At 40.7% G+C, this 143,646-nt stretch overlaps 5 protein-coding genes across 9 annotated transcripts in view; 3 read left to right on the forward strand and 2 right to left on the reverse strand.

The window, feature by feature from the left end:
* Positions 1-13,044: 13,044 nt before the first annotated feature.
* FAM169A (family with sequence similarity 169 member A) lies at positions 13,045-57,160 on the forward strand. 2 transcript variants are annotated; one of them, XM_034073055.1, is made up of 13 exons: positions 13,045-13,199; positions 29,394-29,531; positions 31,008-31,107; positions 37,518-37,603; positions 40,385-40,556; positions 42,960-43,139; positions 44,945-45,073; positions 45,308-45,417; positions 48,397-48,451; positions 48,809-48,938; positions 50,943-51,108; positions 52,009-52,212; positions 52,714-57,160. In XM_034073055.1, the coding sequence occupies exons 1-13, from the start codon at positions 13,179-13,181 to the stop codon at positions 53,245-53,247; spliced, it is 2,025 nt and encodes a 674-aa protein (XP_033928946.1). In that variant the 5' UTR covers positions 13,045-13,178; the 3' UTR covers positions 53,248-57,160. The 2 variants fall into 2 exon arrangements, with proteins under 2 accessions (XP_033928946.1, XP_033928947.1); XM_034073056.1 differs by having other exon boundaries at positions 45,311-45,417.
* A 2,427-nt stretch (positions 57,161-59,587) lies between these two features.
* On the reverse strand, positions 59,588-64,132 carry NSA2 (NSA2 ribosome biogenesis factor). Its single transcript, XM_031054921.2, has 6 exons — positions 63,851-64,132; positions 63,442-63,629; positions 62,259-62,409; positions 61,780-61,959; positions 60,458-60,650; positions 59,588-59,875 (listed from the first exon to the last, which is right to left on the reverse strand). Exons 1-6 carry the CDS (start codon positions 63,851-63,853, stop codon positions 59,808-59,810), a joined length of 783 nt encoding a protein of 260 aa, XP_030910781.1. The 5' UTR covers positions 63,854-64,132; the 3' UTR covers positions 59,588-59,807.
* A 50-nt stretch (positions 64,133-64,182) lies between these two features.
* On the forward strand, positions 64,183-89,570 carry GFM2 (GTP dependent ribosome recycling factor mitochondrial 2). Of its 3 annotated transcripts, none has more exons than XM_034072689.1 (23): positions 64,183-64,437; positions 64,689-64,782; positions 65,094-65,183; positions 65,701-65,785; positions 69,100-69,145; positions 70,004-70,101; positions 71,257-71,382; positions 71,778-71,866; positions 73,086-73,174; positions 73,393-73,453; positions 73,549-73,734; positions 75,014-75,094; positions 75,823-75,971; positions 76,501-76,641; positions 76,724-76,823; positions 77,659-77,848; positions 78,509-78,585; positions 79,065-79,203; positions 79,365-79,550; positions 80,564-80,679; positions 80,935-81,117; positions 81,560-81,714; positions 89,007-89,570. In XM_034072689.1, exons 2-22 carry the CDS (start codon positions 64,777-64,779, stop codon positions 81,686-81,688), a joined length of 2,367 nt encoding a protein of 788 aa, XP_033928580.1. In that variant the 5' UTR covers positions 64,183-64,437; positions 64,689-64,776; the 3' UTR covers positions 81,689-81,714; positions 89,007-89,570. The 3 variants fall into 3 exon arrangements, with proteins under 3 accessions (XP_033928580.1, XP_033928581.1, XP_033928579.1); XM_034072690.1 differs by lacking the exon at positions 89,007-89,570 and adding an exon at positions 83,286-83,348; XM_034072688.1 differs by lacking the exon at positions 89,007-89,570 and having other exon boundaries at positions 81,560-82,532.
* HEXB (hexosaminidase subunit beta) lies at positions 82,546-100,397 on the reverse strand. The gene is made up of 14 exons (XM_005141138.3): positions 99,970-100,397; positions 99,705-99,862; positions 96,727-96,792; positions 95,938-95,984; positions 95,628-95,738; positions 93,206-93,307; positions 90,982-91,111; positions 89,051-89,231; positions 87,859-87,945; positions 87,192-87,264; positions 86,403-86,577; positions 85,484-85,574; positions 85,164-85,268; positions 82,546-82,874 (listed from the first exon to the last, which is right to left on the reverse strand). The coding sequence occupies exons 1-14, from the start codon at positions 100,260-100,262 to the stop codon at positions 82,814-82,816; spliced, it is 1,680 nt and encodes a 559-aa protein (XP_005141195.3). The 5' UTR covers positions 100,263-100,397; the 3' UTR covers positions 82,546-82,813.
* Positions 100,398-132,897: 32,500 nt separating this feature from the next.
* Positions 132,898-143,646, forward strand: part of ENC1 (ectodermal-neural cortex 1) — a 13,537-nt gene continuing 2,788 nt past the window's right edge. The window contains exons 1-3 of one of the 2 annotated variants that reach the window (XM_005141137.3): positions 132,898-133,181; positions 137,824-139,636; positions 143,308-143,646. The exon at positions 143,308-143,646 is cut by the window's right edge and continues 2,788 nt beyond it. In XM_005141137.3, coding sequence (XP_005141194.1) covers positions 137,836-139,605 — 1,770 coding nt within the window. In that variant the 5' untranslated portion in view covers positions 132,898-133,181; positions 137,824-137,835 and the 3' untranslated portion in view covers positions 139,606-139,636; positions 143,308-143,646. The remainder of the gene's footprint in view (positions 133,182-137,823; positions 139,637-143,307) is intronic. The other variant, XM_031054922.2, reaches the window with a different exon arrangement.

Here is a 143,646-nt window from a genome sequence, read left to right on the forward strand (position 1 = left end):
AACTTAAAAAGTTCTTGGAAAAAAATCTAAAGTCTACAAAGTGGAAGTTTTTTCCTGGCCAGTCTTTACAAAAGCTTTTTAGATGTCACTAGATTTTCCCTAGGGGGGAACAAAATCCCAAACTAACCAGTTTGGATGGATGAATTCTGCCTATCTAAATTCTGCCATACAATTCCAGCTGGATAGGACATAAGGCACTTCTTGTCCTCAACTGCTGCTTGTGTTCACAGTGGCCTAATCCTCCAGCAATAGCAAAAGGATATTGGACATCCCACTGTGTTTTGGTCTCCATTCAACAGAAATACAATATCAGAGCACTCTAGTCCTCATTTATTATAGCAGAGAAGGAGTGTTGTCAAAGGAGAAAGCTTCACTGGGATAATGAGCAGAGTCTTAATTGCAGTGGAACTAGGACAATGACATTTCATTTGCAGCATAACTGAGGTAAAATGAGGATATTCTTCTCAGGTCTTCCTGAGCCTTTTGAAATTATGAGATGTGTGGATGCCAATATTTCATAAGTGTACTGTGGGGTTATTTGTAAAGTTCAATCTAGGCAATTGTTTGTTACTTCAAATATAGTCTAACAAGCATGTACAAATGAAGAATTTCCTGTAATTTGTTTACCCTTTCTGGAATTGCCAGAGCCTCTCAGAGATACAAGAGATGAGGAACTATTATTCCCCATTAACAATTCTATATTTTGATTTTTGTTGTTCTGAATTTGAATAAGAAGCAGAACTCTCTCCTAATCAAAGCAGTTTGAGACAGAGGTAAAATTATTTTATTATTAGAAACCTCTTTGGTGGCATGAGATGAAAACAATGTTCATATAATGTCAAAACCCTGTAGTGGAGAGGACACATCTGGTAGTCCAAGAGAGCTGAAGCCATTGCAGCTCCATACTCCCAGGTGCAACCTTGGCTGCAGTAGTCCCAAAAGGCACACACAGAGACACACATGTACAATACACACATACATGTACTTGGCCCCACACTGATGAGCATGACAAAACAAAAAATGCACCATTCACGCAAACACAAGCTGTACCAGTGGCCTTGTACCCATGGCCCTCCCCTGTCTCATCAGGATTGTCAGTTGGTGGGAAATATACCTATACGTAACAATAAAATTGGACTGCTCCAATAACTGACTGAGACCCCCACTAACTGGTCCTGGATCCTCAGTTTCCACCAGCGCACACAACACACTAGTGCCTGCAGCCACACTCACAGGCATAAGCACGCTGTGGGAACCCTTGCAAGTGTCGCCTGGATATTCTTGTCTCCGGCTGCCTCACACAGGCACACACATAAAGATGTAAGCAGATTTCTCAGTCAACCCCAGCCCCCATAGTCTGCAGTGGACCTCTGATTCCTCCAGTAGCCAACTCGCTCTGTGGGTTCACTCACAGAAGCACACAGCCCCAGCTCCCACGCCACCCCTGCTTGCCACTTAGTCCAGCATGACCTTTGCTAGTGCTCACATACTTGCTCACACACCTGCACTCATGCCAGTCACTAGGACGAGGGGGTCCCTGTTCCTGTTGCTGGCACTGACATCCATGCCCACATGTGCATGCAGAGTCCCTCACCCAGGAAATTCCTTAGAAACTGATTTTAATGAGAAGACAGGACAGTTTGTGATGACCAGGTGTATAGTACAGCCAGGCAAGGCTTGCCTTGTCAGCAAGACAAGCTTACAGAGTAGTAACATGTTTACATGTCAGCACCCCTTTTATCCCCTTAACCCTGTATTTCCCACACTTGTTCCTCCCCAAGCCTCCTCGATCCCTTGCTTTCTGCAGCCTTGATTCTCTCCGAAACATCCTTCAGTAAGCATCAAACAATCCCCAAATGTTCTTCCCAGTATCTCTGTTGTGGATTAACCCTAGCAGGCAGCTAAGCCCCACATAGCTACTCGCTCCACTTCCCTGGGATGACTGAAAGTGAGAAAACTTATGGGTTGAGACAAAGACAGTGTAATGTGTAAAACAAAAGCTGTATGCACAAGCAAAGCAAAACAAGGTATTCATTCACTCCTTCCCACCAGCAGGCCAGTGTTCAGCCATCTCCAGGAAAGCACAGCTCCATCATGCAAAATTGTGACTTGGGAAGACAAATGCCTTCACTCCAAACATCCTCCCTTCTTTCTTCTTCCTCTAGCTTTTATTGCTGACAGTGACATCATATGGAATGGAATATCCCTGTGGTCAGTTGGGGTCAGATGTCCTGGCTGTGACCCTTCCCAGCTTCTCGTGCACCCCCAGCCTACTTGCTGCTGGGGTGTGAGAGGCGGAAAAGTCTTCCACTTAGTGTAAGCACCGCTCAGCAGCAACAAAAACATCCTTGTGTTATCAACATTGTTTTCATCATAAATCCAAAACCAATACCACATACTATGAAAAAATTCAATTGCCCTCTCCTTCTTGCTTTGGACCCTGTTTGGAATTTTTCTGGGTAATACCTTTCACTGAAGTATTTTTCCTATTTTGTAATTGATAATATGAATTAAAGGCAAACTGAGAAATGTCAGAAAAATAACATTTCTCAGTGAAATTAACACCTTGCTGAAGAAACGTTACCTTTCTAACTGGATAATATAACTGTTATTTATACAAAGAGTATAACGTAAAGAATTAAAACAAATACAGCTCCTGGTCCTGCAGAAATGTGCACAAGTGCTTAATTATTTAATATTCTTCACTCTAAACACAGGCAGTAAATCTCTACTTGCTCCTAGTAATCCAGAAAGAAGCTGATTTTGTTTGACTTTCCATGAATATTGATCACAGAACAAATATCCCTAAAGATCATCTTGTTTTAGGGAAAAAAAACTTGAATTCCTTTGTAGACAAGTTAGAGTCCAGGACTCTTGACCACAAATGATCCAAAGCAGAACAGTTTCTTGCAGATCACTGCCTTCAGCTGAAAAATCCTCCTTGGTAGGTAGTGAGATCTGCCTTTTACCCCTGTGAGGAGGTTCTATTCAAAGTTTCCTTAAGAGTTTGTCCTTAAAAAATGAAGACCTTAATTAAAGTTACAGGTGTTATGTAATTTTAAGGTAAGGCATATTGAGAGTCACATACCCATCAGTTTTATTTTATTTTATGTTTAAATTTGCTTATCCTCTTGAATGTTTGACTTCTGATTCGGAGAAAACTCCAGGAACAAACTTGCCAACAAGGTTTTCAAGCTGACAAGTAGGTATTCTTTATTGCGGCACTGGGAGACACAGGGGATAACTCCTCTTAACATGTGTCTCTCTATTGCTACACAAGCCATCCTTATATAGTCCCTGGGCATACATACATATTAATGAGGCTACGTATGGATTACATAATTTTCCAGAAAGCTCCCTGCATGCGTACAGAACTGTGGTGGTGGTCTCTGAGGGTCGTTTACTTCTTCCAACAATCTTCATCACTTCTGGCAGCCTTTGAAGCATGCGCAGTAGATGCTTATACCAGTTTAATTGGTTCGTTAGCACCAGAGACATAATAATCCTCCTATCCTCCTACTTATCAGTTAGTTTACCCATAGCCTATCCTGGACACCTGCTATTCCCAGATACTCCTTATCCCTGTGTCCTGTTTTTCTAGACTTTCTTAAGACCACATCAACTATAACGATTTATCTTGTGCCAGTATGCTCTCTAGCTGTACTCTATTTTTTCTATGTATTATGCACCTCAGTAATTTTCCACTGCTCCTGTTACAAAGCCATTGAACTTAACATTGCTTAAAACTAATTCTAAAGGTTTATAAATTCTATTTTGTGATTTTGTGTTCCCTTTGTTTCACTTCGTAGGAAAAAGATTTCAGACTGGTATTTGGAAGTGTCAAAAGATGTATGTAATTTGAAGAGACTGGAACATGAAGATCAATTTGACACTGGAATTTAAGTTGTCACCTTCAACACAGAGCCCTCAGCCCGTCCCTACCTGTAGAGACATCATTGCTTCTTAAGGAACTCCACAGGGCATTCCAGGCTGAAGTATTCCCGCATTATTGTGCTTCAGACCCTTCCAGACCCACTAAGCCTTAGCAAAAGGCTTGCAAGTAACATGGCTTGCACACCACAAGTAAGGAGGTGCAAGAAGCAGTTCTCTGCAGTGTTGGAAAAAGGTCTTAAAAACTGCTTACGGATTCTTGCAAGGTGAAGATGTAGCAACAGAATGACCAGTGGACTTCAGGAAAGGCAAGTACCAGCAAACTTAAGAAATGACAGAAAGGAGCTCTTTGGGAACAATAGTAAGAGGAACATGCACTTCATTTGGAAAGGAGAACTCAAACGTACATCTGTAAATAATAGGGCTGACAGCAGTCCTTAGAAAAGGACCTGAGTATTATAGTACATTGCAAACTGAATATAGGTCAGCAATAGTATGCTACTGACACAGAAGCAATTCTTTTCACAGGATCATAAAGTCATTCAGGTTGGAAATCAGGAGGTCTCTAGTCCCACTTCTTGCTCAAAGCAAGGTCATTTAGGAGGTCAGACCATCTTGCTTTGGGCCTTACACACTCTCGGTGTGAAGATCTCCATGTGCACACTGCACAGGCTCTCTGGTCAACCTGTTCCGAAGCCTGATTGTCTTTATAATTAAAATAATCATTCCTTATATACTGCCAGAATCTCATTTCAATTTTCTAGGATGCATTAACAGAAGTGATGATGACTATGGTAATTATTCTGGTCTACTTGTGCTGGTGGAGTCTCAGTTTTACAGTTTGTAGGTTTTATATTATTTTCTACAATATTATTTATGGTTTTGGTGTACTGAACTTAAAAATATCCTGATAAGCTGCAGTGTTGAGAGAGGAAACAATCCTTGAGGCAAGTATGAAGGGGTGGGGTGGCTAATGAAGAAGATTAAAAACCTCAATGTATAGCACTGCACATAAAAATGTCCTCTGTCATCAGCTGTGCTCACAGTGTCAAAGGACAAAAAATAATGGATTCATATTGGTACAATATTTAGTTTGACATCAAAGAAAGGCTATTTTTTTTATCTACAAGGCTGATACTGTGAATTCTTGTTCACTAGAAGTTAAAAGAATAAGTTTAAACAAGTTATCTACCACAGCTGAGACTAGGCTCAGTCCTCAGTACATGGGGACGAAGTGAGGATCCTTCTAGTACAATGTTTCTGAGACAGGGCTTACTGGTATCAGGAAAAGAAGGGAAAAAAAAAAAGGTCTAAAATATACAAAGTTATCAGACCGCCTCTGTCCCTCTCACACACCCACAAAGGTCTTAAATACTAATCTTTGCAACCTTGCCAGTCTATTATTAGAGCTGCATTGGGTTTCTTCATGCCCACTGCTGATTTTCTGGCCTTTATTAGGACTTTCCCTTCTGCAAAACAATCTTCCTTAGCTTTTGTCATCTAAATGCTTCCTCTTCAGAGTGATGAGGGCAATTACCCAAGTTTCCAGACACAACCTTGGTACCTAAGTTTCCAGACAAAACATTAGAAGTTCTCCCTTCCATTTCCCCAAGTCCCCCCTCTTCTTTCTCAAACAGAATGATACTCAATAGTGACTGAAAGAAATGAAGACTTGAAACTCATATTTCTTCTCTTCAGAAACACACTGCAGCAGCTGCTCTCCTCACATTGACACTTCCTCTGGAGCAGGAGAGCATAGGCATGGTCACAGCAGTGAGTGTCAGTGCTACCACTGTTCAGTCCATCATGATTTTCAGACACTCCCTTCCCAGCCCCAGGAGAATCAGCATCTAGAAACAAGTGGTACACAGGGAGAATTGCAAGTGAATTCTAAAAGCATTTTTTTGCTGTGAATTCAGGGAGTAAGAAAACCAGAAAATAATTTATTTCTGAAAATGTGACTATCCAGTAGGTGAGGCTGCTGCTTTTAAAGTGAAAAAAAAACACCTAAACAAGTAACTGGTAAGAACTAATCAGAACAATTACCAAATTCCTGTTTTGTAGTAATAAATACACAGATATCTGAGCATGAAAGACAGAATTTGCTGGTTTCTACTCTTTTGACATAAAAAATGTGTTCAAGTAAAGCAATTGTTTTCAGTCTTCCAATATGGCATACCTTTGCTTTGCAATGTTTACTTCTATGTAGTAAAATTAAGTATAAGGACAACAAAGTTGCTTTTTTTTTTAAGTTATCCATCAGAAATCCTTTTAAAGTTGTTACAAACCCACAGGCATACATATACATGTTAAAAATCACTATATTAGACAAGTGAAAAGATAAGGCTGTCAGACATTTTTACCTGCAAAGCATAATACAGGCAACATTCCTGTCACATGCACAGCAACCTATGGTCTTTTCGATGTGTTGAAGCTATGGGGTGGTAAAATCCTGGTTTAGGATTACCATTTATCTGTGTTAATGTGTTTGTGGTATTTTAGGACAAAAGCTGTCCTTCTGTTTTCTCTTCTGCCATAAAATGTTAATCCTGCAACAGATGGAGAATGGTTTTAGATACCTACGATTGAAAAGTTATTCCTGTTCAGAGAATTGAGAGTCCCACGATGAAAAAGAAAACATGAGGGAGTATGGGCTGACAGAAGAAGCATGAGTAACAGGGATATAATAGTGACCATCCTGACAGGAATTTCAAGTCCTTCAGTGGTCTGCATCTACCTGTCTGCTATCAGGTGTTTGCAGCTTTCATAGACAAAGAACATGCTAAGAAAGGATGTGAAGGAAGCACAGAGACCTGTTTTGGTACTTATTGAAGAAAATTTCTAGAATGGAAAGGAAGTGTGTGAATTTCTGACAGAAGTTAGGGTAAAAGCACAGTAGAAATTTGCTTCATTTAAAAAAAAATGAAAGGGGAAAGTCCCTTGTAATTACCTTATACTCACCATTGAGTAAAGCTATTCTTATGGGTAGTTACTGTAAATTAATTAAATTCACACCAAGAGTTGCTTCACACTAACTTGTTCTTGTCACCGCACATTAAAATAAATTGAGCTTGCCTATATTGACTGTTTCTCCTCTTCACCATTTAAATAATATCTTGTAAATTTGATTTACATTTTCAGTACCATTTCACTGCACATTGTTCCATTTGTGTCTTTTCCCTCTTTCTCTCCATGTGTACCCTGCACAGGGCCTCTCTAACTCCCAAAAACTGTGGCTAGTGAATGCCTGGTTGACTTTTTGCTGCACAGAGCAGATGGGATTGCTGTGGTATTTCATTTCACTCTTGGAAAGCTGTGAGGGGCCACAAGCCTTGGGGCCAGAAGGAGCAGGAAGTCAGGGTCCCATGTTGTGATTGAAGCCCAGCCAGTAACTCAGAACCACATAGTCACTCTCTCACTCCCCCCACTTCTTCCTTCCCCCACTCCTGGAGGGATGGGGAGGAGAATCGAAAGAATGTAACTCCCACAGGTTGACATAAGAACAGCCCAGTAACTCAGGTATAACACAAATCACTGCTGCTGCCACCAGTAATAATAATGATAAGGGAAATAACAAGGGGAGAGAATACAGCCACTCACCACCTGCAGACCGGTACCCAGTCCAACCCAAGCACTGACCTAGCTCTTCCGGGTAACTGCCCTCAGTTTATATAGTGGGGCATGACATGCTGTGGTACAGAACTCTTTGGTTAGTTTGGATCAGGAGTCCTGTCTGTGCTTCCTCCTGGCTTCCCCTCCTCCCTGGCAGAGCATGAGACTCAGAAAGTCCTTGGTCAGACTAAACATTACTGAGCAACAACTAAAAACACTGGTGTTATCAGTGCTGTTCCCAGGCTGAAAGTCAAAAAAACAGCACTGCACCAGCTACTAAGAAGGAGAAAAATGACTGCTTCTTCTGAACCCAGGACATGCCAGCAAGAGGACAGAGGCCACACTGACAGGTGTCAAATTAACTGCATAATAAGAGCATTGTACAGGCAGATGGGGGGGGGATAGCAGATATGCATCCTGCTGAGGCCAGACTACTGATTGCAGGCAGTCCTAATTGTAGAGGGCGAAACAATGAAGTATCTACATGTTTGAGCAAGCAAATTTGGGCAGTCTTAGAATGGTAAAGCTGGTTTTTTGCCTCTGTGAAGTGTCTTCTCTTGGTTTGCTCTGTGATGGTAGAGCCCTCCTAGAGAACTTTCTACATCTACAATTCCACATGGCATCTTCTTTGAACACGCTTACAGGTCTCTGCATTATTAATGCCCTTTTGCTATGAATAGCAGCACTGTTGTGGTTAAAGACCTGCACACTAATGCACATTAATATGTCTGCCTGTGTGGTAATCACACATCTGACTGCAAGTATCAACACAGCACAAGAGAAGGTCTGTGTTGGTGGTTTATAATGCAGTTCCATTTGCGTGAGGTCAGAAGATCTCCACATATATATCATAGTATTATGACCCTTCAAAACAACATAAGGAGAAATTATCCATATTTTATTCTCACCTTTCCACTGTTTTAGATTTGGATTGACAACATAAAGACAAATTGTTTATAGCTCAGTGGACCTATCACACTTCAGGCCATCAAGGAAGAGATGCAACGTATAGATTTATGATGAACATATAGGGTTCATGAGGAAGGAGTGGACACAATCACACAGGTTATCCATAAATGTGAAACATGAAGTGCAACTGAGCAGTTAAAGCCTCTCCTGTATGGAGGACGATGGCTAAAGTACAAATACGAGGAGGCCTGGTAAATTGACTTTATCACTCTCCCACTGACACCACAAGGCAAATGCCATGTGCTTACCATGGTGGAAGCAACCACTGGATGGCTAGAAACATATGCTGTGCCCCATGCCACTGCCTGGAACACTATCCTGGGCCTTGAGACACAAGTCTTACAGTGACATGGCACTCCAGAAAGAACAATCAGACAATTGGGCTAATTTTCGGAATAACCTCATGTATATTTGGGCCAAAGAGCATGGCAATGAGTGGGTATATCACATCCCCTACCATGCACCAGCCTCTGCAAAACTGATTGAGACAATTTTGTGAAGTAGTGTATACCCTGATCAAGGACTTTTCAGTCTCTCATGCTCTGCCAGTGAGGAGGGGAACAAGAAGCTGGGAAGGAGCAGAGGCAGGAAACCTGACCTGAACTAGCCAAAGGCATATTCCATACCACAGAACATCATGACAAGTATATAACTGGCGGGAGCTGGCAAAAAGCCACTGCATTGACTGCTGCCCAGGGGTGGACTGGTCGTTGATCAGCAGGTAGTGAGCAATTGTATTGTGCATCACCTGTGTTTCTCGGGATTTATTCCTCTCCATTATGATAATTTTATTATTACTATTATTATTAAACTATTCTTATCTCAGCCTGCGGGCTTTATCCTTTTCAGATTCTCCTCAAAACCTCACCAGGAGGGAGGCTGGGAGTGAGTGAGCATCTGCATGGTACTTAATTGCTGGCTGGGGTTAAACCATGACAAAGAGAAAGCTTTCTATTTGGTTTATTTACAACACCTTTGGTTTATTAAAAATGCCTACTCCGTACTTGGAGAGCAAGAAGATTGTCAAGAAATTGAAGCTGCAGGTGAAAGAAACTTATGAAATAACCCCGAGATGATCCAAAAATATTCACCTTCTAGTAAAACTTACTATAACTACACAAAAATGGTTTCATACCAGAAGACAGAACATGGAGTCTAAACATGGAGTCTTTGAGGGAGTAGAGGCTAGGCAAAAAAAAGTTCAGAGAGGGAAAGCAAAACTCATATAGTACTTAGAGGGAAAAGGGAGATTTCAGGCTATAAAACTGGAAATTGAAAAGGAGTGTTAACTTCGAAACTGTTGTTTCTGTTACATACTGTTATGTAATGAAATTTTTGATGACACAGAAATTCTTCTGCGTGTGGAATAAACTGACCAGAAAGGTTGATGTGTCTGTCTTTACTACAGCAATATAAGAAGACAGAAACAAACTTTGTCATGCAATGGTGGATGTACTGGGTTTTGTTGGCAAGATTTCGGAAGCAGGGAGACTGCAGAGACAGCTTTTGTGACAAGATGCCAGAAGCTTCTCCCATGTCAAGTGCAGCCACTTTTAGTTGGCTCCAAGACAGACCAAAGATGGCGAAAGCTGAGCTAAACAGTGATGGTGATAATGGCTCTGTGATAACGTATCTAACAATAAATAAACTATTGCTCAACAGCAGCAGAGAGAGAGAAATGAGAATATGTGAGAGCAACAGCTCTGCAGACACCAAGGTCAATGAAGAAGGGGAGTAAGTGCTCCAGGTGCTGGAGCAGAGATTGCCCTGCAGCCCTTGGTTAAGACCTGAAGGCTGTCACCCTGCAGCACACAGAGGTCCATGGTGAAGCACACAATCCACCCATAGCCTGTGGAGGACCCTATGCTGAAACAGTTCACGAAGAACTGCAGTCTGTGGAAAGTACTCACACTGGAAAAGATCATGGAGATCTGTCTCCTGCAGGTGGGACTCCAGAGTGGAACAGGGAAAGAGCGTGAAGAGAAAGGAGCAGCAGAAACAATGCATGAAGTTACTGCAACCCCCATTCCCTGTCCCCCTGCATCTTTTCTGTAGACAGCAGACCTTTGTCAAAGCTTGGTCATAAATGGATTTCTAAGGTAATCACTGAATTTAAAAAGTGCTGCTCAGGCTGTCTTCCCAAATGGCTTGTAATCTGATAGTTTTAGCGAAGTTACATTATTTCAGACATGCATGTTGTGCTGGTTTGAGCAGTAGCAGTCATTTTTCTCCTTCTTGGTAGCTGGTGCACTGCTGTGTTTTGACTTTTGAGCTGAGAACAGTTGCTGATAGCAAGTATGTTTTGAGTTACTGCTCAAATGTTTGGTTTGTCCAAGGCCTTTTCTGAGCCTCATGCTCTGCCAGGGAGGAGGGGAAGCTAGGAGGAAGGAGAGGCAGAACACCTGACCCAGGCTAGCCAAAGAGGTATTCCATACCATAGCACGTCATGCCCAGGATGTAACCAGGAGAGACTTGGAAGGGCTGGAGCTCTGGGGGGATGGAGGAGGTATCGGTCAGTGCTTGGTCGGGCAGGATGGGGTGAGTTATGGGTCGGTGGCTGGTGAGGTGTTGTATTCTCTTCACTTGTTATTGGCTTTATCATTATTATTTGTAGTAGTAGTAGCCGTAGTGATTTGTGTTATGCCTTAGTTATTAAACTGTTCTTATCCCAACCTGTGGGGGCTACATTCTTTGGATTCTCCTTCCTAACTCTCCGGGAGTTGGGGGAGCAAGGGGGGGAGTGAGTGAACGAGCTGTGTGGACTTGGTTTAAACCACAACACATGTCATCATTATTAAGATGCTGAATCCCTGCTCCCCTGGCTCTGGAGTGACAAACCTGCCTTTGGCAGAGAGCACTGGGAAGTCTGTGCAACAACTGCTGTTCCCCATGTGAGCAATGACACTAATTTGTTCCAGCCTCCTCATTCCCACCAATATCACTACAGCTATATACCTACTACTTCCCTGTCTCAGATCAAAGGATGATATAGAGGCATGTGGACAATAAGAGGGTGAATGATGACAGCCAACATGGCTTCACCAAGGGCAAATCATACTTGACAAATTTGGTGCCCTTCTATGATCAGGCTATATAGCATGTGTGGATAAGGGAAGAGTGACTGATGTCATGTACCTGGATGTGCAAGGCATTTGACACTATCCTGCACAATATCCTTGTCTCTAAATTAGAGAGGCATGGATCTGACAGATGGACCACTCAGTGGATAAGGAATTGGCTGGGTGGTCGCACTCGTAAGATTTGTGGTCAATGACCCAATGACCAAGTGGAGATTGGTGACAAGTGCTGTTCCTCAGGGATCAGTGTTGGGATCGGTGCTATTCACCATCTTTGTTAGTAACATGGACAGTGGGATCGAGCGCACCCTCAGCAAGTTTGCAAACAACACCAAGCTGTGTGGTGCAGTTGACACACTGGAGAGAAGGGACGGGATCCAGAGGGACCTTGGCATGCTTGAGAGGTGGGCCAGTCAAACCTCATAAAGTTCAACAAAGCCCAGTGAAAGGTCCTGCACCTGGTTTGGGGATATCCAAAGCACAAATACAGGCTGGGCACAGACTGGGTTTAGAGCAGCCCTGAGGAGAAGGACTTGGTTGACAAAAAGCTCAAAGCTTTTTGGTTGACAAAAAAACAGGCAGTGTGCGCTCACAGTCCAGAAAGCCAACGTATGCAGGGTGCAGCAAGAGGTGGGTAACCAGCAGCTCAAAGGAGTTGACCCTGCCCCTCTACTCTGCTCTCATGAGACCTCACTTGCAGTGCTGCATCCCGCTCTGAGGCCCAACACAAGGAGGGACATGTATGTGCTGGAGTCCAGATGAGGGCCATGAAGATGATCAGAGAGCTGGAGCACATCTGCTATGGAGACACGCTGAGTGAACTGGGTTTGTTACACTTGGAGAAGGCACTGGGGAGACCTTAGAGTAGCTTCCAATACCTAAAGGCAGCCTACAAGAAATGTGGAGACTTTTTACAAGGGCATGTAGGGATGGGATAACTGGTAATGACTTTAAACTGGATGAGGGGAGATAGCTATAAATTAGATTAAAGAAAGTTCTTGACTGTCAGGGTGGTGATACACTCACAGAGGTTGCCCAAAGAAGCAGTGGCTGCCCCATCCCTCGCAGTGTTCAAGGACAGGTTGGACAGGCCTTTGAGCAACTTGGTCTTCTGGAAAGTTTCCCTGGCCATGGCAGGGGGGATGGAACTGGATTATCTCTGAGGTCCTTTCCAATCCACACCATTCTACGACGCTATGATATCCTGAAACCGGCACCAGGGCTGCCACCGTGGTCAGCGGTGACAGCGCGGGCCCACTCTAGCTGCCACGGAGCGGAGCGATGATTCAGGTACCCCACGACAGCCATCCGCAGAGAGCGACCGTGCAGTTACCGCACCCCTTGCCATGTCGGAGAGCGATAGCACGAGGGTCCGATGGCTGCCATGACGAGCTATGCAGAGAGAGCAGCGGCGAATCGAGGCGTAGCGGCTGGCGTGCGTCACGGGGAGGGGCGGGGCGCCCGCCGCGGGATATGATATCAGGCTGAGGGCAGCCGAGCCGAGCTAAGCGAGTGATGAGCTGTTGAGCGGCGCGAAGGCTGCTCGGGAGCCCGGACACCACCTCGCCGTTGTCTTCCTTCTCCTCTCCCATTCATTCTCCCCAGCTGCTCGCTGCCGGCCGCCGCGGTATGGCTGCCCGGCTGGTTGAGGTGAGGCGGGGCACCGTGTGAGGGGTAACCTGCTGAGGCAGGCGGACGGGGTGACTGGGAGCCCAGCTGCAGGGGCCGGGGGCAGGGCGGCAGGCCCGGGCGGGCGCGGGGCGCACTGCCCAGCAGGAGGCAGGTGGGTGGGCCGGGGCGCCTGCGGCGGGTGCCGAGCCGCGGGAGGGGGGAGGCAGGCAGGCAGGGGCGGCTCTGTCAAGCGGTGGCTCCGGGCAGGCTTCCGCGGCAGGGGTCTCCCTTGCTCGGCCTTCCCTCGGGAGGGCCCGCTACCCTTCGTCTGTCCTGGCCTCTCCTCCCCAGGGTCCACCTGGGGTTAGAGTGGTATCAAGTTAGGTGTGAGTTTTTGGTCCAGGCCACTCTGTGTTGCCTAGGGCTAGCCGTCTTTTGTGGGGGCATCTACTGTTAGCTTTGTAGTTTACAGGTTACAGCCACCTACGTATGAAAAGATATATATACATGCATACATCTTTATGCATGTCTATGAAAGTGATTATTGCAGTGCTTACAGTACTCCCCTCCAAGATGGCTCTGTGCATGCAAGTATGTGCAAATAAATGAGGACATGCACAGTCACACAAGCATACTCTTCTGTTTTTCTGTATGTGGGGTGTGAGGTATTTTGAATTTTATTTTGAGGTGGGGTTGTTTCTTCCCTGTTAAAACAAGGGGAAACACCATGCCTAAGATATCTGTTGACGTAGCAGTACTATCCTGCTTATGGAGTGTTAATTCCAGCCTGAGAAAGTGGGTTACTCTGGGACCTAGGGCAGAAGATTTTACTAGCATCAATGGAAACCAAAATATACTATGTCGTTTGTTTTATATGCATATTAACGTACCATTCAGAGGAAACCATTAAAGAGTGATCTTTAAGCTCTTCTGAGCTGTGAAGTTTTCAGTATTAATAGTAAGAAATTTGGAAAACTAGCCTGTGGTGTGGAGACAGTCTCCAGCTGATAGTAGTTTTTCTGTGTGTGTGCAGGAGAAAGGAGGGCACTATTCTGCTTAAGTGCAGCTGTTTTTTTTTTTTTTTTTTTTTTTTTGTCTGTTGGGCTGCACCACTGGTCATAGTCTGGTATATAACCCACCAGATTTTAAGGGGAATAAATATTGTGGCATCATGATCAGTATAATAAAATCAGTGCTGCCTCACTGGAGGACCTATAAAAGATTGCTGTAGGTGATTCATCATGGTCTCACTTCTCCTTCAGACTCCTCCTATACTGCATATTCTTTCTGTTTTCTTAACCACACTGGCACATTTCTTGTTAAATTTACCTCTGATTGACTTAGATACTGAAGAACTTCTCATTCCTTGTCTTACTGGTGGCTACTAAGAAAACATTTCTATTTCATAGAGGGGAAGGAAGCATTGGGGCAGAGAATGGCTTATACTTTAAAAGTTAAGATTCAGGTGTTGTAAACCTCAATCGTTTTCTCAATTTCAGTACTATTTTATGAATGAAAAGCTGCTAAGAACTCTGTTATAGGAGGTGGGTGTTGCTGCCCCTTACCTTACATCTTGCTTCACATTTGCTCTGTGGCAAAACATGCTTTTCCTTACTCTTGTGGAAGATATGTAATTAAAATGGGATTCTTCTGTACTTTTCCAATATACTTTCTCCAGTACTGTGTGATCAAGCCACACAGTACAAAGTCTTTCTGGAGTGTTTTGTAACATGCTCCTTTACAAAGAGGCATTACTCTGAGAATTTACTTGGAAAATACTCATAATTTCTTCTGTATGCATATTTGGGTAGATAAAGTCTCTTCACTGTAATAATCAAAAACATGTCGTTTTGTGTGGGTTTGTTTTTTTAATTGTAAAGATAACTCAGAATGAACTTTAAATTCTCCTTACTTATTTAAACATCCTATCTGTGCAGGTTACCTTAAATAGCTACCTGTGTGTAATGGGTAACTGCATACGTATTGCAGTGCAGAACCTTTGCCAGTGGAAGATGGAAATTCACTTCAGTGTTAAGGCTGATACTTATTGATGCTTTTGTTTTCATGTTTAAATCTGAAAGGTGGATATGTTTGATGAGAAATCACGAAAAGAACATTGAAATTGGGGCTGTTAGAGAAACTCTTCAGAGTAAAAGAGCCTTGCTTACATTCTTAGCATTGTTATTAATCTCATCTCCTACCAATCAGTGAATACCTAGTAGTAGTAACCATTTAAAGGTGTTACCAGTTATGACTCTAAACTTCAAATAAAAACATGACATTAGAGCTGAAATAATGCATGCTTAGACTTATTTTCACATTGCTATTCCTGAAATATGTCTCTATTCAAGTTACTAGTTCCTCATTTCCTAAACAGATAAATACCTTCCTCAGGCCTTGCAAGACAGTAACCTTGTCATTAAATTGTACCAGCTATATATTCTAGACAGCCATAATCATCCTTTGATTTGTGAAGTGTAAATTTTGGGGCAACAGTGTTAGAGGTGTGTGATTTCTTTGGAACTACTTTCATTATTGAATGTCTCTTGGGTAATCATTTCATAGATTGTTTAGAAACAAAAAAACCTTTTTCATACAATAGAAACAGGTTTTGGAAAAAAAAAAATTGGTCAAACAAAATTCACCCCTTCTCTCAAACTTTTGCTTTCTGCTGCTGCAGTCCTGAGTGGAAAATCCTGTTTTAATGTGTTCCCTCTACTATGTTGTTTTAAATATGACTGAAATGGCATGTGCAATGTCTTGTTAGATCTGCTCTGGCATTTCTGCATTTTTTGATTTTTTTTTTGTCTGCTTCTGCTGACTTTTAATTTTTGAACAATAGAATGTGACAGTGTATATTTATATATACTTAATTGGTGTTCTCCAGTGAGCCTGTGATTTCAAGTAAGTTTTTAAATATCCCTAAAATATGTGAAAGAACCCTGTTCCAAAAGAATGATGAGCTTTCAAATCTTCCCTAAAATTTCACTAAAATTAGTGAGAATAGTCAGGATTAATGTCACTTTCTTTGTTTTCAAAGTTAACTGAAAAACTCACTAGTGTTTTAAATATATGTGTGTATGTACTAAATGATTCTTTGGATTGAAAATCTAGGAAGATGCATTTGTCTGAATTGTGTACTGAACTGTGTGTAAGCTATTCAAAGTAACATTTTAGGCTTTTTTATTAATTTTCAAATCTTAGGTGTTCCTCTCTTGGTCCTATACTTTGTTTTGTTTTAAGGTAACATGAGCTTATTATAAACTGTAGAACAGGGAACCTGCGTATTTACAGTGCATTTAACCTTCTGGTTGTGGTTATAGATTGTCTATGGGCCAGGATGAGTTGAATTCATTGTTACCCTTTCTTCTAGGCTTCATCAAAACAAGTAAGTTGATTAGATAGGTTTCTTTAATTCTATGGATCATTGAAGAGAACAAATAATTGGAAAAGATGTGGTCTCTCTCTAATCTTTAGCCGCTGAGGCAGTCCTGAAGGGTATAGCAGTGGTTGTGAGCCTGCTGCTGCACCAGCTTTTCCCAAGCACCGAGTACTAATAAGCTTTGAATTGTATGGAATGTTGCATTAACCCTAACTGACTTTATACACAGAATCACAGAATCCCGAGGGTTGGAAGGGACCTCAAAAGATCATCTAGTCCAACCCCCCTGCAAGAGCAGGATAACCTAGAGTACATCACACAGGAACTTGTCCAGGTGGGCCTTGAATATCTCCAACGTAGGAGACTCCACAACCCCCTTGAGCAACCTGTTCCAGTGCTCTGTCACTCTTACAGTAAAGAAGTTCTTCCTGATGTTGACATGGAACCTCCTATGCTCCAGTTTACACCCATTGCCCCTTGTTCTGTCACTGGATATCACTGAAAAAAGCCTAGCTCCATCATCCTGACACCCACCCTTCACATATTTGTAAACACTGATGAGGTCACCCCTCAGTCTCCTCCAAGTTAAAGAGACCCAGCTCCCTCAGCCTCTCCTCATAAGGGAGGTGTTCCACTCCCTTCATCATCTTTGTGGCTCTGTGCTGGACTCTTTCAAGCAATTCCCTGTCCTTCTTGAACTGAGGGGCCCAGAACTGGATGCAATATTCCAGATGTGGCCTTACCAAGGCAGAGTAGAGGGGGAGGAGAACCTCTCTTGCCCTACTAACCACACCCTTTCTAATGCACCCTAGGATGCCATTGGCCTTCTTGGCCACAAGGGCACATTGCTGGCTCATGGTCATCCTCCCATCCACCAGGACCCCCAGGTCCCTTTCCCCTTCACTCCTTTCCAGCAGGTCAACTCCCAACCTGTACTGGTACATGGGGTTGTTCTTCCCCAGATGCAAGACTCTACACTTGCTCTTGTTGAATTTCATCAAGTTTTTCCCTGCCCAACTCTCCAGCCTGTCCGGGTCTCGCTGAATGGCAACACAGGTTTCTGGTGTGTCAGCCACTCTTCCCAATTTAGTGTCATCAGTGAACTTGTATTGTACTTCCAATACACCAACTCTAGAAGTAAGAAACGTGTTCAGGTTAGCAAATGTATTGCTAAAAGACCAATGTTTTATTTAGCTCTTCTGCAGGTAGCAAATCCTGCAACTGTAAAGGCTTTCTAGCTTGGATAATGTTTGTCACAGCTGTTGTAGAATTAGCCAACAATAGACATAACTTTGGGGAATTTGAATGGTTTGTGAGTTGATAATGATAAAATAGTTGGGAATGTTAACAATAATGTAAATGTTATTACAATGCAGCACAGACAAAAGGGTGTTAAAATATTGGAGTATTTCTTTTGAAATCTTTGCAGCAGTGGGAGTTCGTTGTCAACCTTTACTCTGAAGCTGCAGAACAGAGTTATGAAGAAATAGGAGAAAACAACCTGATGTTTGCAACTGAGGCTTAAAGCTGAACACTGATTTAGGGCTAATAGAACTAACTGGCAATGTTAATACTGTTCCAGGTTTTTTTTTACAGTATGGTATGGTAATCTGTCCAGAGGTATGACTTGCTTATCTTTTTTCTAAACCCACTCCTAACATGCAAGTAATGTCTGTCTTTCTGGAAAAGATTAGTTATTGAAGCTTTTAATGCACTTCTAAAAAAAAATCAAGTACATCTGTAATAGGATAGCTTAGGTACTTGGAGGTGTAGCTTAGAAGTCTGCACTTTGCATATTATATACATATTACAGTGAGAAGCAAGGGAGATGTGGTGTATTTACAGAAATGTGTAAGGTGGTCTTCGAAGGTTGTCAAGGTGGTTGATGATGGCTACAAGGACAGGATGACACCAGGGAGGTGTTTGTGTGAATTCCTTTCCACTACTAGAGACATTCTTAATATTCTCAGACATAGAACTTCAGACCTGTAGTAACATGTTTATTGATAGCTAGTGAATGCATGCTACCAAATGTTTGGGGCTTTTTCGTAATGCACCTGGGAAAGGTTGAACTAAACCAGCAGTGGCTATATGCAGACAGCTGTGGGAAACAATGAACCATCTGCAAGTACAAAACTGCTGGAGGCAAAGGCAAATGCAGAACTGCTCAGGAATGGGCTGTCTATTAAGGATTTTGCTGAGTATTGGTTCTGACAGGAGTAAGTTTGAACAGTGAGTGGGGAAGGTGGTGTGCTCTGAGCTGCCTCTTATGCTGTGATCCTATTGGAAAGCTTAGAGAAGAGGGATGTAAGTCATCTGATGTCTGAACAAATTCTTGGGGGCTCTGAGCAATGAAATACTCTTTTGATGTTTTATTCTTCCTTTCTTTTGCGAACAGGATTTCTACATAAACAAGAAATACCAGACCTTGATACCTGCTTTCTTCTTCTAGCAGGAATAGCCTACAAGATGCCAAACATTTTCCTAGCTTCTTGGTGGTCTTGATGCTAAGTTTGAATTTGTGTTTCTTAAATGCTTTTTTGTCAGAGGATGGAGCTTACTTCCAGTTTTGCAGTTTTAGTTCACATGTGCCTTTTTTCTATCCTTTTGAAGATAGGATGAGGAAGACAAACATACTGCTGAGTCCAGTTGTGAGCTAGATTGGGGTAGTCTGTCTGTGTGGCCTTTGTAAAGGTAAGGAAGTAGTGGTGCTGTTTTGCATAGACATACAGAAATACTTACACCTACCTACTGTATTTTTGGGACTGGGATGGTAGCTTGAAATATCTCTTCACAAAGTGACTGGGCTCAGACTGACACTCAGTAATGACTTCTTCATCATGTCTGTGGCCCAAGGATGGTGTCTGAAAGCCCTAATTACTTTGAACAGTGTTTTTGATGTCTGTGGTGTTCTTGTCATCTTTCACCCTACCTTTCCCTTAAGAAATGTGAGGTAAAGGTATTTGTGGTTACCTGTATACCTTACTCCTCTGATGTTCTTTGATCCCAGCTTGTGTTCATAAGTCCACAAACTGCATTGCCTGGGAAGTTCATAATTTGGTTGTACATCGTCAAGCCTTCAGCTGTGTGTAGGTGAAAGAAGTTGCTACTGTAGAACTCCTGATTGCAAATAACAGGTAAAATTCAGAATTCATTTTTGTCATCTTCTGAAGATTATCTTAATATCTTCAAGATACTGGAACTAGATGAGGAAGCTGGAGAAAGCTGCTTAGTCCCTTTTTGGAAAAAAAAGCACTTCTTAATCTACAGTAAGATGAAGTTCTTACTGTAAAGAATTCTTTAAATTCTTACTGCTCCAAATACATTATACTTAATGTAGTGCTGATTTCAGGATTCTGATCTTCAAGCTATTGTAAATGGGCTGTAGGGCCATATAGTCAGATTCTGAAACTTCTCAGTTCTGTGTGCCTGATGGTCTGCAAGCATTAGGGTTGAGTGCCAGGCATCTGTTGTTGCAGTCTTCTTTATTTGTTTTCCCAGCTTCAGCTCTGTGACTTCCTCCTACTCCTGGGAAGATCCCGTGTTGGTTTACATCCCTCTTTCTGCATTTTTATTTGAATCCCCCACAAAGCCAAGGCAACTGCTACTTTCTTAGTTAGAGGTCTGCTGCTGCAAATGGTATTTTTAACAAGTAAAAACCAGCTTGAATGCTACTTAACTCTTGAACTTCCTGCAGCTCCTCTGCTGAAAGCCATGACATCCACAGATTTCATGCGGCATAGTTGTAACTCGGGCAACTGTGTTAAGAACTCCTTGGGTATGGAGGGTATGATTGCAAAATTTAATGATCTACTCACCATTTGTAACCATGGTCACCATCACATTTGAATGTGCATGTGGAAATTCCCGAAGCAGCCATAAAGAGAGTTGCTGTTGTTTGGCTGATGAGCACTAATTCATTAGTCTGTGCTAATGTGTCACAATGCCAGCCTCACTGTTTAGATAGTCCACCATCTGTCTAACCATAGAAAAGCTTGCTTTATTGTTCTTATGTCAGAAATTACTAGATCTTTTTGAGGTGGCCCTTCCAAACTGAAGGGATGACTTTAGAGGAAGGTATGGAGGTTTGAAAACTGACCCAGTTGCCAGGAAACATGGGTGCCAAGAGGGAGTAGGTGGTGATCTGCTGATACAAGTGGGAAGTGAAGCTGCAGAAAATCAGAGAGGGGGCATCTCTTGTCACCTTGTTGAAGAGGTGGCTGGAGAAGCAGGAGACAGACTTAGGGGTGCAGTTGTAGAAGATGAGCAGGGGCAAGACCAGCATGGCTGGTTATGTCCCAGGTGGCCAGCTTGCCAGACACCTGAGGAGGGAGGCTGAGTGTGGACTACAAGTGCTGTGCTGCAAGAAGGCCTTTAAGATCTTTAAGAGCAGATGCTGTGGGGTATGAAGTGTAGGAGCAAAACTGGAGGGAACTGAGGATAAAGCTGGAGAACTGCAAACCAGCTGCTCTCAATGCTGAGGCATGGAAAGGAGAAAGAACAGTGAACAGACAGGAAGGGTGGGTTGTTGGGGTATCTGTGTGGGGTTTATCTGTGTTATTTTTCAAGACTAAACAGTTTTATCTTGTGTAATGAAAGGGAGATAGAAGAAATTGGGTATTAGAAGAGTGAGTGCTGAGCGTAGGAGAGATCAGATATATGTCAAAGAGGCAGATCCAGGAAGAAGTAATCACAGTATTCTATTTGTCTTTTAGATGTTAATTACTCTCAAGCACAACTGGAATGGATTTAATTTCGTGATATTGAATCTGAGAAGCTGAAAGAGAAGGCATGAATTCTTTAAGAAAAACCTTTTTTTTTTTTCTCCAGATTTATTAACTGTGGCTATTTTGAGTGGTCTCAAATACAAAATTTTAATTTAGTAAAGCTATAGTATGCTTTCCTTATAAGAAATGCTTGTCATTAATTTCCCAAAACTCTCTACTGGAGAAAGTGCTCTTCAAGAAAACAGGTTATAATATCATTAAAATGTGAGACTGTAGGAAAAATCTAAATAACATGTTAGTAGTTTGTATACCTAAGAACTTGGCCTTTAAATAGGCTATCTAATCAAATACATAGTTTTAATCACTTGAGCAAAATGTTAGTGGTGATACACTGGTGTATGTAATATATATAATCACGTATATGCTTAACAACCTTACTTACCTAATGTGGGTTTGAGAGTGAGATTGCATAATGTGTCTTTCTAATACTACTCTATCACATGAGTTTTTGTAACTGGCTATTTTTTTGTTCTGTTTTCATTAAAGACATAGGTTTGTAGTTGTTAATAGAGATTGTTTTCTGCAAATCTAACCAGTTGATTAAAAGCACTCTTTAGTGGTTTGGCTTGTACTTGCATTTAATAATGTGCAAACACTTTTTTAATGTGGAGGACACTTTCCTGTTACATGTTTCATTCAACTGGAGATTGTTTGAAGTCAGTACACAGGCCTTTCTACCATAGAATCATAGAATAGTTAGGGTTGGAAAGGACCTTAAGATCATCTAGTTCCAACCCCCCTGCCATGGGCAGGGACACCTCACACTAAACCATATCACTTAAGACACTTCATTATGAAACTGTCTTCTGACAATCACAAACCAGAACAATACACGTATTAAAGGAGATAAGGTCTTCAGGCTATTTTCTGTGCTGGTATGATTATTCTTTTTCCTCCTAAAAACACTACACAACTGGAATAAAAGTAACACAAACATTATGTACTCTGAAGTCTAGTTAGACAGATTAGGTATTAATAAATTAATTCATTAAAGAAAAGGAATGCCAACATTCTTCCTCTGTACAGAACATACAGATGAGAATTAGTCAATTAAGCATTTGCACAGATACCACTACCATTATATTGGGTCTCAACAGCTCAAACTGAGTTCGTTTAACAAGTCAGTAAAACAACACCACTGATGTAGCAAATACAACTAAAGCATAAACAAAGCCATTCACTACTTACTGTTTAGTTCAACACCTACCATAATTCTTGCTGATCTCCACAGTAGTTATGTTTCATATTAGGACTGGGGAGTTTGATCCTTTATGTAAATTTCATAATTGTGTTGTACAGCTAAAGTTAAATTAGGGTGGATAATTAATGAATGGAAAGGATTGATTATTTTTTGTTTGTTTATTTGCATTCAAATTGACAGCTTTGATTTGTGTCTCTGACAGAAAATCGGAGCTGCATAAGCTGCTTCATGTAGATTATGGATAATGTGGTTGGCATATTAATGCAGAACCCTTGGTGGATGTTTACAACAATTTTTAGATCACTGTCCTGTGTTTCCATAAGAACTTTCTATTTAGGATTTTATTAGGGTAAGAGTAGATGTTATTTGGGATCCTATGCTCCTTTTCTTTTTAAGATGTGTATGTCTATATTCTTTAAAAGTGTGAGCAAAAGTCAGACTGAAGGGAAATCTTACTTATATGCCTTAGTGGGATGGTGTAGGTAATAGTTTGAAGACTAGTTAGGAGTTTACAAACCCAAGCTTTTAAACCAAAGAAAATCTCCCATGACAGGCTGAGAAAGTTGGGGCTGTTCAGCCTGGAGAAGAGAAGGCTGCGTGGAGACCTCATAGCAGCCTTCCAGTATCTGAAGGGGGCCTACAGGAATGCTGGTGAGGGACTCTTCATTAGAGACTGTAGTGACAGGACAAGGGGTAACGGGTTGAAACTTAAACAGCAGAGGTTTACACTTTTTTTCTTTACTGTTAGGGTGGTGAGGTACTGGAATGGGTTGCCCGGGGAGGTTGTGAATGCTCCATCCCTGGCAGTGTTCAAGACCAGGTTGGATGAAGCCTTGGGTGATAGAGAATCATAGAATAGTGTGAGGTGTCCCTGCCCATGGCAGGGGGGTTGGAACTAGATGATCTTGAGGTCCTTTCCAACCCTAACTATTCTATGATTCTATGAATTGTGAAAGAACAGTTAGAGTTGATCAAATAGTATATTACTGTTGCTTTCTCAAGCCTTCAAGAAACATTAATATATACTCTTATTATTTAGAAAAATAACTTCCCTTTCGTAAAATGCCTTTCTGTTCCTGCAGCAGACATACATTATATTGCAAATTAAAATGAATTTTAAGAATTGGGGATATTCATAAAACATAAAAGCTGTATTTTAGACCACAGTAGTGGTCTGTATATATAATTATGGGTCAGGTTTTCTTTATGTATTTCAACCTAAAAAGCTCATAGTAAGTCTGATGGTACTTTCTATATGTATATTAGCATAGGTTTAAAATTTGTTAATTTCTGTACTGGAGAGGGATGAGCAACCTTTTTACTTACTTAAATGTTTCAGATTATGTTTGGATACAAACAAGATAAAACAAAAACAACCCCTCCCAATTTAATGTATTTGTGAATAAAAAAAGAAACAAAAGCAATGAAAATGTGTTACGTATAGGACAGCTGGTAGTCCAAGCAAAGAAACATTTATGTAATCTGCTGTTAATAGAATTACTGCTTGTAGAATTTAACAATTTTAGAAGTAGCAGATGTGATGCTTTTCTTGTAGTTGAGGATAGAAGACTGAAAATACTACTTCCAACTTTTATGTAGTTTCACAGGTTTCAGTAAACCAGCAATTGGACATTGCAAGGTGCTAAACTAATCTAGAAAAAAGGAAGTTATGTTCCTGCAGCTCTGATTGAGGAGCTGGTATGGTGCATCATTAGATCTGATTCTGGAGTGTGGTTTGGCACTTCTGCAGTCCTGGCTTTATTTCCTCTGGAACATCAGCAGCTAGTGTGTACAAGGGATATATATTTAATTCATGTGATTGTCTCATGATGCTACCCCAGATGTAGCTTATAGCTAGTAAGGGAGATCATGGTAGGATTATACTTTTGAAATAGAACTTGGTCATGATGATTCATGAATACATGACAATCATTTAGGAGTTCTGTGAGCTGCCATCTTCCAGGCTGGGCCTGGATTGATTGTCCTGGTTTAGCAGAAGAGTTCTGAAGATCGTAGTTTGAACAACCCAGTGTCTGGTCTCTAAACTTCAAATTATAGTAAGAAAAAAATAAGAAAACCCAAACAAAACCACAAAACAAACCACACACAAAAAAACCCCACCCAAAATCACCCAACAAAAACCCAAACAAAACCCCTAGCCAAACAAAAACCAAAACAAACCAACCAAAAATAAAAAAAAACCCTCAAACCCTGAATACTTAAATTATTGCTATTTATTGTTAAATGCAATCTGAAGATTGCTCACCTGATTTAGTTTTGCATGTATTTGTTATGCCAGGCATGTTTATCTGTCACAGTTATTCTAGGTTGAAAAGTCCTTGGTGGGTTGTTTGTGATTCTTTTTTTTTTTAAAGGAAAATTACCATTGCAGTGAGGCTGTGCTGTGTAAGTCTTCATCTATTCCAGTACTGGTCAAGTTTTATTACAACTTGTGCTCAAGTATCAAAATCTCTATGAAGTATTTTTCATACTAGTGTCTCTGGAATAATTATTAGTGTTTTGTAGATGAGTTTGGGCACATTAGTCACGTGACATCTGTGCTAGAGCTGGAAATTCATCTTGATTGCTCTAAATCCTTGGTTGGCAGCTTAGACTTCAGTTTCCATAAGATAAAGGCACCTAGAAGGAGTTTTAAGATGTATTTAAGCCCTCTGAAATGGTGTAAGAAACAACATAGCCTTGGCTTCTTTTCTTTCTGCTATTTCATGGCACTCAGTATTGTGGGTCTGCAAGGGGATGAAGAGATATCTTGATTTCTGCTGAAATCCAAGTGTGGGCTGGAAGCTGAACGTATTGTGCATCTCTCCTTCATGCACTTCTAAGATGAAATAGGGGTTGCAGCTATAATTTGTAATTAAATCAATTTTCAACATTGCACGCTTACTCTAAATTTAATTGTTTAGGGGCTTTTTAACCTTAATGCTTGTGGTAATAAAGATTTCATGAATAAGGAGCTGCCTCAGTTGCACAGGAACGTGTTCACTCATCCTGTTAAATGTGGGGTTTGTTGGTGTTCCTTGAATTGTTGTCTGTTAACCTCTGGTACTGCAGCTGTTCCTAAAAAAGATGTGCCTTTTTTTGCATAGTAGTTTGCACAATGCTGACAAGAGGGAAAATCATATGATTCCTCATTAAAGCAAATGTTGCATATGTGAGTTTAATACATATGATCTTTAATACTACTATGTGAAATTATATGGTTATGAAGAGTGTAAGATTTATTTTCTTTCACTTGAAATATGAAAAGTATACTTTGCCTCATTTAAACTATAAAATAGATTTACTCCCCCTCTTCAAACACACGCCAGTGCCTTCTGTAGAAACAGTCATGGTGACTTTGGTTGCTTAAGGCTACATCACATGCACTCGGTCAACCTGACCGTGCTAACCAATTGGAGTGGTACCTCATGAGCAGAGCAAAATCCCAGGGTGTGTGACAAGGATTTGACCTGACAGTTTTACAGTTGTGCAATGCATGGAGGCTTAGAGCAACAAAAGGCATGAGTAACTGTGGCAGAGACTTGTGTTGTTCCTGCAGAGACAAATGCTCTTGTCAAGAAAAACTGAAAACCTGTATTCTCCTTTTTTCTTTTTCTCTCCTGTATTATATGGCACTGGCTGGATGTGGGAACATCTGTATTTTTTTACTTTAAAGATACTGATAAAACAGTTGTGATTTTGTGAGGAAAATGTATTAATTCATTGCTATTGAAAGCCATTTGGTTTGTCTTTGGTAGGTTACTTTGCCTTTCAAAATGATGATTGCATTTTGGGCTGTTGAATTACTTCCTTAATGCTTGGCTGTAGATTGGCATGTAACATTTTCTTGTCATCACCTGTTTAATGCTTTTAATGTAACTTGATAACTTCGTGTAATGTTCATAATTTCTTCGGGGATCTAGTGAGATTACATGTGAAATATTTCTGATCTTATCAACACTGAGTCAAATTGTGTCATGCAAGTGCTTGAGAGCTTGTAATTTTACATACTTTGTCACTAGTCTGCTGCATGGTACAAATTATGATATTAGGAGGGATGCTGAGTAGATTTTTTGGTTCAGTCTTGATCTGTATTGTGTTTTGGTTTTGCTTTTTTTTTTTTCTTATGTAAACCGCTCTGTAAATGCTATAAGATGAAAAGTCAAAAGTAGCTAATAGAAGTGAGTTGGGAGTGGATAAAATCGAAGTATGCTGTATGAAAGTGGTGAGTAACTCAAACAGCTAAACAGGAGAACTTTGATTTTTGAGGGTAATTCAAAGAATTTCTTAATTAGCAAAATAGACGTTGTGTTTGGGTGTTCTGTTTTGCTTATAAAGCAAAGATAAGGTTGATGCTTTTATTTTCGTAATGGTGCAGTGGATGGAACTCAGATAATCTACTGAACTTTTGCATCTTTTCTGCTCTGGTCCTACATTATTTTATTCCAAAAAAATGTCAGGAATTATTACCTAGGCTTCTAGTTATAGCCTGTGGCTTGTCATGTAATAACAAAAGCTCAGCTCAATTTGCCTGGTATTTTCAGTTATCCAAGTGCTTAGGAATTTCTTTAGTAGTGGATGGGTCTTTCCCCTTTCTGCCAGCAAACAGAAAAAAAAACTTAATGTTTTTCATGTGTCTGTATTCCGTTAAATCAGAATTTACGTGGTCTGTTGCAGCTAAATGGATGCTAAAGCCTCACCTTCTTGTAGAAGCAGTGACATGTAACATCATGCTTTACCTCTTACTGTGCCTCTTGCGACATGTTTTTATCAGGCTAGTCCATTTACATCTACTACAGTGTAGCTGTTTTGTTTCAGAACTATAAATGGGTGGATAAAACCTATCTGCTCGAGGTAAGTAGGCCAGCACTCGATGAATTTCTTCCTGGCAGCAGGTCCTCTGGCTGCTGTGCATTGTTGCTGGATTTGAAGACATCCGTGCTTCACTTTTGGCTCCTGATGTCCCTTTGCTTGCAAGCTGGACAAGCAAATGGAGCTGGCTGGTATCAGGTGTCTCTTGCCTGCTTCTGCCCTGTTAGCAAGGGCAGCATCCAGAAGGTGGGAAGAAACAAGTGGAACATTAAGAGATGTGGCTAAGCATATCTGAAAAAGATAAGCAATAACAGAAGGAATGTGAGAGACTGGAGGGGAAGGCAAGAGGAAATCAAAGTAATGTAAGGGAGAGGAATGAGCTGAATTCAAAAGAAAATGGCTGTGTGGAATGTGTGTCAGATAAGAGGAAGGAATGAGCTGAATTTGAGAAGAAATGGCTGCAGGGAATGTATGTCTAAACATACGTGGAAAGCAGTAGTGTCTTTATTAGCAAAAGCAATGAAACTAACAGTTGTAAATTTCAGGGAAGTCATGTCCAAGTTTTTATATTTTAACAAAAAGAAAACCCCACTTCTGTAGAAGGAGCTTCCTCAGCTGTTCAAGTACCTTAGCAGTAATATATTATTGCTGTCAAAATGATTTTTAGATGCAGACTTTTTAACTGTTACTGGGTTAGTCAAAATAAAATGTTCATTTGCATTTGATTTACCTGTGTGAGTAGAGCACTGGTGTATTAAAGGAGGAGGGACTGGACATAAAGAAATAACCCCCTAAACGTTGGAATTAATATTTAATATTAAAAAAAATAAAGACTCTGTAGGGGAAACTAGAAACTCTAGATACCCTATGGAAAGCTTTGCCATTTTAAGAGTTGGGTTATGAGTTCCTGGAAGCTTATGCAGATACAGAGATCCCTGTGTTCCTCCAGAACATGGTCTTGTGGTACTTTATGCTTGTAGTTTAAAAGAAGCTGAGGGGTCTAGTGTATAGTAGTTTTGTGTGTAGTTTTGTGTGTAGTTTTGTGTGTAGTTTTGTGTGTAGTTTTGTGTGTAGTTTTGTGTGTAGTTTTGTGTGTAGTTTTGTGTGTAGTTTTGTGTGTAGTTTTGTGTGTAGTTTTGTGTGTAGTTTTGTGTGTAGTTTTGTGTGTAGTTTTGTGTGTAGTTTTGTGTGTAGTTTTGTGTGTAGTTTTGTGTGTAGTTTTGTGTGTAGTTTTGTGTGTAGTTTTGTGTGTAGTTTTGTGTGTAGTTTTGTGTGTAGTTTTGTGTGTAGTTTTATCGACCTGGAAAAGCCTTAGCTGAAGAGCACGCAGTGGATTCCAGGAGCTCTTGTCCATCTTAATTTGTATACCTCTTTGACAATGAAAATTTGAATCCAAGAGCTTTCAAAGGAGCTGTTGCCACTATGGTTGATCTTCAGTGCTTTAGTTTGTCCTCTCTCTTCCTTGAAGTGTCTATTTAGTCTACTGTTGTCTCTTGCTTTAACAAGCTTGTATCATCTTTTCATGGTTTACATGCTTTTTGAAACAAACAGCTGGTAGGCACACTGACTGGCGAGTTGTTAAGAAAAGTTCTGAACTTTGCTGTGGCTTCTTCAGAGATGGATTTAAATGCAATCTCCAAAATAAATTAACTTCTTTTTTTGTGACATTTCATGCCGTTTATTTGACTGGACACTTATTGCCTAATATCAGCTGGGAGGGAAATAACTTGGCCTGCCACCTCAAGAGAGCATGTGATCTACTGTAGGTGTGCTGCAAATAGGATTTGTATGTTGGAAGGCTGCTGTATTTGGATCTGGGGGAATCTATGGACTAAACAATTTTCTGCTTAGAAATACTGGTTGGGTTCAGGGTTTGGTTTTCTTGTTTGCTTGTTTGTTTTACAGACAGGGTATTCTAATTAAATGCTTGGAGTGTTTCTCCTTTCTGGTTTGGATATAAAGGGCTCTAGAAATTAGTAGAGAGAAATGTGATAAAATGTGCATCATATTTCTCAAACTACCTACAGTAATAATCTTGTTTATTTCTCAAGAGGGTGTCATTCCCTGTGGATATATTGATCAACTCCAGTCATGAGGACTTGAAGATCTCAGGAGACAAGTACTTGTCTAACCTTCGGTCTGCAAGTCCAAACTGTCCTGAATACTTGTCGCTGCCAGCCCACGGCAAAGTAAGAACCAGCCAATACCTTACTCCCAGTTTTCTTGATATACTTGTAGATTTAAAAGATTTAAAATATCCAGTCCATAACTATTGAATGACATAATTATTTTAGCAAAGCTCTTATATTTTACGAATTTCTGTTTATGTTAAGCTATACCTTTTTTCATTCTGTAATTAAATCTTAAATTCTGTAATTAAATCTGGGCACTTAATCTGCCACATTGTATCAGTGACTATTCGCTGCTTCTAGGCAATGGATCTGTGTGCATTAAGAAAAAAAAACCAAACAAAAAAGCAACACCATCACCACCAGAAAAAGCCAAAACACTTTTCAACTAATGAGTCGTTCTTTCCTAAAAGTCACAAAAATCTGTTGTGAACTAAGGAGTTCATGATTTACTGAAGCTAACTGGCTGTTGTTGTATATCAGTGCTTCAGTGTTCTTCATGGTTAAATTCAGTTCTTGATCAGCAAGTTTCACTAATTTCAGAAATGATTCTCTTCTTTTTATCTGAAATATTCTGTGACACTTTTAAACACTTACCCCTTGTGTGATGAGTCGATCAATGCTGGTTTTGTCAAAATGAGCATTTCTGTTAGAACTCTTACACTAGAATGCTGTATAGCATTAATGAAAAGTGACCTGAGAGGAGTCTCTGTGGAAAAAAGTCGCTGCTGCAGATTCCATGGCAGAAGCAGAGTCTTGAGTCCTTTCCTGCATTTCTGCAGGTGCTGTATGCCTAAATACTTGTTACTGACATCCTAGTTTGTGGCATAGCATGTCATAACCTTCTTAAACTGAGTAAGCAAGTTTATTTACCACACCATCAATGTCTGTCTAGTCTTTATGCGTTAATTATACATAGAAAAACATGTGAATTTAAATATCAGAATGCATTTCCACAAAGAAACTCCTGAAAGATGGATTGATTTGGCCCTTCTCATGTTGTTCCTGAGGAGAAATCAAGCAGACAATTTTGGGATATCTAAAACGTGTGTGTTTTAAGGGAAGAAAACCCTTCTGAATCCAGCCTTCCCAAAACACCAAATTAGGGGTGGTATTAACAAACAGCAGTTTTGCTGTGGCAGTTTGTTTCTGTGTTTGACTGACTTTTTCATTCTCCTGTTGGCTTTGACAGCTTGCATAGCTGGGACAGTTGAAGTGGAGATACTGCTGGCTTTTTGCGCAACTTATTTTGGTTGTGCACATAAGTGCAAACTGCTGACAGCAACGAGCTGTAACAGTATAAATTACTGTAGCTAACTGCAAGAGCTTGGGAGCCAGAGCTCTTTATAATCTAGTCTGTCTTTAGGAAGAAATGTCTAAAGTGAGGGATGGGATCTGATGCATGTCCTTTACCGTTAACTTACTAAGCACTCTGGTTTTAACATTTGTCATGCTTACCTTGCTAAACAATCTTTGTGTGTTTTACTTTTGTTGTTTTAGCAAGAGTGTATGAAGTGTTGTATGCTTTTGTTTCAGGTTCCTATTAAGCTGTCAACTGTGGGGTTTGTTCCTCTTTATGGTGAAGAGCACACACATAGAGTTCTTGCTTTGTTTTCACCAAAGGACTCAATCACAGGTTTCATTTTAAGATTTTAATCTGTGTTGCTGTTTATTTTTCTGTGACAAAGACAGATAACCAGGTCCTTGCTCATTCCATGCTAGTTTAGTCTCTACCTTTGCCACTCTTGCATCTGTTGTACACCATGTTCTTGTTCCCATACTATAATTTTTGTTGTGGATTCATATACACAAGTGATAGAACTTTGTATGCTAATCAGAGTAGAGGTGGGCCCATTGAATTCAGAAAATATAGAATCATAGAATAGTTAGGATTGGAAAGGACCTCAAGATCATCTAGTTCCAACCCCACTGCCATGGGCAGGGACACCTCACACTAAACCATGTCACCCAAGGCTTCATCCAACCTGGTCTTGAACACTGACAGGAATGGAGCATTCACAACCTCACTGAGCAACACATTCCAGTACCTCACCACCCTAACAGTAAAGAATTTCTTCCTTATATCCAGTCTAAACCTCTGCTATTTAAGTTTCAACCCGTTACCCCTTGTCCTATCACTACAGTCCCTAATGAATAGTCCCTCCCCAGCATCCCTGTAGGTCCCCTTCAGATACTGGAAGACTGCTATGAGGTCTCCATGCAACCTTCTCCAGGCTGAACAGCCGCAACTTTCTCAGCCTGTCTTCACATGGGAGGTGCTCCAGTCCCCTGATCACCCTCGTGGCCTCCTCTGGACTTGTTCTAACAGTACCATGTCCTTTTTATGTTGAGGACACCAGAACTGAACACAATACTGCAAGTGAGGTCTCATGAGAGCAGAGTAGAGGGGCAGGATCACCTCCTTTGACCTACTGGTCACGCTACTCTTGATGCAGCCCAGGGTACAGTTGGCTTTCTGGGCTGTGAGTGCACACTGTTGGCTCATGTTCATTTTCTCATTGACTAACACCCCCAAGTCCTTCTCCTCAGGACTACCATGAATTTCCTTTCTGCCCAACCTGTAGCTGTGCCTGGGATTGCTCCAACCCAGGTGTAGGACCTTGCACTTGGCATGGTTAAACTTCATGAGGTTGGCATCAGCCCACCTCACAAGCGTGTCAAGGTCCCTCTGGATGGCATTCCTTCCCTCTAGTGTATCAACAGAACCACACAGCTTGGTGTCATCGGCAAACCTGCTGAGGGCACACTCAATTCCATTGTCCATGTCAGCAACAAAGATATTAAACAAGACTGGTCCCAACACCGATCCCTGAGGGACACCACTTGTTACTGGTCTCCAGCCAGACATTGAGCCATTGACCACAACTCTTCGCATGCGACCATCCAGCCAGTTCTTTATCCACTGAGTGGTCCACCTATCAAATTGATGTCTCTCTAATGTAGAGACAAGGATATCATGTGAGACAGTGTTGAACGCTTTGCACAAGTGCAGGTAGATGACATCAACTGCTCTACCTTTGTCCATCAGTTCCATAGCCCCGTCATAGAAGAGCACCAGATTGGTCAGGCAGGATTTCCCCTTAGTGAAGCCATGCCGGCTGTCACCAAGCACCGTGTTGTTTTTCATGTGCCTTAGCATGCCTTCCAAGAGAATCTGCTCCCAGATTTTGCCAGGCACAGAGATGAGACTGACTGGTCTGTAATTCCCTGGGTCATCCGTTTTCCCCTTCTTGAAAATGGGGGTTATATTTCCCTTTTTCCAGTTGTCGGGAACTTCACCTGTCTGCCATGATTTTTTGAATATGATGGCCAGTGGCTTTGCAACTTCATTCGCCAGCTCCTTCAGGACCCACGGATGGATTTCATCAGGTCCCATGGACTTGTGTACATTCAGGTTCTTAAGATGGTCTCAAACCAGATCCTCTCGTACAGTGGGCCCAAGGTCTAGGTTTTCACAGTCCCTGCGTCCACCTTCCAAGACTTGGGTGCTGCAGTCAGAGCCTTTGCCAGTGAAGACCGAGGCAAAGAAGCCATTCAGAACCTCAGCCTTCTCCAAGTCCTGTGTAGCCAGTTCTCCTGAAAGTTTCCGGAGGGGGCCTACATTGTCCTTAGTCTGTTTTTTAGCTCCTACATACCTATAAAATCCCTTCCTATTATCTTTAACGTCCCTTGCCAAGTTTAGCTCCAATTGGGCCTTAGCTTTCCTAACCTGGTCCCTAACTACCCGGACAACATCCCTGTATTCATCCCAGGCTGCCTGTCCTTGCTTCCACCTTTTTAAGCCTCTTTTTTCCTGTGAATTTTTCTCAGCAGCTTCTTATCCATCCAAGGAGGTCTCCTGGCCCTCCTGCTGCACTTCCTTCTAGTCGGGATGCAACACTCCTGAGCTTGTAGCAGGTGATCCTTGAATATTAACCAAGTGTCTTGGGCCCCCTTACCCTCTAGGGCTATATCCCATATAACCTTGCTAAGCAGGTTCCTGAAGAGGCCAAAGTCTGCTCTCTTGAAGTGCAGGACAGTGAGCTTACTGCACACTCTTCTCACTGTTTTGAGGACCTCGAATTCGACCATCTTGTGATCAGTATGTAGGAAAGCAGTACGGTGCTTGCCTGAATTCTAGTACAAAATGTATCTCTTTGTCTTTTTGTGTACATTTCATGTCTCCAAAAGGAATTTATTAAGCACTCATAAAATCTGTTAATTGTCTCATATATTTAGGGGCTCTTTATTAGCTGTTGATCAGCATGAAGTACAAAATTGTTTAGCATTAGGCCATAACATAGCTTTAGCTAAGGGGGTCTGCTCCAGGCCATCCAATCAGGAAGACTGAGTGGGTGAGGCCCTCTAGACAGGTAGCCTCATGTTCACAGGCCGTGGTCCTCCTGAGGGACTTCAACCACCCTGACATTCTGCTGGCTGGTCAACACAGCAGGGCATAAGCAGTCCAGGATGTTCCTGAAATGTGTTGACAATAATTTCTTTCTACAAATGTTAGAAGAACCAATGAGGAGAGAGACTATGCTGGGTCTTGCCCTCACCAACAGGGAGGGCCTGGTGGAGAATGTGAAGGTCAATGGCAGCTTTGGCTGCAGTGACCATGAAATGCTGGAGTTTGAGATCCTTAGGGTGGTGAGGAGTGTGCACAGCAAGCTCACTACCCTGAACTTCAGGAGAGCTGCCTTTGGCCTCTTCAGGGATCTGCTTGGTGGAGTGCCATGGGATAAAGCCCAGGAGGGAAGAGGAGTCCAAGCAAGGACCACCTCTTCCAAGCTCAGGAGCAATACATCCCAACAAAGAGGAAATCTGGCAGAAACATGAGGAGGCCTGTGTGGATGAATGAGGAGCTCCTGAACAAACTCCAGCGTAAAAAGGAGGCCTACAGATAGTAGAAGCAACGGCAGTTAGCCTGGGAGGAATATAGAGAAATAGCCAGGGATTAGGTTAGGAAAGCTAAATACCTGATAGAATTAAATCTGACCAGGGACATCAATCAAGGGGCAACAAGAAAAATTTATATAGGTACATTGTAGATAAAAGGAAGGAAAATTTTTAGGAAAAATTTCTTCACTTAGGAAAAATTTCTTCCTGGGAGAGTTATCAGGTACTGGAATAGGCTTCCCAGGGGAGTGGTGGAATGTTTGTCCCTGGAGGTGTTCAAAAACTGTATATGAGGCCCTCAATAATATGGTTTAGTGGTGGCCTAGACAGTCCTGTGGTAATGGTTGAACTTGATGATCTTAAAGGTATTTTTCCAATCTAGTTGGTTCTGTGAAAAAGGAAAATGTGGGCCCCCTCTGGAAGGAAATGAGAGACATGGTTAGCTGAAATGTGGAGAAGGTTGAAGTACTCAGTAGTTTTTGCCTTGGTGTGCCAGTCTTTGCTGGCACACTGACCATGTTGCAGAAGGCAAAGGCAGGGACTGGGCAAATGAAGAACTGCCTACTGTAGGAGTGTAGACACAGGAGTCACAGACAACGCAGAGATGACCAATATGATCAAACGATTGCCAAGTATATTCAGATACAGTGCTCCTTTTATACCCTTACACCCTTATGTAACAGCCTTGGATACTGAGCTCTAATTGGTTAGTCTAGAGGTTACTATCGTTTACAAAGCTAATGTTTATAACTTGTTATAATTGCAATTAAATACCTTACTCTAAAAATACAGTGGGAAACTACAACCTTGGCAGAGATCATTCTCTGCACGTTTTCAGTGGAAAATTACAGAGGCCTAACAAGACAACTGACCTTGCTTATGCCTGCCAAGAATCTTCTTACTTTACAGTAACAAGGCTCAGGGTATAGGGCTTGCTCACTACGTGGCCTTGGCTCTTTAAGAATTCCCACATAGGAGAAGATCAGGTTCAAGATCATTTCAAGAACCTGAAAGTGCACAAGTCCATGAAAGTCCATGGGACCTCTTGAGATGCATTTGCAGGTCCTGAGGGAGTTGGGAGCTGAAGTTGCCAGAATATTATCTGTCATATTTGAGAAACTGGCAGTCTGAAGTTCCTGCTGACTGTAAAAGGGGAAATATAACCCCTAATCTTTAAAAAGGGAAAAAAGGGAGACCCAGGGAGCTATAGACTGTTCAGTCTCTCCTCGATTGGCAAGATCATGGAGCACATCCTCCTGGAAACTATGCTAAGGCACATGAACAATAAGCAGATGATTGGTGATGGTCAGTGTGGCTTCACTAAGGGCAAATTATGCTGGCAAATCTGGTGGCCTCCTATGATGGGGCCACAGTATTGGTGAATAAGGGAAGAGAGGCTGAGGGTCATCTACCTGGATGTGCAACACTGTCCCAGCACAACATCCTTGTCTCTAAGTTGGAGAGGCATGGTTTTGACAGATGGACCACCCAGTGGATAAGGAATTGGCTGAATGTCACACTCAAGAGAATTGTGATGAATGATTCAATGTCCAAGTGGAGATGATCAGTGACAAGTGTTGTTACTCGGGTTGGTGTTGGGACTGGCACTGTTCAGCATCTTTGTTGGCAACATGGACAGTGGGATTGAGTGCCCTCAGCAAGTCTGTCGACAACACTAAGCTGTGTGGTGTGGTCAACATGCTGGAGGGAAGGGATGGGATCCAGAGGGTCCTTGATGTTCTTGAGAGGTGGGGCCAGTCAAACCTCATGAAGTTCAACAAAGGCCAGTGCAGGGTCCTGCATCTGGTTTGGGGCAATCCCAAGCACAAATACAGGCTGGGTTGAGAGCAGCCCTGAGCAGAAGGACTTGGGAGTGCTGGTTGACAAAAAGCTCAACATGACCCGGCAGTGTGTGCTTGCAGCCCAGAAAGCCAATGTGTGCTGGGCTGCAGCAAATGGAGCATGACCAGCAGGTCAAAAAAGGTGATTCTTCCCGTGTACTCTGCTGTTGTGAGACCCCACCTGCAGTGCTGCATCCAGCTCTGGGGACCCAACACAAAGAGGGACATGTACATGCTTGAGTGAGTCCAGAGGAGGGCCATGAAGATTACCAGAGAGCTGGAGCACATCTGCTATGGAGACAGGCTGAGAGAACTGGGTTTGTTACACTTGGAGAAGAGAAGACTCCAGGGAGACCTTAGAGAAGTTTCCAGTACCTAAAGGCAGCCTAGAAGAAATGTGGAGAGGGACTTTTTACAAGGGCATGTAGGGTTGGGACAAGGGGGAATGGCTTTAAACTGAAAGAAAGTAGATCTGAGACACTAGCACAGGTTGCCCAGAGGAGCTGTGACTGTCCTATCCCTTGAAGTGTTCAAGGCAAGGTTGGTTGGGGCCTTGAGCAACTTGGTCTAGTGGAGGTGTCCCTGCCTGTGGCAGGAAGGTTGGAACTAGATGATCTTTCAGGTTTCTTCCAACCCAAAGCATTCTATAATTCTATGACATCTCATGGTTTTTGGGTTTGTTTTTTTTTTTTTTTTTAATTTTGTTTTGGTTTTTTTTTTCCCCTTTCTCCCTTCCCTTCCAGTTCTTTATGTTTCTTTTCCATTTAATGCTTTGTGCAAATTCTTCATGATTGCTAATCACAAAGCCAGCAGCCTTTTTACATTCATCTGGCTCGCTAAAACTTACACAGTTTCAATAATAATATCTGTTAGCAACCCAAAACTAAAATACATGTGTGAATGATACTCCTCTTGGCAGTCTAAGTTCTATTCTAAGGATGTGCCAGAGCAGTCATGAAGGATAGTTCCCTTGTCTGAAAAACAGGATTTTGTATGTCATACTGCAAAAATCTGTGTTTGGTTTTATTGTTCTCAGTTTTCAAATGAGTTTTGGACTGGGAAGTATTGCATATGGGGGGTATGTATAACAACATTTGTTGTGTTAGGGTAGTAAGAGCTGCATTAATATAGTGTCAGCTAGAAGTTAGTTATTGTATACTTCATGGTTACTGAATGGTTACTGAACAATACTGTAGTAATGCCTGGTTACTACAGTGTTATTCCTAATTGTTTAGCAGCATTAATGAGTATTTCTCTTAGTATGGTAAGAGTCACTAACTTTTTATTTCCCATTGTTTCTTTCAAGCTGTAGCCCTGTATCTTGCTGACAAGTGGTGGTCAGTTGATGACATTGTGAGAACATCTGTCTCTGCTAGACAGGGACTTCATCAGGTAAAGTGCTCCAGCATGAACCTCATAATTATTCTTACCTTTCAAGGTAGTGAAAAGTAATGGCAAATAGCTAGTGTGTGGGAGATTACATATTTTCATTTCATTTAGAAATGAGTTGGCTGTCTGTATTCAAAAGCAAGGTCAGTGGGAATAGGAGAACGGTAGTAGGGGAAAGGAGCTTGGGTGTGAAGATAGTCTCTAAAGCAGAAGTGATTCTTATACAGTAAATTCATATGTAGGCTATTTAGATGTTAATGATAAAGAGGGTTTTGTTCCTTACATTTTAGAACACTGTATACGTGATTGTATTGAAATGTCTTAGGGTGGTATGCTGTACAATAGTAGTACCTGTTGGCCTAAACAGGAGACTAGTAAGCTAAAAATATTGTTGGGAATGTAGCTGATAGAGGCAAGCTGGAGCTAGTGTCTTGCAGTGGCAATATATGAGGTTTGTAAAAGTAAGTTCCCTGGTATCTGCTTTATTGCTCATCATTGACCTTTGTTACCATTACTGACACCTATGTAGCATGGAGTTTTGAGGGTTTTGTTTGTTATTTGTTTTTTTTTCTGAAACTGGAAATCTGCATTTTTCCAAGAGTGTAATTTGTATCTGCTCGTGGAATCTGGGCACTTGTCTGAATCTGGACACTTGTCTGATTTCTGTATTTTTTAATTTAGTCTAGAGGTTTTGACAGCCTTGTTTTCCATGTGCTTCTTAATGGTAGGATGGTGATTAAATCAGGAAAGCCGAATCTTTTACAGGTAGGGTAGCTAAGACTGTGGGCATTGGGAAGAAAGCATGGTTCCTCCATTCTTCCTTCACAGTGGTGAACTTAAATTTCATGTGTAAGAGGAACCCTGCAGGACAGAGAAAAGGATACTGAGTTCCTTATTTCATACCTCAAACTTGTAACTACCTTTTCCACTGTAGCATGTACTTTTGTCTGCCACTCTGTTGGCAGTGATTGAGTGTGCAAAGTCCTGCTATGCCATGGGGCTCATCCTGCTTTGTGGGACTCTAGTTAATTGCTAGCCTGGGAAGTCTAAGTCTAGTGTACTGCTTTTGTGTTTGGTGAATGTTTGTTAAATCAAAAAATGTTTTTGCATTGAAATCAGAACATTCCCCCCACCATCACACTCCCAGTACTTCTCTCAGCTTTACCCATTGATTTACATGAGGATCAGCACAGCCAAGTCAGATATGGTGATGTACTCTCTGAACCCTTCCCAATAACCAATGGTGTGAAACAAGGTTGCATTCTTGCACCAACTGTACTCACAATCTTCTTCAGCATGATGCTCCAAAGGGCTACGGTAGACTTTGACGAATAAAACGGCATTTATACTCAATATTGTACCAATGAGAGCCTGATCAATCTAAGGCAACTGAAGGCCCACACTAAGACCCTAAATCATCTTGCCCATGAACTGCTTTTTGCTGATGATGCTGCCCTTATTGCCCACCCAGAAGCAGCTCTGCAGCACTTAATATCTTGCTTTGTGGAGGCATCTGAGCTATTTTTGCTGGAAGTCAGCTTGAAGAAGACAGTAGTTCTCTACCACCCTGCACCACAAGGTTATCATCATCCCTACGTTATCATTGGCAAGTCAGAGCTTAAATCAGTTCAGCAGTTCAGCTGTCTGGGAAGCATTATTTCCTTGGATGCCACGATTGACAAAGAGATAGACAACAGAATAGCAAAGGCATATAGAGCCTTTGGAAAACTCCATAAAAGAGTCTGGTGTAATAAATACCTGAAGAAAAGTACAAAGATTAGTGTCTACAGAGACATTGTACTGTCTACTGTTTTATATGGGTCTGAATCATGGATTACCTACTGCCATCACCTCAGACTCCTCAAATGCTTTCATCAGCGCTGCCTCCGTACAATTTAAACATCCATTGGACTATGTGTCAAATGCTACTGTCCTTAAACAGGCAGAGGTAACCAGTATCAAGGCCATATTGCTGAAATCACAGCTCTGCTGGGCAGGGCACATCTCTAGGGTGAAGGATCTCTGCCTCCCTAAGACTGTGTTTTATGGTGAGCTCTCCACCGGTTGCCTCAAGAGAAGTGCCCCAAAGAAGAGATAAGGACTCCCTGAAACAATACCTTAGCCTTGGCCGTATTGACTACCACCAGTGGTCCACCTTGGCCTCCAATTGGGAGACTTGGAGACACACCATACATAACACTGTTGTCTCCTTTTAGAACACATGCAGAACTAGTCTTGAGGAGAAAAGACAATGTAGAAACAATTGTGCCTTGTCTGTACCACCCAAGGAGACCTTCTGCTGTGCTTTTTGCAACTGGATTTGCCTATCCCACATTGGCCTTTTTAGTCATCAGTGCGCTTGTAGTAAGTGTGGGTAAAACCCTTCCCAAATCTTCGTTCCAGAATTCAAGCCATCATGATGATGATGGTTGTGTTTGGTGAATGTTTCTTAAATCAAAATTTTTTTTTGCGTTGAAGTCAGAACATTCCCCCCACCATCACACTCCCAGCACTTCTCTCAGCTTTACCCATTGTCTTAGGACTGATGTTGAAGTTGTGAAATATCCTCTGTCTGTGGTAGTCCTTTTACTTGACCTGTTACTGTGGCTTCCAAGCATCTCTGTGCTTTTAAACAAACCACAGAGGTTCATCCTGCTTTAGCACTTACAGCTTTTCTTGACTCCATCTGCAACAGTACTAGGTGGAAGCTTTGAAAAATAGGGTCCTTGATATGTGAGTGTTAACTAATCTGACTACTCTTCTATACGTTCTCTGTTTGCTTAGGTTAAGTCTGTAGGAGAGAGGATTGTTCTCTATGTTTTGAATCGAATTATCTATCGGACGCAAGAAATGGGAAGAAATGAGACCCCGTTTCTCTGTCATCGTAGCAATGAATATGCTAAGATCATGTGGAAAGGAGGAGAGGCTATTGGGTTCTATTCTGTTAAACCTACAGGTAAAATGGTTGAGTATTGTGGGATTTGAAGGGGCTAAAGGGGAGGAGATAGCTTCTTTGGAGAATATTGTGTTTAGTGACTTCATAAGCTTTGCAGGCCTAATGGATTGGTGTTTTCCTGAAATCATAAGCAGTCAGACAAACATCAAAATTTTGATCTTAAAATTTCTAGTTTAAATGCTTGCATGCTTAAGCAATCTTCATATTATAAAAAATAAAGCTGTAGAAATTAGGGATTAGGTAGATCAGAAAGCTTTTTTTTTTTGTCTTTCTGTAGAACAGTTGCTTGCAGTTGGCTTGGGCTGTGCTTGGTGTTTTGTTTTTTGGATGGTTTTTTTTTTTTTGATCTAGCTCCAGATTGCAGAGATTTTTTTCGTAGTAGCTGGTGCAGTGCTGTGTTTTGGCTTTAGTCTGAGAATATGCTGAATGCTGGTAACACACAGATGTTTTAGTTGTTACACTGATTGATCATTCAGTCTCTTGTCCTCTGCCAGTGAGGAGGGTATTCCATACCATAGAGCATCCTGCTCAGTACATAAACTGGGGGGATGTGACAGGGAGGTCCCGACAGCTGTTGGGGTCAGGCTGGGTACCAGCCAGCGGGTGATGAGCAATTGTATTGTGCATCACTTGTCTGCCTTAGGTTTTATTTCTCCCTCTCTTTTGGTTCTCTCTCTTTTCATTACTAGTATATTATTATTTATTTTATTGCAATTATTAAATTGTTCTTATCTCAAACCAGCGTTTTTACTGTTTTTCCCATTCTTCTCCCCATCCCAACACGACATGGGGTGATGTTAGCAAGCAGCTGCATGATACTTAATTGCTGGCTGGGGTTAAACATGACACATTACCACTTAAACATTTTATAGCATGACAGCATAGAAAATTTGCTCACAGGCATAATTTTCAGCTACACCTGGTGATAATAAGAAGAGATTCTCTTTCCTTCCACCCATGCATTCATTCAGAGATTACAATTGAACTGGCATATTTCTATTATTAATGTTACAGACTTCCTATTGTTTTTCTTCTTTTCTAAAACGTTGTGGTTTCCCTTCAGTTGTTTTGGAATTTGTGTTTTTCATTTTGTGGTGGGTGAAATTTAGCATTTGGATAAGCTGTTTAGCACATTAACAGCAGTTTGAAGAATAATAGTATTTGGATCAAGAAGAAATAATCTGTTTGGGGTTTTTTTTTGTTTCACCACTAGAGGGCATTAACTAATTCAGGATTAATGATGGTACTAGAGGGTCGCTGGAGACTTCCCCTTCCTAACATAAGTACATGCCTTTGCAAACTTTAAAAATAAAATAGTAAATTGTCTCCATCACTGACCCATTCTGGTCTACCAGTCCAGATAGGAACACAACCAGCTAATACATTCTGATTGTCTTCTCATTTGTTACATGTCTCACAATGCCCTCTCATTTGCTTGTCCTGAGTTAGCAAATACTGAAGATTAATTTTCAAGGCATTGTCAGTTTTTCACCCTTGTTTGATAGTGTACTCTGTTCTGCAAATGAGTAGTCTACATGGAGAAAGACAGCTCTGAAAACAGATGGTTAAGAAAGAGTCGTGGAGCTTGACTGGTATCCCAAAGGGTGCCCAAGGAATGTAACCACTTTGCCCACATTATTCTTGCTTGAAAAATGCAGATAAGTGTGTCCATTGGTCCCAAAAGTACAAAGTTGCAAAGACTAACTATGTTGTATAGACAACTGTATGCTTCTCTTTGGCCTTGTTAGAGGAAAGGGCAAATGAGGTCCTGAAAATGGATTGAATAGTTTATGGGCTATCTTACTGGTGTTATGTGTCATTCCTTTGTCACCACTGAGTCCATAGCTACTCTTTGAATCCTCTGATACTGAAGTGCCTTGGTCTTACGACAGTCTGTTTCATCTTTTTTAATTATGGATAATGTGTTGTTTATGGGAGAATTTCAATGTAGTGTTCTAGGATTTTATTTAAAAAATTATAATTACTGTTTCAGTCTTTAATGATTTGTCTTGATCTACATAAATGTACAATTCAATAATTTTGTCTCATTTTCCCTCTTCTGCCTGTCAGCTTCATTTTTGTTAATTTCCCTATGAAATTATGTAGTTAGATTTACAAAGTGAGCCTTTCCCCTGCTATTCTTTTCTGGTACTACAGACTTTTTCTAGCATATTAATCTATTGATGTATCATGGCAAAACTATGAAGCTTGCCCAAAGAACCAGTAAATGGCTGATAGCAATTACTTATTTTTAAGGCAAGATATAGATTTTTATCATTTTATATGACTAACAATTATATAGTTTGGTATAATTTTTATAAATTATGGAAGTCTGTATTTGAATATGCAAAAATCTGTGCTGCAGCATGCCAATGGATATTTTTCACCCTCTTGTTATTTCAGGAAGTATTTGTAACTCTCATTGTGGTAAGTATTATAAGCTGCCAGTGCTAGACACAGCATTTGTAAGACTCAGACATCGTGAGAGAGATTCTGGGCTAATCATTTTGGAAGACTTTGTGGGTTCCTTCAATGAAAAATGTCTTGGCCTACGATACCCACTGTCATCCTTCATGTACACAGGCAAGCTCTTTAACTTACACTTCTGATCTCTGTGCTTTCTTTACATGTCCAAATGAGCACTGTCATTCAAGTTCCATGTTTGTGGCTTCATCCTTTTTCTGTATTAAATGTTCTGCTCACTTAATTCATGTTTTCTCAGAATTTTGTGGTTAAATGTACATACTAGGCTATGTTTTAACTTGGGTATAAGAAGGTACAGTTCTAATTTACAAGGGAAACACAGCTTTTCCATTAGCGACCCAAGAGGGCTGTGTCACCTAGGAAATGATACACAGTTCTGGAAACAGTGTCAGCTGGGACTGTGTTCAGGCAAGGAGCATGATTCTTTGTCCGGTTTCTCAAGGCTAGTCCTATCCTCAGGCCATCTGCCAGTCTTCCTTCTGTGAACATTTTCATCTGACTGCCTTAACCACTGGAAATTTTCTACTTTTTCAAGTACTGCTGTCTGTTGTCAGATCTGACTAGGCCTGTTAAACCAGCAAACAAACTGTACTTGTCCACTGAGATTATGCATCACTGCAGAGTTGAGTGAAAAATTGTCCAGTGTTCAGCAGTAGCAGTAATTTTTCTCTTTCTTAGTAGCTGCTGCAATGCTGTGGTTTTGATTTTCAACCTGGGAACAACACTGGTAACACCGATGTTTAGTTGTTCATAAGTAATGTGTACTCTGACCAAGGACTTTCTGAGCCTCATGTTCTGCCAGGGAGGACAGGGAGCTGGGAGGAAGCACAGACAGGACACCTGACTCAAACTAGCCAAAGGGATATTCCATACCACAGCACATCATGCCCGGTATAGAAATGGTGGGGAGTTACCTGGAAGGCCCAGATGGCTGCCTGGGTTGGGCTGGGTATCGGTCAGTGGGTGGTGAGCAATTGTGATTTGCATCACTTGTGTTTATTGCTTTCTTTTTCTTTACCCCTTTTAGTTTTATATTCTCTCCCCTTGTTATTTCCCTTATTATTGGTGGTAGCAGTAGTAGTTTTGTGTTATACCTTAGTCATTGGACTGTTTTTATTTCAACCCATGGGATTTACATTCATTTGATTCTCTTCCCCATCCCTCCAGGAGCCAGGAGTGGTAGGGAAGAAGTGGGGGGAATGAGTGAGCAGCAGCATGGTTCTGAGTTACTGGATGGCCTTAAACCACGACAAAAATGGTAGTTTTCATGGTAGCTGCTACAGAAAAATGTTAAAGCAAGCCTCTCCATGTGTATGTTTAGTATGTGTATTTGAGAGATAAAAGATGGAGGGACAGCACTAAAGAAAAAAATTCCATCAGTCAACAGTGAGTAGGTGATAAACCATACAGTTAAGAACATGCATACATTCCTAAAGAATGCTTTTCATGAGTGCCTATAATAATATGGGGTGACAAAAATCACTTGACTTACCTGCCAAAGAGCTCCATTCCATTCTTGGCTGGGTCTTGTGGTTGGCATGGGCAGTGACCAGTAAAGTTGTAAAACTCTGAAGTGGATGCTTGGAGAATAGGCATTTCTGTCTGGAGTTTAGGATAGTAATAGAAAGTGTTTAAACCTGAAGAAAGGATTTACTGAGAACGATGAGTAGGGTAAAACAATATTATGTTTATTTCATCAAATCACAATAGTTTGGGTTGGAAGGGACCTTCAAAGATCATCTAATCAAACCCCTGACTTTAGACCCCCCTGTTTTGCTGAACAGTTCTTCCTGTGTTGGCTTATGTATATGATGGAAGACTGCAAATTGTTTCAGATAAACTTTTAAAACTGAAGTACAGTCAAGTATATATATAATAGAGTGGGTTTTCTTATATTTGTTTAGCTTGTAAGCAGTATCTTGAGAAGTACCCTTCGGATGAAAGCCTTCTTTATGAAGTGAACGGACCAGGATATTGGTTCCAGAGAACATGTGTTGCAGCAGTAGTGCAAAGGGAAAGGCTCCAATTTGAAGGTATGGATGCTTTGATTTGTTTTCTGGCAAATGTTTCTGAGAAATGTTGCAAATGTTGAACAAACACTACAAGAACAACAGTGAATTCTGTGAAAGCTGCCCATGGAAACTAGCAGAAAGATTTTTTTTTTTTTTTATGTCCTGAGGTCTGTTACATTGTATCTGCAATGGTTAATTGATCTGTAAAGGTACTATAATTTTCTGTTTCCCATTTCCTCTTTCAAATCTCGACAGCAGAGGCTTCACAGACAGAAAAGAGTTGCCAAGCAAAGAGTCATTTTCTGGAGTCTGCAGCAGTGTCTGAAGCAGGTGGACAGAAGACTGAGCTACAAACGCAGTTAAGTGTAGGTACACAGACTATTACTTTGTTTTTTCTTTGATTACATTATCACTAAAAACCAGAGAAATGCTTTTGTTTGCTTCTAATTGGTTCAAGTACATGCTACATATAAAATAAAAAATGCTTTTGTTACCTTTTTTTTGGTGGGTGTTATGCTTCCCATTGATTTAACACTGATGGGGCTAAAAATACTGGGTTGGTGTTTTTTGGGGGGGTTTGGATTTGTGTTTTGTTTTTTTGTTTAGTTTTGTTTGGTTTTTCCCCCAGCATTTCCAATTACGTGGTGTCCCCATGAATGCAGAAGGTCTGTACCACAACTGTCAGGGTCTATAATTTGAACTGTTTGCTAGCAGATAAGAGAAGGGAAAGTACTTCAACTGGCTCTGAGATTTAACTGTCTAGAAAGGCTATTGGAACAGTAGTCATTCTCAAGAGTAGAGAGGATGAAGAAAAGTGTTCATAAAAGTGCATATTTGCATCACATTTCAATACAATAGAAAGTGTTTGGTTGGAATTCAGAGTGAAATATTGTCCATATAGGAGGAATACAGCTTTCTTTCTATGTATTATTATTTTTTTATTTCTACTTACTTGAAATATCAGTCAGATTTCAGTTACAGATGGATATGTGGTCATGAATATGTCTGTATCTTTTTAATATTATGAAGCTGTTCCTCTAACTCGTGTTCTGAGGCAACACGGAATTTGCTTGTGAATAATTTGTGTTTCTTTAAAACTGTCTGTAGTACTGACATGAGTATGCTCCGATGGAAGTCAGTCTTTAATTAAAAATAGGAAATAATGGCTGTATCAATATTCCCAGCTAATTGATATCTAAACTTCAGATTTTAAATGTAAATCCAATGTCACTTTTCCTAGTTGAGAAAATTAGTATTTCCCAAAGCAAAACTGACAGCAAAGTAATGGTGGTTTTAGTCTCTCTAAATGACCAGAAGAAACAACTCTGTTGTCCATCTTTTGTAACTGTGTCTTGATCATCATTACTGACTTCTTGATTTGGATTCCAATCATTGGATTGGCAAAATGATCTAAAGCATGTTGTGGTTTAAGCCCAGCTGGTAACTCGGCACCATGCAGCCACTCACTCACCCCCTCTTCCCCTCCACCCTGGGTGGGATGGTAAGGAGAATTGAAGGAATGTAAAACCCACGGGTTGAGGTAAGTACAGTTTTAATAACCAAAGTACGATATAATCCTAACAATGATAAGGGGAATAACAAAGTGAGAAAATACAAGCCTAAAAGAGGAAAGGAGGAAAAAAAGCCCAAATAAACACAAATGATGCATGATACAATTACTAACCAGCCACTGACCTGAGCAGCAATCTGCCCTTCTGTGTAGCTCCCCCATTTATATACTGGGCATGATGTGCTGTGGTATGGAATACCCCTTTGGCTAGTTTGGGTCAGGTGTCCTGTCTCTGCTTTCTCCCGGCTTCTTGTGCTGCCCCTCCTCACTGGCAGAACATGAGAGACTGAAAAGTCCTTGATCAGGGTAAGCACTGCTTAACAAGAGCTGAAACATTGGTGTGTTATCAGCATTCTTCGTGGACTAAAGCCAAAACACAGCACTGCACCAGCTGCTGAGAAATAAATTAATGCTATCCCCGCCAAAGCCAGGACAAACGTGCATGTTTTGGGTGTAGATAACATTGACATACTTGGAAAAGATAGAGGAACAGTAGTTCTTAGAAGTTTTGTTGCTGTGAGTTAGGAGCTCTAGCCCTGTCTCTGCCTTCTTCCAGAAGAGAAAGAAGGTAGATTCCAAAGTGCTTCAACTCCTTATAGTTTGGTAGAATTGCTAACAGCTCTCTTGATGGCATCTGCACTGTCTACCAGCAGTTCTGCAATGCTTTGAAAACTGTTGGACCACCAAACAAAAAATACCCCACCTTCTTATGCACCAGGAAAATATATTTTCCAACTTTCATTTTCACTCTTTACTTAGTGCTTCTTATTTTATGTGTTTTGATGCTAGAATAACTTGTCATTAGTCTACAAATTCTTATGTATTTAAAACCCACTTGAAACTATTTCGAGCAGCAGAATGTAGATATGGCTGCTTCCTGCTGGCCTGCTTGGGTGGTACTAGAAGTGAGGCTGGAAGTGCAGCAGCATTATGGGTGCTGATTGTTGCCAGTTCTAGACAACTTCCAGCAGCTGAGAGCCATGTGCGTATCTTTATGTAAATGTGTAAAGCTTGTATTCACTTCAGAGTATGAAGTGCTTGACCTCTGAGTCCTCAGCTACTTCAGGAAAAAAATAGAAGTATTGGGATGGTGGGGGAGAACAAGAGGCAAAAGAGCTCTAGGGAGAGGGAACTCTGAAATAGTGTCTTGTGCTGACTGTGCATATAACCTGCAGTACTGCTGATCCACTCAGTTCTGTGGGTTATTTTTCTGTTTGGTTAGTTGTGGTTTTGGTTTTGCTGTTTGTTCTTTATTTATATATGAGCTGCTGTATTCTTTTGCATGCCACAGTAAAAATAAGACTAAAAAATAGAATACAAATGTAAAAACTAAACTTTCCCACTATATTTTGTCAAATACTGTAGTGTATGCCCTTGCATTTATACTGAAAGGGGAAACAAAAAAGACTTCTAGCATTTAATTATGTGTTTAACCTGCTATAAATAGAATGATTAGGAAAAAATGTTTGCTATCATTGTTTATAATGGCATGTTACTTTGGATTCTTGCCTTCTGTGTTGAGGCCAGAAGTAAAATGCAGAAAAAATAATCATTCTTGTAATAAAAATAATTAAAAAAAATAAAAATCTCTTGAGATAAAATAAGTACATGTAATTACTTTAAATTACGAATGATTGTAGCTGCTCTTCCATAGGATCTTTACTACAAAATAGTGCTTTAGAAATATGCAACCACAGATATGGAGATGAAAATATTTCAATTGGTTCAGAAAGTTTTGGAGTAACATTAGTTGTTTTTTTTTGTGTCTTCACAGGCTGAATCTCAGAAAGGTAAAGAATCAACAGATGTCCATGCAGGCACATCTGAAGGTAAAAATAACCTTGATTATCAGTATTGTGATTACTGTGGTTTAATAGATTAGCAGGCTCTTTTACTGCTTTTAATCTCCACATAATCATCTGCAAAATGTATAAAAACATACCTTCCTCCAGGGTTCTAGGGTTCAACTCAAACCTTTCAGAGGACTTTAGATAAAATTGTCTTGAGTCTTGGTAAAGATACTACACATGTGTATTCAGAAAAGTACCACAATGAAATGCTGTTCTACTTTGTGCTCAGCTTTAATGAAGTACTAGGGGGAAGAATTATATGCAGATCTTAGATTTCATTTGTTCACTGGCATTTATTTTGGTGTTTTTATTGTTTTGTTTTGTTTTCTTCCTAAGACCCTAACATAGCTCCCGCTTCCATGCGGACACGAAGCAGTCATTTAAAATGTCCCAGGATAGGAAGGATGAGACAAGAATCTGGAACTTCCCAAGGAAACGAGGAAAATACTTTTGTGTCAGAAAGCAGGTAGAGAAGCCTGTATTTTACTGATTTCTTACTTTGTTGCTTGGGCCATCATAAACTACATCAGTGTCTCACAGTGGACTACTTAACATTTCTCCTTTCTTATTACCGTCCTTGCTTGATTTTAAAATAACTAAAAATAAAGCGTGATGTGGGAAAGACAATTGAGATACTACCTGAAGAGTGATTGTACCAAACTGTGTGTCTCTGAAAGCTCAGCAGATACTGGAAAAATAAGAAAACAGTGAAGGTTGAGGGTGCTCTGTTAGAACTTACTCTGCATGAAGATAAAAACATCTGTATGCGTGCAGCTTAGTTTCTTGTGATAATATAACTGAACAGGTATCCACAGTGCTATGTGTTTTATCTTTGGAAATATGTCCAACTGTTTAGTCTGGGAGCTGGTTACTGCTTGTCACTTAGTAACAAAAGTTATAGGAAGCCACCTGTCTTCAAAGTATACCTCTTTTACACAAATTCTGATTTTGAAACCATCCTATCCAAACTTACATGAGGGTAGTGGGGAAGTCATCTCCAGTTATCCTGTGCAATATGGTCAGCTGGGGATCTTAAGAATCGTACTGATTGCTTGCAACAATTCATACAAGGCAGGGCCAGAAGTACTAATTTGTGTGTCTTCCAGAAAGCAGAAGTGTGACTATTGTAAATAAATTACTGCTTCTTTCCTGTGTGAGTGTATACTCTTCATAGACATATACTGTTATCCTCACTGCGTGTGTGTCTCTCTGCCTTTGTGGTTCACTTCAAAAAAAAAAGACCTCAACCCTAAAAGCTTTTTTTAAAGAACTGAAGACAATCTGATTATTTTCTAGGGTATCTCTCAAACTTGTTCACTTAGGCTTCTTCAGCTAAAAGCAGTTGTGGGTTTGGATGGGTTTTTTTGTGTGATTGTCTTCAGCTAGATACAGCCTAATTTTTGTGTTTAAATTTCTCTGTGGAACTGCAAGGATCCTGCTGTCCTACACTTGTCAGTGTGCTGCCCAAAGCTGATTCAGACAGGCCAAATGGCATCATTTTGATACTGCCACAGGTTGAAAAATCCTTTGTCCTATTACTACTATATTGCTAGTTGATATTTGAGATTGTTTATTTGTTGTTAAATGTCAGTATTTCGGGACTTGCAGAATGAAGCCAATGAGGTGCCCCAGCTCCTTTGCCTAAGATGTGTAACATTGTGTTTATGAGCAGATCTAAGGGAAATCCTGATGGCAACAAGGCAGGATATCAGCTTGGTTCTCCTTTCATGCATGTTAGCAAATACAGCAGGGTTTTATGTCAGGGACTTTCTCCTGTGAAGTGCCTTCATCTCAAGATAGACGTCTGGGATAAAACCCTCCAATACTGCCTTTACCATGAAAAGGCAAAGTGGCCTCCTGCAAGTCTATTGCTTGTACGTAATACTAAGAATCTAAGTTTTATGTTGAGATAGTATTATTACCTATCACGTACATCAGAGCTTCATCTTCAGCTATTCGCTAATTCAGTTTCTGGCTTGTTAAATCTTCAGACATGATGTATTTATTGCTGTAAATCATTTTCTGGTCATGGTCTTTGTAATATTCAATGATTATACAAACATATTTGCTTTTACAACTCCATAATTTTTAAACTCTTTCTACAGTGGGGGTGGGAGAAGTTGCATTCTTTCTCACCCCTTTGTGGCTTCCAAATATGCAGTGGATTACTGCTAGAAAGCAGTATCTTAAAATAACAAACAAATTTCTGACTTTTGTCTTATTTGCAGACATGAGATAGATGTCTTCATTTTTTAATTGCCAAAGCAATATTTTCCTCATTGCTGGTTTTTTTTTTCCCCTAATGAGTTAGTCATTTTTAGATGCATTTAGTTTTCTGGACTCTTATTTCGAATGGCAAGCATGTGATACAGCATTTCATCATTCGTCATGAAAGAATTTCCCTGCTGAAATCACTAAAATTATGTATTAATCTAAAAGATTAAAGGCTGTATCTTAATACGTGCTGCAGGCTGGAACCTCCTGCCCACACATCTGAAAGCTCTGAAGGTTTAGTAGAAGTATCTGAGGAGAATACTGTTGAGAAGAATGAGGAAAAGACTGATGAAAATAAGGGCCAGTCTTTATCAGAAGCGGAACTGCATGTATCAAACCCTGAGAAGCAGAGTGAGGAGGAGGTGAGCTTGGATGTCATAGTGATAGCAAATAAGTTTGCAATACAGCTGCAGTTTCTGTTAAATATGGTCCTTGCTGCCTTGATCCATATGACTGTCAACTCCTTGATTTTCATATCCATGTTATGTTGAGAAAGATAGCTGAGAAACTGAGGCTAATGTGGAATTAGTTTTAAGGAATATTCCATTATATTTACTTTGAAAAATAGAGCTCATAGGGTCCTCATGAGGTGAATTTCTACCTTGTCTACCAATGTAATTTCTTAATTGATTTTCCTGCTTGCATATTCCAGAGTACTGGAGTAAGGTCAAGATCTGATCCAGTATTTCTGATTTATTTAAAAAAAAAAGTCTTTAAAAGAGCCAGTAGCTGGTACTGTTGGCTCTTCTTACTTATTCACATAGAGCTTGCCTCCTTTGCTGTTTAAATGCAACTTTTATCTGCACCTTGTTAACAGCTTGAATTTAAATCTAAGTACCCTTTGTGCCTAGTGATGCCTCTAGGGCATGTTCTTTCTGATTGATGAGAAAATGAATCTTGCACTATATTGGGTTCAAGGAATGACTGCAGTAGGTATGCTTGTGGGATGCTTAAAAACTCCTTGGCTTGGCTTCTAATGCTGTAAACTATGGTTAGAAATTTAGTGCAGGTAACAACACCAGGTTAATGAGCTGGTTACATTAGCTAGTCTGCTCTAAGCTCTGCCTTCTTTGTACACATGTCTAGGTATCTGAGCTATCTGCTTCTCACATTAAGCTACAAATTTAGGTCACAGATACACCCACTAGTGTTGAACAGTGGCTGACCATAATCTTGACATAGGAATGTGGGGGTGGGGTTGTGTTTTTTGTGGGTATTTTTTGTTGTTGTTTTTGTTTTGTTGTTTGGTTTTTTTTTTTTAGGAAACTGTATCAGAGCCTCTAAATGGTGAAATAACAGAAGACACTCATAAGACCTCTACTGTGTTTGAAGAGGAAACAGCAAATGAAGTTCAAAGTAGTGAATCAAAATTGCAGTCTGAAAGTCAAGAAGAACCCTTAGTGCTGTTTGTTCCATTAATCCTTGAGTCTTCAGCAAAACCTTCAGAAGACACTATATCAGAGAAGGTGAGAGAATTGAATCAAAATGTGAAGTCATTTTTCTTTCAGAGTAGTCCCCACCATCATATGAAATTCTTGGAAAAAAGTAATTATTAGACCAGATTATATGAATCTTTGAACAGAATAGACTAACATTTCAGTTTTGATATGCAGAAGTGGGTCAAATATGCATGTGATACCAAAAAGATACCAAATGCTCCAGTGTCCCTTGACAGTAATGAAACAGCTTTCTCACTAAAATATTAGTTAGATATGAGTGAAAAGCCACATACTTTGTCTAGTAATTCCACCCTGAAGCGTGCAAGCAATTAATGGTAAAATACCCTTCTAGAAACAGATTTTATTGGGTTTTGCTTATAGTGCAAAAGCAAATTATTATATACTACCAAAATGATAATTGTATATGTCCAAAATAAAAACTGTCTTTCCACCCATACCCTGGGATTAATTTCAGGATGTTTTTATTGTACCTGAATAATCTTTTGAATAATTTGAATCTGAAAATAGGGAACAACTGTGGGTGATTCAGAAATGCTGACTGAAGAAAGTACATTGAAAGAGGAGAACACTGAAGAACAGCAAGAACCTGAAAAGGCTGCCACTGAAAATGCAGCTGCTTCAGCATCAAAGGAAGAGCCCTCTGACAACGGCCTGCCCAACTCCATGGTAACTGAAGCAGTAGAAGAGTCTGTTTCTGAAAATGTCTCTCTCAAAACAGCTTCCTCATTGGAAGATCAAAGTGAGGAAGGAGAGCACAACTCACAGGAGCCCCCTGTTGCCCTGAATCAGAGTTCTTTGGTAATGGTTGAACTTGATGGGGCTTCTTTTCAGCAGCCTTCTGGACAGGAAGCAAAGAACCAGTTGGAAGAGCAGTCGGAAGAGACTGTTGAGCAGATGGAACAGTACACACAGACAGAGCGGGCTGCTGACAGCAGCTCTGAGGAAGCAGAAATTGAGGTACCTGTTGTAGATCGGAGAAGCTTGCGAAGAAAGGTGAAAAGCTACAAAGGTCCACCCAAGAAAAAAGGAAAGTCAGTTTAGAAACGGAGTACTGATTGTCATCTATTTATAAGAAGGTTGTTGTTTTGTGTAAGACATTAGGGCTTAACTAAACCATATGGGACATGTTTAAAATTCTGGGTCGGACTTCTTTGGGGATTCATCAACTTTCATGAAGTTTTCTTGAATTTTTAAATACAGACACTGAGCTTCAGATTATGGAAGTAAACAGCCTGTCTCCTCCTTTTGTAAAGGATACATGCTGAATACAGTTGTGCTAGCAAAAGGAACAATTGGCTTATTTGAGGTGGTAGTTGTGGAAGAAAAATGCAGCCTGAAATCCTGGCCCTGTTGAGGTTCCCTAAATTCCATGAGGCCAGAGATCACTCTAGCATTTATTATGTTTAAGTAACTGTTTTCTGCTCTGGGGGGGAAAGCAGAAAAAGAAAATCCTTCCTTGCTGCTTGTTCCCTCCCATAGACTTTCTCACATGAGATTGAAAGAAAGAAATATTCTATAAATCTAGGTCTCAAAATACACTAGAAGGTAAAACTCAGTAGATAAAAACAACATAAGCAGCATGCGTCTTTTGTGAGAATTGTTTGAAATAGCTGTGTCGGTAGAAAGTCGGTCAGCAGTGTCTGCCATGGTGCACTCTGATAATGAGTTTTTTTCACTTGGGGATTTAGAGATGCCTACACAGTAAATTACTGGTAGCTTCCAAAGCAAGTATCTGGGTAAGTCTAAGGCTTTTCTCAGAGTGTATGGAGTATAGGCTCCAGTACGTACATTACCTTACTATTTGCATGTGTTGAGTGGATACTTGAATACTGGTTACATTACAGGAAGAGTATGACAACTTTTGATCTCATTTTTGTCTGAATGGGAGCAGTGCTTTGTTTTCCAAATAGTTGGCTCGTCCTGTGGGGTAACTATTAAAATATTGTCTGCCAAGTGTGACTTCTGTGAACACTGGCATATCAGGTGGTTGTGACATTCATTGGTATGAATATTGGTGTTCTAGCAAATGCTGACTTGCCACACCTCTATGCCTTTAGGAGTTAGCAGAAGATTGATTCTGAATACTTCTGATTCTCACTTCCTTTTTCTAACTTGGGTGTAATTCCTGGAATGGTAGCTTTTCAGTTCACAGCTTTCCTTAAAAGCAACATCCAAACTTTGCTGTAAACAAACAGAAATGTAAACAGGCTTTTCCTGCATGTTCCCCTTGAGAGATTCTCCTTGCAAGCCATGTATTTAACTTAATTTGGCACACCTAGAGTAAGTTTAGTACTTAGATGGCAAAGTTTTTCTTTCAATAGAGGAAGCTCCTTTTGTTTCCTGTTCAGAGAACAGGAAATCACACCACTATTTGTCCTTCTATTAGGGTTTTCTAAGAGGGGTGAACTAGTCACCCCCAGTGTCTCAAAACCAGAGGTATCTAGAAATTGCTGTTCAGGACTTATGAGTACAGGGTTCACTTGAATAGTTGCAATGCTGTCTTAACTGTTATTCTTCTAAATCTAATCTAAGAATCTGGTTTTGGTTTTTATGCTTATACAGTTTAACTGTATTTATAAAATATTTTAACTGTATAAGATAGATTCATACTATTTCTTTCAGCTGATGAAGTACTGTGCCCCTTTTTAATCTGGTAAGAGCAGCTTGTAGGGATAAAAAGTGTTTAAAAAAACCCAACATGTAAACTGTATATTCAGGGGGTGCATGAGTTAAATCTGGGTTTCTTTAACTATTGCATGTAGCTCTAACTTCCTATCAATGTATGTACAGGTATTCCTTATGAAGCCAATGACTGATAAATGGTCAAGATCCTTCACGACTGTAAACATATTCAAGTGAACCTTAATTATTTCTAAAATTAATCCAGCATTTTCTATAAAACATGTAAGACAAAAGTTCTGTTGTATGGCTTTTCTTTTACTGCTAAGATGTATTACATTAAGAAAAAACCAACACAAAGAAACAACAAAAAACCCACAAACAAACATAAAACCAAAAACTAAACAGAAGGTGGCTAGAAAACAAATCCATTGCATTGTGAACAATTTGTCAGTTTTGAGGACTGGTGGCTTAAAGTGTAGTTTTATACTGTGCATTGTGACTTATCGTCAATTTTTAGAGCAAACTTCACTAAAGATTGATCTGCCAGATACTTCAGTTACAAATGTATCCACTTTCAGAAAGTTAAGGATTCTTTTGTTTATGAAAAGTGAGTCCTAGTTATTTCAATTACTCCTAGGTAACTTGATACATATATTTATTGCTTGTATTCTCTGAGGTTGGAAAACTGTTCATGAGAAGGCAATGTCACTCACCTGGCTCTTACTTTTCACAGCTAAGTTGGAGCCCATTTCAGTTACCTTTCTTTGCAGCTTGAATACACAAATATTATAACAGGATCATTAGGTTAGGTCAGTCTTGGTTTCTATTAGGAGCAATCAGCTTTCTGATCACATTTCAGTGAGCCAGTTTTAAATACTGAACTTAAATTCACATATCCAGGTATACTCTTTGGTTAGATATCTCTGTAGACCTGGGGTACATGAAACAGTAGCTGATGGCCAGACTGTCACATATGGAATGTAGGCAGTTGGGTGTAATTAGCAATTTCAGTAACTAGTATAGTCTTGAAAACTGGACATTGTTCTAACGTAGTTGCAATCATACTTTGAATTAAAGGGTACACTTTATAACAACTTCTTTGGCATCAATCATACAGTAAATACAGTAGCAAAATCAAAACACTGACTTTAAATAACAGTTTTTATTGCTGTATTGATTGTCTCATTGGAACAGTAGTTCAGTAGTCTATAATTTGTTCCATTTATACAAGGGAACATACCTGACCACCGTACTGACTGAGGCACGTTACCTAGGGGAAAAAGCGGTTTTTAGGCTTGGACGATTTCTTTCTTTGATCCGTTAACTCTCTTGCTACCATCAAACTCACAGAATTTAAGATCTTACTGCACCAGCAACCAGTGATTATAACATCAATTTTATACAAGTTTATACACACTGTGGAACTAGATGTGTACAGTGAAAGCAAGGAGGATTATTTTTGAGCTTTATTTAGCCTAGGAAGAGAGTTTAAAGAATATTAATTTGTGACTTCAGCCTTGAACTTAAGTGGTAAATGGTCTGGATTTGAATCCAAGAGTTTTTTCAAATGTCTGTCTTTTACTGCTTATTAACGGGATTTGCTTTTCTTCTCTTGTTACTATCTTTTGGTCTGTTTTCATTTCATGTAGGGTTCTTTGCTGTTCTCATGTTTCTTAGCCCTTTATGTGAAAGTGTATACATCTTATTTTAAAAGTACTTAAGTAATTTGAAATTATGTGTGATCTTTGTTTTGCTCTTTATACAACATCATTTGCAGAAGTCAGTAATCAAGTTGATCATGTAACATGTCATGAATGCTACTTAGTTAAACATAGCAACAGATAGGGTCCAAGTTGCAGCTTTTCTGCTTTAAGTGATCATTATGAAACTTTCCAAAAGGATACACTTCCAAGTGGTGGTAGAAGTTTTCTAAACTAGTGATATGATGTTTATGATTCTTAAGAAAGCTGTATTACTATTCTGGAGTATTGTACTGAAGTCTTGTTACTGTCAGATTTTCCTTTTCTTTAGTACTGTCTTGGCAGCTTTTGAAATGTTTTGAAGTAGTAATTAAACTTATATTTTGTGATTACTTTTTGCTTGGTTTATAGTATGAGTCTTTTCTGCTATACAGGAGGCATGTTTTGAAGTGGTTGTTTTCTTAGAATGGCCATGATTTTGCAATCTGCCTGCTACCAAGGAGCTTTAAAAGCTCAAGAGATTAATTGTAATGTATTCTATCAATTAAAACAATTCCCTGTACCTAGTTAGCTTATGGATCAGACTTTGTTTTTTGTTTGTTCTTTTTTTTAATAAAAGCTGTAGAATAGGCTTTTCTGAATTTTACAGTGTATGTTCTGCTGTTTATACCAGCCATAAGATGACATAAACAGCAGTTGTTAAGGTAGTTTGCTGTATACAAGTCAACTAGAAATACTGTTAATGCACTCACACAGGGTGGTAGCTTAAAATGTAAGTGCAACAATGTTTATTCAGCTAACATGTTGCATATTTATAGTACGAATGTAGTAACCTTCTTGAGACAGCTGTACAAAATGAAAGCATTCTGTTCATGTTACTTGTTAATGTGCAGTAAAGGCTAAAGTAACAAGAACTTCAGTGGAGGCTTATGTTTTGACAAATGCCCTCTCTCCAAGCAAATGACTTACTGGCTTGCAACCCTCTTTTAGTTTCAAATCTCTTGTCACTACAAAGAAATAAAAATCATAGCAAGTTATTAAGTGTAGACTAGGGTAATGTGTTAAACTAACAAAATCACCTGTTAAGAGGAGAAGGTGGTGAGGTATTGCTAAAGTACTGCCTCTATCATAATAGAAGAAAGCTAGTTCAAAAGCACCTAGTTTGACTTACTGGCCAGAGTTTGAAATTTGAAACATTATCTGAGATTTGAAACATCATCAAGATGATTAGGAGACTGGAGTATGTGTCATACAGGAGGCTGACGCTGCAATTGTTCAGGCTGGCGACAAGAAAGCTTGGGACGATTGATCTTCGTATGTGAATACCAGGTGTGGGAGAGGGGGTGGTGGGAAGTATAAAGAAGGTGGACCAAGAATCTTGTTGGTGCCCCGTTACAGATTTTATTTAAACATAAAATGTCTTAACCTGCAAGAGTGGTCATACACTGGATCAGGTTGAAAAGATCAGAGAAGTGGTAGAGTCCCCATTCTTGGAGATACTCAAAACCTGACTGGATATGGCCCCAACACCCTGCTGTAGCAAGACCCCTGCTTAAAGCAGAGTCTGCACTACACCATCTTAAAAGATCCCTTCCAGCCTTAACCACTCTGTGATTCTATAATCTGCCACTCAATTTACTTATTGCAAGTGTGACCACCTCCAACCTTGAACTCATGTTAATACAAAAATCCCCAATGCCAATGTATTCACATTCTGGCTTCTGGAGTATCTTGGAAGTTTTGCTTGAAAGTTTCCTTCTTACAATATTAAGAGGTTGGAGTGCCCTCATAAACTAGCGAAAGATTGTAAAGCTTTAATCTGATGTGGAATTTGTGTTAAAAAGCTCCCTGGCACAAAGCACTATTTAAGAGTCGGAGTATAGTAGGCAAGTATGTTTATTTGTAGTCATAGATTGTGCTGAATTTGTCTACTACCAAATTGTTGACAGGAAGATTACTGATGCAGTTACATATGTGACCAAAAGCTTCCAGTTTACAAGCAGCTTTTGTTTCTTCTATTTCAAAGACACAAGCTAAACATACACTGACCAGTTGATGCTTGTGATCTTTAGGTTTTCTTGAATGTTTCTTAAAGCCACCAAAATACCTACAGGCAGGATAAGGGCTGTCATGCCTTTCTCAAATTTCACATCTTAAAACCCCCTACAACTTCATATATTTAAACTTAGGAAACTGTTCTCCTCTTGCCTAGAACTACAGTGGTGAACTCTCCAGCCCTTATTCTTTCCATTAATGCAGCCATGGAGGCAGAGGGAGAAAGATGTGAGGTAATGATGGAGTAGGAAATAGCCCATGCTTCTGTAAAGGCAAGTATCAAACTGAGTGTTTCATTTCTAATGTCAGTCTGCAGGAAGATTCTAGCTGCATTCTTCCAGCTCTTCTGCTTTCCAGAAGCAGAGTACAAATTAATATATTCTTCTGTACCTTCAGCTATTACAGCAGGACATCATTGTGAGACAGTGGTTGTATTTCCATCAATAGAAATGTAAGCTGAATTAAGAATTTATACAATATATTTAAGCCAGGAAACCGCTCCTGTAAAAACACCACTGAAGTTCAGATCAAATCCATACCACATTAGCAAAACATGATGTCGTGGTTTAAACCAAGTCCCCCAACTCCCGGAGAGTTAGGAAGGAGAATCCAAAGAATGTAGCCCCCACGGATTGAGATAAGAACGGTTTAATTGCTAAGGCATAACACAAACCCCCTACTGCCATTTACTACTACAAATAATAATGATACAGCAAACAGCAAGTGAAAAGAATACAACACCCCACCAGCCACCGACCCATAACTCACTCCACCCTGCCTGGGCGAGCACCATGTGCTCCCTCCTCCATTTTCCTCCAGAGCTCTCCCCCTCCAGCTCTCTCTCTCCCAGTATGCATCCTGGGCATCACGTGCTATGGTATGGAATACCTCATTGCCTAGCCTGGGTCAGGTGTCCTGTCTCTCCTTCCTCCCGGACTCCCCTCCTCCACCTGGCTGGAAAAAAAACCTTGAACAAAAACACCCTCAAAACATGCTCAAACCATGACACATGAAAATTGAATCCCTTTATTTGGACAGCATTCAGCTGAACAAACATACTAAATACAAAAACTTGAGCAGTTGTTTCTGGGATCTTTAAGTTTTTTACCAGCCTGTGGGGGTCAATAGTCTTGAATGGTTGAAGGTTCCAGAGATCTTGCAAACTTGTTGAAACTCCATTGATTTCGAAGGAGCCCATGTCCAATGTTTAGTATCAAACACAACTTAAACAAGTAGAACTGCATTAATGCAGCCATCGTTTTCTGGATTGTTTGTTACCTGTGCATATTTCCCTGGAGAGAAAAGGAAGTTAAATGCCTATGTTTGCAAGTTCAGTCCACGCATCTCTTAAGGGAATTCCTGTTACAAACCTGAAATGTATTTTAAAAGCTAATCTTATCTTTGCTGAGCTGCAAACTTAGGTTCCCAAAATATTTTATTTAGGCTGTTTCTTATGAATGGATCATTTAGAGTTCTGGGTAAATGGTGCAGGGAGGGGGAACCAACACAGGTTCTGCTACTGTCCAAGTCAACCTCTCTCTTGACTTCACAGCCTGGTCGTATGAAGATGCTTCTACCTGGAACTTCCATTAAAAACGTTGTAATTGTTCACAGTTACAAGGTTACATCTTTATACACTTGCAGCATTGTGTGAGACACAGGCAAACAAGCTGAATATTTATTCTGAACTTCCCTTAATTTGAAAGTGTGAATGGAAAGCCTAGGATTAACACTTAAAGCTTGCATTTTTAGAGCTGCATAGTAGTTGTTTCAGCTACAGACCACACCCAACACCTAGCAAAGATCTGATGACTATAGGATGTGGGCTTGATACATCAGGCAACAAAGACCTAAAAATATACAATAGTACTTACCCCATATAACTTTGCCCCCTTGTGTCACGAGGCCCAGCTCACTCACGTTCACCTCAATGACGGTACCCTTGGTAATTACACCGAGTGTGGTATACAAAGGAGAAGAAGGATTCTTTTTTACACCAAGGATAGGTAGGCAAAAAGTAGCTTTAAGTTCAGGATGCGTCACGTGTGCCTTCTTGAAACGTAAGCCCTGTTGCATAAGGAATGTTAGAATGAGTATTTGTTTTAAGTCCTCAAGACTAATCTAGTTTAATTTCAGCATTACATTCACAGTTTCCTATGTTTTGATATACTGGCAAGAATGAAACAATTTAGTACACAGAATGCTGTCTGCTTACTATGTAAGACCAGATTTACTCAAAAATTGGATCGATAACAAGATAAAGTTATCCACATATATTTTCAGAATGACTATTTTTAGTCGTAGTACAAGAATAATGCTTGCTACCTCAGATGGCTTCTGTTCCATTAAGAAACGAGGTAGTTACGGTAATGCATTTAAGGGTGCTACGGGTTTTTAAGACTAAACATTTTTTCCTTTTTTCTTATAAAGCTGAAAAGTCTTTTTCACATGCTGTAAAATATTAAATACCCATCTCTTATAACACTATTTAGTGACCTGTGCTTTGTGATGGGTACTTCACCATTAAATATCACAAAGTCTTTCATAATATTAAAATCTAGGCTTCCATGTGAGACCATCAAAATAGTAATGAGATATGATCCAACAGGCAGCCTGCACAGTGATACTGTTGATTCCTGTGAAGAAACAGGAACAGGTATTTCTAGAAGACCTACAGTGTCTTGGTGAATCACTTTTTTGCTCCTGTACACCACCAGGCACTGTTCTGCAGATGTGTAAGAAAATGTCAGGCTGGAGGCATAGCATTGCCCTTGTGTACAGTCATAACTATGCTTCAAGCTTACTTAAGCCAAACAGGAGTTCTGGAAAACTAAAAGAAAGATGGCTTTTATATTTAGATGACAGAACCATAGCAGCTTGAAAAAGAAGCCTCCAACTTTAAAAGCTATTCACTGTGTCTTTGCTAAGGGCCTTCTGTGCTAATATGAGAGCTTGCACCTTTAACTTACTGGTATCACCTGAGTTAGGAGTGCATGAGTAGAGGTATTTCAACACAGGCTGTGTAGGCAGGGGCATCTCCCTACCCTCAGGTTATTAGAAGTTTAGATTTTTGCAAGGGAACTAATAGAAATGCTCTACATCAACAGTAATCAAATGCATTATCACAGAAGAAAGCTTCCTCCCACAGGAACTCAAAGCAGTAAGTCAAAGAATTAAACAAGCTTAAGGATATTACCATTGGTCGAATGAATCGCTCATATTTAGGAGGCTTCCTGGTAAAGCCATCTCCAACAAAGCAAACTTTTGTGACCATTCTCTTCCAGGCCTTCTTCTTTCTCTTTCCTGTACGAATCACTTTTAAAACTTCAGTTTCTCCTTGTGCACGGACCTTTGGGACAGGAACTTCCCATTTCCCCTAAAACAGTCAACAGTCTTATGTTGCTAAATGAATGGACAGCCAAAGAATAAAACAAAATTTCCCTAAAGCGCAGGGGTAGACCAGACTTTTTATACAACTTATAGCCAACTTATTTTAATCAGTATTTAAAGTTATTAATGTCATGATACTGCATACACTTACTTTTCAGTTACTCAATGTTTCAGGTTTTACTTAAGACATTTCTTATAGGTTGTAAGTCACCTGAGTATCAGCCACTCAAAGTGGTCACTGTCACAAGTAATTCTAAGTATCTGAATTTTAGTAAAGTTACTCACAGCTTTTTCTTTTCTTTTCTGTTTGATCATGTTAGATAGAACCTTAGCCCGGGATTGGCCCTCTCTGTCCAGCAGGTATGCTGGTACAGCTCCTTTAGGTGTTTTTTCATCGTTCTTTTTCTTTGCATTTCTCTTTTCATGCATTTTAATGCTGCAATGAAAGAAAAACAGTATTAAAAATAGGGAAAAAAACCCACTTATTTTTAGATATAAAATTAGCTTGTGCCAGCTGAAAATTTCAAGAGACATTTAGAAAGAACTGCATATGTATACTTAAGGAATAATCCTAAATTCTTTTCATGGTAAACTAGTAATTTCATGTAATGTAACAACTGACAGGCTGCACAGTGCATAAAAGCCTGTCAATTCCTGTTAAGACTGAAACACAAGATATGCATTTTATGAAGGAATTTCTGAATCACTTCAAGCAAGCAGCCAAGTACTTTGAGAGACTGCAACCTTCTTCTCCAGCAAAAAATAACAAATTGCTCCTCAGATTGGATAGCAGTACTTGCAAATCCGAGGCATATATGTGTGTAGAAAGAGTTGTGTTTTGTTCATTTTGAGGCCATTTGGGCAGGGGGGAGAAGATGCACAAACTGGTTAACAAATCCAACACCTTTACAAATAGCAGAGGAAAATTACTGTCTACATTTGGAAAACTAGGAAAGCAACATGGTGGATAGTTACTAAGTTCATTAGAAATAATTAATATTGCTAACACCTTAAATTTCAGTTTCTAGTAACAGAATTTTTTCAGGAAAATGCATATGTGTTTATCTATGCCTGATACTGTAGTTTATCCTGTAAGACAAACCTCATGTTCTGATCGAATACTGTCCATGTTACTGTATGTTTTGTATTAACACTGCTAAATGCCTGCTGCCTATTGCTATAGTAATATACAGCACTTCATACAAACCCCCCAAAGTAAACGCATTCATATTTTTGTTTTAATTACATTAGTCACTGCTATTGCTAATTAACACCTATCTTAAAGAATGCTTTTAGGAGCAGAACTGTTAACATCCACTGTCAAGAGGGGAAAACCTGTGGCAAAACCTGTGCACCATTTAAAAATATACCAAGTAACAGGTACCAGTTCTTAGTTACGATATTAATGTCGCGCCTCATCCTTCAAATGCCAGGATGCCCGGACGGCGCCAGAGAGGTTGGTACTCACGTTTTCTTCATCTGTATCTTCTCGGCATGCCGCTGCTTGTGGTAGAGCTTGGCCTTCAGCCCGATCATCTTCTTGGCCTTCCGGGACCGCTCGTGAGCCTCGCGGCCCTCTTTCTTCCTCCTTTTCTCGTGGTAGTCCAGGCGGTACCCATACCGCTTGCGGTGCAGCTCGATGTACTCGTTCTGCGGCTGTGGGCACACGGAAGCGCGGTGAGCGAAGACAGGGCGGCAGAGCTGACCCCGCACCCTCGCCGACACCCGGCTCCGCCGCCACACGCGGAGGAGCCTGAGGAGGCCGCGGCCCGGCGGCGGCACTCTCAGCGCTGGGCGGCGGAGCCAGTTCGGTCACCTCCACCCCTGTCCCGTCCCGCGGCCGCCGTCCCTCCCCATCGAGCCGCCCCAGCTTCCACCATGGCTCTGGTCCCGCGGCGTGGCTCCGCGCTCCGCCGAGCCTTCTGTCCTGCAGCTTCCTCCGCAGCGGAAAGGCCGGGCCGCACGGGAAGCGGCCCCGGCTGGAAATGCTGCTCAGCGGAGCTTTGGTCCCTCCTGGAGGAGAGGCTGTCTGCGGCCCCCAAGGGCTACGAGCCCGAGTTGTCAGGGCCAGAGGAGAAGGAAATGGAGCGGCGGAGACCGGAGCACTGCTATCTGCAGATTGGGCCTGTCGGGTAGGGGCAGGAGGACGGAACCTCGGGAGGGCGGTTGGGTGACGGGGAAAAGAAAGAGGAGCGCGCCTTCCGGAAGTATGGCGGCTGTTCCTGCCGGGCATGGGTCCTCGGCGCAAGTCCAGGCCTGGACGTGTTAAAGCGCTTCTTCCGGAGGCAGGGGCCTGCGGTTAACGCGGCCGAGAACGAGCTGTCGGTGTGCGGAGCGCCGCCGGGCAGCGGCCGCCCGGTTCGGCGGCGGGCGAGGGGCGGTGTCAGGGCACCGGCCCCGTCCGTCCCCCGAGGGTCAGCGCCCTGCGGCTGCGGCTCTGGAGGGCGAGTGTGTGGCTTGTAAGGTAAGGCGGGGGTGCATGTGCAAGTGAGCCTGTACTGCAGTCTCTTTGCTGTGGGACTGCCACGAATTGTAAAAGCACTGGAACTGAATATTGGTGTTTTCCTAAATAAGCAATAACCAGCTAGGAACGCTGCTGAAGCTGCTGGATTTGGGCTCTGTGTCACAGTGCTTTGGGCGATGTTTAAAAACTCACGGTCGTTAATATTTGGCCTCTTTTCTTTTTTTTTTTTTTTTTTTTTTTTTTACAAATAGGTACTTTTCCTTGCCCATCCCCTGCCCTTTCTAGATCAGAAGAGCTGTTTGCACTTCACAGATCTGTAACCCGTACTCTGGAGCTTATATGAGTGTGAGTGTGAACTCTTGATGTTAAGTTTTTCACCTTTACTGTTTGCTATTATGACATGTGTTTAGTGTTTGTGGGCATGCTTTATTGCTGCATTTTTAAGTCTTAATGGTGTAGATGACTTAAATAACTAAAAATCTGTTAAGAGTTTTACAGATGATAACATCAATTTAATCTGCAAAGCAGTAAACTGAAGAATAGTAACATGATACAACTTAAAAAACAGTGAAATTTCATATTTGATTAATATGGATGTAACACAGTTACCCATTTTTGTCGTAAGCATTTTGTATAATGTTTACTTATGTTGGCAGGGAACGGCGTTAGAAACAGAAGCCAGGATGTTGAGAATTGCAAGGAAATTTTCGGTGAACACATTGAAGTCATCACGTTTGTGCAGTGAGGTAAACTTTTTTCCCGAATTTTGATATTTAATCTGTGAGTAAACAAAATATTTGGGTTAGCCTGAGTAAACTGCAAACAGAATGCCTAATTTCATGTTGGAATTAGGTGTGACCGTAGTCAGAGGGTGGAAGTTGAATTTGTAACTTTTCTGTAAACTTTTCTAGTTATCTGTGATTTTGACTACCTGATATTTGTCATTGTTAAGTTTATATTATTTACATAAATAATTAGACCTTTTTAAAATATTGTGGCTACCAGCATGTTTTGATGCTATCATAGTTTTTTACTAGACTTACAAAATAATATTGGGGTTGGGCTTGGTTTGAATCTCAGTGCTACTATCTTCATCCTTCTGCTTCCAAATGTCTGGTATTTTATGCTTGTCTAAGTAGCCAGCAAGAGTATCCAATCATATAGATGTTTTGGGTTTTTTAGTTTATTTTTCTACAGGCAAATATGTAGCTACAAAGTAATATAATGATAAATATTCTATATGATTTTTTTCTCCCTTTTAAGCACATGTATTTCGGGAACACAAGAATGGGAGTCATAAGTGTGGTACAGCAAAACTGCTGCCTAAGGAGCTACAGTTCTCCACCAGGTATAAGTTTAAATTATTTCTTAATAGTAAGTGTTACTCCACAAATGAGCAAGAATACTTTCTGTATTGTCTTTTACTAATTCTTTTGGTCATTATCTATAGAATTTGGTGTATGAAGCACAATGAAAACAGTTAAAAGGTTCAAGGAATTAAGTGGTTCGTATTGCTGCTTATTTCTCAGTAGATGTATGATATAAAGCTTCGTGAGGTTGGCATCAGCCCACCTCACAAGCGTGTCAAGGTCCCTCTGGATGGCATTCCTTCTCTCTAGTGTATCAAAAGAACCGCACAGCTTGGTGTCATCAGCAAACTTGCTGAGGGCACACTCAATTCCATTGTCCATGTCAGCGACAAAGATACTAAACAAGACAGGTCCCAACACCGATCCCTGAGGGACACCACTCTTTACTGGTCTCCAGCCAGACACTGAACCGTTGACCACAACTCTTTGTGTGCGGCCATCCAGCCAGTTCTTTATCCACTGAGTGGTCCACCTATCAAATTGATGACACTCCAATTTAGAGACAAGGATGCTGTGTGGGGCAGTGTCAAATGCCAACCTCATGAAGTTTATCCATGCCAAGTGCAATGTCCTACACCTGGGTCAGAGCAATCCCAGGCACAGCTACAGGTTGGGCAGAAAGGAAATTTTCTCCTGCGGAGAAGTACTTGGGGGTGTTGGTCAATGAGAAAATGAATATGAGCCAGCAGTGTGTGCTTACAGCCCAGAAAGCCAACCGTATCCTGGGCTGCATCAAAAGGAGCGTGACCAGCAGGTTGAAGGAGGTGATCCTGCCCCTCTGCTCTGCTCTCGTGAGGCCTCACTTGGAGTATTGTGTGCAGTTCTGGTGTCCTCAACATAAAAATGACATGGTACTGTTAGAACAAGTCCAGAGGAGGGACATGCGGATGATCAGGGGACTGGAGCACCTCCCGTATGAAGACAGGCTGAGAAAGTTGGGGCTGTTCAGCCTGGAGAAGAGAAGGCTGCATGGAGACCTCATAGCAGCCTTCCAGTATCTGAAGGGGGCCTACAGGGATGCTGGGAAGGGAATATTCATTAGGGACTGTAGTGATAGGACAAAGAGTAACGGGGTGAAACTTAAATAGCAGAGGTTTAGACTTGATATAAGGAATAAATTCTTTACTGTTAGGGTGATGAGGCACTGGAATGGGTTGCCCAGTGAGGTTGTGAATGCTCCATCCCTGGCAGTGTTCAAGACCAGGTTGGATGAAGCCTTGGGTGATATGGTTTAGTGTGAGGTGTCCCTGCCCATGGCAGGGGGGTTGGAACTAGATGATCTTGAGGTCCTTTCCAACCCTAACTATTCTATGATTCTAGAAAATAATAATAAGGAAAGATATTGATATATAAGAAGTCAGGTCAATTTTGAAGTGTGCTGGAACTCCTGTCCAGTTGCCTGAAGTACTAATGATAACCAGCATGCTGGGCAAGGGGATGAAGACAGGAACCTGATTAAATGGAAGATTTACATTATCATTAGTGTATTTTCTTTTCAGGATAAAAGAGAGTAAACAGAATAAAATACTTGGAAAATAAAAGTTCAGTTAAAATGATTTTTTTTCTATTGTTTTAGTAGCTACACTCAGACTGAATGGAAATCAGTTGATAGAAATTAGTGTTAGAATACCGGCCTCTTTTTCCACACTTTCTTTACATCAGGGTGGAGATGGCAACAAAATATTGGTTACTGGTGGGTAACCAGCTTCTTTATAAACAAATTGTTCATGAATTCAGCATTGTGTGTCTTAGCAAAAGCTTTTAACCTACAGTCACATACCTAAGACTTAATAGCTAATGTCTGCACAGTCTCAGTTGCCATATATTACTGTTTCTCTGTAGTTGTTTCTGCAATGTCGTTGCTGGCTACTGTATTTATGTCCTGTTTTGCTGCGCTGAGTATCTCAGTGTGTCACATGGAGGCAGAGCTTCATTCCATGCACAAGAAGGTATCATGACTTAGGCAAGCAAGAAATCTGCTGTGTACTAATGTGTTATTTTATGGGCTATTTTAGAAACTGGAGGGAAAAAGGAAGTGTTACTTGCAGGTTTTATTTAGGGTGGTGGTAGGTGTCAGTGAGTTTCCAGCCATATACCATGCTTCTCCTAAGATCAGTCTTTCTCCTCGTCAAAGTGTTAACCTTTAAGATGCCTCCTTAATGTCTCTCTGGTAAGAAGGATGATCTGTTGTATACGGTGAAGGAATGTTAGTTTAAGTATTGTTGAGTTCAGTTTGGTCTACTAAAGATAAAATAAAGTAGCAGGACACCTTTCTGAAACACATCTTGATTGATTTAAGTAACTGAATTATGGATTAGTCTCACAGAAATATAGCCTGGCTGTGGGATATCAAAGGTGAACTCCAGTTCTGGCGAAATATGAAGGCCTTTACTTTGTATCTTTCATCCCTTTTATAGTCTACTAAGTGCTAAGGAGTAACTTTCCCCTCTTTTACTCCCTTATCCTCCTGATTTAGCAAAACTACTACTGGTTACAAATATTCACACTGTTTGGTCTGTGAGATGCACATCTGGCTTTATCTTGCAAACCCTCTGCTTTGTTTTGCTAACCAATCTTTACCCTTCATTGTTCTCTTTATGATTCCCAAGGCTTAGTCGGACCAGGGCACTAACACCTGCTGTTTTCTTCACTATTCCCAAGGCTTAAGCCAGACCAGGGCAACAGCACCTGGTATTTTCTTTACCATTCCTAGGGCTTAAGCTGGACCAGGGCGATAATGCCTGGATCCATTTTGTTAGCTGTTTCTGTCCTGTCACCCACACCTGGCAGCTTATTTTCCAGCTAAATAGGGTGTGAGAGAGGAAACACGTTTTAGAAAAACACTAATGTAAAACCTAACTCCCATGTTTTCTTAGCATAGGTCAGTTTCTGTTTTCTTCCGAAGGATTATGCTGTCTAGCTTCAGCGTTTAAAGGAAAAATGACTTTTGAAATTTGCTAGTAGTTGGTTCAGATAAATGTCAGCATTACAGTTGTTGAACTGTGACATGTTTTGTTACTGCTCCTGCAGAGTAAGATTTTGCTGTGCTGGTGATACTGCTATGTGTTGGCTTTTTCTTATTGTTTTTGAATTACAACTGGTTTGAAGAGTTTTATTTTTTTTTTTTGTAAGAGCAAGAGAATAATTTGTTGAAAATACGCATCTGTAGAAATTACAATCCAAATCTTTGGTTTAGTAAATTTTTAGGAACTTTCTTAAATATATTTAATTTTGTTAGAATAATTTCTACATTGAGATAAGTCTTAAAAATTGTTGTCCTGTTTGTGTCTAGGAGATGTTAAGTCTCTGCGTTCTGTTATTAATCCTCATATATCCAGGTATGTCAAGCTACCTTCTTTTTTGGATGTAACTGGCAGTCAGAGCAATTGATGTGATGGAAACTCATGGGTTGTTGCTATGCCCATCACCTGCATAATTCATGTGCATGTTCTACATTGAAGTTAGTATTTATTTACCTTACTCCTCTGACATTTCAACATGGAATGGTTGTTGGTGTCAAAGAGGTCTTGGACTGCTTCTTTTTTACATCATCAGAACCAGAACTGGGCTCTTAGGGAAGCTCCAAATCCATGAGGGGTGCGGGAAGTTGAACGAAGGGTAAAGGATGTTACGGGATTAGACGATGGCTGTGGGCAGGGAACTGTGTTCACTGGATCACTCAGCTATGTTAGATGAGGGCCTTAGTAAGAAGGGCAAGGTAATTAGGGGGTGAGCTGCCAAAGGAATGGCTCAGGGGTGAATTTCCCTTAGAAGACTATTACTGTCCTGAGGCTGAATTCAGCTGGCATTAACAGTGATTATGGGGGCTGATGGCAAGCTTGTGATGGACAGAACTAGTGAAGCCACTTGGAAGTTACTGGTGAATTACTTCAGAAAGAAAGACTTTGCTGAATTGAATCAAGAACAGCTTCATGGAAATTTGGGTGCTATATTTGGGGTGTAAAGAGTGTATATATGATGGATTGTCTCAGGCATCAAGGGTTAGTGGTTGGAATGGAGGAGATTGTGGAGGGGCTGCTTCTGTTTCAGAAAGTACACTGTCTCAAATATGCAGCAGAAGAAAAATGTTATTAATCTGGTGTGCTATTCTGAGTGAATATTAATTGCTTATGCAGGTAACAATATCACAGAATAAAAAAATGCCACACTAAAAGCAATGTTTTCGCTTTATGCAGAATCCGAAACATTGGCATTATGGCCCACATTGATGCAGGGAAGACTACCACAACAGAGAGAATGCTATATTATTCTGGATACATAAGAGCCTTTGGAGGTTAGAAATATTTTCTGAATGTCATTTAATAGTTTATAGTAACTTGCAGTACAGTTAGAGGTTACTGGTAGAGTATGTTACAAAGTTGTGCTGGAATATAATGAGATTCGAATGCACATTTCATTATGTTCAAAGGCAGTTGTACTTTGAGAGATCATAGGTTTATATTTTACTTTTGTTGGACTATGTTTTATTCAACATATAATTAGAACATCTCCTTGTTTCACTTGATGCTCTTCACCTGTTCTAGTAAGCTGTTTTTTCAGTTCTGGTTTGACCTGCAAAGAAACCAGACTAACAAAAACTAGCCATTTCTATTGGAAGCCACAGCACAGGAAGAATTCTTTGCATCAGCAGTTCTCACAGAATTCTTCAAGATTGGAAGAGTCACACAAGCCTCCATTTGTGCTACTTTTTGGCCTTTTAAATATAATTCCCCATTTTCTACTGTGTATGAGAATGGTAGATGTTAGGCTTATGGAGCTTGGTGGTCTGCTTCCTGCTTGTTTAAAAATGTGGAACTGCTTCTTTTTTATTAAAAAACCCCAAAACAACCCTTTCCTCTCTCCCAAGAAAAAAACCAAAAAAACCCCAAAAACCAAAACCAACACAACCGCAACCTGCTCTTTGTTCCGGGTGTTGGGGGAGGCCAGAATTCCACTTGAATTTAGTTTTAACTTAATCACCTTTTAATTAGTAAGTTTTAAAATGTAAGTCACATTCCATACAATGGGTGCAGCTGGTTCGAGTTGGGTGGTTTTGGTTTGGTTTGGTTTGTTTGTTTGTCTGGGGTTTTTTTGGTGGTTTTTTTTTTTGTTTTGTTTGGTTATTTTGTTCTGTGTGTTTTTTTGGTTTGGGTTTATTTTTTTAGCTGTAGTTTGTTCATGTTTTTGGATTTCACTTTAGTGTGAAGTTACTAGCATTAAGAACAACGAAAAGGTTGCTGGAATAGTTTGCCTTTAACTAACAGAGCATTTGCTCCGTGAGAAGCTTAAATTACCTGACGTGACCATTTTCTGGAAAAGGCTAGTTTTCATAATTTCTACATATATAAAAGAGACAGTATTTCCAAATCTCTCTTGGCATCTGATCAGCTGACAATTTCAGGCTTTGGATTATTTATCTACCAGCTATAATCCTGCTTTCTGTTCACAGATGTTGATGATGGGGATACAGTGACAGATTTTATGGTACAGGAACGAGAACGTGGTATTACCATTCAGTCTGCTGCTGTTACGTTTGACTGGAAGGACTACAGAATCAACTTGATTGACACCCCAGGTACTGCACTTTAGCAGTACACATATTATTAGGGAAGAATAGATTAGGTGGGTTGTTCTAAAGTGTCTTAGTTTTAAATACGGTGCAATATTTAATTGGTTTAATTTCATCAGTAAAAAGGCCTATACTGAGCTCCATTCAGCTTTGGCTAATTATTGCTTAAGGGTGCCTAATCGAGGTTGTTCAAGATGCGGTCAGACATTTACGTATTAAATTGCTCTCAGTTCTGAGATTGCAATGTAATATAATCTTGAGTCTCTCAAGGACTGATGGTGGATTTCTCTGCAGGTGAAGACAGGGTTGTTTTGATATGATTAAAAGAAATTTAAAATGTAATCACCTGTTGATGTTACCAGTTTGAATTATGATGGTATAAAAGGAAGTTTGTTTATTAGGTCATGTGGACTTTACAGTGGAAGTTGAGCGTTGTTTAAGAGTCCTGGATGGAGCAGTAGCGGTATTTGATGCTTCAGCTGGTGTTGAGGTAAAAATAACCCATTTTTGTGGTGTTTTGTTGGTTTTTGTTTGTTTTTTTTTTTTCTAATGGCTTTAACTGAAATAATAATAGTACAGAGATGGTGCTCTGCATTTTCTCTTTTGATGCTTTGATCAAAGTTCAGCTTCAGGAAGCTGTGCTTTTTATTTAAAGTCCTTCAGTGTATAGGTATCTCCATGTTAATAAGGGATAACTAAGTGGAATTTGCATTAATATCTGGTGGGATGGTTATTTTGTTGCTGTGCTGTGCAAACATTGAGGTGAATGCTTCTTGCTAACTCCACCAGTGGAAAGAAGTTAATATCTGTTCATTTCTTATTTTCAGTTGTCATGTAGAAAATAGTTTTCATAGAGAATTTTTCACTCCCAGTGGCTCATTTAACATGCCCTTTGAGGTGTAATACAGAAAAGGTGGAGACAAACTGGAATTTGACATTATAGCATGGGATATTTGAGTAGTTCAGTCCTATAGATAAGTTACATGTTGTAAAATTGCTGTGTTCCATGGGAGATGCCTTTTTTATTAATGAGGGAACTCTTCTTGATCAGTGTGAATCACATGATTTAACTTGCTATTGGAAAGCATTTAGGTGCCATCATATGTGAACCTGAACTGTGTAACAGCACCTGCACCCAACAACAAAACAATTAGACCTGCTTGTGTTTTTTCTGAAACTGTGTAGGAAGTTCTTGCACCATTTCCATGTATTTGTAAGAGACTGTTTCTGAATCTGAACTGATTTTCATATATGCCTGTTTCAACCTTAAAACAAAAGTGTATATCATAAATGGCTCAGCAGTACACCAATTACTAGCCAAAACCACAGCAGGTTTTATTGTTGTTTGTGTAGCCACAGAAATGCTTGTCTGTGTGTGCTTAAGTAGCTTATTGATAAATGCTTTATTGATAAATGTCTTCTACATTGCTGAGTTCTTTTCATAAGTATCTATTGTAAGGCTTAGTTTCTTTCCATGTTCCCTTCCCATATGCCTGTGTGCCCTTAGCAAGGGAGGGGGAATAATGATAGCTGAGAGATGAAATGAGACAAAGCTGTTTGTGGAGTTCATCTGTGCTGCTGGATATGGGGTTGTTGCAGCATTTTCAGCACAGTTTTCTCCTCTACTCTGAACTTGGTCCCTCAGCCATAGTGGGGAGTGTATAGTTCATCTGTCAGCTCTAATGTTTCCATTTTGCCTTTTGCTTTAGGCCCAAACTCTGACAGTGTGGAGACAAGCAGATAAACATCAGATACCACGAATATGCTTTTTGAACAAGATGGACAAAAGCAGGGCTAGGTATTTGGAAGTTTAATCATTGCTAAAAATCTTATAAGAGAATGTATCTAATCCAGTTATTCTGTTAAACATAGAGTATGGCAAATTATATTAATATTTATTATACGTATCTTTGGTTACACAGATGCATATTTGTATGTAATTTTTGCAGTAAATAAGGAATGATAAACTGATTTTTCTATCTTTTGTGTAACTTAGTGTCTTTATTTTTTACATAGTTTTACATACGCTGTTGAGAGTATCAAGCAAAAGTTGAAGACAAAACCTTTGCTTTTACAGGTAAGCTTAGATATTAAATGCTTATTTGCTTTCTTTTGAATAGGCCTCCTTTCTTAGTGCTTTGCAGCTGTCTAAAATCTCCGCTCTATTTGCAGCTGCCCATGGGGGAAGCCAAGACCTTCAGAGGACTGGTTGATGTGGTCACTAAGGAACAGATAATTTGGAAACCTACTTCTGATTTGGATGATGGAAAAAATTTTGAGCAAAAGCTGCTGCTGGAGGCTGATGATCCCAACCTGTTCCAAGAAGTCCAGGATGCCAGAAATACTTTAATAGAACAAGTAAAGTTCTAAAGTAAATACATAATATATTTAAACCTGTTATTTAGACCAGTAATGAAAATAGCATGAAGGGGACCTTTAGAGGTGTCTCCCAACCTGCTCAAAGCAGGCCTAACTTCAGTGCTAGATAGGGTTTCTCAGGTCTTCTTGAGTTTTCACATCCCTAAGAATGGTCATTGCGAGCTGTCTAAGCAGCCTTCCCAGTGCTTTATCATTCTTGTAGTAGAACATTATTTCTTTTTATCCAGTGGGAATTTACCATGTTGCAACCTGTGACAGTGACACTTGTCCTTTCCTTGTGTACCTGTGAGAAGACTCTGGCTCTCTTTTCCTGAAGCAGGCCCACCACCCCACCATTACAAGTAGTAAGAGGCAGCATTTGCATCCTGCCTTAGCCTCTCCAAGTTAGGCAGACCCATCTCTCTGGGCCTCTGAGTGCTTTTCCACTGGATTTGCTGCAGTTTGTCAGTCTCTTTTGTGCTGGGGAACCTAAAAGCTGACAGTGTTTCAGATGCAGCTTCACAAGCACATAGTAGAGGGTACTTTTGCCCTGATCCACTGACCACGCTCTTGGTGCTGCAGCCTGGTAGTCAGTTAGCCCTTGTCACTGGAAGGGGAAGCTGCTGCCTCATGCTCACTTGTCCATCAGGACTTTCTGGTTGACTTCCGCAGAGCTGTTTCCTAGCTAGTTGATCCCTGCTATGTATCAATGCAGTATTTGATCAGTTGCTGTCGTAGCCACTAGATGGGGCAAATGCCTTCCTGCATGTAGCTTGTCCTCGGCCTATGACACTGCAAACGAGGAGTTTTTTTTGTCAGGCTTGGCGGTACAGTTTGAAAACACAGGTGAGCTCTTGGACCTACAAGATTTTGACATAAAGGATGTTAAAATGCCCTGAAAGCTTGTCTCTTTTTGTCCAGCTCACAAAGGTTACTTGCTGCTTACTTCAGACTTTGCCCTGTTTGCAGATGCAAAATACATTCAGTTATATCCTGCATGGCTGTCACTGTATGGCTGCAGGTTTTTCTTGGTTTCAGGGAGAGCAAACATTCTCTCTCCCACTGATGTTTTGCCTGACAGCAGCTTTATAAGATGATCCCCCCCATCCCCATATTTTCTTGGAACCTTCATTCCCATATTTTTGTATGGTTTGAGTTTATGATCTGTGACATCTTTAAAGGCTTCGTTCCTGCTCTTTTTAGCTATATATACTGAACAACTAAGATTTGTGACTTGTCTGTGAGACTGCTGTATGCCAAATGAACTATTTTGTTGAAGGTTGCAGATCTGGATGATGAATTTGCTGAACTGGTTCTAGGAGAATACAGTGAAAATCTGGACTTAATACCAGCTGACAAGGTAATTTTTACATTATTTATAAAAAGGTTTTTGCTGGTTCTTATCCTGAAGGGCTGGTTTTTTAATTCCTCAGGTACATGCAGCTGATGATTTTGCAGGTGTGCATTTTTATCAACAAAAAAAGAAAACACATCAGCTTTTGTAGTGAATTTACAGCACTGAATTCAGGAAAATACAGTCAAGATTAGTACTTTAAGTTTTTACAGTAATGCAATAACTATGATTCTTAGACATGCTAGACACAATGTTAAAATAGGGTAGCTTTGTTCAGGAGTGGTGGCTGCTTGGTTGTGTGGTTGTTTTGTCTTTTAAGTTAAACTGCTGCAAAAGAGTTTAGGGAAAGGTGAATGGAATTTCCAGGTGGACTCAGTGCAGTACATGTCTAAGCTGCTGACTTTTACTAACGAAAGTAGCATCTTAGCTTCTATGAATCATTAGATATTCAGACAGTGCATGTTGAAAGTGGTGAGGTACAACATTCTGAAGAAAAAGGACTGTTAGAACAAGAACAGGTGCAGATCTGCAGGAAATGTTTAGAAACCTGAACAATTTGGTTTGCGGTTTGGAGCTCATTAAAAGCAGTGACAGGAGTTTGGATGAGTGCTGTTGTATTTGCAGAAACACTTTTTAACTTCTGGAGATTTGTTAGCAGTATCTGATAGCTGGAATGTAGTTTAAGGCTAAACTGTAGTTCACATATTAACAGAAACTAATTATTTTTTTTGCAGTTACAGTCTGCTATCCGCAGAGTTACGCTAGCTCAGAAAGCAGTACCTGTACTCTGTGGCAGTGCACTGAAGAACAAAGGAGTGCAGCCATTACTGGATGCTGTTACTATGTACCTGCCTGCGCCTAATGAGCGTTCATACGAGTTTCTGTAAGTAGAGGGAGGAAAAGAGGGTCAGAAAAAAGCATAAATATCATAGTAGGAAAGCATAAAAGGAGAAAATGAAAAACTATTAACAAAGCATCCATATCTTTAAAAATATATACTAGTTCTATTTTTTAAATAAGAATAGAGATGTGCAGATATAAAAAACACACCTGAGTACTGACCCTTCTTTGCTCAGTTTTACTGGAATTGTGTGCATTTATCTCCAGTTCTCAGACTTGCACTTTGGAGTTCTGAAGTCTATTTTTAATCTCAGGATACTGCCATTTTACAAAACTGGGGCCTAGGAATCATCTTTAGTGCTGGCTGATCCACATGATATTTTGTGTATCCTGCTGGAGCTGAAATTGCTTAGGTTAATGTTTTTTGGTAATAAATTATGATTTTTGTTAGTACTGCCTCTGTTACAGTAAGAAACCTGTGGCTTCTTAAATGAGTGGAAATTTAGGTAAATGTGAGTTTGAGTGGATTAATCCTACAAGTACCGTTTTTGTTGTTGCTTTTTATGTTGCAGGCAATGGTACAAGGATGATCTGTGTGCCCTAGCATTTAAAGTTCTCCATGATAAATGTCGTGGACCACTAGTTTTCATTCGTGTTTACTCAGGTTCACTGAAACCTCAGTCAGCTGTTTATAATATTAACAAGAGTTGCACGTGAGTAAGACAGCGGTGTGACTTAATGTAGCATTAGAACATCTGTTAGAAGTCCCGTGTAATACAAGAATTTCATTTTCAGGGAGAGAATGAGCCGGCTGCTCCTGCCTTTTGCTGATCAGCAAATTGAAATACCATCGCTAATGCCTGGCAACATTGCCCTTACCGTTGGGTTGAAAAAGGTAATGGAAAATACTCATTCTGTAAGGGACCTTGTTTCACTAGTGTCCTTTCTACTTCTTTGGTGGTTTATCTCAGAAGTGTTCTTGATTATTGTGACTTATGTAAACTTGCTTTATTTGAAGTACTTGTACATGTACTTCCTCCTAAAATGTAATATTACAATGTACAAATGTCAGTAATTGACCTCAGAGATGCACTACTGATTATGTGGAAAGGAATGAAAACTGAAGTTGTGTTTTAGTAGGGTTCTGATCTTGGATGTATGTTGTATCTCTTCAAATACATTGTAATGCTATGGAGAGATCTCCTCTGGGGAAGGAGGGTAATGTTAAAATAAGTTACTCAAAACCAACAGTTTAATTTAAGTTTAAGTAAGTTTGTTTCAAGCTTGCTTCTGTTAGTTTAGCAATTCACTGTTTTGTTGTCTGAACAGGCTGCATAGATCTCTTGCACAGATTTTTTTTAAATGTAATCAACTTTGTCATGCATAAGCAGATTTTAATTTAGCAGTACTGTTCTTTGTGGCTTTGTATCTTGACTGGTAAGTTAGATTTAAAGTGCAATGAACTGTACAAAGAAAGGTTAGTCTAAACTTGATCACAGATTTTCCTCTTCCATATTATCTTAGTTATTTGAAGAGTAATTGTTTACAATAATTGTTTACAAATAAGTGTATAAGTGGAGTTTCACACAAGTGGTTTTGGAGAAGAGAAATGGTCAGGGTTTGTGGTTTTAGTTTGTCGGGGAGGGATGTTGTCTGGGGGATTTTGTTTTGGTTTTGCATATGTTTTTCCCTGTCCTGTGTCTTTTTGGTGACTGAGTGTTGATCTGTAGAGTGCCACTGGAGATACCATAGTGTCATCAAAGGCTTCAGCAGTAGCTGCAGCACGCCGAGCTGGAAGGGATGCTGGGGGAGAGAAGAGATCTAGCAGTAACATAGAGAGCCTTCTGCTGGCAGGTGTGGAGATCCCTGACCCTGTCTTCTTCTGTACAATTGAACCTCCTTCAATGGCCAAACAACAAGGTAAAACATAGCTACCTAGGAATGTGATGATAAGATATTCTACAAATAAGGTACTCGAGCATAACCATATTCTCACCTGGCTGACATGAATGAGTTGCACAAGTTTATAAGTCTGTGATCCAATAAGGCCCTGTTTTGCACAGATGATATATTTTAGATCATGGTTGTCCATGTCCTGGACATACCCATATCCTATTGCCATGTCAAGCAGTACTAGTACTTTTCTAGATTTCATGTCTAGAAAATTAGTAGTTCCTCATTCTGACAGAAGAGATTGAAGCACTTTCATTTCCTGCTGTCATGCTTAGTTGACAATTTTTCTTATCTGTAAATAGGGAGCAGTACTTTTTTACTGACTTGATCAAGTGTAGGCTCCGTTCTTGCTTCATACAAGTAGAAAATACTGCTCCAAAAATAGCATTTTTAATAGTCAAATGAAAGTATTCCTTAGCATGCAATTGCTTTGTTGGGAGAGAATCAGAATTTGCAAGTTGCTTGTAATTTGAGCTGACTTTGCCAAAATCTATGCTTCTCTAGTGTCCTTTGGATTTTTTTCTGAGAATAAGAATTGACCTTATGAGAAAGTGATGTTTAGACATTCATTGTGATTCTCAAATTACTGAAGTCTCTATAGACATAATGTTTGATATTTATGTACAGACTTGGATAATGCATTGAGCTGCCTTCAGCGTGAAGATCCAAGCTTAAAAGTGAAGCTAGATCCTGATACAGGACAAGTAAGATGAATCTTCTATTGCCTGCCTTTAACCAAGCTTTATTTTGAAACTGTCAAAGACTGCTCTTCAGTTAGTTCATTTACATACTGAGGTTTTCTTGAATAGAAAGGACCTGCTGTTCATAACATGTATTTACAAAGTTCTGTCCATCAAACTAAAATGGAGCCTTGTGCACTCGTGCTTTATAGAGAAGAAGTTATCCTGTGCTCTGCATGTTTGTGACAGCTCTGTATTTTAAAAAAGCTTGAATTACTATTGAATAACCTTTTTCATAGTGATCACAGTAGTGGTAATTACCCTGTCATTATGTGGTGTTTATGTCAGATGATCTAAAGCAGTCCTGTCTTCTCTGTAGGCACCTTGGCATTTGAAATATTTCTAAGAGACTTACAAGCATGCAAGTCCTTGTGTACAGAGTTTATATTAAAACCTGAGTTTTGCATGGTTTTTTTCTTCTTTCTTAACTCTCTTCTTATTAGACTGTTCTTTGTGGCATGGGAGAACTACACATAGAGATCATTCATGACAGAATCAAACGTGAATATGGAATTGAGACTTATTTGGGACCTCTTCAAATAGCGTACAGAGAAACAATTCTAAATGCTGCCCAAGCTACAGGTAAAACAAGTGAATGGAAGCCACATCTTGTTTCTGTTTCTAGCACTTAGTTTACTTTACATGCTCTTATGAATAACTGTCAGATGAATTTTATGTATTAGTGTTGTTTCCAAATGGCTCTTTCACCTTTTTTTTCTTTCTTCTCCCCCCAACCCTCCCAGATGTATTGGACAAAACAGTAGGAGATAAACGACATTTTGTAACTGCAGAGTTAGAGGTGAGGCCTAGGTTAGGGGAGAGAGCAACCACAAAACCTGCCATCAAGTATGCTGTGGGTGTCATTGAAGAACTGCCCAAAGAAGTCCAGGGAGCTATAGAAAACGGAGTCACAAATTCATGCATTCAAGGTAAAGAAAGTCTTATGACAGCTATACTGGTCTGACATTTCTGTAAGAAGCAATTTATTACGTTTCTAGGAGGAAAGACTCCTTGGTAGCTTGAAAACTAACAGATAGTACGTGGTAGCGCTAGATGGAAGGGAAAACTCTGGTATTTCCTTTACTACAAAAATTGCCAAACATTTTTTCCCTGTGCCAGGAATGGAAGACAGCATGCCTTTGGTTTTATGGTTGATTTCTTCTCAGTCACCCAATACTGAGTTTGGGGTTCTTTTGGTTTGCTTTTTAATCTGGTGTAAGAGATAAGGTGTTTACTTTATGATATCATGTAAACCACAGTGATGTAACAGAAATTGTTTGAGAGCGATGTGTACATACCACACCTTATAAAGTTACTGATTTTTTTTTTCATTTTCAAATATGTTAAAGCTGGTACAATAAAAAGCCTTACCTAATTGCAAACTACAGGTTTTCTAGAGGACTAAAAGCATCCTTTATGTTTGATTGAGAATAGAAAGTATTTAAATTCTGGCCAAAGAACTCTCCCTTATAGCAAAATTACTATGCAGTGAATTGATAAACAAGAATGACTCTAGAAGAAGCAGCATGAGATGGTTTTCTTCAGTATTGCTGTGTTGAGTTGGAAAGCATGTCTCCTCTCTGGTTGTAGAATGATTCTTGACTGTGTGCTTTTTTCGTGCTCCCTGAGGACACTTGAGAATTGTGCCATCTCCAGCCTAAAATTCATGCCATTAAGTACTTTAAAAGCCCATAAATAAATAAAATATATCTGGCCATGTTCTCTATAGGAAAAAACTCTTGTGTTTTTTCTCAGATATGGTTCAGGCCTCCCAGCCAGTCTAATACAGGTTTTTGGTATGGTTGAGAGTCCTGGGCTGGAGGGAGATAACCTACTCTGTGATACATCCCTCATAATTGAGTTAACCCTGCAATTTTTTTTCTTTCTTGTGATTTCACACACACCCTCCCGACCCCCCCCCACCCCCTCCCTCTTCTCCTAGGGCCTTTGCTTGGATTCCCAGTTCAGGATATAGATGTGACAGTGCAATCACTGACAATGCATCCTGACACCTCCCATACAATGCTATCAGCCTGTGTCTCCCGTTGTGTGCAAAAGGTACAGTGAAACTGTAAACTGCTGCAGAAGATCACAGATGCCATCTGTATGATGCTGCACCATGATATACTACTGGGAAAATATGTATCTCATAATTGTTCTCTGACAGTGAAATGCCTTCATAGGCCACTGGGGCCTTCATAGCTTTTAGAAGTGGGAGGCAGTGTTAGCTCTAGTTATGCAAGTACTTATTTAAAAACAAAAATCAAACTACCACAAAAGGCTTGAATGTAACTCTCCTTCTGTCCCATGCAGGCTTTAAAAAAAGCAGGTATTCAAATACTGGAGCCCTTAATGAACCTAGAAATCACAGTAAGTGAAGATCACCTCAGTGCAGCACTTGCTGACCTTGCACAGCGGAGAGGCAGTGTTCAGGAAATCCAGAGTCGTCAAGATAACAGAGTTGTGATTGCTACTGTTCCACTAGCAGAAATGATGGTATGTGATTTTCTTACTAAAGGTAAAACAGAAATCTGACCTTTTTTTATATTCTTAAAAATAATTAGGATTCAGTTCACTTTTCCTGCTGTTATGGGTGAAGAAGTTTGGAATGATTTTTAAAGTAAAGTATTTTAGTTACTGAAGGTCTGAAGCAAGCGCCCACAAATCTAGTAGTGTTTTTGTGCCTGATTCAGATTGTTAAACCAGCATGTTTTCAACCGTAAGTCAGAGAATTAGTAAGTACTACTGAAACAGGTTTTACAGAGAACAGTTTTTTTTAAGTGTATGAGGTTGCACTTTTAATACACTAACATTAAAAAAAATAACTTACTAATATGTTGCAGTATCCTTCTGTCTTTCTCTCACCTAAGCATCTTTTGTGCTAATTTACCTTCCCATTATCCTAAGCTGAGTAATGTATATTCTCCATTTTGTCCAGGGCTACTCAACAGTTTTACGTTCTCTAACATCAGGCTCAGCAACCTTCACTTTGGAGCTTGCCAGCTACCAAGCCCTGAACAGTCAAGAACAAAGTGCACTGCTTCAGAGGAGGATGGGGTTGGTGTGATTGCTTTACTCGGTAGAATAATAAAGGTATTTTTTGTCCTCCCTCTTAAATATTTTCAGAAGCCTATTTATGTACTCCAGTATGTTCTTGTGAGACCAGCTGGTTGTGGTGAATGATGAATCAGCAGCCTTGTGAACAGACTGTGCTTTTAAATGTCCAAGGAAGGTTTCAAGAGACTATGTTCTTCTAGTACAGCCTTGTAATTGCAAAGCAGCTGAACCAGATATGCAACCACAATTTGCTGCTTTGCAGATTCTTATCTTGTAGGTACCTGTAATGAGAAGTGATGCAAATCCTCTTCACAGAAGTGAGCACTAAGTGCACCTTAATATGCCATTAGGACTGTTTACTTACTGAAGTAAGTAAAGTTCCTGAAGTTTACTTACTTCAGTGTAAGTCTCAAATCATGTCTGTAAGTGAAATAACTTTACAGGTTTGGCAGTCTGTATCTTGACTTGTCTGCAGTTGAAAAAAATACCATTAATAAGCATTTTAAACTGTACAACTGTACGTATTGCTTCCTATATTGTTAGAAACAAATTTGAACCAGAGTTCAGGACTGGGTGTAACCTCTACCCAAGTTTGCTTTAGCAGTAAGTGGAAAGGGTGTTTCTGCAAATTCAGCAACATCTGTGCAAAAAAAATACAAGAAAGGCAGAGTTCTCCTAGGACAGTGATCCCTACCTTCTGCCTTTGATTTTTTTTTTGTTGACCTTTAGAAATGAGTGATTTAAGCTGTTATGGCTCTGAGTTGCTATGTGTAACAATTTCTGTTTTACAGTTACCTGGTTATATAGAAAAGTGGCAAATTATAAGATAACTTTGAAATAAAAAAGACAATTTGCTTTTTATTTAAATAACGTAATGGTGTCATAGCTTTATTTTCCCTCAGGTTTAGAATGTTAAGTAAACTGGTAACTGTGGTGTCTGTATTTCACAGTGAAGAATCCCCATTTCTAATGAAAGCTAAAAACCATCATTTTAACTCTTAACAAGAATGTCAAGTAGCTTTATGCTAAAAGTGAAAATTTTAAGTCTTGGTTCAAATACAAAACTGCATGTACCTATATATATTCATACCCCAGAGGCACTTCAGGCTCTGACAAGAAGTCTTTGCAGCAGTTACTATCCCCTTGCTTCATGGGCACAGTATCCAACAAACACAGGTTCAGCTGATATCCCACGGCTGTTAAAATAAAGTGGAATGGGTATTATTATCATCAAACAACTGGCTGGTTGTGTAGGAAGGAAGAGAGATACTGGCACTCTATTTTAATCTTTGTATAAACAAAACTACTTCCAAGAAATAACAGATGGCCTATTTAGAGCGTGAAAAAGGGCCCTATTCTACTGTTTATTGTACTTCAGTTATGTACAGTTCTGTTTCAATTAGATGTACCAGGACATTAGAAAACAGGTTGAAAAGCTTAAATTCAGCAGCTAGTTGTGTCAGTGTTCTGCAAAATGTATTGATTTCACTGAGAAGTCTTAAGAATGTGAAAATACGAATTCAGTGACATTTGATCTTCCTGCAGACCCTACCCCTAATGTTTCCTTCATATGTGGTTCTAATTATGTAATTTTTATTCATTTTCAGAGGGAGCCAGTTTCGGTGAACATGATTTTTTCCAGCTACGCTATCATAAATTATTCTGTTCTCATGTAGCCTTAAAAAATAAACAAAAAAAACCCTGTAGTTTGTGATGGTGCAGTAAGATAGTATAGTAAAAGAACAGGTTTCACAGTTACAGTAATTGTAGTTGAAATTCTCATGAGCTAGACCCTAACTGCTACACTGTAGGATAATACATGCTGGTGTTTAAATTGTACTTACGAGCTGCAATGAAAGAAACTGAATAATGAAATAGCTCAGCCTAACAGTTGCTTGCCCAAGGCAAAACCTACTCTCAGTAAAAGACAAGGTTGTTGCCTAGGTCTCTGGCATATAAGTCTGCCTTTTTGTTTCCCTTCTCCCATCATCGTTTCTCTGCAATTTGGGTTGTTGTCTCCTACAGGAAGCCTAGTTTAGATCAGAGTACTGTGAAAACAGTAGCTGGTATTGTTTCAACAGCAGTGGCTTCAGACTTGCATAGGCAGAGGTACTGTTCTTCCTTTGACTATGATCTAGCTGTTACAAAAGTTCCACCTACCCATTCTCTCAGTGCCTGGTCTGCAGCTGCAGAACAAGACAGGGATGTTTCTTCCTCTTTTTCAAAGACCCTTTGGACTGCTACCATCACCACAGTCTTTACATGCTGTGTATGAAAATATCAGTAGAGACACAGTCCTTTGCTCATGCTCCAAGGCTACAACAGCATTATTAAATAAGCTCTTGAGTTCACACAGTGCTAAGGAAGCCCCATATATATGAAAGACAGCAGAATTGGGGCTCCAAGGAACACTCATTTCATTGGGGAAAGCAGATGGTTTCTCTAGTGTTTTTCTGGTACAAAGCCAATATATAAGGAATCATTTTCAAGAGGACATGTTCTTTTATTAACATAAGTCTATTTATAACAGGAATTGTTTGCTGCCAGCAAAGCAGTTTGAGCACCAGGAAGTAGTTTAAGGCAAAAGTGTGCAACAAGTACAAGGAGTAGTCCTTAGTCTGCCTCCCCATTCTGCATCTCTCATGCTAGCACTATCAGGGCAGCTACAGTCACCTGTATCAGCTTCCTATACAGCAATACCTTAGTGCCAGCACTAAGAAAGAAGAGGAGATGCAGCAGTTTTATTTATAAGAAATATGGTTTATTTCATTTTAAAATCCTAATCCTAGAGGTACAGCCACCATATACTTTACTGTTCAGTTGGATCAATGTTTTCTCTAAGTCCCATCAAGACACGCACCATTCTGTTAAGTGGAGTCAGATTTGGATTTAAGACTTAGAAATCACTTCCTTTTACAGCTGCAAATATACAAAGACAGCACTAGCAATTATTAACCAGTAACCTATCTAGGTACTTTGAGGAAAGAACTATAGAGAAGAGGATGTTGTGGACCGACTTTGTTTTGGTTTTTTTTTTAATGAATTAAATTTCATCAGGGGCTCCTTCTCCACCCTTTTCAGTCCCTTATATAAAGCAGTACCTGAAAGAATAGCTCTCCTGTCCTGTGTAATCCTCCCACATACCCTTTAATATTATTTTTGTCTGAAAAAAAACCCAAAACCCTAATCCCAATTATGGTGGTGTTTTTCCTTTAAAGGAAAGAGACAGAGATGGATTCTAGAATTTCCCTGAAGAAAAAGTTCTGAAAATGTTAGTTATGTTAAGGCAGGAGTTCTAAACTGTTTTGCATCTGTTCTTCCTCTTCCGTGGATACAAAACCCTCTGTGGGATGACATTTACCTAGTTAGATTACACTGCTAGCTCTCCTCCCTTCCTTTCCAAGCCAGCAGTTTAGGCCTGTACTTGAACTCCACTTTATCTATAACGTGTGAGAACCAAGCTTTACTATAGCTAGTAATCTTACCGGAGCATGCGGCATCGATGATTAGTCAGTCTTTTATAGGCGTCCTCTAAGTCAGTTACATTACGGCTGCTCCAGAGTCTTTCTCCTACAGCACTTGCTCGAGGCCTGTAAAGATATACTAAGGTTCAGAGGAGGTGTAGTCTGCAACCAAGAACAGGTTAAAGTTCTTAATACCAGGTCTTGTATATCCAGAAGCATCAATATTCATACCTGCTCAGGTTCAGCACAGAACACTATTATCACTAACATACAGTCCTGCTGGATTAATTAATGTTTCTTGTAGCTGTCTTTATAAAATCTAATGATAAAGCAGTTCATACCATAATCTTGGTGTGAGGTTAGTTGCATCCACGAATTCCCCCCATAGGCAGGCTTCTCCACCTATTAAAAGCTTTTTCTGTTTTTCAGATCCTGAATTCAAAAGCAGAAAGTTATTATTTCTGTTTGCCAAAAAAATAGGCATATATCAACAATTTAATTTTCCAATACTGAGAGAGGATTAATGTTCAGTTGTTTGTTTTATCATATAAAATATCTATCCTGAGCACTAACTTGATGTTCTGGTAGTCTTGTTACTGAATGTGAGAAGTACTGGACCATTTGTCCAGAGAATCAATTTACATTCTCTGTTGGAAAGGATTTTACCCTTTATCCTCTGAAGACATTCCTCAGCTTTCTGACATTCTTCAGAGATTTCAGTCTTGATTTAAACTGTTCATTCTATCACACACAGCACATTCCTTGAAAAAGCTAAGAAGTCAGGTGTTCTTCCTAATCCGCTTTGAAAGCCTACCTTGCACAAAATGAAACCCCCAGGAAAAACATTAAGGTGTTTGTCTCAGCTTTAGCCAGAGGGAGAGAACACATCTTTTTCTAGAACAGCCTGATACTCCAGAAGCTTGCTAATACAGGAATTCACCGTCTGTCTTCCAGCCATTTTGCACAACTCTGCCCCTAATGCACGATGCATCTGGCCAACTAGACCAGCTTCCTGCCTCATACAAGCACCAGTGCCAGATTCTTGAGGAAGGTAACACTCCTGTGTGGAGTGGAAATGGAGAGTCACAGTTTTCATTTTTTGAGAATTTTCCAGAGTTCTAGCTGACATTAATGTCCTCCAGTGACAGTGAATCAGATCATAGTGACTGCACAACCACTCTAATTAGCCTTACTCTTTCCATTTACACCTTACCAAAGACTTCCATTCATAGAATATGTATATAAAAAAAAGTAACAAACCAGGGAAGTTAAGTGGTTCGACGCTGTAGTATTTCTTCCAGTCTTGCCCATAACTAATGTAGTCTAAGTACCAGGGAGCTGCCAGGATAGCAGTGAACCCAGCTCCAGTGACACTGCCCAGTTCATGAGCATAGTTGTTTGCCATCCACACTTGAACTACAGTGTCTGGTTTCAGCTAAAAGGTGAAAAAAAACCAAAACAAATCAAACAACAAAACCCAAAAACATTTAAGACAATCCTAATTGCTATTATCAGGGAAAAGGATGATGGATTTCAAAACTGTGTATTTTGTTTTGGAGAGGAAAAGTTTGGAAGTTCCTTTTGTCATATTTGCCCCCTCCCCCAAGCTAAAGCTGGTTAGCTCTTTGCTGGTTTTAAATAGAGTTCGTACTGAGAGTGAGGCCTAGGTTATACTATAAACAGTTCATGCCCTAAGAGGGTACCTACATGGACCAGTTATATGATCAGTTCTGAAAAGCTGAGCACCTGATGTTAGTAGTGCAGATGCAGAGTTATGTGAGGAGGGAAAGAAAAAAAAAGGAGCAGCTCATAGAAGCTTCCCTAACTTTTAGTGTGATGCTCTAAAGCACATTGTGCTACCTGTGTCCACCTTTAATACTGGTGTTCCTGTTCCACCTACTTTACATCTTCAATAAATAATTCTAAGGTAGGCCTCACACTAGACTTGCTTTAACAGTCATAACCGTAACTACTTAATAGTCTGCTTCAGAAGCCTCTCACAATATTGTGCTGTTATGCAACAGTATCTTACTCATCTTCCCATCTTACCTGTGCTTTGTTATCAAACACTTCCTGCCAGACCATGTATCCTTTGTTATAGGAGGAAACAATGTCCAAAATCCTGGAATTTAGAAATAAGATCATGTTTGTGACCTTCAACGAAACCGGTACAGGCACATGAAGTAGCAATGTATTCTACCCTAAAGTAGATTAGGCATTCACTGTGCATCACTCTCCAGCACTGTATGGACGACCAAGAATATTTTCTGGTTTTGGCATTCAGTGCTCTGCCTCAAAAAGCATGTTCTCCCACGCATAAGGAGAGTCTGTGCAGTAACACAAACTGATGTTCAGAACTACCAGCAACTCATACACATGTCTAAATATATGTTATTTAAGACCAAGAGAATTAAATGGCTGCAAAAACCTTAGGATTCTTCTTCCCCACCTTCTGTACCAACATTACAGCAGATATAGTCTGAGACATCCAGAGTGTGCATAGAACTAGCTTACTTATCCTTGTTGTGTCCCACATTTTAAAGCTGTTAATTTTACACTCAGTGTATTAAAATACAAGAAAGTGGATACTCCCCAATACATAGCAATTTTTGAAAACAATATAGGCTAACCTATGTCAGCTTCAGTATCTGCACCTCAACACCACCCTCAAACAGTGACTGTAAAAAGTTGAGCAAGAATTAAAAAAACAACATACTTCTGAATATAGTAAGATTCCAGTTTAGCATAGTCAATGCCAAATCCTTGCTTCTTCATGAACTCTTTCACATCAGGGTTAGATTTCCTTAAATAACAACAAAACTAATTAATTAAAACTAGACAGAATAATTTTGTTTCATTTTAAACCAGATTTCCCAGCCATTTCCACGTACGTGATGCTACCATCAGCTAGTGCCACCACACTAGCTGATGCATTAGGTACACCATTGCCCGGATTGTACAACAGAGCAGCAGGCTGACATGATTTAGGTTTTTTTGAAACAGTTTCATCTTCATCTGAAATAAATCCAATAGTCCTCCTTCTGTGGTAGAACTACTGGAGTGCATGTGCTGAAGCAGCCTCTGGCAGGCTGTTTCAAACCCCTAAGAGCTCTGGGGTTCCTGGCTTTTCTGTGACTTTTTGTGAAGGTTGTGCCAGCAGGTCTAGGAGCTAAGCAGCTATAGATAGTACCAGGGGATCTGAAGGGGTTACATAAAGCATTTGGGAAAATGCCCCCAAAAGCAAACCAACATTTTTCTGATAAAGCATTTGTCAGAAATTTTCTTTTTCAAAATTAAAGCAATTCCTTAGTGTTCAGATTTGATGTTTCAAGAGAGCATACAAATACTAACAAGATCAATTTGAATACTCATCCAATTAGATCTGCTCCAAATTCTGTATTATTAATTACTCTAGCAGAGAGACTCTACAATATTCAAACTACAACCACGATAGTGAAAATCTACAACCAACTGAAGAACTCTTACCATATGCCATACTACTTATACAAGCACACAGGAGTCAGTACTGCAATACTTAATGTGAGCAGATTTTCTGGAAGGTGGAACTCAATGGAAATAACTGCTTTTCCTCTAAAACAAAGCATTTATATGTTAATTATCTTAATAGTACTTTTCTACGATGCTAGTTCTCTTTCCTGCCAAGTTAATTTTCATAAAGAAATCCTTTGGAGTACCTGACATTTGTGAAGCTACTAGCCAAAGCAGAATTCTGCACAACATCCTTGTTTGTTGAGGATCACAAGCACTCTGCCTGTAGTTACAGAACTAGGAGTGGGGATCTTTGGGTAAAGTGGTGAAAACTGTTTCACACAACTGAGTTCCACAATTTATCCATTTATGCAGGTTTAAGAGGCACTACATATTTACTCTTTGAACTGTCACCGTACCAACAACTGAAGTTCACTTCATCTCCTCCCAAATGAATGTATGCATCTGGAAATACACTGCTGATCTCTTTGAAGAATTTAGTCATGAAGTCATAAGTTGTATTCAAAATCGGATTTACAGGTCCAAAGGACCCAGTTGGCTGTTCTTCTTTGTAACAAGGAGTGAGAAGATCTTTTTGACCTAATAGAAACAATTAATAGAGGATATTCAGTTCCATTCAGTAGTTTGCATGCTAACTTTGCTACCAGGAAGAAGCAGCTACCTATATTAAAAAGGTTAATATTCATGACTTAAGTGCTCACCTATTCTAAGTGTAATCAAATAGAGGTGGGATGAAATAATCTGACAAAAGCTGAAGAACCCTTTAACTGGAAATCAGGACTCTGACTTTCAGATTTGTGATTTAACACACATTAACTTATGGAGCATGTCATTAAACACAGCTTCTGGATGACTACTTGAATTAAAAAAACACCCTTTGATGTATCTAGGAAGGAAGCCAAGTAGAAGAAAGCCAAATAAAATTAATGTGATCCAGAGGCCTCTCCTCTTTTTATTACTCTGCTTTGTTAACATCTAAGTAGGTGAGAGCTATATGGCTTGAGACAGATGTCCTACCCTGGTCTGCCAGGAATTTACACAAGGAAGGTTAGACAGAGACCAAAACAAAGCACTAATTCTCAAGTCAAGATACGTGAAGCAACATGAGACAGGATAACAAAACAGGGAAAAGTTTATTATATGTAGGTTGGAGATTCCCAAGTCCAATTTATTTCTTAAACTGTGGTTCCAGCAGCACTTTCCTGGCTGCTTGTTTCCTACTCTGAGCATGTTTTCCCCAAACAGGGCCCTAGTGGTCGATTGCTTCAATTACCATCCTCACATGCCTTAAGACTTCCCAGTAATAACTTGAATTCAAACATAAGCAAAGCATAGTTATGCAGGTTCACAGGCAAAACCAAGCCTGGCTCCTGTGCATCATGTTAAAAAAAGCTGTTCTACAAGAAGCTATCAGGAACAATTTATTTTAGGCAAGGGAGCTGAACCTTGCTCTTAATATGAATGCAGACTTCCTCATGTATCACCAGGCAAGCTGCTGACTTTTCTTACTGCTCTGTAATAGCAAAGACCACATGGGATGAAGTCTTAGAAAGAATGTTCAGCAAATTTAGTTTTTACCTTGTTCCTTTTCTTCTCATTTTAAATTCCTGAGAAAGAGCCTGAGGCATCTTCCAACACTGTAGCCACATCCCCACTGGATGAGCATAAGATTTACCCCCTGGTTAAAGCTAGAGCTATGAAATGCTAGAAAAATCTTCATCATTTCCAGTTTGGTCAAAATTATCTTACATTAACTGCAGTGAAATCACAGTCAGTGTGCTTTGAATTAAAGCAAAAAATTGCTTGGTCCTTGAGTACACGTAAACACCACCACTTTCAGGATTTGATTCTCTATCAAAAGTATTACTCTGAAACCCAGAAGAAAGAGTGAAGAGGCATCCAACTTTGCTGTTTTTTACACTAGCAGATTACCAGTTTACTAGGAGAGAGAAACATCAACCACTTTGAAAAGAGCCTTTCCAAAGCAGAAATCTCCATACTAGAGACAGCAACTCAGTATTTCAAGCCACTGCCTTGTTACACTAAACTCAAGAGTACTGGATGGGGGGAGAACAACAACAGGAAGTCTAAGGCAGACAGGATATTATCTGTGCATCACACACATGTCCAACACAAGAATTGTCAGCTTTCTCCACTCACCTTGGTTCCTCTAACACGTAAACCTCATGACCATCACCGAGTCAGGCCCTTGATTGCCACTTACACAGGGCCTTCCAAAGCACTTAAAAGGCTGGTTTTCAACATTTTGTTTGCTTGCTACACCCCACTTTTCACAATCTCTTAACCATTAATACTTTTTTGGACATACCTTTTCCCCAAGATTGCGTGTGTCCTGGTGTATCAAACTCTGGGATAACTCTAATGCCTCTTAACCGGGCATACTCAATCACAAGACGGACATCAGACGGAGTATAGATGTGGTTATAGGAGTATGCTCCCTGTAAAGCAAATTCACATTTAGAGGCAGTTTACAGAATGTTATACCAGCAGCTCACAAAATTAGGATTGAAGTGTTATAATTTAGACAACAGAGCAGTTTTACAAGTTGTCTTTTTCTGATTTATCACATGTGCAACTACACTTGACAGAACTTTCCAATTTACTACTGAGAAAAACAAAACACAAGCATTAAAGTTAATCCCTTTTCCCACACTAAACTGAATCTCCTGAGGAGACCATCCTTACCTCCTTAGCTCACAGTTACTGAAGAAACCAGAAAAGCTAGTTGCTATTCCATCAGACTTTTTGAAAGATACATTTTTCAGTTCTTCTGTACAGAGGCAAATCAGTTTTCCCTTCCACCTCTGCATCACCAATTCTGAAACGTGGGGCTCTTGCTACATGACATGCAAGACTAATGGAAAAATTCTGCCAAGTTGGAAAGAATAGTGTCTTCTTCCACGCCTCTGCTTGTCAGGTTTGATACAGTGATCAATTTAGCATCAGGACACATTTGTTTTGTGACGCTGAATTTGAGCATTATTCTGTTCCCATGCAGCCAACAAATGTGACAAATTAGCCACTGCTACAGTTTGGTGAAACACATGCTTGCCAAAGAGCCAAACTACATCATGACTCCATGATTAATAGCATCTTAAGCTTCCGTTTATCTGGAAACAGTTTCCACAGTTGAGTTACTCAAAAAAGATAATGGTAAACAAGAAGCCTTTCAAAAGGCTATTCAGAAAAAGGCTGTCTCCCTCTCCAGCTCTCAGTGGGGAACAGGAGAGAACTCCACAGCCGTGTACTAGGAAAAATAATCTGCCTGTACCATGCAACGTTTACAATTTCAAATTATAAAATTATTCATGGCATCTGCTCAAGCACTGCCTACATAATTTTCATGAGGGTCAGACTCCAGCAAGAGTTTTAAAACAGAATCACAAATCTTGTGCTTAGACTCAGTCTACTTAATTATTCATGCTTGATTTGGCTAGTACTGTACCATCACTGAACAAGAACCTCATGATAGCTTTCAGTAATTAACAAAATCTGCTGTGAATCTGGAAATACAGAGATACATCGCACTATAAACATTTTAGAAAACAATCTCTCACTTTTGGACCTTTTATCAACTTAAAAAGGACATGGTACTGTTAGAACAAGTCCAGAGGAGGGCCATGAGGATGATCAGGGGACTGGAGCACCTCCCATATGAAGACAGGCTGAGAAAGTTGGGGCTGTTCAGCCTGGAGAAGAGAAGGCTGCATGGAGACCTCATAGCAGCCTTCCAGTATCTGAAGGGGACCTACAGGGATGCTGGAGAGGGACTATTCATCAGGGACTGTAATGATAGGACAAGGGGTAACGAGTTGAAACTTAAACAGTGGAGGTTTAGACTGGATATAAGGAAGAAATTCTTTACTGTTAGGGTGGTGAGGCACTGGAATGGGTTGCCCGAGGAGGTGGTGAATGCTCCATCCCTGGCAGTGTTCAAGACCAGGTTGGATGAAGCCTTGGGTGACATGGTTTAGTGTGAGGTGTCCCTGCCCATGGCAGGGGGGTTGGAACTAGATGATCTTGAGGTCCTTTCCAATCCTAACTATTCTATGATTCTATGATTCTATGTTATGTTTTGTAAAGTTAGCTAGATCTCAGACAGAGTAAAAGCACTAACACTGCAGTGGTTCTAAACCTAGAGCTGACAGGAAAATCTCTTACATTTGTCTGAGTGGCAGGAAGTCTACCAGTTAAATAAAAGAACAGAAATCCAAGCAGTGTTCACCACAGCAACTTACTTGCACATCACTACAGCTTGAAGACCTGCAAACACTGAGGATCACTGTCACTAGCAAATTTGTACAAGAGTTAGGAAGGTCATTTACCATGCATCCACCAAGGAAGAGTTGAACACAGTCCAACAGACATTCAGGTAGGATCCTAAACTTGGACTTGCTGGTTACTGGTCCGCTGGTACTGTTTCATTATCTATCAGCCAAAGCACATGTATTCTGGTAGCCTCTGCATTTTATTTTAATGAAAGATGTGCCTGATATCTGCCCTCCCACCCCGCTTCAATAATGTTTACTCACCTTGTCACTTAACTCAGGGAAATAAATGCTCTGGTAAGGGAATGACTGATCATCTACTATATGCCAGTGGAGAACGTTGAACTTGTTAAAAGCCATGGCATCCTGTAACAAATAATACAACAGTCTAGTTAAGCACCTCACACAGAAAACCTGTAAGAAAATGGTGGTCTTGTCCCAGTATATCCTGCATGCCTAAAGCAACAACAAAAAACCACAACAAACAAAAAGAACAAAACAAAACCCAAAGAAAAAGCATACCATGTTTCACAAATCCTAGAAGTATACACCAAAAATACATGAGCCTGTTTATGCTACTATGGCTCTGTCATCTATTTGCACCACTCCTGTCAACAGTCATGCTACACTGGCTGGTAGAAGAGGATCTGCTACAAATGTTTATTAGTTTTTTCCACGTCAGAACGTATCTGGGTAATTCTCTTTGCACCATTTCAGCTTACAGAAAAACGTATACTTTTCCACCTAAATACTTTGAAACCTGAAAACTAAACAACATGAGAGAGCTTCCTATTATTTGGTACATCCCTACCTGTTACTGGCTTCTGCAGAATCCATTTCAAATGCATGCAAAATAAAACATGCATTTTCCCTGCAGAAGGTAGCATTCCCGTTGTATTTTCAATCAGTACAATATCAGTACTACCCTTTTTTGAGCTTGAAGATAAATGGTAACACACTTGTTTTAGAATTATGACTCCAGATGGACAGTTACACACATACCCCGAGTCATGCAGGTTTATTAGTTACTCCAAGTATTGTGTGCTGCATGCAAAGTAAGTTCTCTACATTGTTCATGACTAAGTAATTGCAACACAGTTGCTTCCAATCCCTTGCCACAGAACAATTACTTTCACCCCTACTCATTCCTTTTTTTCACCAAGCTGTGTTTAAAGAAGTGACAAATCTCAACAAGAACCCCTATCAAATCCATTCCCCCAAAACTGTCTGTTTTATTAGACAGCATAAGTTTTAATTACCAGATGTCTTCATGCATTTCTAAATACAATTTTCTATGTGAAAAGATGGTATCTCCTAACCTTCACCTCAGCCACATCTTCCTCAATGACAATGCCCTTCCTGGAAATACAGTACAACAGCTGAACACAACAAATATATTTGCTGCCTTAAGCATCTAATCACTACAAGTAGTGAAGGGATTACTGCTACTTTTTATTAGGATGGTCTGGATTCAAGCAGGCACAGAGGTGGGAAGAAACACACACTTGTTCTTAAATCAGCAAAATGACATGGAAGTGTAGCTCTGGAAAAGTATTAAGTGCCACAGACATAATTTAAGGAAACAAAACAGTAACAACAGTTACAGAAACACAGCAGTGGTTGGTAGTCTCCAAAGTCATGTTACTCTTTGGGCACTGTATTTTAGAAAAGACCACAAACACTGACACAAACTACTTGAGTCTTTGAAGCATCCTCTGCTGCAAATGGAACCCTAGACAAAACACTACCTGCTGAACAGGGGCTGATCTTAAAGGGAAATACAAGTGGTAAATACCCATTGAGGGGCAAGTTCTGAGCATAGTTCAAGGATCTCAGAAATGAAGACCAGTTTTACCTGCACTCTCTGCCCATCTTTAGCCTGCTCTGTAGAGTTCTGCAACATGAAAGGGAAATTTCTGACACTACTTCAACTTGGAAAAGACAAGAAATGGCATATTCCAACACTCAAAGGTTTCTTCATTTCAACCCACCAGATAAGCCCTGCAACAAGGATTTCAACAGCAGAAAAGGGGAGTAAAAAACAAAAAGCCCAAAGCTATGATTACACAAATTTATCACCTTCCCATCAAAGTGGGAGCATGCAGTTCTCAGTGTGCTTACTTAAGCTTTTTTTTTTTATTTGGGTTTTTGTTTGTCTCTCTGTTGTTTACTTGTGGTTTTGTATTTTTATTTTCTTTTTGAAGGGATGCAGTGAAAGAAAGCAGTAGTTTCTTTCCTCACGTTATGTACTACTGAACTACTGGCTTGATCTTAGCAGTCTAAGAAAGGACTACCAAAACCTGGTTATTGAAAAGACTGGAATTTTTCTGCAACCACTGGCACAGAAGCTAGGACTTGCAAGGTCTCCCATGTGTTGCTTGGTGATAAGTCAGATGTCTCAAAACATGCTTCCAGGAAATATCTGAACTGGTTTAGGCAACAGAAAATACAGAAAGTCCAAGGTACCACAGATCCCAGCCTCCTTTACAGATTTACTAATCCCAAGTCTGCACACCCAACTGCTTCCCAGTGTATGTTCTGACCTTCAGTTAACAAAGGTGAAGCTGTCTTTTTAGAAGTCAGCCAGAGGAGACAGGTTCTTTCATACCAGCTCCAGCTGCTTTCAATGGGCTGAACACAACAACAAAAAACATTTATTATTAATGATATAAAATCACCCACTTACCAGGTTTGTGAGAATAGATTTCACTGGTAAATAATGTCTTGAAGAGTCTAATAAGATTCCTCTATGAGCAAATCTTGGGAAATCGTCAATTTCAGATTCATTGACAAGAAACTAAAAAAACAAGATTTAAAAATTATAATTCCCATTTTATTTTCATCATATTTATTTTTCAGCCTGTTAACAGCTTTCCAAAGTTACTTTTCTAAAAAAAAAATATTGAATGAACCTAGTAGCTATGCTATTTCTAGAAAAGCACCCAATAAGGAATGTGGTTGTCTTATCAGGACTGTGGTTTAATAGCTATACTTACAGTTCCATAGTCATCTTCATGAACCAACTGGCTGAAGGTTTCCAAACCTGGGAAATAAAAAAAAAAAAAAAGAACATGAAAGGGATCTAGAGTGTACCCCAGTACTTGTCCTTCAAGTTTCAGTTAAAAACAGGGCAATAACTATTTACAGGCATTCACACAGCTAGAAAGAATGTAGCTGAGTTTGTTTCTCTTCAGCAGTTTCCTTAATTGCTCAAGCACCACAGTTAAATTCTAAAGGGAGAATCATTCAAACTCTATACACAAATACTAAATATTGGCATTATAGCTCAGCTGTACCAAATTAACACCTGAATAGTATGGAAGTTACTGAGTGTAAGGCAGGAATCTCTGGTGTTGTCAGCATATATTCCTGTCATCTCTGGAACTGGTGAAGTTTCTAATTGAGCATGAAAAATCTGTTAATTTGGACTAACATGAAACTTCAGCATTATGGTCTTCTTGGTGATATGTCCACCATGTTCAATCAGGTGATGTCAAGAATAATTTTTTTCACACTGTAAATCAGAGAGCTTTTTAGCACCCATGATTTAATTGGTCTGACTGATTTCAGGCACAGCAAGCGCCTGATAGTGTGCCACTGGATCTGAGATGCCAAGCACCCGGACTGAAGTTATGACCAACACATGTATGTGCACCCTTCCAGCCTCTCTGCCCAAGCATACTTCCCATGAAAGACTGAATGAGGGCAAAGCTCAGTGGTCAGCTGGTTCATGGAGTTTGTATAAACCCAAAACAAGCAGCTCTATAGGAAAAGTATCAGCTTACCTCTTAAAGCACCCCATACCTCATCTGCTTTCAGTGTAGCCACAGGCTCAGTTACAGTTAAATGATCTAAAGAAAAGAAAGAAGTTATTCCTTAAGAAAGCACAGACTGACAGGATGATGCTAACAGGCATTAGAGATCCTTCAAGTGCCACATCTCCATTTATTTTTTAAATTCTAATCAATGCTGGTTTTAACAGCAATACTGTGCAGCTATTTTCAATTTATGTGCTCCTGAAATAATGCAAGCTACTAGTCAAGAGAGTCAAGAGTTAATCAGTAAAATGATAAAACAAATATGGTGCTTAATAACGGCAATGTCAATGGCACACAGGCCAAAATTCCCACCAAGTTTAACCCAACTGTCAGTGGTGAGACTCCCACACTGGAGGGAAGGGATGCCAGAGAGACCTCAACAGATGGGCCAGTGCAAACCTCAAGAAGTTTGGGTGGAACGTTGAGCAACCTGGTTTAGTGGAAGGTGATCTTGCCTGTAGCAGGGGGGTTGGAACCAGATGATCTCTTAAAGTCTCTTCCAACCCAAAATATTCTGTGATTCAATGGAAATACAGCAGGTGATTGTTTTGCATTTAAGACACAGGTGATAAGGGTTGGGTAACTAAGCCAGACCTAACTGCGAAGTTTACTTCTTTTACCTTCCTTCTATATAGATTCTGCTTACATAATTTTTTAGAGATATAGCTTTTTAAGTAATATTGTTAAGTGCTTTGGTCTAATTACAAAGATGAAAAAACCCCAAACAAAGCCCAAAATAGACCCTACAATCTAACGAGCATATGTACAGAACAGCAAGACACAGTAAAGTAAGTTAAATGAAGAATGCTATCTGAAGGTGTCCATAACAGTCCTCCTTTAATTTCGAGTACTGAAGTACAGTACAAAGGAATGTATGAAAAAAAAAAAACCCAAACCCAAAACATTTTGGTTTTCCATTTAAAGTGATTAAGTAAATTTTAGAATTTTAGTGAAGAAAGAAATATCTTCTAAATCCATTTTTTAAAATTACATACATATATATAAAAAATGAATTCTATCTACAAATCTACAGGTTTAGATTATTATTTAAACACCAAAGCAATAATAAACCAACCAGAGTCGCACACTCAAAGCGGCAGAGAAAAAAAAAAGGGACGTAAATTGCTGTTCAATGATTTATCGGGTCTGCCTCAGAAGAAAAGAACAGCTAGATAAGTTAAATAGTTTAACATTTATCTCAATTACCAGACAAAAGCCATTCAGGGACATGAAGAAAGTACCTCAAGTTTCCATTTTAACCTAAGCACAGACTGCTTATACTGGAATTTCTGGGTGAGAAAGAGAACTTAGAAGCCTACTGGAATCTCCACAGGTCTTTCTGTTCTAATTTGTAGCTCCATCAGGATTTATTTCTGAGACAGCAGACTTTTTTGTGAACATATACCTTAAATGTGTGCAGAACAAGTTTTTTATGGCTATTTGAAACTTTTTACATAAACAGGCAAGAAGACAGCATGGAGAAGAGCAGATAACTTGTACTTTGGTTACATACCCAATACTCTTGCTGTAGGATATAGTCTATAGTCACTGACTCATCCATACCATCTCTATTAAGAAAAGGAGTCAAACTGCTCAATCCAGTAAATGACTAATAACTGCGTATTTCAGCATATGTCCTCTGAGCAAACAGAAAAGTAAAACCTTTTTGAAGCCTGGAGAGCTCAGCTTACTACATGAGGAAAACTCTTATTTATAACAGAAACTCCTTTTCTACAGCAGAGGAAAAAACTGACTGTTCTGAGGAGTGGAACCTAAAACTCACAGGATCTGACAGATTCTCTAACAGATGAGAAGAAGCAGTTTTGCTTAAAGTTCACAAACCTGTTTGAAGTTCAAGCAGTAGTAAATATAACCAGTATAATAACCAGTGGCAGAAAAATTCTGAAGTGTTAGCAGTTTTGCTGCTCTACCTCATTTACATTGAAATGTACAACAAACTTGCACACAAAAACCAATGACTTGGTTAAATGGACTAAAAAAGATTTAGTGAATTTAAAATCAATACATTCTATGACAAGTCTGGTGGAATTAATGCTGCTACAGATGTATGACCTTAAGATTACAGGGATTTTTTTCTAAGGATCTGTATCCTGGATACTAAATAACTGCCTTGTACAGTACAGAAGATTATCTCAGGACAGAACTAGATGAGTTGAATATATTGAATTCTGGGCTAACCTGCCCAGACAAAAAGAAATACTCAGTTTATTCTTATTTCTGTTAAACTTCTCTGGTGTCTAGGTCTCAATTTTAAAGTACTTCTCCAGTCTGGAATTCAGTCACAGAACTAAAGAAGCAGAGCAGAACAAATCCAATATAACCACCCTGTTTTAAATCCTTTCTTATATCTGATGGTAGAAAGAAAGTGTATTTATAACACTGCATGATGAACAGAAAGTTCCAACGAGTACTTTCTGGTTTTCCTGACATAACAGAAATACCATGTATATGAGCCATTGTAGGTAGCTTTCAAATATAGTTATTTCTAAGGGCAGCAGATCAATAAGTAAATGCAGCCTTTAACACCCTGTACTGAAAGAAGGGATGATCTCCTGACTACAAATAGATCTCACCATACATAACTGGGCAGCGCACGGCAAAATACCTCTGATTCTTAATGACGGCTACTAGGAAGGGTAGCAGCAGGTAAATGAACTGAATCCTAGCTAAACTGCGGGAATGACAAGCTACCCTTTTAACCAGCTTTATGATTCACTGCGGGCTGAGATTTCCACGGCATCCAGAGCAAGACTTGTCTTCCGGTCGGTACTATTGTGAAATGCTCCCGAGCGCCACCGTGGTTTGCAGTTCCTTAAAAACACCCCATCTGCTGACTTCTACACGGGACACGACTAGGGCACAAGCGCTGAGGAGGCGAGCAGTAGTAGATGGACACGCGGTGCCCGGCTGTGCGGAGTACTCACAGGCCTCGCTGGAGCCGAGGTGCGGGTAGCTGTGACAGCCGGAGTGCTGGGACTCGATCACCACTTGCAGCTGCAACAGCTCAGGGTCCGCTCGGCCGCCGAGCGGCCCTCGGCTCCGCTTCCGCCAGCGGGACTGTCCGAACATGTACTCGTAGTACCTGCCGGGGAAGCACAGGCGCCGCGGGGGCTCTGAGGTAACCGCTCCCGCCGCCGGGCCGCCGCCTGCAGCACCCCGTCCTCCCCCTCGCGTCCCGCGGCCACTCACCTGCGGAAGGCGTCCTGCAGCAGACCGCAGGCCGGCCCCGCCGAGGAGCCGGCGCCATGCAGCAGCTGGAAGCGGTCGGGGACCAGCTGTAGCTGACGGCGCGAGGTGCGGACCCACTGCGGCAGGGGCCACAGAGAGTCCTCGGGGCCGGCGCCAGACGCGTCCCCCCACTCGGCCGGCTCCGGCCCGGGTTCGGCCCGCGGGGCGCTGTGGCGAAGGCTGGTGCTCACCAGCACTGCGGACACGAGGAAGAGCCCCATCAACAGCCCGGCCAAACCCATGGCTCTGCCCATAGCACCACAGCCGCGGCGCCTCTGCCAGCCCGCGGCCACCAACTCGAAAGGCAGCTCGGCCCCGCCTCCGCCATCACGGGGCAGAAGAGGCCGGGCTCTGCGAGCGAGCGGCAGCACTCGCCTACTGCCGCGGTTGGTCCCGGGGGGAGTACGTGCCAGCGGAGCAGGACCGCCCCTTCGGAGGGGTGTCGTAGGTCAGGGACGTAGTTGGGTGTGAAACCACCCGGGGGAACACCGGGAGAGCGGCGCTGGGCCCGAAATTCTGAGAGGTTTCATTTCTGTATGGAAAGGTTGCTACATTCTTATGAAGGGGAGATCAGCACGTCTCTTGTACTGACGCAATTTCAGTCTCAGGAGAAATCGCTTTTTAACAGACTGCAGACTGTGTTGTAGGCTATAGCATGAATAAACGGAAGTCTGGGTTGCAGTGAAGTATTTCAAGCTTTAACCAAGCAAACTAGGCGTTTTGATGTCTCAGTTCAAATTTTGGAAAGCTATTGTGAAGTGTTCAGGAGGCAAATCAAGCTTTTGAAAGCTAGAAGGCACAGTGGGGAGGAGGAATTCAGGCTTTTGGCCAGCTCTAATTGAACAATTAATGCATACTCTGAGGTGGCATGACTTTGGCTTTGGCTGATGCACCATTTCAGCCCCTAGAGATGGGGGAGCTGACACCTGCATGTTGTTATTTCAGTGTGACTGAGGAGCTGGTCAGCCATCATTCCCTGGGCGATGTAGAGGGGTAATTCTATAGTCACATGGTCTGGGTTACAAAATAGCCTCTTAACTTCAAATAAATACATCAATAAATAAATAGAGTGTCTCTGTAATGAAGGTTCCATCTGCTTGCAAAGAACACATCTACCAAGAAGCAGTAGGTACAGTTTGTCCTCTTTCAGTCTATGTCCCTTTGAGAGTTTGTGGGAGCAGCTCTTCTTTCCTCCAGGAAGGCTCCCTGGGAGATGCTGGCTGTTTGCTGTAAATCACCTAGTGAATCACTGCAGGGCTGGGCTGCACAGCAGTTGCAGAGGTGAGTCCCAGCTGTCCCCACCACTGCTCTTGGTCACACAATCAGATTTATGTAATCCAGATCCTGCACTCAGCAGGTCCAGGAAACTGATCTAATATCACCCCTTGCCAAAAAAAGTGATGGCACATTAGGAACAGGGGGAATAAACTGCAGGATGAGAGGACAACTGGGACTATGAACTGCACCTGAAGAGAATGAATCAAAACACACTGGTTTTGTTAGTGGCTGTGTAAGCTAAAATGCTAACTTGTAAATTAAGACCGCTCTGTTAATTGTAAGCTGTTAGGTTATGTCAATGGCAGCCTTGGCTGCAGTGACCATGAGATGATGGAGTTTAGGATCCTGTGTGGGAGGAATAGAATTCCTATCAAGGCCACAGTTCTGGATTTCCAAAGGGCCAACTTTGACTTCTTCAATCAACTGCTAAGTGAAGTCTCATGGGAAAGGGTACTAGGTGGTAAAGGGGCTCATGACAGTTGGTCAGCATTCAAGGACCACTTCTTCCAAGCTCAGGATCAGAGCGTCCCAATGGGTAGTAAATCCAGTAAGGGATCTAGGAGACCAGCATGGTTAAACAAGGAACTGCTGGGCAAACTCAAGTGGAAAAAGAGAATCTATGGATTATGGAAGGAGGGGCTGGCCACCTGGGAGGAATACAGGACAGTTGTTAGAGGATGTAGGGAGGCAATTATGACAGCTAAGGCCTCCTTGGAAATTAATCTTGCTAGTTGGATTAAGGACAATAGAAAGGGCTTCTTCAAATACATAGCAAATAAAACTAACACAAGAGGCAATATAGGCCCACTGTTGAACGAGGTGGGTGCCCTGGAGACAGAGGGTATAAGGAAGGCAGAGGTGCTGAATGCTTTCTTTGGCTCTGTATTTACTCCTGCAGACTCTCCCCGGGGGCCCCAGATTCCTGTAGCCCCAGAAGGAGTCAGGACAAAGGAGGAGCTTGCTTTGGTAGATGAGGATTGGGTTAGGGATCAGCTATGCAATGTGGACATCTATAAGTCGATGGGTCCTGATGGAATACATCCATGGGTGCTGAGGGAGCTGGAGGAGGTCATTGCTAGGCCACTCTCCATCATCTTTGGTAAGTCGTGGGAAATGGGAGAGGTGCCTGAGGATTGGAGGATGGCAAATGCCACACCAGTCTATAAGAAGGGCAAGAAGGAGGACCCGCATAATTATAGACCGGTCAGCCTTACCTCCGTCCTGGAAAGGTGATGGAACAACTTATTCTTGACTCCATCTCTAGACATATCAAGGATGAGGGGGTCATTAAGAACAGCCAACGTGGTTTTACCAGGAGGAAGTCATGTTTGACCAACCTTATAGCCTTCTATGAGGAAGTGACTAGGTGGAGGGATGATGGTAGAGCGGTAGATGTGGTTCTTCTTGATTTCAGTAAGGCATTTGATAACTGTCTCCCACAGCATCCTCATAGGTAAGCTAAGGAAGTGTGGGCTTGATGATCAGGTAGTGAGGTGGATCAAGAACTGGTTGAAAGGAAGAAGGCAGAGAGTTGTGGTCAATAGGGCAGAATCTAGCTGGAGGTCTGTGACTAGTGGAGTCCCTCAGGAGCCGGTGCTGGGACCAGTGCTGTTTAATATTTTCATCAGTGACCTGGATGAGGGAACCAAATGTACCCTCAGCAAGTTCGCTGATGACACTAAACTGGGAGGAGTGGCTGACACACCAGAGGCTGAAGGAGCTGGGTCTCTTGAGCTTGGAGGAGACTGAGGGGTGACCTCATCGGTGTTTACAAACATGTAAAGGGTGGGTGTCAGGATGATGGAGCTAGGCTTTTTTCAGTGATATCCAGTGACAGAGCAAGGGGCAATGGGTGTAAACTGGAGCATAGGAGGTTTCACGTTAACATCAGGAAGAACTTCTTTACTGTAAGAGTGACAGAGCACTGGAACAGGTTGCTCAGGGGGGTTGTGGAGTCTCCTACGTTGGAGATATTCAAGGCCCACCTGGACAAGTTCCTGTGTGATGTACTCTAGGTTACCCTGCTCTTGCAGGGGGGTTGGAATAGATGATCTTTCGAGGTCTCTTTCAACTTTTGGGATTCTGTGATTCTGTGAGAGCAAGATGGGCAGGTGCAGCCTTGGGTATGTATAAAACAAGGATAACTTTTGAAGATAAGGAAGAAGTAACCAAGACAGATGGGGCCAGTTTACCCCTCTGTAGTCAGCCGGCTGTGAAGATAAGAAAAGAGTGACCAAGACAGATGGGGCCAGTTCTTCAAGATAAGGAACAAATCAGAACAAACTGACCTGAAGCACAGACACAGTTGTTAAGTAATTCACAAGAATCTTTTGCACATGTGCAAGCACAGAGGTCAATCAGTGGACACAGTGAGAAAGACTATAGGTGACCATCAGAGACCCCTCGAGACCACACGTGGAAAGAAAGTGCATGTGTGATTAAAATACAAGTATTATAATTAGCTCTAGGAAATCTAGTGAATATGTAAAGTATTTCCCAGAAAAGTTGTAAATATGTGTAAGTTTGTTGTATATATGGATGCTGCTTGTAGACTCAAGGCATGCCCACCTTTACAAAATGATTACTGTGTGTGCCCAGTGCTGTAATAAGGAATGCTTGCTTTCTAAAACTACAAATGGAGTCTTCAACTGTCTTTTGTGGTAACAGCTGGATGTGCCCATCCATCAAGCTGTCTGATGCAGGCTATACATAGCAGAATGTTACTTAATCTTGTCATGCTATAAGTAAAAATGCAATTCTGTATTATGTGATACCAACCAGGCACACTGCACATAGTGCCATACATGCACTCCTGCACACCAGGATGCTATATGGGGAAATGGCAGTGCAGTCTTTTCTGGCCCTCCCAGGGGCCAGGCTGCACTGTGTGAACTGGCCCATCTGTCTTGGTTACTCCTCCCTTATCTTCAAGGGTTACCCTTGTTTTATACATATCCCAGGGCTGCACCAGCCCATCTTGCTCTCAACAGAGCTGTCCCATTTTGTAACCTAACAACTTACAATTAACAGAGTGGTTTCAATTTACAGGTTAACATTTTAGCTTACACAGTGACTTAACAAAATCAGGGTGTTTTGATTCATTCTATTCAGCTGCTACACTTTGCTGTTCAAGTAGTAGCAGCGGGTTTTGCCTGTTAGCACACATCCTTCCCATTGCATGATGTGACTGTCTTCTTAACCGTGCTGACTCAACTGTTCATGTTGCCTTCCTCTAGTCATCTTTTTAGACATATTTAGAAAATCGGGATTATTTCATAGGTTTCTTTGGCACAAATGAGATATCAACAAATTGCTGGGGAAGTAGAAGGCAAAGATGAGTGACCAAAGCTGCTGGGAGCTCTAAGATACTAAAGTCTGCTGTTTACAAATAAGTGTTAACCAGCCTGGCCATCACACTTGATGGTGGCTGTAGATGCACTAAGCATTTTTGCTTTGAGTTCTCTTTTTAGTGGTTGTAGCTTTGATAGAGCAAGGCTATTCTATACCAATTAAGTACACCTGTTTATTAGTTACCTAATAAATACCTATTTATTATTGACAGTCTTTAAATAAGCTATTCTGTGCACATTAAACTAATTGAGTAATTTCTACATCTGTTTTTTTTTTCTCTAGGTAGATTTTCTGATGATGAATAAAGAGAGCAGGTAGTCTTTCTTTGTGTAAGTCCATGAATATAGTTTCTTTTACCCATTTGTATACTGGACAAACTTGTGGAACTTACTATCTCTGAGACAGCTACCTCTCAGGCAGTTTTGCTTGAGCCTTTTCACTGGGATTTAAACGTTTCAGGGTGGAAGGGTGGAGTAGACAGACATGAAGGCACTATCCTTGTTTTATGAGAAAACCTAATGGTGGTCTTTAATAACGACAAACAATCTGAGTTTGTGTTAGTATTTTTAGACACTATTATATAACCCAGTTTTATATTGCATCTGGGGCCTGGTTAAAAGCTCACAGGGAAGAAGCAGAGATTAAGCAGGGAGCTTTAGAATTGAAGAAAATTTGACTGCAGACTGCAGCCCTCTAGTATGTAATCTTCAGAGGCCTGCTTGTTTCAGTGGGATTTTCACCATGCATGGCAGACTGGTGAAACAGCAGAGCTGGGACTGTAATTGTTTCCACATGTGCACAAGGAGAGGAAACATCAATGTGATTAATGTTCTTTAAAAATAAATAAGTAATTAAATTTTAAAAGCTTTAGTTTTTCCAAGAGGCATATCAAGGGGAAGTTCAAAAGCAACAAAGAGGCTGGACTAGTAGTGCAGAGAGGTGGAATGGAGTCTGAGGTTAGACAGCAACAGGCTGATGCGTGTTTGTGCTTTCCCCCTGCACTTTCTTGTTAGGGAATGAACGCAAAGTCTGAAAGATCCCAAGCACACGAAGATGCTGTGTGACAGCCACACTTAAATTATTATTAAAGGCAAGAAAATGACAGGTTCCATGGCCAGACAGCATGTTTTAGTTACCTTGTCTCTTATGAACCTCATAACCACACCCCATGACCACCCAAAGAGCTTTCTTACATTTCCCCCTTCCCAAACAAACACAGTATGCCCCCTCTGCTATGTGAGTAAAAACCCTTGTGTCAGTGATAGAAACACATCCACGTGTCCTTATGTTCTCAGGACAGTAGAACACCAATGGAATGTATTTTATGTGGTTGTTATTTCCTATTAGTTTGTGGGGAGGTGTCCATGAGATAAAGACTTTCTTAGTGGAAGTTATTAGCAGAACATGTAAGTGGAAGGACATGGTATGGTCATTTCCTTCACCTGAAGAATATGCACTACTTAATTCTTAAGTAATTTTTCTGTCTTTTACAGAATTACTAGTTGTCTCTAACTTGCCTTTTTTAGAGAATCAGATATGGATTTTGGCAGTGGAGGAGAGAGGTGAGATCATACGTAATAAACGGAATAAATGTGGATGAAGCAGGAGTCTAGGAAGCAAGGAGTCTTTTGCAGCTATCTGTAGAAATAAGGAAATAATGCCATGACAGTTAGGAACAGTGGCAGAGAAAATACTTCAGCTGAAACATTTTAACTTCACTTGTGTAAGGAGGCTTTTACAATGGAAGTACATTTTAGGTAAGAGGTACACTGTGTTTTACATATTCATTACAGTGGGACAAAGTGTCATTATTTTGTTTGGTTTTATTTTTTAAATTATAGGTAGGCTGGTACATTAAGTGATAGCTAAGACTTTAGTCATAACAGGTATCATTATGTTTCTAGGCTGTACTGTGGTTAGCAAATGTTGATTTAAAGTATCTGTGAATTGTTTATGACTTTATACCCCTAACTCATAGGACAACCTGGGAAAGCAATGAGAGTATTTCTCAAATATCACTATGCTCTGGTACCAACTTAACGTCTTGACTGTGAAAATCTACTATTCTTTTTACTTGGCCTGTCCTATAAGTTTGATTTCAGGCTTCTGAGAGGAATGTATTTTGATTATTTTTTGTTGTGGACTTTTTGCTTGGATTGTAAACTGTGTAGAATGTGAATACATTCTTATCTATGCCTGTAAAGACTTACACAGCTTTATAGCTTACGAAATGACAAAGTTGTGCTTCTACTAGAAGCCTAGTGAATGAGTGCTAGAAGTATTATTTTGCATTTTTACAGAAATTTTTAAAAACTCAGAAGTGAAAATGTGAATCATTATTCAGATAAGGAACCTGCATTCCCTGGTTCTATCAGAGTGGTTTTTCCATTCTTTCAGGTTAAAGTTAAATGTCCATTAGTTACAGCCTAACCCTTTCTTCTGGGTATTCTAAAGAAGGGGAAAGAAGTGCTGCAGTGAAAAATAAAATGTGCTGTTGATACAGCTGTTGATACAGCTGAACTTGACTTTTGCAACAGGATTGTACAGATTCCTTCACACACACATCCCTATGTTAAACAGGAGGAAAAAACTCCAAAAGCAGTTTTGGACATTAAGGCATCTCAAAGGTTCATCTTGTTAAATAAAATGGTGAAATAGGGCTGGACAGCAGTGTCTTTTATAGGAGGAAGTGGTAAAGCTCTTCTCAGTTGTTCCAATTCTGCTGTGGCTATAGCAGTCACTTCGAAGTGACTGGAGATCTCTCAGGATTATTTCCAGGTATGCAAAGAAATTTACTATAAACTGTCTGCAGCTAACTCTCCTTCATACTTGAGAAGTAACAAAGCAGCAGAGAGGAAATTGCAACTTAATATTAGCTAAGTAACATTCTGTGGCCACTGCAGTCGGGTCAACACACAGGGATATTACTGCCCAGTAAACTGAGGTGTGAACTGACACCAGACTGGGAATTCCACATAGGTGTCTCTTGAAGACATCTTTAGAGGAAATACAAGGCCAGCACATTAATTTTTGAATGAAATTTATCATGTTTAATAGAGTGTGTTTTTCCTAGTATATGGAAACCATGTGATAATTTACCCGCTGCACATCCAAGGTAAGCTAAGCTAAGCTAAATTCGTAAGTTAGCTGAAACTGACTTAACTTACAAGTTTTCACTGATGTTGTAAGCAGTTCATCTGCTCCACTATGTGAGTAGCAGAATGTACAATTTAAGCCTGAGTAGTATATATCCTTTGCAGATGGGCCTATATCTTTACATGCAGTAGCTTGCTTTGTAGGTAAATGGCATGGGTACCTCAGCTGAGGCTTGCCTACAAGATTTGTGACTGAATAAGGTAGGATGACAATTTCATACTACAAGTAGCTGCTCACATTAATTTCCTATAGGGGAAATTTGTGAAGATTCTGCAGTTTGGAAATAGAATATACTTCTATGAGGGAGTCTTCAGCTGCACTGTAAATTACTAATCTATTTTACACATGATCTTCTGTATGGTGATTGTGTGTCCAGATTTTGCCAGATACACCTTCTGTTTTATCCTGGCCACTTTGTACAGATTTATTTTAAGAACACCCTGTATATATCAGGGGTGTTCAGGCACCAATTAGATCTAGAAATTTGGAAACCCTTTAGAGCCTAGAAATCCTGTGTGTGACCAGAGAGTGGCTGAATTATGGGTATAGGACTGGTTGACTTCAAGTATGTTTGTTAGTTGGAGAGAATTTCAAAATGGAAGAAGATTATACAGGAGCTGTGTGTGAGCTACACACTGAGAATGCTGGTACTGATGCTGACACACATAGGTAATTAGGGATGAGAACTAACCAAAACAGGATGTTTAACTGATGTAACTTGAAGAAAACTCACAAGCTAAAGCTGCTTCAAACAGTAGCAAGTACAGAATGGATGCATACATCAGGCACATGATGAGTGTAAGTATGTGAACCAGCTACAAAGCATACTGTGGACACAGTATAGATAATATATACATATTGTTTTGTAAAGGGAATTGTAGTTTAGGATGCCACCCTCACTGTGTGTTACTGTCTGATTAGTGTTTTGGTGTTTGCTATGTTATTTGAATACAAGAACATGTGAATGATTCTGATACTGAGGCAAGTCTGTGGCTTCAGTATTTTAAGCTCCTAGAAGGTGTGAAGAACATGTTGGGAGAAAGCGCCAGCATATGCCAGATACAGAAATATCTACTGGCTAGCTATAAAACCTCTTGTGCTCTTCTGTTATTTGTCTGTTTGCTTCACAACTGTCTGTGAATTCTGAGATTTGGAGCAATGCTGGCTCCAGGTTTGCGGATATCAGACTGATGGATTCTCTTGTTCTGGGGGAAAGCTGCTGCTTCCAAATAGATTGCTCCATGATCTTTAGTTTCATCAACCCTAATTCTGTCTGCAGTGATTGCAGTAAGATATCAGAAGGAGAAAAGACAGAAGCAAGTAAGGGCTCTTGTACAGTCTGAGTCATGATTTGTGCCTGATCATTACTTGCTTGTTTCTCAGACCACTGTCCATCACTACACACACAGTTTGGCAGGGTAGGACATGGTAGAGCAGTCCTAGGTTAGAAGCAAGGCAGTAAGCAAATGAGTCACTGTTTTGAACATGGAGGAACATCGGCTGTTCATGCAGAGGGAGAATTTCTTATGCTTCTAGGGCCACTTCCCTGAAGATTTCCAGATCTTTTACCACTATGGCCCAAACATTCAAGTAGTTCTGGCCTTCTGCTAAGTAAAGTTGTCCTGTTTCTGCAGCTTCTTTCTCCTCAGGCGGAGGACTCCTCATACTCTTCCCTTGCTCCAGCATGGAGTCCCTCTCACAGGACAGTCCTCCATAAACTTCTCCAATGTGAGTGCTTCCCATGGGCTGCAGTTCTTCACAAACTGCTCCAGCGTGGGTCTCTTCCACGAGGTGTAGTCCTTCAGGAACACAGTGCTCCAGTGTGGGTCTCTTCCATGGGATGCAGTCATTCAGGGACAGACTGCTCCAGCATGTGTCCCCAGCAGGGTCATGAGTCCTGCAGCAAACCTGCTCCAGCACAGGCTTCCCATGGAGTCACAGCCTTATTCGGGCATACCCCTGTTCTGACGTCATGTCGTCCACAGGCTGCAGGTGGAGATCTGCTCCACCGTGGACCTCTATGGACTGAGGGGGGATCACCATGGGCTGCACCATGGGCTGCAGCACCTCCTCCTCATCTTCACGGGACTTGATGTCTGTGGAGTTGTTGCTTTTGTATATTCTCACTCCTCTCTGTGGCTGCAATTGGCATTGCACAGTTCTGTTATTTTTTTTACACCTTCTTAAATCTGTTATCCCAGAGACACTACCACTGTTGCTGATGGTCCAGGCCTTGGCCAGCGGTGGTGCATCCCTCTTGGAACCGGCTTGCACTGGCTCTGTCAGACACTGGGGAAGCTTCTAGCAGCTTCTCACTGAAGCCACCTCTGTATCCCCCCTATACCAAACCGTCGCTATGTAAATTCAATGCACCCAGCTGCACAGCAGCATTTTTCCAGAGAGGTGAGATCAGGCTTCTAAGATCCTGAAAGAGCGTAGTGCATCCACATGAGCAGGCTGGTGAATCAGGAAGAGGTGCGGTACAGGAAGGCACCTGCTGATGTATTATGAACCAAATGCAGACTAACACAAATATAATTACTGTACATTTGTCTGAGGTTAAATTACTACCAGAGCACCTTAGTCACATATCTGTTGCATCACTGTAATAAAATACACATTGAAAACACAGATCCTTCTACTTCCTTTGCTTTACACTAGGCAAAACTGCCTGTGTGTATAAGCTCTGAAAAGGATTGTTTTCTAGATAAGCACCTTGTTAGGACTGAATATAAACATGACAGAATAACTGAAATGGCCAAGAAACACACTATGTCTGAGGTGTAAAACCCCTGCAAATTTTATATGTTGGAGACTTCATTAATAATAGAACAGCTAATACAGGGAGCTTTTTTTTTTTCTTTCTTTTTTTAAATTAGCAATATTACAGAGGAAGAAGGCAAAAACTTTTCCTCCCTTCTGAATCCTTGTCTTTGGCAGCAGGTGGTGCTATGCTCTCACTGAATCACCGTATGGCTCATTCCCAGGGACACCACCCTGAAAGTAGAACTACAGGCGTGATAGAACAGCAATTAGTCTCGTCTGCACGTGTTAGCTGATCAGAGAAGCCGAGCTCCTCCATGCTGTGAGTATATGGCAAGGTAAATATTGTTTTGTCACTGAAGAAATCCATGCAAATCAGATGCCGACTAAATGATTACTTGTATTCAGAGTACTTAACAGTCTTAATATTCAAATTTTCTGATTACAGATTGCAGGATAATAGTAAACTGTTCCAGCTTCTGAGACTGGGCAAAATTCAGTGCACAGGGGTAAATCCATGTGCTTCAAGGTCACTGAAAGAATTTTCCAGTAGCAAAACAGTTAACCTAGGTATGTTTAGAGAGGCAAGAAAGAGAATCATTATTTCTCAGGACCTGAGTGGATCTTGTTTTCTTCCTGCCTTCCTCCTTGCTTAGACTTTGGATTCAATTGCTGGGTACTTAGAAGTTTGATCTCTTTCTCCTAATGATTTTATTCTGTGCTAAGTCCCCAGTAAACACATAGCGATTTCAGGTGCAGTTGCAGTTGTCTAGGGAGGGCTATGCTGTGCCTGTTGTGATGAGATGTCCAATTGCTGGACAGTACAATTTATTAGGAGAGGATGACAGGCCTATAGGCAGAACTCAGTTCAGAGAGACTTCAAGAAATTCAAGGATCAGACTAACAGAAAACTCATGAATTTCAATGACAAGAAGTGTGCACGGGTAAAATATCTTGTGCATCAAGCTGTTAGCTTTGGAGCAGCACAGGGACACACCGGAGATGCTACAGTGTTTCATCCACAGGGGCTTTTGAGCTTGGCCAGGTAAAGCTGTGTCTGACCTCACCTGGTGTTGGTGTTAGTCCACCCTGTGCAAAAGTCCTTTCCTGCCAACATTCTGATGAATGATGCTGTGACATAGTGCCAGCTCAGTTAAGTTAAGTATATGCAGTGTTTAAGATGTAAATGTGTGTGACATCAAAGTTATTGCACACAATACCTAATGATACTGTCTTCTGCCCTCCTTGGACACCCTTAGCTAGGTTTAGCTGTGCCTCTCTGCTGCAGCTAGAGAGAGAACCTCCTGCTTCACTGTGGCTCTGTCTTGGTGTGCTGGGGTAAGCAGCATGCAAGAAAAGCTCACCTGGACATGGAGCAGAGCTACTGCTGTGTTTATGTGGTGCTGGAAGGGCAGTAAGTTTTGTAGGGAAAGAGAACAAAAAGGCTGTGTCACTCGGTGGTCCATTGAGGTTAAGTCCTGTAAGTCAAGGGCTGGTTCAAGAACAGTCAGATCACCTATCAAGAAAGGGATTAGCAAAAGGTGAAAGGCAGAGGTGGTCTGAAAATGTTTCGGGTTGCTTGTGTTATGACATCTATTTGGTACCAGTAGATCCAAAAGATCATATTATGTTGCCCATTAACGTGTTCTAGTGTGTTGCCAAACTACATTTGGTGCATTGTTCACTGCAAATTGTTACAGATTTGTTGTTACTTTAAAACAGGACTGTGATCCTGAAAAGCAGCAGCAAACTGCATGCAGGGTAGTCTATTAAGAAGAAAATAATTTAAAGCCTTTTTTTGCAATGTCAAATACAGCCTCCTTAATGCAGGGAGGAGTGGATAGGGGATATGGCAGAAGGATATATGAATTAACCTCCTTAGGCTCATTTAATTTTTATAATGAACTTTGATTACAGAAGAGTCATACTTTAAGGAGCAGTAAAGAAGACAGTGAATACAAACTCTTCCACTGGTCCTTCTAAAATGAAACAAGAATATGTGTTGGGATTACAGCACGTATGCAAACAGGACCCAGGGTACATATAAGACAGATGCATTTTCTGGTCCAAAAAACATCAGATAGATGATATCCTTTTCTCCTTGGATTTAATGAGAACTGCAAAAGGAATACCCAATGTTTTAGATGGTAATATGGGTAACTGTATATTGAAAAATCCCCAGAGGGATGAACTTTAAGGATACTGTTTTAACAGCACTCGTCTTTCTCTTGGACAATAAAGTGTTGTAATGAGAGTTTGCAGATGCTTTCAATAAAAATTGATAGTGGGACACAGGTGCATGAATTACTCTGAAGACTGAGGATGAGGCAAGTTCTACCTGCCATATAATTTGCAGCTGTTTTGGTTTAGCTTGGGATTGTTCTACCTTTGTGACTTTGTTAGCACATTTTTGGCTAGCATGTTGTATTTAGAATCATAGAATAGTTAGAGTTGGAAAGGACCTTAAGATCATCTAGTTCCAACCCCCCTGCCATGGGCAGGGACACTTCACACTAAACCATGTCACCCAAGGCTTCATCCAACCTGGCCTTGAACACTGCCAGGGATGGAGAATTCACAACCTCCCTGGGCAACCCATTCCAGTACCTCACCACCCTAACAGTAAAGAATTTCTTCCTTATATCCAATCTAAACCTCCACTGTTTAAGTTTCAACCCGTTTACCCCTTGTTCTATCACTACAGTCCCTAATGAATAGTCCCTCACCTGCATCCCTGTAGGCCCCCTTCAGATACTGGAAGGCTGCTATGAGGTCTCCACGCAGTCTTCTCCAGAGAGAATAGAGCTGTGTCTCCTTTGCAAACTATTTGGAGACCTTCTAACATAAACACTACTGTTAGTATTTATAGTCTTTATGTTCTTAGCTTTGGAAAAAAATTCATTTTGAGCATAGAAGTGTAAGTCTTATGATGTTCGTAACAAGCTGCTTGTTTTGAATTCTCTAATATGTGTTTATATTGCTGTACTCATTTAAGTTTAATTTAATTCTGTTAGATATACTATAGACATATTCTAAGTGACACATTTGATCTCTAGAGATGTCAGGATATTTAGGAGTTATGCAGAGTCTATTAATTTAACCAGTGCTTCTTTGTGGGATCCAAAAAGGAAAAATTCACTTACATAGAATCATAGAATCAACTAAGTTGGTAAAAACCTTTAAGATCATCAAGTCCAACCTTTATCCCATTTCCAACACAGAAGCATTGCCGAGAATGTACAGATGTTTTTCCTCCAGCACTGCACAAGTGCATTTTCTCTCTCTTCCTGGTGGTGACTTTACACAGGATGTTTCTGAGTACTCTGTCCTCCTTTGTACAAGCAAGCATGCTCTCTATCCAGGTTGCTTTCCATTTACTATGAGAGAACGAAGAATTTGAAAGAGGAGAGGGAATGCCTTAGTGATTAGACTGATGCAGTGAGAATTATTAATTAACTTGTTAGTCTTATCACAGCTATCTCAATCATTATACACAATCATTTTGAGAAGGGATATAAGAACCCTCCTGGCTTTGACCCCAGACCACAGTGAGAAGCCACTCAGCTGGCTGTTCACTTCCACCAAGGGGTCTTGTGTTTACAAGGGTTAATCTTCTGTGCTGTGCCATTCAATCTGTAATTCTAGATGTCCTGGTTTTGTAGCTGTCAGTACACTAAACCACATATTTTCTGACTAGCTTAAGGGGCCTGCTGAAATGCTTATCAATAAGGCATATTGATTAGCATATGGAGTGAGCATATTACAGCTCACTGGAGTTGTCTTTAGAGAAGAGGGCTAATGGCTGCAGCAGGGCCAGCCTTAACCTGCGATGTAGGGTGTTATTGATCACAGAATCATAGAATAGTTAGGGTTGGAAAGGACCTCAAGATCATCTAGTTCCAATCCCCCTGCCATGGGCAGGGACACCTCACACTAAACTATATCACCCAAGGCTTCATCCAACCTGGTCTTGAACACTGCCAGGGATGGAGCATTCACAACCTCACTGGGCAACCCATTCCAGTACCTCACCACCCTAACAGTAAAGAATTTCTTCCTTATATCCAGTCTAAACCTCCACTGTTTAAGTTTCAACTCGTTACCCCTTGTCCTATCACTACAGCCCCTAATGAATAGTCCCTCACCTGCAACCCTGTAGGCCCCCTTCAGATACTGGAAGGCTGCTCTGAGGTCTCCATGCAGCCTTCTCTTCTCCAGGCTGAACAGCCCCAACTTTCTCAGCCTGTCTTCACATGGGAGGTTCTCCAGTCCCCTGATCATCCTCGTGGCCCTCCTCTGGACTTGTTCTAACAGTACCATGTCATTTTTATGTTGAGGACACCAGAACTGCACACAATACTCCAAGTGAGGTCTCACGAGAGCAGAATAGAGGGGCAGGATCACCTCCTTCAACCTGCTGGTCACGCTTCTTTTGATGCAGCCCAGGATACGGTTGGCTTTCTGGGCTGTGAGTGCACACTGCAGCCAGCTCATGTTCATTTTCTCATCGACCAACACCCCCAAAGTCCTTCTCTGCAGGGCTGCTCTGAATCTCTTCTTTGCCCAACCTGTAGCTGTGCCTGGGATTGCTCCCACCCAGGTGTAGGACCTTGCACTTGGCATGGTTAAACTTCATGAGGTTGGCATCAGCCCACCTCACAAGCGTGTCAAGGTCCCTCTGGATGGCATTCCTTCCCTCTAGCATATCAACAGAACCACAAAGCCTGGTGTCATCAGCAAACTTGCTGAGGGCACACTCAATCCCACTGTCCATATTGATGATAAATACATTGAACAAGACTGGTCCCAACACCAATCCTTGAGGGACAGCACTTGTTACTGATCTCCAGCTGGACATTGAGCCGTTGATCACAACTCTTTGTGTGCAGCCATCCAGCCAGTTCTTTATCCACCGAGTGGTCCACCTGTCAAATTGATGTCTCTCCAATTTAGAGACAAGGATGTTGTGTGGGACAGTGTTGCACGCTTTGCAGAAGTCCAGGTAGATGACAGGTTGATGATCATCCTAACTTGATTTCTGAGGAATTCAAGTGATGGTGGAGTACATCATATTTTTCATGGACAGCATGATGAATATTTTCCTATTTTTGGAGTCATGTCTAAGCCTTGGGTTGTTTATAATCTATTTCCAGTTTAAGGTAAATACAAGTTATGGGGTTGTGGTGTTCATAAGAATGAAATTAATTTTACCCTCCTAGCCATTATGTAAGTCAGTTTGGAAATGTTTTCTAGAGTTTTAGTAAATGTAGTGTCAACCTGTTTTAATGCTGGTATTTGGTAAATCTGAGTAATCAATTTAATCAGTTAACTGCGAAGTCCACCTTAGAATCATTGACTGTAGTTGCCAGGTTTCTCTGAGAAACAGTTAGGACTGCTCTCCTTCACCTGCTCATTGAGTTGTTAGGGATTTTTTTTTAAATGGATGTGGTCCTGCTTGGAGTTTACTGAAAAAGCAGGTAAGGTATGAGAAGTAGTATGTAATCTGAAACAGGACCCACAGTAAATTGAGGAAAGGAACTTTGAGGTTTTCAGTGCCAGTATAGGAAGTATTTCAGGACAGAAAAAAGTCTGGGTTGTTACTTCTTAGAAACAGAAGTTAAGAGATCACATTATGATGACATTTTGAATGGGATTGTAAAGTAATCTTACTATAGTCATTCTAAGTTTTTTTCAGGGATAAAGTCAAAAAAGTCACATTAATACATCTAATATTCTAAAAATCAGTGTGTTTTCATTTGGTAACCTTCACATCTCTGTACAGCTTGTTCTTCACTACACCAAATCCTGTGTTTAGTGAAATGTACTTTCTTTACAAGGAAAACTAATAGATACTGTCCAACCCTTATGTTAGTGCCTCCTTCCTAGTGGCATTCTTAGAATTGCTTCATTTCTACCTTGCTGTGCTCAAACTAAATCAGTTCAGTCTCTTCTGACATCTTGGTGAAACAACATTTTTATTACAGTGTCTGCTGTTTTTCCTTTCCTTTATGCGCTCACCTACATGCCTTTTTATCCCTCACATTGTAACTATTGCACTAGAAACATCGCTTTTGTGAGTGACCCAAGCAAGTTTTTCAGATGCCATATGGTTCTTTGAGAACTGTCATTTTAATTTCAAATAATGTTTGAAAACACCTTTCTGTTCCTTGTGGAGAAAAAAACAAACAAAAAAGCAAACCAAAACAAAAAACACCAAGAAAAATCCCACAGCCCAATTCCAAATTGGAGGATTAAAGGAATTAGTTTTCAATATATTCAGAATTTTTAGCTAACTGCTTGATATGTTTTTGGATATGGTTATAGTTACCTGCAACTTTTGCATTAGTGGTTTCCATTTCATTTCCATTAGTTGCTTGCTCTGGTTTTTGTAAATATTACCTGCAATTATGTGCCATTTACTGCTGGAAGAATAAGTAAGTGCGTATTTAAGATGCAGTCATCTGAAATTTTAGTCTGAAATTGAATTTTTAAGTGCATCTCTTTAAACATGATAGCACTGATGATTCAGTCACATGACTTGCCATTAACTGTATCACAAACATTTCCTGTAGCTTAACTCACTACCCCTGTCCCTTGCACTCTTGAAATAAAAGGACTTCCAGCAACAGTTTTGACAATACTCTTGTCTACAAGTAATAAAACATCTGGAAATTAGACTAGATGGATAAAACAGCTCCATGTAATAATATGTATCTGGCATTCATACAACCTCTGTATAATGCATGTTTTTTATGGACCAGATGTGGTATTTATGTATTATGAGGAACAGAGGCATGTTCAGTCATGCTTTTTATTGCATTTAAATGCAAGGTATATTTTAATAACTCTCAAAGGGAATTGTCTCCTATTGATTAGAAACTGTCAGTGTATTAGACATAAACCTGAAAAAGCAAATGAATCTGTCAGAAAACTGTAGATGTAATTTAAGTTGACATTAAGCTGTATACTTATTGTGAACTGGCTTCAAAAAAAAAAAAAAGGTAGTTAATAAATTTCTACTTAGTCCTCCAGTGAAGGTGATCTATGAATCTTTTGATCTAAGAGTTGTTTATTTCTTCTCTAGGACTGTGTTCTGTTACATTTACAGGTCTATGAAATAATTATTCTTTTACGTTTATTCTTCAGCCTTTCACATTTTCTCATTAAAACAACAGCTTTGCATAAAAGCCAGCTGCATGGTCTCCATTTTTACAGTCTTGCATGGCATTTTAAAGGAAGGTGAACTTACTTGACAATCCCAATACCTCCATGTGAAATGGTAAAGGGATTCCACTGAATCCTGTCTACCTTCCTTTTGTCAGCGTCACTTTCCAACCAGCCCTGAGAAGCAAGTACCTGAGCTGCTTTCTCCTCTCCACCCTTTGTTTGTCATTTTTTAATTATTTTCAGCCTGAACTATCACTGCTTTTTCAAGAATGGTACCCATGATTTTCTTTCATTTACCATTCCCATTCTGTTGAGCTCATTTTGCTCTGTCTACACGAGATGATCCTGTAATATTCTGCATTTGCTATAGTCCTTCTGTTCCATGCTCCTTAGAAGAGCTGTCAATGCCAAACCTCTCATACAGGTTTGGGTTTTTTTGTTTGTTTTTGGTTGTTTTTTTTTTTTTTAATCTGCAGTATCTCTTCAGACAAATAAATCCTCTACATGTGTATTTCTAAACATACGTTATAGGTTGTTTTAGAGCAAGTGCACTGAGGATAGCCTTGATGGGTGACAGAACCAGAATACCACCACAGTTCTTCCACTGCATCCCTCCTCCACTTAAATTTTATTGAAAGGGGGGGAAAGCCTGCAAAAGACTCTTTGGCATCTATGAAATCTTTTTTTTTTTTAAACTTTGCAAGAGGACTCCAACACTCCAACTAATGCAATAATTTGCTTAATTATCTTCTGCAGTAGTGAAGGCCAAATATCTTGATGCCATCCTTGAGCCTGAACTGATTTTTAAGTCTGTCATCCTCCTTACAGTTTGCTTGTGTGTCACTGACCTCTCACAATCTCTACAGCACAGCAAGGCATCTTCCTTGCTTCAGTCCTGGGTCTGCTGAAATTCTTATTCACTCTTGAATCATTTCCTGTCTCAACTATTTCAGCTTGCTTTTATATTTCTTCTAAACCCCTATACTCTTAAGCTTCAGGAGACCTAGAATACTGCGCTTAGATTACTTTTTCATGTGTACTCTCCATCCATCCCTCCAGACAGGTATCTTTGAATTCAGGTTCAACATTAAGTTTCTGATTTCCATAACTCCCACTGGTTTGTATCTCCTTCTCTCATTTTGAGTCTCCAATGAGCAGAGTGGCTGTGCATGCTCTACTCAGTAACAAGATTGAGGAAAGCAAAAGGAAACCATGGCTTAGATAAAAGGGACTGACATTCAAGATCGAGATTCTAACAATGTTTCTGTCAACCCCTTGATTGTAGTAGTAAGCAAACTGTCACATATGGATTTAGTTATAATTTATAGCCCTGACAGAGAGGGACTAAGGAACTAGTATGTCTCAGCCTTAATGTGTAATTCAGATATGAGGGACAACACAAAGTGGTTCCGTACAGTATTAGAGTGCTTTCAAAGCCCAAACTGAAACTGTTATTTTTTTTTAAATTCACCCCAACTCTGTTTTAAAGCAGACTCAACCTGCTTGTGTCTGACATCTTTATTGGCCAATAAGATTATCGCAATATGCAAGTCATATAGCAGGCACTGCAGGAAACCAGCATGGTCAAAGAAAGACCATCTGACTGAGCTCAAACACAAAAGAGAGGTATCTGGGAAGTAGAAGACAGGATATACTACCAAGGAGGTGTATAGAAGCATCACCTGGGCATGCAGGTATAGAATTAGCAGACCAAAGTGTGGCTGGTATTGAGCGACCTGGATGCAGGAGTTGAATGCACCATTAGTAAGTTTGCTGATGATACTAAACTGGGAGGTGCTATTGACTCTCTTGAGGGACAAGAGGCCTTGCTGAAGGGATCTAGATAAACTGTGCCATTAGACAATCATCAGTGGCATGACATTTAAAAAGAACAAATACTGCATTCTGCACCTGGGACAGGGAAATGCTGGACAAAAGTACAAACTGGGAGAGCATGGCTGGAGACGAGCCCCGCAGAAAGGGATCTTGTGGTGCTGGTCAACAGCAGGCTCAATATGAGTGGGTGCCCTGGCAGCCAGGAGGACAAACTGCATTCTGGTGTGCATCAAACAGCATGACCAGACAGCCAAGAGGGGTGATTCTCCCACTGTATTCAGCATTGGTGTGGCCTCACCTGGAGTATTGTGTGCAGTTCTGGGCCTCACAATTTAAGAAGGATGTCAAGGTCCTTGAATGTATCTGGAGGGGGGCAACAACACTGGTGAAAGGGCTGAACAGATATTAATGCTAATGATTTTGGGTTTGTCTAGTTTGGAGAAAAGGAGGGTAAGGGGCAACCTCATTGCTCTGTACAGCTTCCTGAGGAGGACGGGTGATAAAGAGGGAGGTGCTGATCTCTTTTTCTGGCTATTCAGTGACAGGATGCACAGGAATGACTCACAGTTGCAACCAGGGAGGGGTTAGACTGGACATTAGGAAGCATTTCTTTACTGAGAGGGTGGTCAGACACTGGAACAGGCTTCCTAGAGAGGTGTTCAATGCCCTGAGCCTGTTGATGTCTAAGAGGCATTTGGACAATGCCTTTAATAATATGCTGTAACTATTGGTCAGCCCTGAATTGGTCAGGCAGTTGGATTTGCCTGATCATTGTACGTCCCTTCCAATTGGAACTGTTCTGTTCTCTTCTATCCTGTTCTAATAAGGTTTCTCTGACTACCAACAAAGTTTGGAGGACAGAGACACTTCCCACAGTACAGGAGGATCAAATTAGGAAATACTTACATAAGCTGTACGTATACAAACCCATGGAGCCTTGCAGTCACAGAACAAGCAGAAACAAGTTCAACATCAACTGTGAAGTCCTCTACTCAAGGCAGAAAACCCCCATGCATTGGTACAAGCTGGTCACTGACTCATGAGAGACTGGCTTCACAGAGAAGGACTGGGCCTGTTGGTAGGCAGCAGGTTGAACCTGCATCAGCAGTGTGACCTTACAGTGACAAGGGTGGAAAGCCTCCAGGGCAGGATAATCTTGATCCTCTTCAGTGGGTTGAGGGAAGTGAGTATCTTCCATTTGTGGAGATTTCTCAGAATTTGCCTGGACCATTATCAATCTGAAATAACTTGCTGATTTGAGCAAAAGGTTGGACTAGACCTTTTCCAGACAATAGTCTATGATTGTGACACAATCAAGAAGATAGTATGATATAGTTTATAATGATATAATATTATATACTTCAGTTAGTTGAGGGATCTCAGCTCTCAATGTAATCAGCTAATGGGGAAGTACAGAGTAAATTATATGAAATTTATGGAGTTTATATTTAGAAGTGCTTTTACAAAAGGAAAATGTTAGATTTTGAATATTTTTAACTTTCTGTGTATTCCTGAAATGCATGCTCAATCCTTTAATGCATCAGCAGCATAGTTATCAATACACACACCTCCTTAAGCCCCTAATTGTTCTGTGAACATTTAATTTATTGTGATAATTTAATTTAGAATTATGGTGTGGAGGTTGAGAGTGATCTGAAAGCTATGCATATGCAGAGTCTGAATGTGACTAATCACTGATTCATGATCCAGAGAGCTAGCACAATATAACCAAAAGGCATTTGTAAGCAGTATTGCTCAGTATACTGAGTAAGACCTGTTGAAAAGAATGTCAAGATTTATTGTGAAATATTTTTGAGAAAAGCTTTTTTAAGCAATAAAGAAAACCTTGCAAAATATCAAGTTTCAAAAAAACCACCAAACAATACATTTGAAGTGAATTGTGGATTGTAAGAACTGCTGAATGGCTCTGATTGCAGTTAAACAGTAATATTTTCTTTGTACAGACCCCAGTAACAGATACTGCTTTCTTTTTTTTTTTTCCCTTTTTGGCAGTCTGTAAGTAATTTTTTTTTGTTCACTGAGCTCTAAGGCTTGTGTATTGTATTTGCAGTTTAGTTTGTCAGAAGAAGTGCTCTGATTGTGTTATTTAACTCCTGCTTCTTTTGATCATTAGTTACTTGTATTACCTGGAATGCTTTGTGTAAATGTTCTTCATAGTACAGCTATGAATAAATGGTATCAGGAATAGACTATGCTAATCTATAACGTCTTTTGTTATTACAATATTCAACACTGTGTTTGGACAGCTGAAGAGTGCATAGAAAACCAGCTTCATTTAAGTCAATTGTATGGATAGGGGGAATGTGCAGTCAAATGGCACCCTATGCTTAGAACTGCCACTAATGATGCTGATAGTGCAAAATGGCTTTAAAGCAAACCTCTGGATGGTGGAGACTTGAACTACTCACATTTTGTATTCCTAGACTAGCACACATGTGCTGCTATTCTTTTTGCCTTCCCTCCCTGAAGGCTGCTGAACATAAACACTGTGAAAGGAAGCTTGGAGGTGGCTTTTTACCTTGTCTGTAGCTGGAACTGAAGAAAAGGAAACAAAGAGGGCAAGACTATTTAAAGCCCTATCTGTCTAGTCCTTTCAGTTCTGCCAAGAGCTGCTGTGCCAATGTGCTAATATTTTAGGAACATTGTCTAATACCATTAGCCATATATTTTGTCATATGTAGATTTTTTTCAGTCAGATGGAAAGACACCTCAGTCAAAAATCCATACCTCTAGGCAAAGCGTCTGAAGTGATAACTACACTTTTTTATAATGCTCAAGTTGCTTTTCTGATGAAAAATGCGAAGTGGATTTGTTTTCTATTTTGCTTTCTTGACACTTCATATTATTTGTACAGAAAGATATAACAGAGTCTACCAATGTCTAGTATACAGGCTTTGTTATTCAGAAGGAAATGGGTACATAATTAGGTCCTGTAAGAGGGAAACAAAGTCAGAAAATGTGCTTGCAGACAGGTGTATGATATTACATATGTGTGATGGCATAATGTTTTAGTTTTTCAGTTCAGAAGTCAGAATGATTTGAATTCAAAACAGTTTGAACTCGTTTAGAGTTGTGTCTTCCAACAAAAGAAACATGTAGAGAATTTGGTGGTTTGCTGAAGGCACCTGATTTTGTTGCCAGCAAAGGCAAAGGATAACTTGTCTCCACTGAAAGCATGATTGGATGCCTAATAAAATTACTGTGTAATACAGCATGATTGGCAGTTCCTGTTTAGGAAGCCAAGGAATAAAATAGCAGAGGCGTTGACATTCACTGGCAAAACTCCCATTAACTTCACAGGAGCTGGGTTTTAGTCTTAAATGAATAATGTTAAGAAAATGTGCTTCAGAAACTCTGAGTTAATCTGTTGGTTCAGATCAGGGTAGAATGGGCAACTACGCCCGCAGGCATTAACAGGTCAAACCTATCTGTCCATGGTTGTGGGATTTACTGAAATAAGTGGATAAGATAGGGGGTGTGGTACCAAAGCCTGGTGGAATCTGTGCAGTCCTTCCAAAATCAGTCCATTACCAGGGTGTGACTGAGTATATTTTGGCTGTGCAATTAATTGGCAGGCTCCCCCCTCTGCAGCTCCTTTTACCTTTATGGACAAATACTGCTAAACTAGGAGAGCAGCTAAGAGTATGTTAATACACAGGACACAGCCAGAATGGAGCAAGACAAGCATATGCAAAAAACAAGAACGGAAATAAATACCATTGCCATGAGTTCCTTTGGAATGTGTTTATCTATAAAGAATAAGTAATTGTACCACAAGTAAGAATAAAAGAGAGAGGAGAAATGTATTTAAAGAGGGAAGGGTGGAGTTAGTTTGACATTTGTGAGCCTTGGCATCATAAATGCATGTCTGTTTCACTAAACATAATTGCCTAGCTCTGTAATAATTAGTGAGACAAAACCACATCTCCGATCATCTGTCTACTGTCTTCAACAAAACCAGGGTTCACCCGATCCCTTTTCAAATGTCTAATGTTTGTTAATGATAAAGGATTGCCTAAACAGTGAGTTTATCATAATTCCCCATGAGCTTCGTGCAGTTTCTTGCCTTGCCCAGTGCCATGTGCTTGTATCCCAGTCAGATAAGGTGTGTCTTCATGTCCTACTCTGCTGGCAACAGGTGCTGATTTGGGGCTGGGGTCTACCTCACTGCAAGGGAGAATGAGGACACATGGCTGCAGAACTCAGCCCAGACTTGACAACTGTCTGGGTTTAAAAAGAGGTGTCTAAAGCATTACCCCCTGCAAGGAATCAGTCAAATGGGATGTTAATTCCATGGTAGTAGTTGTGGTGTAACTGTAACATTAGAAAAAGAATTAAGATGTGAAGACATTTTATCTTCTTATGAATCTTGTTGTAGTAATAAATGATTAAAGGATTTTTTTTTCTTTTGGTCCCTTAAAACAATGGACTGGATTTTTATTTATTATTTTTATTTTTATTCTGTTTAGCCTGTTTTCTATACGGGATTATATGTAGAACATTTAGGATACACTAAAAGGAAAAAATTGACAAGCTAAGTAGTCTAAAGATGCCTTGTTTAAACCTACTCCAAAGATCATGGACAAAATTTTATGTCTCATATTTGGATGGGCTGATAACCCTGTGTTTTAAATGTAGTTTCATTTCTATAGTCTGTTTATTGAGATGCATTAGCATGAGAAAGCTAAACCACACTGGAGTACTTCATGCACATTTTAGAAGGTCACACGTTAATGTTATTTGGTGGGAAATAAGAAGTAGCAACTCCAGAAAATTTAAAACTGTTCTGCCCTTAGACAACACAGCTCTCCTGCAAAACCACGTCTTCACCTGCTTAGAGCAGCAGTATAAGGTTATTTTATTTATTGCTTTTATAAAAACTGTATGGAATCTGCCATGTCAATGGCAAAGGCAAATTCAAAACCCCCCAGCAGTTCTTGAAATGTTCTTGAGCAAAAAAGAAACAGATCTTTACAAAGTACCTTAGTCATAGGATCGCACTGAATCCTGTAGGCAAATTTTAGGATTCTGCTGCATATGCACACAGCTTTCATTTGCATCATAATCTGGCAGTTGATTAACACATACTGACGATTTTACCTATTTTCAATAATCATATGAATAATGGACATGTAGAATTTGCTTTAGAAATTTTTAAAGGCAAATTTCCAAATCTGATGCATTTTCATACAGTCATCTGTAAGCTTCATTTTTATGTTTCTAGCTGTGAAATGACACTACTGATGTACAAACACAAGTTCTGCCTAGGCTTGTGCACGATAGGCTGGACTTGTGCATGTGTGTACGTGTGTGTGTGTGTGCATGCCGTAAGCGTACTGGCATTTCATTCAAGCTACTGAGCACATAGAAATATCTGCTTAGATATTTTGGTGAACTATTATTTCCAAATTAAAAAAAACCCAAACATTTATGTGTGCTTGACAACCGCTATCAGAGACACTGTCTAAAGGCTGCCAGCCCCTGCCCCGTCTGTTTATTGTGATATGAAGAAGCTTGCAAGTATTTTTCTTTCCAGAATACTTGTGATATGTGCATATGAAGTTGTGATTATTTATCACAATAAGCCATCAATTTAAAAAGATGTCTAGAGAATTGTACTAGTTGAAATCTTCTAATCTTTTAGCAGCACAGGCGCAGATTGCTTCTACAACTGAATCCCTGTTAGTCCTTTAAGGAAAATCCAGTGATTCCTCCAGTCACTTGGATGTGGTCTGTCAGGAGGCTTTGTAATTCTATCCGAGCAAAATTCTAAGTTTACATACAGATGAAAGTAGATTCTGAAAAGGAAATTGCCTGTTAACTAAAGCCTTAAATACATTTCTTTAAGAAAGCCCAAGTGATCAGTTAGCTATCTTCCAACTATGCACTTCAAATTCTTTCTAATTTAATGTATTATCTCTTTTACATCTTAACACAGGACTTGTTACAAAAGACAGAATCTGTCTTTTGTATTTCCAAACTACTGTCATTTCTTTAAGTCAAAATATACATATGTTGACATGCCAAGTGGCTCCTTCTTCAGACAGGAAAGTAAAAACATGTTCAGACATGCCCTGGAGGTTGGGAAAATCGCCAGAAAAAGTTTAGCTCAAATAAAGCATCAACAGTTTCATTTTTACTACTTTCAGCAGCAATCAGATCTCTAATTAAACTCTATTACCCTAAAATAATGCTGAGCTTTGAAGATGCAAATCAATAACCAGAGTAAATTCTACACTGACTGTAGTAAGAAAGTTTTGAAGCTTTGCTCACACTACACATTCTTCCAAGTTCAAGCCCTTCAACTTAATTTGGGCTTAACCAAACTGTTCAAATCACCATTCAGAGCAAAGAAGCAACAGGCTTTTTTGAAATACAGGTCACCTAAGAAATCTGTTTTCCCCTCACTGTTGAATGTGAAACTTGCAAGGCTTGGCCTATTATCATGCGACACCTCCTCACTCACAGACTGTTTTCCCTTTTTAAAAAAATGTTTTGCTGCAGATGTAAATGCACCAGCACTACACCAACAGTGAATACATCTCCTACAAAGGTTTGCTCCTAAAAAGGATTAAAAAATTCAAACCAACACCATGAAGGATTTAAATCTTTGTATAATACACAGGATCTGTGGCAGGATCCAATTCACTGGTTTCCTTTGTACACAAGAACAATAAAGTCTCAGATAGAAGTTCTGAGAGAGTACACAAGTCTTTTAAAACAAGCAAATGTGTCCTTTTAAGTTATTCTCATTAAACGGACATAGGATGATGAGGATACTGAGGCTACTTGTGCATATAAGAATGCCTGGGAAACAATACCTGCTGTAGGCATCATGTTCAAAAGTTGTATCAAAACCACAGAAATACCAACTCCACAGGACACATTTAATTCTGTTAAAATGTCTGGAATGATATTACCTAGACCTTACAATCATCAAGCTTCACAGAATAAGACTAGGTAACTGAGAGTCTGTTTTAACTTTCTCATGTTCTGCCAAGAGTCTTCAAAAGTGTTCTTAAGCATCTGTTAAAAATGCTATTTAAGAACATACAGAATTAATGTGGACTCAGAACTACTAATAATGTTGTTCCAGATGTTTGTGGTGAATTGTTGAACAGGAAAATTAATAAAGCTATACTAACACAAAAAAAGCTTGCCTTAATATACATGTCTGGATCTGTCCTAAACCCATAAAAATACAAAAACAGTGTACTCTGTCTCTTTAAAGCAGTAGTCTCTAACAAACAAGGTTCAGCTTCCAAATTTCTCATACATACTTATCATCAAACTTTTTGAACTGGAAACTATAGGTTATGTGGGCCACTTCCTACAAGCACATGGCCTGTAGTTTGGAAGCTTGTCCTCTAAGATACATGTATATGATAATGGAAAGTGTGACTACAAGACACCTGTTGGTACTCACTTTAACTTGGCACAGTGAATGATAGCAGCATTGAGACATAGATTTGTGGCAGGTGAGCAACGTGGACTTACACCCAAGGTCCTCATCTACCTACGTATCTGTAAGGACAGATTAGCTTGCTGTCCCTGGAGCACTGAAAAACAGAAGGAACAAAAGAAGTTTTTCATTTATGTTTGCTCTTACCCACCTGAACAACTCCAAAGCTCTGGTAAGATGTGATACAGTCAGGGCATTTCAGCTCCTATGCATTGCTGCCTTCATCTGTCATCTGTCAGTGTGTTGCTTGACTCTTCAGCAGGCCTGAAGAGATGAAAAGCTAGCTCCCTTCTGACTTGAGGGCAAAATAGCATCTAACTGAGGGGAACAGTGTAAAAAGTCCCCAAGCTAAAATGCAAATTTTATTCGAGACATACATGTCTATGTTTTCAGACTTGGAATGACTCAGAGTTGCATCATTAAAAAAGTATGTGTATTCCCTTGTCACTCAAAAATCATTGTTTTTAAAAGTATTGAATAAAAGACTTTAAATAGTCCTTAGGAATTAAAATTCCTAAATACCTTCTATTTAAATGGGTAATGCTACTCATGAATTTAAGAATACCTACTGTGATGTGTACTGCTGTCCTTACAAAGCCACAGCTATTCATTTGCATTATGTATTTTTGTCTTCCTGCCTTACTAACACCCTTGCTAACGTACTTCCTGCTAATACTAACATAAAAGATGAAGACAAGTAAAAATCTTAGTAATTTGGAGGTTTCCCTAGCTGACACACTACTCTCTGTTTAAATGATCTAGTCCCTTCTTAAAGACTAAACATTTAAATTAGTAATAGCAGGTTCAGCCATACTCTAAGAGGCTTATCGATATTGGTGGGTTCCAAGCTTAGGTCTGTAAGGGGTCAGAGGGACTGGCCTATGGTCCTATGCAGAACTGGAAGGTGTGAGGAACTCACAAGTCTGTTAGGCCAAGCTTCTGTCACAGCATGGAGACTTCTTGGTACAGTACAGAGTGGAAAAACTTGAAACGAGAAGCCAGCTTAGCTGTCACCACTGGGGGCCACTGCTACTTAGCAAGAGAGAAGGAAAGGGAAGTTGCTGCAAGGCCTGGAGTCTGCACTGACTGGAGATCGCTCTTGGAAAGAAGCAAGAAACTGCCCCTGTGTGGAGTCACTTTCTGTGATGGGAATAGCCAGCAGAGACATGGAGAGGGGACTGAAATCTCCTTACAATGAACATGTGAATGAGATGCTAAGACTTTTGCTGAATGTCACCATAAGTGATGGCAAAACTGCCAGCAAGCATTCTTTACAACAGTACTCCCAGTCTGTGCTGTCCCCCATATCTGTGAGAAGTGGCTTGCATACGAGTAACAATTGGAACCCCTTGCTAATCAAACCTGGCCAAAAGTGGGTCATCACAACTGCTGTCTTTGTTGACCAGGAATGACTTTTCTTGCTAAGATGGAGAACAGGCAATATGGAATAGGCACAAAATGAAGTCAGGTAGCAGAGACTTTTTGGGCCTTTGGAGAGCAAGGCAAACTGGAAGATAGTAAGATAGGCACAGGAATTACGTCTGAGATATTTGTTGAGCTTTCTGTGTCAGCAGATACTGCTGGAATACAAAACTATTAATACTAGATGCAATAATCAGGTTTTTCCAAGGGTTTACCCTAATGAGTAAGAAAACTCAAGTGAAAATCTTTCTCACTCCAGACATTATCCATATTTATCATATTGGTTTGCATCCAAATTGACCCTTCTGGATATCTTCTGTACAAAACACATTCAGTCTTAAACAGAAACCAAGGCCTGTCTTTTCCTGTCTCTTACACATAAGATGATGGTATAACTCACAGACTTCAAATGGACTAGGGTTGATATAATTTATAGGTGACAAGAAACTCACACCTCACAACCATTTGCACTCTAATGCAATATAAATGTTTTGGAGAGGAGCAGTTACATGTTACATACAGCAACCTTTGTCCCTTAGCTCTGCAAGATTTGACAGGTATTTTCAGTTTGAAATGCTGTGCCATGCAGCAATGACACCTAAGGGCCAGCCTAACTGAAAGTAATCCTTTTGAAAAATAAGTATACAGAGAGGTGAGAGATCAGAACAGGGCAAAGACAGGTTTCTCCCCCCAGAACAAGTATGCAAGGTGGTGTAATTGTTGTTAAGAATTGTTGAATGCTGACCCCCTACCAAACAGTTTAAATACATCTCTGTCAGTAAAAAGCACTGGACCACAACTGGACCATATCAACCCAAATGTCTCCAGGCCAGGCTGCAGAAGCCCATTGAGGACAAATGATAAGAAAAGCAGGTGTGGGTCACTGAGGACCCCATCCCCCTGGGAGAGCTCTGGCACTGGTATTGCTATTGTACAGTGTTAATTAGATCATTCTAATTAATTCATTCAGTGCGTAAATTAGGAAGGAATGAAGATAAATTACACTAATACATTTAACCCCATGCTGTTTATTTAGCAGTTGAACAAAATAATGTGGTTAAAAAGAGTCGTCTAACAAGGCAAAAGCCCAAGACACAGCTGTTTAATAGCATTAAAAATGAGATTTCGGCCTGTGCTGCGGGCACATACTGCTTGTTTGCATTTAAAAGGGTTGCCAAGATAGCTGTACTGGCAAACCCTGCTTGTGTAGATGCAGCTGATGCTAACAAAACAAAAAGTGTATTTCCATCTCCTGAATGAAATAACCTGCATTGGTAAATGGATTATTTTGCTGGTAGAGCTCTGCTAGCATTAGAACTCCTGCTGGCATTGCAAGGGTAGTCTGGAAAATGTTTTAGCTGCACGGGTATGCCTGCAAAACATTTAAGTGTCAATAAAGCTGTATTACAAAGTTTGCTATACATTCAAGGATCCAAGAACTTGTTTCAACACAGAAGACGAACCAATTTAAATTAAGTGTGAGGTGAAACTCATTTAGTTAAAACAGCAGTGCTCCTCTGCACAGCAAGCTGGATTTGAGTTGAACAAAGAAGTTTTTGCTACCACATTTTTTTCAGAGTCCAGAATTCCAGGGATGAAAACTGAAAATATCTGGGTTGGTTTTTTTTTTGTTTTTTTTTTTTTTTTTAATATGCTTTCTGTTCTTGAAGGCCACATTCCATTCCACAGTCACTCCTTCAGACTTCTTAAAAACCAAACTGAAACAAAAAACCCAAATAAAAAACAACCTGAACAGATTATCAATTTCACATGACTCTAGAAGCTCGAGCTTTGAGAAAAGGGCCAATTATCTTGTGATTTGTGATAGAATCATGATATTTAGCAACAATTCAAAGATCCTATCTACCCCAGTGTGTGAATACTAGGAGAAGCATGTTTAAACTAGTTCAGTGGGCATGTTAAACTATGTCCTGGGATAGGCTAGGCCAGCTTTGTTTTCAGCAGTGTCAAAATACAGATTGGCCCATCTACAAAACTGGCTTAACCGGCACTGTGTTTAAATGTGACCTGACTTAATTCTTAGACCAACATAAACCAGGCCAAAGATTTGCTTTGGACCAGGTTAATTTCTTAAGTGTTTTTTCCCATGCTAGCCACGCACTCTTAATCTAAATGTGTTATAAGCTGTACTCAGCCAGAACTTCCTAGTTTTAACTCCTGTGCAGAAAGGAGCAGAGGCCCTTTGGCTGGTCTTTGACACCTGAGCATAAATAGGAGCTCCGGTGAGCATGATCAAGAGAACTGTTGTTGTGGTTTGTAAGCTTTGCAGGTGCGGAATTATAGGCAGAAGGTTATGGAGTTACTTTTTCCTTCTTCTCTCTCTGTTCCCACCAGCAGCACTGTTTTACACAGTGCATATGTGCTAAGCTACATAGACACAGAAGGGGCTATCTGGCTGTGTACTTGTTTCTCCAGCAGCTGATGTATAGCTTCATCCAGTCATTCTGCCCTAACTCCAACAGGTTCCTTGTTTTATAGGAGCCAAGGATGACCAGTACTTCATCTAGTCACTCTCTTACACGATTATTGCCTCATTCTGTTCATGCATAGTATCATCCAAATCTGTGTGCTGTGGGCACACAGATTTGTGGGCAGCTGTGTAAACCTCTGACTGTAGAGACTGCCTATTCCTCATAGCTATGCTCAAAATCAGTTCTACAGTTCAGATGTTGCTGAGTGGTGAGGAAATATTATTCTACCATTTCCATTTTTTCACTCATGGTGGTAATTCTGCCTGTTTGAAATTTGTCCTGACACTGTATGGAGTAATGCATCCCTGTGTTTTTAATTGCATAGGATGCTACAATCTGACACCAGCCTATGGAATATTCACCAAAATGGAATTAGCTCTAAGGGGACAGGATTTGGGTGGAATTCCTGCAGGTTTTGTTGGGAAATAGGAGAAAACAAGATCAAGGCATTTTGTGAGAAATGTTATGATGAAAGGAAAAACCCAGACTCATAACACGTGCAATCCTATTTGCAACAAAGGCCAAACACTAACAGTCTAACCCTAAATCCTCTAGAGATACACGACTCAAGTGAGCACTGATGTCCATGAATACCTCTTGTGTAAAGTCGTTTACAATTTCCAACAGCTTCTCACACCTAAACAGCTTTGAAACATACTTTACTATGTACAGATGTGCAGCATTTTTAGCACTTGTTAACTGTAATACTTCATGTCATAATCAAGCAATAATGGAAAAAGAAATAATCTATGAAACAAATTTCTCTTTTTCTGTTCCCTGTTCAGCCATGTGCTCCAGGCTCTCTGGAACTGAAGATGCGTCCTGCTGTACAGTATGTGTGTGCTCATCTACAGGCTCTGCAGTCCAGCAACAGGCATACAAATAAGACTCTGCATGTTAGTGGATTGTTTGTAGGGCATTTTTTAAGTGGAGAAATTTAGGTGACAGTTCATTATGAGGAATGAACAAATTCTCCAAACTACTGTATGCAACCAGGAGTTTCCTGATGGTGGGAGCAAAATAATTGTCACTATCTTCCTTGCATCCTTCTTAGACTAATACCATTGCTTTCAATGGCATTAGCAAATAGCAAATTAACAACATGCACAGTATTTAGTATGGTATCTTGTGTTTTTCTTGTGCAGAATTGCACAGTACCATTATGTAAACACTGCTGCTACATCTAGGCGTTTATTTTTGAAATCGGCCTTTTGCACAAGTGCGTTTTTCTCATACTCTTCTAATTTGGAAATAATTAAGGCCAGTCCTAGCGTGCGCGGCTGTCGCACTCCCGTGCGCTGTTACGAAGCTGTGGAGGCCTCCTGGGAGCGCAATGGAAGCGCGCTGCGCTGCGGCTCCGCTGCCGCGTGGAGGAGCCACGCCCGGGAGCGGTGCTCGGACCCCCACGATGCCCGAGGCTCGCCCGGGGCTGGCGCGGCCGCCGCGGTCCTGGGGCAGCGCAGCCCCCCGTGCGCAGCTCCACGTGGCTGTCCCAACCCGTGCGGTTACGTCGGTGTCTGCAAAGCGGAGCGCACCCCGCTGCCCACTCGGAGAGCGCCGGGCGCTGGCAGCCCGGTGTCGCGGGGATCACCCGCCTCGCTCCGCGCTGGCGGCACAAGGAGCACGGACGGCGCATCCCGGCGCAAGGTCGCAGGGCTGGCCCTGCTACCCCCGCGGTACCCCGCGCGGTGCGGGACAGCCGCTGCTGTGCTGTGCAGTGCAGTGTGCTGCAGCCCCCGGCGGGGCGGCGCGGGGGCACCTTTGCACTTTCCCTGCCGCCGGCCGGGACGGCAAGTCCTGCGAGCGTGCCGGCCTCATCCTCCCGTCCCTCCCCTGCCTGTCATTCACGTGCTTTGCATAAACGCTCCCCCCGCCCCCCAGCACATATACCCCTTCGCGCCGTCGCCGGGGCAGAGTTGTGGCCGGCGGTGCCAGCAGCAGCTGCTGGTCTCTGCATTTATCTCCGTCCCTCTTTCCTACCTCCCGCCCTTCTTCCGCGGCCCGCCTCCCGGCAGCAACACCACCTCCGCCCCGCGCTGCGCGGCTCCTGGCAGAGCAGTCTATCCTGCCGCCTGTCTGCACGAGGCGGAGCAGGCAGCCGCGCTTCCCTCCATGCGCGGTGTTGCGCGCCCGCGGAAGCACAGGGACTTTCGAGCTTGCCCAGAAGCCGCTGCTGTAAGTCTGTGACCGCGACTTGTTGGGCTCCGGACACGGTGGGGATACGGGTAGGTCTGGGCCGGGGCAGACGTGGGGGACAGAGTTGCTGCATGCTTGGGGCGGGCACCGCGTGGGTCGGCGCTGCTGCAGGACGGCGAAGTCCCGGCGGCGGGAGCCGGGCTGCACTGTGGGTCCCAGGCATAGCTGGAGCCCGGCGCTCCTCTGCTCTGCCCGCAGCGCCGAGCACCGTCGCTCTGGAATTCCGCAGGCAGCGGGCACTGGGTGGCGGGCGGGTAGACCTCCGCGGTAGCAGTTGTGTCCTGTGTGCGGCTGTGCTCGGAAGCTGCCGGCTTCTATTAGGAAGTGTGCTGGCTTTCCCGAGAGACTGCAGCTTCCTCCTCGAAGCCCCAGGAGGTCCGGAGCATCCCTCGGCGGGCGGAGGCAGGGCAGGGGTAAGTGCGAACGCCTCTCTGCTCTTGGAGCCGGCCGCTTGTCGCCCCGTGCTGGCACAGAAATTTTCGCACGTGGTTATTACTCTATAAAGGAACTCGAATGCATTTTGACTTCTCCTACTATTTATTTATCAAGTTGGGAAGAAACCCAGCAAGTTTCTTTTCAGAAACGGAGTTGTTCAGGCGTTGTGATGTGGAGAACTGGGGGGAATTTAGACTTGGGTTTCTTTGTCTGCCTGTGGTGAGCAGTAGTGCGTTTCTAGCAGGGGCAGCGTGTTCTGCTTTTCGTATCGCTGCAGGTCCTAGGAAGCCACTGAGTACTGTGTTAGAGGACTTTAGGTAGGGTCAGGATTTGGCTTTGCAAAATTGATAGTATCGCTGCAGATTTAGCAATTGAAAGTGGTGTTAGTTAAGTCGACGGGATGTTTAGCAGATTTCCTCCCCTTCAGCAGTTTTCGCTGATTCTAAACAAAAACGCAACCACCACTACCATGTAATCACAGAATCGTATTAAAATGAGCCTCCATCAGGGATGTGTCAGTAATTTAGAAATACTTGGTTTTTCATTTGATTTAAGCTGAGACCCGCATGCTGCAAAGCTGTTAAGAATCAGGGCAGGGAGTCTGTTATTTAGTCTTAAAGTAGTGTTTACTACTTGACTGCTGTGACAAGTAGCCTGTTGAAGTGTAATTATAAATCAAAGTCTTGGTTCAACCTCCATTCCTAGATAAAATCTATATCGGTAATTTTCTGACCACTTCTTGTCTTTTACATAAAAATATTATTACTCCTAAGGAAAAAATGCCTGAAGGGAATTGACTCATTATTCAAGATGAACATTTGTTCACTGACTGTAAATTGCCTCCACTGAAGTATTTGAGGCTTGCATAATTTCCAACACCAAATAGAGAAATCAGAGATGTCATTTATCCATTTTAATATTCTTGCAAGATTCTGGGCTGAGCTAATTGCCAGAAACTGTAAAAGGACATGTTTACAGAAACACTGACTGTTAGTGAGTTATGATAATTGCTTGTAAGGGTGTTTGTTTGACTAGTCCATGTGTGAACTCATTTCACCAACCACAGTGGAGGAAAAAAGATGTATAGATATGTATCTTTGTTCAGTTTGGGGAAATATGTTAGCTTATCTTAAATGTGCACTGGCATACTTTGAATTCTTCCCAGTAGATGACATTGTGATGATAAAAGCAACATTACTGGAACAGTTAAGGACCAGCATATATGAAATCTGCAAGTGCTTCATGAGAAAAGATGTTGCTCTGTAAAAGACGAAATCTTTTATTTTAGTGTGGTGAAAGGCTGAGCTCCCTATTCAGTAGCTGTTTGAGAGAGACTCTTATAGGGCTTTTTTGTTGGTTTTATTAATTTATTTTTTTACAGTGTTGTTTGTTACTATGGTTGTGGGTGGGATTGGGTAACACGCAGTGAGTGATCTGTTCCTCCCCTCCGCATGCAGTTGGTGGCTCAGTAGCCTGCAGTGTATGCATAACTGCAGGGTGGGTTTTTTTGTTTGCTTCTGTTTTGTTGTGGTTTTGGTCTCGTTCTGAATGCTGCTGAGCCAGTGGCACTTGCAGGAATACAGAGCCCACTGAAACGTCTGAACGCCTGCACTGGCAGACTCTGATGTGAACTTTACCTGCCCTATTTCTGAACCCTGTGTGCATGATAAAAGAAAATTCTCAGTGTCCTCTGAATCCCCCCAATATGTGGGGAGAAAGGAGAGGAACTGTATTTTCATACAGATTCTGTCATGCCTAGACTGTCGTGTCTACTCATTCATTTACTCTGGGCGGAGAGCAGGGCGGCAGTGAGCATCTTCAGATCCTGGTGACTATTGTCTCTGATCAGTGGGTGTTTAGCTCCTGTCCTGCTCCCTGGCAAGGACACCTTGCAGGGATAGGTTCTCTGTGTGAGGAAAGCCAGTCTGTCGAGAGCCATTGAATGCTTTGCACTGTATCATAATGGCATTTAAAATGGTAAAATGACTGGAAAATTTTGCTTTGTAAGTAAAGGGCTTCTCATCCCATCTGTGTCTCTGAACTGTTTGTGTACCAGTTTTCAATCCATGACCCTTCGTGCAATCCTTCAGTTCCAGCAGGTTTCAACATGTATATGGTCAGTATAATCTTTTTGACTATAGATAAAATGAGTAAATTCAGTCTGAGATTAGTACTCAGGAGCCTTAAATACCATCTGAATCTTTACTTACCAGACAATACAATTGCATTAAATGCAATTTATTTTTCCCTGTAAAAGGATTTGTGTTGTGAAGATATGCCAGCCTCCTTAAGCTGTTCTGTGCTTAGTGCATTTAGTAGGTTGATCTGGGGAGCACTGGTAAGATACCATTGCAAACTTTTGCATGGTAGAGTGAATTAGGTACTCTGCCTGTGGCTCTGTTGGGAAGTATTCCTCTCTGTTTCAGAGGATTTTGGTTTCAGTACTGTATATTGAGCTGTGGTGTTTGTTCTTTTGAATCCCAGTTAATGATCTGAGAAGTCATGTTTCAGGTTAAAGTAAATGGGCTATGGTAGTTTTACAGTAAGTTGTCTCTTTTTTCCTTAATTGATACTGGTTTGAAGGTTTTTTTCAGTGACTGAAAGGAAAGGTATATCACAAGCTTGCTGTTGTATGTGACATATCAATTGTTCTGTACATTAGAATACTGAGCAAGAAGGATGGTATTGGCTATGCTGCAATTAATCTGCATGTATTGCATATTCCATACACAGACATGGCCCATTCTGAAACAGATTCTGCTGCACAAGTTAATCCTATATGGTTTTGATTTTATTGAGATTCTGGTCATACAAATCTGGAAAAATACTTTATTTATTAAAAAAGCTCTTTCTGAGGTTTTAAAGTTCTTGTGTCATCTGGCGGCATGAAATGTGGGAATACTGTTGTACAGTTCTGCACTTATTAAACATGCTCAGGAATATGAAAATCTTGGAGTCTGTGAGAGAGGGAAGTATATCCACATTAAAAACATACACAAGTGGCCCTAGGTCATGCTCTGACTTTAAGCCTTGGGTGCTTCCCAGGTAGGCTTTGCCCTGTTCCTTACTTAAGAATGCAGTAAAAGGGACTCTGGGCATGTGAATATCATAGTCATTAGGAAATTTGGGTTCTCTACTTTTCCTTAAGGTTCCTTTGCAGTTTGAAGAGAGAGAAGTTGAAATTATTACACTAGTGGTTACAGCCACAACTTGCACTGGGCTCTGTATGCTTCAGCTTTTATTATCTGCACTCAGTTTTTGACCACTAGCTTATATTATATGGCTCCGTCTACACCATACTGTATTGGCTTGACTCTTAATCAAATCTGGAAACTTGCTGCTGTAATCATACATAGACCTGCATATTATAGCAGGTAACAGTAACATTCACCTCCAAGCAGGGACTGAACAGCACTGTGTTTGTTAGGAATAGTGTAGGATAGGATGTCTTCGAGTTTATGCCTCCTCCAAACCTCGAAATGAACCAATTGCTTGTGTTCTGAGTACCTGGCTTAAGGTAGCTTCAGAGGGGATGCCTTGGCAACTTCAGTTGATAGTCAAAACACATTTTTCTTCTGACTCTGCCCATGTGTGTGCTGTGTCACTGTAGCAGGCAGCCACTGGCAGAGTTCAAGATGTAATCTCTAAAATTCACCCATCATATTTTTCTTGCGGTTTCACAAGTGTAAATTTATGGTTGTTGCTAGGTTTTTATTTTAAAGTTGCCTTTTTTCCTTTGTATGCTGTTGCATATGGAATCATTACACCAAAGGGAAGCTTCCTAATGGGATTAGTAGGTTTTTGTTCTCCATGCAGCTTTTGACATTCCTTAGGTATTCTGTCTGGTAGCTCTTCCTGCTATGATTCAGTACAGGAGAATGTTTCAAGCATGTGCATGTGTGTGTATGTAATGAATCAGCTGGTCTAGGCTGGGGAAGGGTGAGAAAATCAGTCCTGGTTCCTTTTCTTTCACCTCCAACTTACTTACTTACTGTATGAAAGTTGGAGATCAGGTTTCCCAAGATAAACCTGCTCTTGGGCAACAAGTTTAGAGTATGTCATTTGTGAAACTCATCTTACAAAAAAGTAAACACATGCCAAATGCAGATGTAATTCTCTGTCTACTCATCTAGAAATTAAGTTTTTTTTTCCCATCTTATAGTGCGTAATAGTTACACTTTTTTGTATGCAATGGATTTAACTGGCTCATTAATCTTATTAATTTTTTGTTTATAGGTGTGAAAGAAAATGTCAGTCAGCATGCATGAAAATCGCAAATCTAGGGCCAGTACTGGCTCCATAAACATATACTTGTTCCACAAGTCATCCTACGCTGATAGTGTCCTCACTCACCTGAACCTTCTGCGTCAGCAGCGTCTCTTTACAGATGTACTTCTCCATGCTGGGAACAGGTCATTCCCCTGCCACAGAGCCGTCCTGGCTGCTTGTAGCCGCTATTTCGAAGCAATGTTCAGTGGAGGACTGAAAGAGAGCCAGGACAGTGAAGTCAACTTTCATAATTCAATTCACCCAGAAGTCTTGGAGCTTCTTCTGGACTACGCATATTCCTCCAGGGTTATCATCAATGAGGAGAACGCAGAATCACTGCTGGAGGCTGGTGACATGTTGGAGTTTCAGGACATTCGGGATGCTTGTGCAGAATTTCTGGAGAAAAACCTTCATCCCACCAACTGTCTTGGCATGCTGCTGCTGTCGGATGCTCACCAGTGCACCAAGCTGTATGAGCTCTCTTGGAGGATGTGCCTTAGCAACTTCCAGAGTATCAGTAAAAGTGAAGACTTCCTCCAGCTGCCAAAAGACATGGTAGTGCAACTCCTTTCCAGTGAAGAATTAGAAACTGAAGATGAAAGGCTGGTGTATGAATCAGCTATCAACTGGGTCAGCTATGACCTGAGTAAGCGCCACTCTTACCTGCCAGAGTTATTGCAGACGGTGAGATTGGCCCTCTTGCCTGCCATATACCTTATGGAGAATGTGGCCATGGAAGAACTTATCACCAAGCAAAGGAAAAGCAAAGAGATTGTAGAAGAATCAATAAGATGCAAGTTAAAAATCCTACAGAATGATGGAGTGGTTACTAGTTTGTGTGCCAGACCCCGGAAAACTGGCCATTCGCTTTTTCTTCTGGGTGGCCAAACCTTTATGTGTGACAAGCTGTACCTGGTGGACCAAAAGGCAAAGGAGATCATTCCGAAGGCTGACATACCAAGTCCACGGAAAGAGTTCAGCGCTTGTGCCATAGGCTGCAAAGTTTATATCACTGGGGGACGAGGGTCAGAAAATGGAGTCTCCAAAGACGTATGGGTGTACGACACCCTTCACGAGGAATGGTCGAAGGCTGCTCCCATGCTGGTGGCTAGGTTTGGGCATGGCTCTGCTGAACTCAAGCACTGTTTGTATGTAGTAGGAGGACACACTGCAGCAACTGGTTGCCTTCCAGCTTCCCCTTCAGTATCCTTGAAGCAAGTAGAGCAATACGACCCCGTGACCAACAAATGGACCATGGTTGCCCCACTGCGTGAGGGAGTGAGCAACGCAGCTGTAGTCAGTGCGAAGCTCAAGCTGTTTGCTTTTGGAGGTACCAGCGTAAGCCATGACAAGCTGCCCAAAGTTCAGTGCTACGATCAGTGTGAAAACAGATGGACAGTACCAGCCACCTGCCCCCAGCCCTGGCGCTACACGGCTGCAGCTGTTCTGGGAAACCAGATTTTTATTATGGGTGGAGACACTGAATTCTCCGCGTGCTCCGCTTACAAATTCAACAGTGAGGCGTACCAGTGGACAAAGGTGGGAGATGTGACAGCCAAGAGAATGAGCTGCCACGCAGTGGCGTCTGGAAACAAGTTGTACGTGGTTGGAGGCTACTTTGGCATTCAGAGGTGCAAGACGCTGGACTGCTATGATCCCACGTTAGATGTATGGAACAGCATAACAACTGTGCCCTATTCGTTGATTCCCACGGCATTCGTCAGCACATGGAAGCACCTCCCCTCGTAATTGTGTGTGTGTTGCAATTATGAATTACCAGGTAAGAAATAGTACCTTTGAATTCCACTGTTATAATGCTTTTCACAAAGCTTTTCAGTGGCAGCTCTGAGGAGGGTGAGGATATTCAAGCCAGTTTTGCAGCTGGAAACAATTGGGACACATACATTCATGGGCTGTTTTAAGCCAGGCACCAGGTCTGACAAAGCCAGATGCTGGAAGTAGTTTGCCAAATACCTTGCACCCACTTCTTTTTATGTGTCCTTTTCCTGAATGATTTAGATGTAAAGGACTGAGCAAACATGACATTTTCAACCTGTGGGGAAATGGAGGGAATCTTTTGGAAATTGAGTCCTGCTCTGCGTTTAAATACTAAATGCATGCTAAACAAGTTTCGATACCATCTTCCTGGTGACAGAGGCTAGGTCACACTATATATCCAGTAACAGCAGCTAAAAAAGATACTATAAATTCTGATCTGAAGCTTGATAGTGAATTCACTTGAATTACCAGGCAGGCAGCATGTTTTACCCATGCAGACAGCCTTTGGAGAAACTTGCTGTTTTATGAAGGGTGTTTTTCAGGCCTAATTTTCCATCTCACCTAGACAGCATGGTTACACCTGTGTGGACTCAGGCTACATTTGGTTCATTGATACACTTTGAAATATATATATTTTTTAAATAGTTACGGTCATACATGTTGGACTACATACAATGTCAGGAAGATGTATAATTAATAATGCTGGCTGAAATAATTACCCATCTATGGCACACACTGTTCCACAACAATTTAATTACACATAATGGGCCAAGCTCTTACCAGGTGCAGCTTCAGCATTGTATCTTCTCACAAGCAAGTCTGAATTTGGCCTTGCTTGTTTGGTTGTTGTGAATATCTGATTTTTAGGAGGAGGGGAGAAGAACCCACTGAAAAATCTGGGTACCTACACATATTGCCAATATTTTTCAATCTCTTTTTTATAACTGCTCACTGTAACTTCAACTATGACTAATTTTTCCTTATTTGTATCTTTTCTAGAGTTACATCACTTAAAATAAGTTACTGACATTTTCCAGAACTATTCATCTGTGTATTTTGCAACAAATCTGGCAGACTACCTTAGATTTGTTTAGCTCTTTTCCCCCACACCCTCTTTGAAACTTTAGTACAGAATCAGTTACCACCAGCCAACCAAACAAACACAGGGGTATGCTTAATCCTAAATAATCCATGCTCTGTGATTGGTAATTTATTTTTTGATTTGAACAGTATATAGTATTACCATGAAAGGCAGGCAGTTTAGAAAAAACAGGGCAAACAAATACAGTGGTAGTAATTAGACAAGCTCTGCGTTTGCATTTAAGTTACCTGGAACTCCATACTGATGCATGTTCTCCAGAAAATAGGAAGAACAGTCTGTGTGTAAGGACTTCCTTAGGTTATTCTGTTTAGGTCTTTTGCAACTGGAGGCATTTGCTTCACTCTTGCAGTAAAGACAAAACCCAGATGTCTTTGAAGCAGTGTAGATAGAAATATATACCTATAAATGTAGGGTAGTCATGAAATTCCTTTCTCTGTGGTACATGAGGATTCATCTTGCAGCGATCTTTCAGTGGACTGGAAGCTCTGATTGAGTAAAGAATACAAGGTTGCGCTGGTGCAAAGCAGCAGGTCAGCACAGAAATGTGGTGTGAAGCTGGGCTGTGTTGTGCTGCTCTTGACTCAGGTGGCTGTTTGTCTTGAGGGCACTGCCCTCTCCCCTCTCCTCACTTTGTTTTTTCCAGACTTACTCTTGGGAAAGAAGGGCAAACCCTTGAGCCTTATCAGGTCCTGGGCGTAATCACATCCCAAATAGCCAGCACATGAAAGCCCCCGTGTGTGTGGTGGCTTCTTCCCTAGCAGGGAACAACATTTTGACGATTTCAGTTAATTTCTGTTATTACTGACTTTCAGCAGTTCCCAGCATTATCAGAGCAGCAGTATTGAATGCCCGGGATCATGTCTGTGCCAAGAAAAATATTGACTTTCTCTTCCGAGACTGACTTAATTGTTCTGAGGTTTGCAGTACATGAGAGGGAGTGTTCTATTTTGAAAAAATTGTAACGGTGCAAAGAAACCTTTGCTTTGCAGTGTCTTCTTAAAAGCCATTATTTTAGCTTCACTAGTGCACAAGTAACTGGCTGAACACATCCCTAAACTGAAGTCTCTCCAATACTGTGTGCTCATCTAATAAGTTTGGATTTGGTTTTCTTTTTCCCCTACTGACTCCTTCCCCTGCTGCTCTGTCAGTGGGTGGGAGGGACAAAAAGGAAATTACTTCTGATTACCCTCTGTTTTCATGGCGCTGTGTGGCCCCAGTCTGACAGCTTTTAGGAAGACTTCAGTCTGCTTTGTCTTGTTCCTCAAACTCGGGGCTTTTGAGTAGGTTGGAGATTCCCCCCCCCCCCCCCACCTACTTTGGAGTTGTTTATATTTTTTCTTTTTTGAGCTCATTCCATGACAGGGAACATTGTTTTGGCTTCAGTGTCGATAGTCTGTTTCAGTGGGAAGAACAGCATGCTATGCTGAAAAATGTCTAGAAAAGACTAATCAACACTAAGTGCAGAGACCTTTTTCTTAGACATAATGGAAATAGTGTGTTTCAAGCCCACGGTTGCAAAGAGGCTTGATGCTCTGCACTATTATGTAGGCTGTGGTGTTTCCTCTGAGTGCTCCCTGTTGTTCTTCGACATCACAGCTTGAGAGATGTAGTATGTTCAAATGAACTGTGAGTTCGCTGGAGCTCTTTTGCATTGTAATGATGGAGGATTTGCCTCCTAAAATTCTGGCAGTGCCTTCAGAAATGACTGTTAGGAGCTGATGATGGTTTGGAAGCTGGCATTTTAATACAGCTTCACAGTGAAAAAGCAGAGCACAATCTTAGCATCCAAAGGCTGAATTTCTCATTAAATAATCAATTTTTATAAAAGACTTTAGGATGGAATTACTGATGCATGGTACATTGCTGTGTGAAAAGAAATGAGGCAGACTTATGCTCTAATGAATAGTAGATATGTTTTAAGTAAGGGGATTATACGACCCTTTCTATATTGTGAGTAAATTCGATTCAGAATTCTTCATGGTGAATGGAAGCATTGGGGTGAGACACCTTCACCTCCCCTTCTGCTTAGCTCCAGCCAGGTTTGCTTTGGCCCAGGGATAGAAAAGATTCCTTGCACTAAGTGTTCATGCAGGTTTTTATGGAAGAGAAGTTGCGCAAGGTTATGTTTGCTTAAATCCACAAACCTTTAAGATATTGGGGAACATAGGAATGTTGAAGTATGCGGGATGCAGAGCACATCACATCACAGAACTGTATTGTGCCAGTTTGATTTAGGTTTCAAATGACTGAATTTATAGCAAAAAAATTAAAGTACTTCTGGGTCAGTAGGGTGGTTTGCAGAATAAGGCTAGTTGAATAATAAAGGCAGAATCTGACTCTAAATAATTGCGCTCTTGGCTGGCTTATTTATCAGAAGTTGGCTATTGCACAGGAAAACTGGAGGGAGGGTGGTTGGGGAGGGAGGCGGGTAAGCCCATCAACTGGATTGTATCCTAAGCCTAGCTTTTAGATTGTCTTTGACATCTAACACAAACCTTATGGTACATTGTCTCAGCAAACCCTTTAAAGTCTTCTGTCTTCTCTCTCCCCCCCTCTTCCCATGCTTTTAGTTTACTCCTCTGTTTGGAGAAGAGAATTGGAACCTCAGATCTGGAGAAATGGTTTTAATGAAGAAAGATCGTTCAGCATCTCTTGTGTTTGAAGAAAATCATCTGCACCTTGTAAATTATCTAATCTACACATGAAGGAATGGGAGAAAAAAACTCTTCAGTGCTTCAGCACATAGCTTCAATATGAACGGACAAACCTATGATCAGGTCCTTGTGCTAATAATTGTGGATTAATGCCAATATTAATCAGTCCTTCAAAGGAGAAAAAGAAGTGACTTCTCTGAGCTGTGCAGCACACAGCACTTGATTTCCATGGACTCCACTGTTTGTATGTGGAAT

Source organism: Melopsittacus undulatus, chromosome Z (assembly GCF_012275295.1).
Source record: "Melopsittacus undulatus isolate bMelUnd1 chromosome Z, bMelUnd1.mat.Z, whole genome shotgun sequence".
In the NCBI taxonomy this organism is placed as follows: Eukaryota; Metazoa; Chordata; class Aves; order Psittaciformes; family Psittaculidae; genus Melopsittacus; species Melopsittacus undulatus.

Bases quoted from the DNA above. Each gene is read 5' to 3' on its own strand.
- GFM2 (XM_034072689.1), top strand. The intron at 71,867-73,085 runs GTAAAAATAACC...CTTTTGCTTTAG, and splicing joins ATGCTTCAGCTGGTGTTGAG to GCCCAAACTCTGACAGTGTG. The intron at 78,586-79,064 runs GTAAGATGAATC...TCTTCTTATTAG, and splicing joins TAGATCCTGATACAGGACAA to ACTGTTCTTTGTGGCATGGG.
- HEXB (XM_005141138.3), bottom strand. From the start codon at position 100,262: ATGGGCAGAGCCATGGGTTTGGCCGGGCTGTTGATGGGGCTCTTCCTC. The intron at 85,269-85,483 runs GTATGAACTGCT...ATATCTTTACAG, and splicing joins AACCTCACACCAAGATTATG to GCCTCGAGCAAGTGCTGTAG. The intron at 82,875-85,163 runs GTAAGATTACTA...TTATTTTAACAG, and splicing joins CATCGATGCCGCATGCTCCG to CCGTGGGATATCAGCTGAAC.
- NSA2 (XM_031054921.2), bottom strand. The intron at 61,960-62,258 runs GTGAGTAACTTT...TGACTGTTTTAG, and splicing joins AGAAAAGAAAAGAAAAAGCT to GGGAAATGGGAAGTTCCTGT. The intron at 59,876-60,457 runs GTAAGTACTATT...TTTTCTCTCCAG, and splicing joins AGGGGGCAAAGTTATATGGG to GGAAATATGCACAGGTAACA.
- FAM169A (XM_034073055.1), top strand. From the start codon at position 13,179: ATGGCTGCCCGGCTGGTTGAG. The intron at 45,418-48,396 runs GTAGGTACACAG...GTGTCTTCACAG, and splicing joins AGCTACAAACGCAGTTAAGT to GCTGAATCTCAGAAAGGTAA. The intron at 48,939-50,942 runs GTAGAGAAGCCT...TACGTGCTGCAG, and splicing joins ACTTTTGTGTCAGAAAGCAG to GCTGGAACCTCCTGCCCACA.